General features: G+C 42.9%; 3 protein-coding genes and 1 long non-coding RNA gene across 11 annotated transcripts; 1 reads left to right on the top strand and 3 right to left on the bottom strand.

The window, feature by feature from the left end:
• Positions 1-538: 538 nt before the first annotated feature.
• On the bottom strand, positions 539-60,969 carry LANCL2 (LanC like glutathione S-transferase 2). Of its 4 annotated transcripts, none has more exons than XM_035253458.3 (10): positions 60,178-60,659; positions 47,080-47,265; positions 38,857-38,974; positions 31,895-32,102; positions 30,174-30,321; positions 28,676-28,822; positions 20,881-21,063; positions 8,678-8,854; positions 5,731-5,803; positions 539-3,040 (listed from the first exon to the last, which is right to left on the bottom strand). In XM_035253458.3, exons 3-10 carry the CDS (start codon positions 38,915-38,917, stop codon positions 2,946-2,948), a joined length of 1,092 nt encoding a protein of 363 aa, XP_035109349.3. In that variant the 5' UTR covers positions 38,918-38,974; positions 47,080-47,265; positions 60,178-60,659; the 3' UTR covers positions 539-2,945. The 4 variants fall into 4 exon arrangements, with proteins under 4 accessions (XP_035109349.3, XP_078198591.1, XP_035109346.3 ...); XM_078342465.1 differs by lacking the exon at positions 60,178-60,659 and adding an exon at positions 59,752-60,088; XM_035253455.3 differs by lacking the exons at positions 47,080-47,265; positions 60,178-60,659 and adding an exon at positions 60,762-60,969.
• LOC144578334 (uncharacterized) lies at positions 39,816-43,060 on the bottom strand. Its single transcript, XR_013523889.1, has 2 exons — positions 41,492-43,060; positions 39,816-41,110 (listed from the first exon to the last, which is right to left on the bottom strand). It is a non-coding gene; the product is annotated as an uncharacterized LOC144578334 (long non-coding RNA).
• An 18,824-nt stretch (positions 60,970-79,793) lies between the features above and the next one.
• On the top strand, positions 79,794-105,318 carry LOC118143628 (uncharacterized). 5 transcript variants are annotated; one of them, XR_013523882.1, is made up of 4 exons: positions 86,271-87,164; positions 90,278-90,488; positions 91,218-91,455; positions 93,800-105,318. XR_013523882.1 is itself a non-coding variant. In XM_078342463.1 (3 exons), the coding sequence occupies exons 1-3, from the start codon at positions 87,003-87,005 to the stop codon at positions 90,455-90,457; spliced, it is 423 nt and encodes a 140-aa protein (XP_078198589.1). In that variant the 5' UTR covers positions 86,271-87,002; the 3' UTR covers positions 90,458-105,318. The 5 variants fall into 5 exon arrangements, 3 of the variants coding, with proteins under 3 accessions (XP_078198589.1, XP_078198587.1, XP_078198590.1); XR_013523883.1 differs by lacking the exon at positions 86,271-87,164 and adding exons at positions 79,794-80,209; positions 87,818-87,898 and having other exon boundaries at positions 90,278-105,318; XM_078342463.1 differs by adding an exon at positions 87,818-87,898 and having other exon boundaries at positions 90,278-105,318.
• A 19,094-nt stretch (positions 105,319-124,412) lies between these two features.
• LOC100406056 (Tctex1 domain containing 2) lies at positions 124,413-124,939 on the bottom strand. Its single transcript, XM_017975210.4, is given in 2 exon segments — positions 124,413-124,577; positions 124,579-124,939. Coding segments are annotated over 2 exon segments (390 nt in total). The 5' UTR covers positions 124,890-124,939; the 3' UTR covers positions 124,413-124,498.
• Positions 124,940-144,179: the final 19,240 nt, after the last annotated feature.

The raw sequence follows: 144,179 nt of genomic DNA, 5'->3' as shown, positions 1-144,179 counted from the left end.
GTCCCTCCCCACCTATAAGACTGTTCAGGAGTAGAGATGACAAGGCCAGAGGAAGCGGCCCTGTGCAGTCCTGCTTTTATGTTCACTAGCCATGTGCTCATGGCCACGCCGCAGGGCCCTCCTGGGTGTCCATGTCCATCGAGCATGCAGGGGAAGGAGGACGGGACGTAACTTAGCACCATGAGCGCCACGTGGGTCTGACCCAACTGTCCCACGCATGGGCTGAGTGACACTGGGCAAGTCTGGCACGGTGTCATCTGTGACAAAGTGGTAGCAAGAGTCCCCACTCCCAGTGCTGCTGTGAAAACAAAGGGCCCGTCACAAGGAGAGAGCTCAATAGATGGGGCTCTTCTTACCCAGGGTTCCAAAGGTCTTGTTAGAATCAAAAAGAATGCATGCGTAGAAACCTGCCACTAGAACACTGTGGCGAGCAACTGCCACATTTTTAAGTGAAGAATCCAACATTCAGAAGAGTCACCATTGCTCCTAACCAATGTCACTCTCAAATATAGAGAAATGAAAACAAATGACAATTCCATAGGTCAACACAGAACTGGCTTTTACTAAATCAAAGAACCTCAAACACTTTTTGTGGACATCAAATTCTTTCCTTCGTATTTTAAAATGATACTATGCATGTACATATTTTTACAATTTAGACACATATTAGACAACACAATTGTGAACACAAATCCAAGAAATGAATGAGATATCTGAAGTCTGACTAAAACACTTCTCTTAAACTGACTTCTGTCAATCCTCTGTCCTGTGAAGTACGTCCTGTTTCTCCTTTGCCTGCACGGACGGAGCTGGAATTACTGTCAACCCAGCAGCACATGTGACAGACACGAGGCAGGGATTAATGCAGAGCCACAGAACAGCACCTCTGTTGACATCTAGTGGATAAGTAAGAAAGCATCAACCCTGGTGGCTTTAAAAAAAAATCTGTAAACAATATCGCCTCCATTTATTCCACAGATTTTTAAAATCTTTCCCTCAGTGTGTTAGAAAGACTAGAGTTTTTCAAACATGTGCGTGGATGGACTCACCTGGGGAGACACCTGGACCCCTCGGCCACCCTTGCGGCTGCTCTGCAGATGCCTGGCTATGCCATGAGCCTCTGCCTCCTCTGAGGGGCCGCTCTGGAAGCCCTGTGCTGCCTGTGCTGCCTACTGGCTTCCCTTGAGAAACGGGCAGGCAGGACCTCTCTACTGAGCTCTGTGATGTGTTGTTTTGATGAGGTGGATGGGGAGGATGGGGACAATGTTATCTGGATGAGGTTGGACACCGTGTGAGGTCTTCTGCAAAGCAGCTGCCCTTAGCTTGTTGATGACAGCATCCTGCCTGCAGGTGTGGGCCGCTGGACTGCCTGTGAAGCCCATCAGCAGGCCCGGGAGGTCAGGTAAAATCAGACCAGGATGATTTGCATTCACAGAAGTCATCAATCTAACATGAAAGAAAATAATCATGACTCAGGAGCAAGGGTGTCTGCGGCAGAGACTCCAGGCATTGTCTGGAAGCCAAATGTCACACATTTAGGATGCCAGCCCCACACATAACCACACACGTAAAAAGGAGACTTTTCTCCTAAACTACCGTTTTTCTTTCTCCTTTCTGAGAGGAGTGGACGTGGGCTGGGAAGTGCTCAGAGCGCCCCCTACAGACAAGGACTGGGCTGCTCAGAGAGTCCTCTTGTCTCATGACACAAGCCTTAGCCCACAACTTGAGAAGTACTTAGTCCCAGACCACTTGTTCCATGATGACAGAAACCCTTCCAAAACCTGAAAATCTACACGATAGAATTAATGTGTAGGCTAACCCAGCTTATTGCCTACGTTTTTTAAAATTAAAAAATGCCACACAAATACCATAATGGTTATAACATTATGTCTCTCTTGTCCATAAATGAGGGCTAATACTTTTTATCACCCAAAAGTAGACAAAAACATGAAATGCATTAATTCCAAATTTAGAATTTGATAACTTTCCAAATGGTTGAAATAAGTTTAATTGCAGGGACATGAGTCCAGTTGAGTGTCTGTTCATCTGTAATAACCCATCTGGAATGTACTTACTCTTCTTATACCAGTAACTTATCATACTGATAAACTGAGGTGGAGCTTGTCTTGGTAACAGATACCTGGGTAAATGTTCTGTATCTGCCAGCACTCAATCACTGCTGCCTGCAGTATAGCCACCAAAGGCTTCTTGGGAAAGCTCCCTTTGGGTCCAGAAGTCTCCTCCCCAGGGCTCTAGCTGCCCTGGACTCTATGCAAAGCACCTGAAGCCTCTGCTGGGAACAGGGCCCTGACAGAGCTGCAGTGCACCAAGGCTTCTTCAGAACACTAAGGTGAGTGCAAAGGCCAAACAGGAAGCGTTCAGCTGTGCATCCCAAACCACCCCGGCAAGCCCCTGCGGGCCGGCTGCTCCTGTCCATCCTGGAGTGGTCATTCCCTCATGCTCATCCGGAAGGTGCCACGGAAAAGGCTGACAATGTATTATGACTAGGATAGACCCTAGATCATCTTTCAGATACACAAGATAGACATCACCTGTTCTCTCATTTGTCAATATGGAAGAAATCCCACTTTATACATTTTATATGGAAAAGTAGACACTGCCATACACTCACGCGTGGTCAGCTCCGAGTCCCATGAAGAGAAGGGCCTTCCACTTAAAACAGCTTACACCTGGAGACAACAAACACCAAGAAACATGCAAACACTACAGAGAATCTGGGTGTGAAGAAGTCATATTTTATACTGATGAGGGCGCCGTTACAAAATGCTGATGGATGGCTTCGGTCACTCATGCTCTATCAGAGGGGCCTGTGACGGTGTCTGCTTTTTTTCTCTTTCAGGATTCCCAGTTGTTTCTGTGTCAGGCACTAAGCAATCTGGTGGCATTTGGTCCAAATGGGTATTTTAGTTGTCTTTTTGCACCTTTTAATCCCTCTTTGAAGAGTCAAGTTCAAATGCTGGAAACCGTGATGCCTCTGGTCCCAGGACATCGGAGAGAAAGTGAATAGCGCCAGCCATACCTGTAATGTAAAAGGAGGAGCCTCATAGGAATGGCACAAGGGTAGTGTCTAAAACAGTGACTTTTAATCCTTTACTTTACCAGGGGCTGCAAGCATGTGGGAAAGGTGCTGAGGACTCTCAAGATGACTTCATTTAAAAAATGAAGATATCCTTTTCCTTGCTGTCTTATATTTTAAAAATTGGTTACTGGGCTTTAATCTTATATCTTAAAACTTTCAGGTGACATCACAGAATTACTATGAAAGTTGTGGATGCTGCTAATTATGATATTCCTACACACAGAGCTTCCCCTCAGAGCCTGTATATGCTCAAAAGTTGCATTTTATGTCTTCTTTATATTTGAAGGTTATTTTTAATAAACCTTAGTTTGGTCAAAATCCCCACCCCAAATCATTGCAGTAATTAAGCAGTGGGTTTTCAGCTAGACTTACAGCAGCATGGGAAGGGTGTGGGCTAGGGAAGGCACTAGCAGCCCACCAAGGCTCAGGTCTCCTGTCCCCACTCAAATCAGAACAATTTCTCTCTTATAGAGTTTTTGTTTATAGTTTTTCTTTTGATGTAAAATTCACACACAATGAAACACACAAATCCAAAGTGTACCACTCTGAATTCTGTCAAATGCATACACTGTGCAGACAAGACCCGATTAAGACCTGGAACATTCCCACCACTCCAGTAAGTTCCATGTGCCCCTCTCCAGTCCCTCTCGCCCTGTGGTCCCCCCAGAGGTAACTGGCAGCCTGGTCTTGGTCCCCCATGGATGAGTTCGGCCTGCTTTGGCAGTCTTATGAGTGTGGCCACAGCGTACGACCCTTGTATCTGGCTCCTTCATCAGTGTTCCTGCGATTCATTCACATTCTGTACGTGCTCATAGTTGGCCTCTTCTTACAGGTGAACAGCACGTCACAAATTGTTTCCCCATTTTTCCTACTCAAAGTCATCTGGGTGTTCCAAACCTTCTCTTTAAGTTTTTGTTTGAAGAAAGGGTTCCAGAAACTTATTTTTAAGAAATTAGAAAACCACTGACCATGAGAAGTAAACAGGGACCCATAACAACCACAGGAAGCCCTACAGCAGGCCTTGTGGGGATTAAGCAGCCTTTCCTGCTTGGGTGTGTGGGCAGCAGACCCGCTGGGCGGTGCACTCACAGCAGGAGTGAGCTCCTTTGGAAGGGGTGCCAGCTGCCAGTGAGTCCTCCTGGTGGTTTCTCCAGCCGGCCAGTTTGCCACAGTGGGCTGCTGCCTAATTAGGCACACAGCCTAATGATCCCTCCGCCCCCTGATAGGAATTTGGTGAGGGTCCCCACAGTTCTGTCTGGCAGGCACTGGCAAGGCACAGGGGAAGGAGTAACCTATTAACTTCCCACCTTTAGGGAGCTGCACATCCAAAGCCGCGCTGGAGCTCTGGAGGTCCTATTACAAGCTTGATAAACTCCATTCAGAGTTCAGGCATTAACTCAGTTACGTCTGATGCAAATGCACTGCAATTCTATGACAGAGTACTAAAACTTTTATTCTAATAAATACTTTTCCTTAGGATTCCTTTCAATATTAAAAAGATAATTTTCTGCAAAAGATCTGACACATGCTCTATTTTCTGCTCATATTTCTAAAATGTGATTTAAAAATCTTGCCAATATGAAAACTAAAACAGGACATACCACTACAGACAATGCAGACATGAAGAGGATGCTGAGAGAATACAGCCAACAGCTCACACATGAATTTCACCACATGTACGCAATAAACCCATTTCTCAAAAACTACAAATGATGGCCACTCACCCAACATGAAATAGGCAACTTTAACAGCCCTATAATTATTTTTAAACACTGAATTTGTTTTAAAAGTCCAGAAAAATAAATCTCCAGACCTAGAAGTTTGTACTGGAGAATTCTACCAAACATTTAAGTCACATTAATATCGATTCTTCCACCAATTAACACACAGTATGTCCCAGAAAACAGAAGAGAAGATACTTCTCAATACGACTCATTAGGTCAGTATGACCCTGATACCAAAACCAGATCAAGACAGCACAAAACAGAAAAACTGTAGGTCAATATCCTTCATGAATACAGATGCAAAAACCAGAAAGCACACCCACACCCACAGAGAAATCTAGCGAATAACCGGGTCTGTTTATGGGACTTGGGTCTGCGCCCCTGTCTAACCTTCCCTTCACTGAGCCTGCAGTGGACTCGGTGGAATTCTTGTTGCTTTCACTGACTGCCTATCATTGCTCTTCTTTTCAGAGCTTTCTTCAATATTCACACTTGCTATTTTTTCTAACTACTAATATTTCTAATTGCTAATATTAATTATTCATGCTTATTTGTATTAAACATATTCCTCTGAATACACTAATATTAAATATGCCACATTACAGATGAAATGCAGAGAAGGAAACTATTTCTTCCATTGCTAACAGCAAGACTTCTATGTTCTGTCTGCAGAGACACCTCACAAAAGATCTAAAAACACTTGGAAGACATTCACAGGAGCAAAAAATAGGTAAGGTTGAGAGAGCCGGCCAAATTTTTAGCAATAAGCTAATTTGCTGACTGTTACTTCATAGTTTGGAAATATTACTTGAGCTAGGTCAAATGGGAACAGAGCCAGTCCACAAGGATGGGAGGACCAATTTCACTCGTCCAAACGTTTAAACCATAGCATTTTTTCCCTCTTACCTTCAAAGAGCGAATAGGGTCTGTCAGGAATGCGGCACCCATGTGCTCCATAATCTAGACACCACTCTGCAAACTGAAAAGAAAGGGATTTCTTTTTAAGACTGGAGTTTCTATGTGGTGAAAAGGCAACAAATGAGAATGCAGTGTCTTCACAGCAATCAGGAAAGTGCGCCCCAGCTGTAGGGCATTCAGTGTGGGCTCCCTCGCCCCCTCTTCCAGGGGTGAGGCTCAGCAAGTCCCCTTGCCTCCGCCTGTTGCTGCATCAGCTGTAGATGGGGTCTGCCTTATGGCTGCTGGGAAGTCCAAGGTGGAAACTGAATGACTCAATGACACTCCGTCTTCCCTGGCACCTGCCTCCTGCCCTTTCAGCTAACGATTCTAGAAGGAACTTGAAACGCCTGCTCTATCCTAAATAAAAAACTCTGGCTCTGAAACAGCCCTCAGCAGCAGCTGCAGGCTCCCCTGGCCCCAGCTGGAAAACAGGCAGCTTCAGTCCTGGCTGGGGCACCTCCTCTCACCACAGCCCCTCCACAGCTGCTGCTGGGCAGCCTCTTGGCCTTCACAGCCCCTGCCCCTCAGCCCTCTCTGTGCTCTCCTCTGAGCTCCTTGACCCTTTATTCTGAGACCTCTTCACTGGGTGTTTCCCTATTGTTTTAATACCCTTTCCTTTTTTGCCTAAGCTAACATAATTTGAAGGGTCATTTGCAGACTAAGAATCCTAAGTAACAAACATGAGGCATATGAAGTTCCTTTCGCACATGTAAAATGAAACTCGCTCTGCTTTTACCCTCCCAAGCTGCTCACTCTTAGCTTGTTTGATGGCCCACCAACCCAGTTTCCAAGTCAGACAACAGGAAGACATTCAGATATTTCCATCTTCTCCCCATTTGAAAACATGCTTTAAACTCTGTGGGCTTTACATCCTAGGTGTTTCTAAATGTCTCATCTGTTATCCCAATCAATGCTTTGGTTTATGACTCAACATTTCTTGCATTAATTACTAAACTGCAATTTGGGGAAACCCAAGCCCGCCTGATTCTTCCCACTGGGACCACAGCAATCTTTCTAAAAGGAGGAGTCTGAATATGGATTCTAAACCCTTCCATGACCCCCCATCTTCCAAATCAGTATCCAATGCTAGCTGACTATTAAAATTACTGGGGGAGCTTGAAAACTATTAGTGCTGAGGCTTCCTCATGTAACTGCTCTAGACTGAGATCTAGGCATGATTTGAAAGCTTCCCAGTGGTACAAGGTTGAGAACAACGGGCTACAGGGAAAGACTAACTTTCTCGGTCCTCTGCCCACCTGTCTGACTTCACCTTTTGCCACACCTTTCCTTACCTTTGCATCTCAAAGGCTGAAGTGCCTGCGGGGTCAGGAACACACTGAGCTGGTTCGTGCCCTGCGGTTCCGCCCAAGCGCTTCTCGTCAGAATTGCATTCCACCTCTGCAGGCCATCCCTGCCTGGCCCACCAGAAAAAACCCTCATCTTTAAAAAACTGGTTGCATCTCAGCCCTCGTGCGGTCCTCTCGCACTGCCCATGTTTGCATAATCACGTCCCATCATCACATCATCAAGGCTGGCCCAGGCCTGTGGAATCTCGCTGTTCCCTGCTCACTGGCTCCTGTTCTGCCCCATCCCCGTGCTCCAGCCACAGTGCAATTCACACAGGCCCGGGGCTCTCACACCTCCGGGCCTTTGAACAGCAGCGTCTTCTCCTTCTCGCATCTTTCCTCATCCCCCGTTGCTTACTTTCAAGCTTTCCTTCAGGTCTTGGCTGAGACGTCCCTCACTGATCTGCCATGCCAGGTCGCCCTCTTTGTTTCCACAGCGTCCCGCATGCTCCCCTAAGTTGGGGAGCCACAGCACACCAACAAGACAAGGCCCATTCCGCTTGGGTTGAGAAAAGGCTTCTGAAGGTACAGATGTTCGAAAAGGATATAGAACACATCAGCTGCAGTGCCTCCATCCATCAAGGGCACTGTACACACTTTGGTGCATTTTCTTCCAAACTTTTCTGTGTGCACACAACTGTATTTTGTGAAATGTGCACATAATAAAACTACAAGCAAACACTTACTAAGTCCTGCTCTGTGCCATTCATGTTGACATGTCCAGTGCATATTTACTGAGTTTCTACTCGGTGCTATACACTACTCCAGGTGCTAGTGTAGGACAGCAACCCAGACAAACAAGATCAAGGGGCTTATGTTCTACCAGCCACACTCTCAAAAAACAAGCAAAAACATGCAATGAGCAACTGAGTGACCACCCACTTCGGAGTCTCAAAGGTCCCTCTAAGAACATCACAGTTCTGATTAGCATTGCAAGGAGCCACTGGGCAGGGGAAGAGCACTCCTGCAGGGATGGTTAACGACAGGCCCAGCAGAAACAGGAGTGACATACTCCGTTCTTAGAGGAGTGGCATGGCTGTAGTGTGGTAGAGAGCAAGGTAAGGTGAGGAGACTGGGTGGACACACAGACAAGGGCCGAGAGGCACAGGGCTCTGTCAACCTGGAGGAGGAGCGCGGGCTCCGTCTGCAGTCGATGGGAAGCCACTGGAGGGTTTTGGCAGATTAGCTCAGTTCTGCTTGGAACGCCCTAGGAGATGGGTCATATTTTTTTTCTGTCTGTACAAATGAGGAAACTGAGGCTTGAGGAAGAGACATGTCCAAACTCATAAACAAATAAATGGCACAGGTGGTAATTCTAGTCAGGCAGTGACTCCAGGACACATATTCTTCAGAAGCAATTGACGTGTGCTCCCCATTCCAAAGACAGGGACACTACGGCCCAGAGAAGCCATGGACAAGGCTGGGCCAGAAGAAAAAGAGGAAGCTACAGAGTTGTGGGGAAACAGGCTAAAAGAAGGAACAGGAGTTGTACTTCGGGACTCTGCACACTCAGCTTTGTTCGTAAGCAGTTCCAAAAGAGCCGCCCTCACCTTGCAAGCTCGGTAGAGGTACTTCTTATCCTGCGTGAGACGGTAAAGGGACAGGAAGGAGTAGCCGTTGCCAGCAGTCCCGTGGCAGATCCCGTAGCCCTTCCGCAGCAGACCCCGCTGCCAAATCACATCGCTACACTCCATGGCCTCTTTCAAGTACTTCTCCTCCTTAAAGATCTGGGCAAATTAAAAACAAAGCAGTGCTAAAAAGACATTTTCAATGAAGAGTTTGCAAAATACTTTCCTTTTCTGATTAGAACATGGCAAGATGTTAGGAAAACCAAAATGGCATTGGGGGCTAAAACAGACAAAAAAAAAAAAAAAAAACCCCACCAGCAACACAGTACATAGAATCTCACAATTTCAATCCATTAGCCCGGCGGTCTCCAAACTTTCTGGTACTAGGGACTGGTTTCCTGGAACCATTTTCCTACGGACCAGGAAGGGGAGTGAGGATGCTTTTGAGATGAAACTGTTCTACCTCAGATCGTCAGGCATTAGTTAGATTCTCATAAGAGGCGTACAACCTAGATCCCTCGCATAAGCAGTTCACAATATGGTTGACTCTCCTATGAAAATCTAATGTGGCCGCTGATCTGACAGGTGGCAGAGCTCAAATGGTAATGTGTGATGGGGAGTGGCCGTGAATACAGACGAAGCTTCACTTGCTCACTGCAGCTCACCTCCTGCTGTGCAGCCCAGTCCTCAACAGGCCACGAACCAGTACCGGTTCACAGCCTGGGCGCTTAGCCCATCCCCCTTCTCCTCCTTCTGTTTCATGGTTTTACTAAAGTAATCCTAAAATTTGGTTTTTAAAATTAAAATGAAAGCTGCCATATCTTTTTGGTAAAATGTTTTCCTTCTTTCTTGGGATGCACATCCATAGCTCTAACACTTCTGCTCTTGTAGAAGGCAATCGAGAGAGTGAGGCCCTGTCAGCAGGGCAAGGGTGTCCAACACGCTGGTCAGTACACATCAACGGGATCCAAGGACCTCGCACCACCAGGCTGGCAAGATCCATGTTCACCCACCCCAAGGAAGCTGGCACGAAGCTTTCTGGGGTCCAGGAGCAAATGCTGCTTATATGGTCAGCTGCAGAGACAGGCAGGCTCAGCAAAGGCAAGACATGGCAAGAGGAAGCTGCAGGTTTTCACCTCTTGAGATTCCCTCGTGCGTCTTCTTTTTTCTCCTCACGTGCCAGGTACTGTTTTCCTGATCCTTTCTTCAGAATCTGTTCTTAGTTATCCCTACCTGCTGCACTCATCCCATTCCAGTGCAAATAGGTTTTGGACAATGAATCAGATCCACAAAGGTCATCACTACTTGGGTGGCAGGTCAGATCTCTCTACTTGTGACTGATGAGCTGGGCACTTAGCTGAGAAGTGCTCTTTGGCCGCAGGAAAAAGGCGGCAGTGGGGGGACAGGGCATGAACTGTGACCAGTGTCTAGACAGGGCAGAGCAGGAAAGAGAGGCAGAGCAGGAAAGAGAGGCAGAGCAAATCACCAGGGAGATTGAATGTTCCCAATGTTAGGCTGTTAGGGAATCAGAAACAGGGCCCCTTCTGTCAGTCACAAAGGCAGCTAAGATGTGGGCTCTGGGGTCAGACAGCCTGACCTAAAGTTCCTACTGTCACCTTTTAACTGAGTGACCTTGGATAAGTCACTGAATCTCTGTCTTAAGTTTTCTCAACTATAAAAGGATGACATTCCTTCAGCTCAGTGGCTTGCTGTGAGGATTAAAATGTGATCACATCCATGGAGCTCCTGAACAGTGCCGAGCACGTGGGGAGTGCCAAATATTTCCCAGCTATGACTGACCATTACTCTTCCCACTTTATCGTCCCAGCACACATACTTCATCCTGTCACTTGCATCTTAAGCCTCTGAAAATGAACTGTAAAGGAAAACCTGTTTTCCCATCCTAAGGAAATATTCAGTCAAAGCTAATGAGTGAGAAGATAAATGTGTTACAGGCTGTCCTGAAATCGCACAGAGAGTGAGGCCAGCCCTAAAGAGAGCTGGAGCTGCCCCTCCTAGTGGGAGCCTGGGTGAGTGAGGATCCACAAGGAAACTGATCAGGGTTCCTTCATGCTGTCCCTGTGTTGTGAGGCTGAGGTTGCTGGAGCCATGTCCACAACACTGCCTGCACTGCCGCTGCTCAGCACCAGCAGCCTACCAAGCCTGCCCCCGCCCACCACATACATTCATGCTCTAGGCAAACAGCTACTTCTAACAGTGAGATATCTGAGAATCCAGAATTATGGAAAAACCTCCAGGACTTAATCACAGATTCATCTTCTCCACACTGTATTACAACAATCCTACATGGGCTAGAAAATCCATGTACCTATCCACATTACCTCCCCCAAATGGTAAGTTTCCCTAGGCAGTGCAGGACAGAAAGTGTGGAAAGACAGCACGATGCAAAGGAAAACCTGAAGGTTCTGGAGTCAGAGGACAGGACTAGGGTCCCTTTTCCACCACGCCAGCCTGTGACCCTGCCTGGGCCTGCGCACCCACGCTACAAAACAGATGGATCCCGAGATGACCCAAACGTCAGAAACAGAGACAAGGGTTTTAGGCAGTTATTAGAAATATCTTCACAGATGAAAAGGGAACTAAAATCATCATCAGTGAACCCTGAGAAAAGAAAGGCAGGGTAAGACAGAAACTAATGGATATTCTGTACCTAGAAAAACATCAACAGGTAAAATTACTAAACTCACTGGGTGGGTTTAAGAGCAGACTGGACATAATAGAAGAAATCACGAGTGAATACAAAGGCAGGGAAATAGCAATCATCTGATCCAAATTGTAGAGAAGAACAAGAAACCTGGAAAACTAAAGCCTCAACCTGTAGGAAAAGAGAGTCCAAACAGCCACCCAGGGTACTAAAAGACACACATTTACAAGTTCAAGTTCAAAGGATCTTAACCACGATACATACAAACACATCTAGGTATGTAATAATTAAACGATTGAAAGCCAAAAACTAAGAGGAAACCGTGAAAGCCTCAAAAGAAAAAGCACACGTTCCATCCAAGAGAACCGCGCAAAAATGACTTCAGAACAACAGAGGCCGATGGCAATGGAACACTGCCATTAATGCACCTAAAAGAAAATAAGTCAATCTAGAATTCCACATCCAACAAAAGTGTATTTAAGAATAAAGGTGAAATAAAGACAAATTTAAGACAAATGAAAATCAATTTGTTGTCACCAAATATGGACTACAGGAAGTGCTAAGTTCTACAGGATGAAAAAAATCATACCAGATAGAAATCACGATCTTCAGGAAGAAACAAAGAGCACTAACTAAAATGGGAAATATGCAAATAAATATCAAAACTGTCTCTTTTGCTTGTATCAATTAAAATAAAATATTCAGGGCTATTTAAAGCAAAACTTCTGGCCAGGCATGGTAGCTCTAATTCCAGCACTTTAGGAGGCTAAAGCACGAGGATCAATTGGGCCCAGGAATTCAAGACTAGCCTGGGCAACACAGTGAGGACCCTATCTCACTAACTGTTTAAAAAAAAATTTTTTTTAAACAATTTTTAAAAAATTTAAAAATAAGGCAAAAATTCTAACATTATACTACTGGTTTACCACATTTGCAGATTTGATAAATATGGCAGATGGAGCTCAAGTCGCTGGAGTAAGAAGAACCACCTTCCTATGAGTTTCCTACAGTTTATGCAAAGTGGCTCAGAGTTAACTCTAAGGAGATTGTGAAAAGCAAAGGATATATATTACAACCCCTACAGCAATTACTAAAAAACAGGTGCAAACAGATACAGTTAAAGAGTCAATAGAGGGCCAGGTGCGGCTCACATCTGTGATCCCAGCACTTTCAGAGGCCAAGGTAGGTAAATCACCTGAGGTCAGGAGTTCAAGACCAGCCTGGCTAACATAGTAAAACCCCGTCTCTACTAAAAATATAAAAATTAGCAAGCTGGGTGTGGTGGCACATGTCTGTAGTCCCAGCTACTTGGGAGGCTGAGGCAGGAGAATCACTTGAACCCAGGAGGCAGAGGTTGCAGTGAGCTGATATTGTGCCACTGCACTCCAGCCTGGGTGACAGAGCAAGACTACATCTCAAAAAAAAAAAGTCAACAGAAAAATTAAAAAAGAATCCTAAAAAACTCTTCTGTCTCCGCCCTACAAACACAAAAAAAGGCAAGGGGAAAAAAAAAACAGGGAGCAAAAACCCCAAATGTAATTGAAAAAAAATTTTAAATGGCAGCGCTAAATCCAGCCACATCAATAATTACATTAAATATATATAAACTAATTCCAATTAAAACACTGAGATTATTAGACTAGATCTAACACAAGTCCCATACAGGTTGAAGGCAAAAAGATATGTCATGTAAGCAGTAATTATAAAATGCTGGAGCAACTGTATTAACATCAAAGTAGATTTCAAGACAAAGAATATTATCAGATAAAAGAAACATTACATGATGATAAGAGTCAATTCATCAGGAAAACATAACCATCATAAATATGTATTAAGACAGAGCCTCAAAATACACAAAGCAAAAACTATGAAAATTAAAGAGAAGAAAATAAACATACAATTAACATTTGGGAGACTGTAAAACTCCTCCTCCCATGACTGAGTAAACAAACGAACAGGTAAGGCAAATCTGTGAGGGTCCGCAAACTACAAGCCCACACAGTCTGATCTCTAAACAAAGTTCCCTGGGAGTGTGGCCGTGAGGGTTCATTCACACACTGTCTGTGGCTGCTTTTGTGCTACAGTGATAGAACCGGGTGGATGCAGAGATCATGGACAATAAGCCTAAAATATTTTCTATCTGGGTCATTACAGGAAGTTTGCTGACCTCTGTAATTGAATATTTGAACAATACATTCAACCACAGGCCCAGCTGACATTTCTAGCACTAGCACACTATGCCTGACAGCTAGAGAATATGCATTACATTCAAATGCACGGGGGACATTCACCAGGACAGACTAAATCCTGGGCCATAAAATATGTTTAAGTAAATTTATAAAGATAAAATCGTACATGAGATGCTCTGTAACAACAATGGAATTAAACCAGAAATCAATGAAAATATATATACAATTCTCAAATATCTGAAAAATACATAACCCACTTCTAAATAACCCATGAATCAAAAAAGAAATCATATGGGTCATTATGGAATATCTAAAACTAAATGAAAATGAAAACGAGACATAAAAATGGAGCTAAAATAGTGCTTAGAGGAAAATGTAAAGCTTTAAGTACTTATATTAGAAAAAAAAAAGGAAAAACCTAAGATTCCTCTTTAAAACGTTAGAAAAGAGCAAAGCAAATCTAAAGTTCATCGAAAGAACTTTGGATTTATTTTTTGTTTATTTATTTATTTATTTTTTGGACACGGTCTCACTCTTACTATACATTAAAAAAATGATATGAATAACATTATGCCAATACATTTGACAACTTAGATAAAACAAAAAACATTGAAAATACAAAGAAAACCGATGCAAAATGATTCTATTAATAAAATTGAATTCATAATACAAAGCTTTCCCACAAACATTTAAGCAAGTAATAATACCAACTGTACACAAAATCTTTCTGAAAATAAGAGAAAACACTTTCCAATTCATGTATATGACCAGCATAATCCTGATACCTAATAAAAACAAAGATTTTATAGAAAAAGAAAATATGGACTAATAGAAACAAAAAATCTTTTTTTTTTTTTTTGAGATGGAGTCTTACTCTGTCACTGAGGCTGGAGTGCAATGGTGTGGCTTCGACTCACTGCAACCTCCGCCTCCTGGGTTCAAGCGATTCTCCTGCCTCAGCCTCCCGAGTAGCTGGAATTACAGGCGCCTGCCACCATGCCCCGCTAATTTTTGTATGTTTAGTAGAGACGGGGTTTCACCATGTTGGCTAGGCTGGTCTCAAACTCCTGACCCTAGGTAATCGGCCCACCTCAGCCTCCCAAAGTGCTGGGATTGCAGGTGTGTGAGCCACTGTGCGTGGCTAAGACATAAAAATCTTTAACAAAATATTAGCAAGCTAAATCTAGCAATATCAATAAAAATAAAAAGATGAAAATCACATCCAAGTGAGGTTTATACTAAGAATGCAAGGTTGACTCAACTTTAAAAAAACCAATCAATGTAAAATCATCACATTAATCAAACAAAAGAGGAAAACCACAGGAGCATTTAAATAAATGCAGGGGGGAAAATGACAAAATTCAACATACCTTCATAATAACTAGTTTTAAAAAAATGATGTCAGTTAGTTCTACCCAAATGGGCCTAGAAATTCAGTAATTCAATGCACTCTGACTCATAACTTCCTCAATCGGATAACAGGAACCTAAGAAAAACAGTGAAAGCTTATTTGATGGTAAAATATTTTTTTTTTTCTTTGACTGTCTATAAAGCAAAGATGTCCACTCTGACCACTTCAATATTATACTATAGATCCTAACCAGTGTAAAACAGAGGTAAAGGAAGAAGAAAACTCAGAGATACTTGTACACAGAAAATCCTAAGTAATCTATAAAAAGCTACTAGAACTGATATGTGAATTTAGCACAGAATATAAAGTCAACATACAAAAAGCAATTGTGGCCTGGTACAGTGGCTCAAGCCTATAATCCCAGCACTTTGGGAGGTCGAGGTGGGCAGATCCAGAGCTTGGGAGTTTGAGACCAGCCTGGGCAACATGGCAAAACCTCATCTCTACAAAAAATAGAAAAATTAGCCAGGCATGGTGGTGCATGCCTATAGTCCCAGCTACTTGGGAGGCTAAGGCAGGAGGATATCTTGAGCCTGGGAAGTAGAGGCTGCAGTGAGCCACGATCATGTCATTGCACTTCAGCCTGGGTGACAGAGTGAGACTCTGTCTTAAAAAAAAAAAAAAAAAAAAAAAAGGCAATTCTATTTCTATATACTGGCAATAAACAATTGGGAAATGTAAATAAATAACATACTTAGGAATAAATTTAACAAAAGATGTGTAAGACCTGTGCAGCAAGAACTATAAAGCACTACTGACAGAAATTAAAGAAAATATAAATGAAGAGGTATACCACATTTGCGAGGAGAAACACTCAATGTTATTAAGATGTCAGTTCTGGCCAGACACAGCGGCTCATGCCTGTAATCCCAGCACTTTGGGAGGCCAAGAAGGGCAGGTCACTTGAGCTCAGGAGGTGAAGACCATCCTGGCCAACATGGTAAAACCCCCGCCTCTACTAAAAGTCAAAACTAGCCAGGAGCTGGGTGCGGTGGCTCACACTTGTAATCCCACACTTCGGGAAGCCAAAATGGGCAGATCACGAGGCCAGGAGTTCAAGACCATCCTGGCCAACATGGTGAAACCCATCTCTACTAAAAAGACAAAAAATTAGCCGGGCATGGTGGCAGGTGACTGCAGTCCCAGCCACTCGAGAAGCTGAGACAGGAGAATTGCTTGAACCCAGGAGGTGGAGGTTGCAGTGAGCCAAGACCACACCACTGCACACCAGCCTGGTGACAGAGCAAGACTCCATCGCCAAAAAAAAAAAAGATGTCAGTTAGTTCTCCCCAAATGGACCTAGAAATTCAATGATTCAATGCACTCTGACTCATAACTCCAAGAGGTTCCATTTTTAGAAGCTGACAAACTGACTCTAAAACTTATATGAATATACAAAGGATCTAAAATATTCAAAGTGATTCTGAAAAAGAACAAAGTTAGAGGTCTTAAGTTACCTGATCTCAAAACTTACAATAAATGTAGAATAAGAAAAACAACATGATGGCCAGGCACGGTGGCTCACACCTGTAATACCAGCACTTTGGGAGGCTGAGGCAGGTGGATCACGAGGTCAAGAGATTGAGACCATCCTAGTCAACATGGTGAAACCCTGTCTCTACTAAAAATACAAAAAATTAGCTGGGCATGGTGGCGCGTGCCTGTAATCCCAGCTACTCAGGAGGCTGAGGCAGGAGAATTGCCTGAACCCAGAGGCGGAGGTTGCGGTGAGCCGAGATCGCGCCATTGCACTCCAGCCTGGGTAACAAGAGCGAAACTCCATCTCAAAAAAAAAAAAAGAAAGAAAGAAAAACAACATGATAATATCATATAGATAAACAGGCCCAAAGTAACTCAATGGAGTCCAGAAACAGACACAGGCTTATTAGGTCATTTGATTTTTGACAGAGGAACCAAAATCAACCAAATGGGAAAAATAAATGTCTTTTCCACAAAAAAATATGGGAAAAGTCAGATAACCCCATGGTTAAAAAAAACACCTGATTTGTTACATCATGTAATATATAAAACCTAATTTGAGATAGATCACAGGCCTAAAGGTAAAATCTAAAACTAAAAATTAAAGTAGAAAATTACATAACCACAGTGGCTCATGCCTGTAATCCCAGCACTTTGGGAGGCTGCGGCGGGTGAATCACCTGAGGTCAGGAGTTCAAGACCAGCCTTGGGGACATGGAGAAATCCTGTCTCTACTAACATGAAAAATTAGTTGGGCGTAGTGGTATGCGTCTGTAATCCCAGCTACTCAGAAGGCTGACACACAAGGAATCACTTGAACCCAGGAGGCAAAGGTTGCAGTCAGCCAAGATAGCACCACTGCACTCCTGCCTGGGAGACAGGGTAAGACTGTGTCTCAAAAAAAAAAAAAAATATATACATTTATTTAAGTGATGCTTAAAATTAGGAAAGTACCAGAATCTTCAGTAATGAGGAAAAGAAGTACAGTTTTAAAAAATCTTTTCATGTAATTCTGATACCCCTTGAAAAACATTCCATGTTTCAAATAACCAACTTGCAAACAAGCTTTGGGAACAGTTTGCATGAAAGCATTTTCTGATAGATGCTACAGCTGACCACCAGGGGACACTCCCATTGCAGTTCTATTGGAGCTTCCCAGGGCAGGCGTGTGGACGCAGCAGGGATGCGGTGGCTGCTGCCACATTCAGTTCAGCATCTAAGGACTGCACTGGTGTCACTCTGGTAGGGGTGTCATATGCTCTTCTTGGACAACACATTTACCTTTCCAAATACGATCTCATTTAACAAATATATTTGTTTATAGTGGCTAAACCCACACAAATTGCTCATGCCCTAGGGCTCAAAACATGAACAGAAGGAAGAATTTGCCACAGTTACCCATAATTTTTTGTCAGATAATCAAGAGCTGGTTGTAACTACTCATCCAAATAGCTTCTAGTTACAGGGTCCACAGATGTAATTTCTTAGAAAATCATTTGCAATAAAATTCCTAATAATGTGTTAAATATTGTTAAAAACCTTTTTTTTTCTTTTTTTTTTTTCTTTTAAGGTAGAGTCTTGCTGTGCCACCCAGGCCATAGTGTAGTGCCTGGATCACAGTTCACTGCAACCTCCTCGGGCTCAAACCATCCTTCCACCTCAGCCTCCCAGGTAGCTGGGACTACAAGTGCGTGCCACCACACCCAGGTAGTTTTGTTTTTTTTTTTTTTTTAGTAGAGACAGGGTTTCACCATGTTGCCCAGGTGGGTCTCCAACTCCTGGGCTCAAGCAACCCTCCTGCCTCGGCCTCCCCACGTGCTGGGATTACAGGTGTAAGCCACGGTGCCTGGCCAAACCTTTACATTTTAAGGCCATCTAAGATACCATATAACTTTAAATTAACAGGTAATACATGTTCCTACACAGAAAAGCACACCTACTAAATAGTAACACATGATGAGCATTTACAGGGAGGGAAAACAAATTTTGTGATTGTGGATTGAACTTATGTTTTCTTTGAAAAGGATAATTAATAATATTTTTTCAAGTACTTGGACACTTTACACCTTTATAAGCATGGCTGAACAACTTAGGACTTCATATGCCAGAAGAAACTGTAAGAGCTTGTTATTACATAAAATTTGAACATTCCCTACCTAATTTTAAGAGACAGTTTTAATAAATGGAGGCCCGCTCCATTTAACTGTAATTTGAGAGAAAATAGAGTTTGGAGCTGTGCTTTCCTAGCTTTGTCTCCCCCACCATGGCCCCTGCCTTGGTCAAACACAAACCCTGCCCTCCACTCAGGGACGCAGACAGATATGCAGATGTGTCCATGGTCAGTTTCCCTGCCAGCAGGGAATTTCAGCCTACACTTATTTTCTGCGGTTTATACTATGAAGAAGATGTAGTTTTACCCCCAGTTGTAAGACCATATTACATATGCTTTTTCTTTTTTAAGTTTTTCACTGATACATAACTGTACATATTTAAGGGTGCATGTGATATATGTGCACACAATGTGTAATGATCAAGTCAGGGTATTCAGGATGTCCATTACTTTGAACATTTATCATTTATTTATGCTGAGAACATTTTAAGTCTTCTCTTCTAGCTATTTTGAAATATAAAATAGATATGCTTTTTCAAATTACCACTGATGCCTTCCTGCCCCTAGAAGATTCTGATATTCCTCCTCATTCCTCATGTTCAAGAATCTTAATGTAGAAAACACAATTATGTTTTAAAGACTAAGTATCTTGACATCTTTGGCCCCATGCTTTCTGCAGGAGAGAAATATGTTTTGGAACCAGCAGGGCAGGGCAAGGTGTTCGAATGGTATTCTGGGCAGAAGTCCTGCTGGAAGGAGTCGGCCACAGCCACCTGCAGTCTATCAGCGGCAGAGCTGTGCTGGCTTCCTCCTGAGTGACTAGCAGTGGTGGAAACAGATGGTGGCCACTGTCAGCAAAACTCATGAAAACGGAACTGCCCAGGAGGAAGGGTCCCCACAGGATAGTCTGGTCCTGGCACCTGCTTGCTGTCCACAGGACTCAGCTGTTGAAACACAGTGGAAAAGCACACCCAGCAGCAGAGATCAGCCACCAGGAACACCCAGCTGTGTTGGCTGAGCCTCTTTAAAGTGAAGGGAAAAGGAGTTTAACAAAAAGCAGCTTCCACATTTTAGCAGTAACACATCTGTTTTGAGTATCAGTGGGCTCCTGTCTGTATAGTCAATATTATGCTTACACATTATTGTTGGACATTTATATTACATATGTTCCTCTAAGACAATGAAATTATAAATGCTCCAAACCCTAAAAAAGGGAGGCAGTGATTTGAACAGAATTATGTTTTAATTTAAAAGTGGGGGTACTGTTAGGAAGATAACATCTTATTTTCAGAGAATACATTTTGTTGTGTTTCACTCTGACCAAACATCATAATTTTCTGAGTTGATTTCTCAAATGCTCATATCTGACTTTTATATGATTTGAATATTTTTGGTATTGTAGGAGGACTAAAAATTTTGAGAAATTAGCCCAAATTACGAGAGACAATTCTCCCCAGTTTTTCTAAGTAATTTATTATGGTAGCTGTAAAGGAAAAATAAAATTGACTCAGGTACCAGTTCTTCTATTATTTCCAGGTAGAAATATGAGTTCCGCTCCATTAATTCCACCTATCTATCCAAAACAAAGACACCTTGCCAAAATACTGTGTTGAATAGGGCAATCATTGTGTTATAGTTGTATACTTCAATATATTACTCCAACATCAACTACTACATCAACTACTACAAATAAAGATGCATTAAATAAAAAATAAAATTGCAAAAGAAGCATTATTTGTTTTCAACTCACATAACAAATCTTAGACCAGGACGGAAATCAATAATAGTGTTCTTACATTGTGCCCAAATATATTTAGAGCCTACTGGAATTAATCAGTGAAGGTATGGCCTATTTTCCTATAGTATCCCAGATGTATACAAATTTGAGTACCACCTATCTCTTGTGAATAATATAACAATTTTAAACTCAAATTTAAAAGCTCCTGGACAATCATAATTATTATTATTAATGATATGCAAGCGAGAAAATAAACTGATGTGAAACGAACAAAAAAGCACTTTGGTTATAATCCTGTCCACTCCCTTACTGGATACCCATACTCATTAGAACGAAAATCATTTGATCACTGCTCTGTCATTTAGCACATGAATATAAACCCTATTAACATACACACACACATGCACACAGACTTGTAGCACTAATGACAGTGGTGATAAGTGTTAAAATACAGAGACTTTATTTTGTAAAAACATTCATTCTAAAAGCTTTTTAGTGTACAGTCAAATGGCCTTACCAAACCCAAACCGAAAACCTGGTGGTGAAACCTGGCTCCCTGCAAAGGGGATGGCTGTGACGGCGAAAGCACTGACCTTGTACGCCTGCATGAGCATGTGGATGACCCCTGGGGCGCCGTGGCACCAGTGCACCAGCCGGTCAGTTTCATTGCTTAATGACGATGGGTAATTCCCAGATCGAAATTTTTTGTGGCGCACGTAATCAATACTGGGTTTCACCATTTCTGTCAAGGTTTCTTGGTCCACTTTCGCTGCTGGCTTTAAACAAACAAAAATAAAACACAAGTTATTTTTTCTGAAGTTATTTCTTTTAATAATTGTATCATGGCTAACATAATAAAACATAAATTACATGGAAAACTAAAGAGCACATAAAATTAGAATTCAAATATCGGCTCATTGAAGATTTAGGCAAAACTTGTTTCAACTTTTTGAAATCCTTCTAAAATATCTTAATGTTATAATGTATTCTGTCTCTCTGGTGGATTAGGACCACCCTCCTAGAAAGTAGTAAAGGAAATGACTGAATGGCAAGTGAACCTAGGAGTAAGTAGGTTTTGTTTCATTGATTTACTTTGTTAAAAAGTGAATACTTGATTTCCTTCCATGTGGCTCACGCCTCCTAAAAAGCCGGTACCCACTCTTTTCCCAAATCTATATACTGGCTTTGTTACTCAGCCAAATTATTTAACCTCAGTTTCTTTATCTCTAAAATAGGATAATCATAGTACTCAACTCCTAAGGTGTTTGTAAGAAAAAAAATGCACACCTCACTCCTTCATCCAACAATTTGTGGCAATACTGGCTTTTACTAAATGAAGGCACTCATTAAATGTTACCTACTAGAATTTACTGAGTTTGTGTTAAAGTTTTTACTACAGAGACTAAGACTAAAAACACTCTTCAAAGTATTTGCTAATTTTGAGGCATTGTTTTTTTAAAAGTACAAAACATTCAAAGAGTCTCAAGTTACTGTACAGATTCCCATGAAAAACCTGGTGAGGAGTAAGATGACAAGGCTGGGCTAAGTGAGCATCTTAGGGTGACATGCTACTGCCACACAATGCCCTTAGAATGATATGTTAGTATCACACAATGTCTTAAGGTGACATGTTAGCACATGATATCCTTAGAATGACAGGTTAGCACCACAGAACATCTTAGGGTGACATGTTAAACCCACATGTCTTTAGGGCAACACATCGGCACCACATGACATCCTTAGAGTGACATGTCAATGCCACTTATCTTTAGGGTGACACATTAGCACTATATGACATCTTTAGAGTGACAGGTTAGCACTACACAATGTCTTAGGGTGACATATTAGCACCACTGCACGTCTTAAGGTAACAGCTTAATGTCACATGAAGTCTTCAGGGTGACACATTAGCAACACATGGCATCTTTAGAGTGATAGGTGAGCAACACACAAATGTGTTAGGTGAATATTAGCGCCACAGAACGTCTTAGGGTGACCTAATACCAAACAATGTCTTAAAGTGACATGTTAACATGACATAAATCTGCATATTGGTAAAGCCTGAGAGAGAGAACCCGTCTCCGGCCACCGATTTTTCATTTGGCTTTAGTGGCAAATTTCAGGGGTGATGTAGAATACTCTCATAATGAAAATAAAATACAGTATTGCTTTAAATTCTCATCATTCCATTAGCATCAAAGTCTACAACATGACATCTCCTACAGAACAAAATAAAAACCTAATTTCTTCAACAAAAACAATTTTATTAAAAATGAAGGAAAGATCATTTAATGAATATCAATACTTCCAAACTTCACCGAAATACAACTATATTTACTCACTAGAAAATCTTCAGGTGTTTTTCCTGATACACACTTAAAGAATGTATTAGCTTTTTAAAAACTATAGGTCATGAAATGTATTTCCAAAAGGCTACACAGTACAAATTACTTTCATACAGGTTTAAAAAGTCAAAAACTGTTGAAGAGCTTATCTCAAAGACCAACAGCCCGTGTCCTTCGTAGGACACAACTGAGTTCCCTTTGGTTGCGGTGTCTGTTAACCACTTCTTCATATTTCAGTGGTATGTCCAAACAGTACATGCATGCCTGTGCCCTGAGTTACTGATTTTAGGCCTCCCCTTGTGGCAGATGACAGACACTTTCCTTCCTCTAATCTTCCCAAGAGAATTTCATTCTGGTCATCATTTTTAGTTACATCCATATTCCTGTGTTCTTTATAGACTGTAATATGCAAATACTGTTTGCTCCTGAAACAGGAAATACACTGAATTACAGATATTCTTTTACACCTTTTAGTTTTTCCTGGAGCAACTTTCTCACTTTTTACTTGCTTAGTTTTCTTTAAACCAGTACCTAAGCTTTCTCATACCCACCAACAGCTCCGTAAAAAGTCTCTCAATATGATTTTCCACATGATCAAATCTACTATGACTTTGTTTCCCCTGGAGGTGACTCTCCATAATCGGCTGCTATCCAGGTCTTCTGTGCCACTGCAGTCCTGGGTCTTCCACATGCCAACTCCCTGGGGATTCTGCTCCCCTCCCTTGTACGGGATCCCCTCTTCCCTGGATCTGATCCTTTCTTAGAATGCTCCCTTGTTGTGGCAAGACACCACACTCCAGCAGCTTCCGGAGATGGAATACAGGGTAATTAAATTTGGGGGACTGATGTTTTAAACAGTCTTTGCTCTACTCCACATTTAATTAGTAACTTTCTGGACAGAACACAATGTTGGAGTTCATTTTTACTCAAAACTTGGAAGTCATTTCCATGTATCTTTTAGCATCAGTGAAACTGTTGCAAAGTCCAGTGCCATTTTTGGACTTTGTACATAACCTGTTTCTTCCTCTCTAAAGTTAAGCTCTGTCTCCTTATCCCTTACCTTAAGCTTTCACAATAATGGACATGATGTGGATTTGCCTGTCTCCACTCACTATGTAGGAACCTGCTGGGTCTTTCCAGTACGCAGCTATCTCCCTCATTTCTAGAACATATCCTTGTGTTCTTTTCCTCCCTCCCTAGGTCTCCCACTAGTCAGATACTGGACCTCCTGGATTAATCCTATTATTTTCTTACGTTTTCCTCTGCCATTGTCTAGTTCTGCCTGCTTTCTAAGATATTTGACTTTGATTTTCAAACATTTTCATGAATTAAAAATTCAGCTATCATATTTCTTATTTTCAAGAGCTCCCTCTTGTTCCCTCAAATGTTTGTTTCTTGGAGGCAATAGCTTCTCTTAGTTCCCTGAATATATTAAGTATGAATTATTTCTTCTTCGAAGCTTTCTTCCACTTCCCTGCCTTTCCTTTGTTCTTATTCCTACTTGTTCAGGTCTCTGTCTTTCAAGCTGGGGCTTTTCTTCCAGGTCTGTTCATCTCCAGCTACTGGTCTGTGCTCACGCACAAGGCACAGCTCCTGGCTGCCCTCGGTGCACAGGAGGGGCTGCAGATCAGTGGCAATCACTGAAGGCTGGCTGGATGGGGGACTGCCAGGGGTCTCCAAAGAAGCAGACCAATGGGATGTGTAAATGTAAAGAAGTCCACTTCAAGGAACTGGTTGCAGAGGCTTCAGGAGTCCACAAACTGCCGGTGGTAGTGGTGGGGGGGCCGGGCAGCAGGCTGGAGATTCAGGAAGGAGCTACAGCTGGAATCTGAAGGCAGAGTGCTGGAGAATCCTCTCTTGCCTGGGGGTCCAGCCTTTTGTTATAGTCAGACCTTCAACTGACAGGACAAGGCCCCCTCGACCTATGGGGCAGCTGGCTTCACTCAAAGTCCACCCACTTAAATATAAATCTCATTCAAAAACACCCTCATAGAAACAACCAGAATAATGTCTGACCACATGTCTGGGCACCAGGGCTCAGCCAAGTTGACACATAAAATTAACCATCCCAGATGGCAGACTAACTTTTTAATGGGGGCTTTCAAATATCTGTGCCTATGAAACTTTTCTCTGAGCCAGTTGTTTCTCCAGAAAAAAGAGTTCAAGTTCCGAGTAGGGTGGAGGTGTGCTGCCCCTTGAGGGTGAGGAAGAAGTGACGGTGCTTGAGGCTGACGGTGCCTGAGGGGCAGTCTCACCCTGGACCAGGGACACTCACTTCCGCCCCCTCTTTCTAGTTCTGTGCTTCACTCCATCTGTCTTCTACATCTAGCTTTGCTGAACTGAAAGAGTCCGGTCAGGTTTTCCAGACCTAGCTCCTTTAGTCTCCAGCAGGAGTGGAAGGATAAGCAGTTCCCTCCCTGCATTGGGTGCAGGTGCTCACGGAGGTCCAACTGCTATGCATGTTCAAAGAAGCCTCCTGTGCCAGAGCACCCCCCACGCACATGCATGGCACCGCCTGCTGGGGACATGGCACTTTCCTGTCCTGAGTTCCAGGGTTCTGTAGAACAAACTGGCTTGCTTCTCGTGGGCACTCTCCCGTCACCTACTGACGCCATCTTCCATTCCGGCAGGTCAGCTATCATTCCCCCTCAGGCAGTGACACCATCTTCCGTCCCCGCAGGTCAGCTGTCATTCTCTGGCTTGCTTCAGTTCACAGGTTTGCAGCTGGAGCTCCAGATGTCCTGCAGCTTCATCAATGAACTTCGGTTTCTGTTTTGTTGTTTTTCCAGTTGTTTTGAGATGATTTTCAAGAACACTGTTTTTACTCGGCTAACATGAAAGTGGAGTTCTGTTTAGCCCTATTCTGAGAATTTCTGCATATATTGTTCTGACAGCCTTCCAAACGACACCGTCCAGTGGAAACACTACTTTTATACAGCTAAACTACTAGAAAATGAGAAATAAAAATCAGACTCTCAGTCCCCAACTCACTGAGCAGACCCTTTCTTGGCCAAGGGTCTGCTCAGTGAGTTGGGAACTTAGAGGCAACCATGAAGCTAAACTCCCGGTCATGATGGGCTAAGAGGTGGGGCTCACCTCACTCCGCCCCTCCTGTGCTCACCCCATGAGGCTTTCCACCCTAAGCGTGAAGTGGGTACCAGCCCTTTCAGCAGACTCCCCAAGGGCAGCAACAACCGCCTGACTGCTCTCCCACCTTCTGTGGTTTCAACAACCCAAGCAGCCAGCACTTGTTCCTGAGAAGGTGCCAGGGAGGCTCTGGCAGCCTAAGGAGGACACCCAGGGAAAGGTTTTTGTTCCTGTTTCACCTTTTCAAGTAGAGGGCAGAAAACACTACCCTCGGATCCCACTCATGCCGCCATTTTCTGAACATGGGTCCCAAGAAGGAGCATGAAGGTCAACTGTGCAGGCATACACTTCCCCTCTCGCAAAGATCCACTCCTCCTGCAGCTCACGAAGCATAGACATTCAGCCACGTGGCTCGGCATGCATTCCTGCTCCCTTTCCACTCCTTCAGAAGATCTGTTTTTGGTTTCTAGCCCAAAGCTATGATTATCAGCCATCAGAACAGCCACCCTGCAGGCTGCAACCCAGTATGAGAAACAAAGCCCTCCTTTCCACATTTCTGAACCCTCATTCTGCACTGACAACCGCCATGACCCGTGCAGCAGGGAAGAGATCAGGCAGCTCCCCAGCAGGTTCCACCATGCCACTGTCTAAGGATCTTGAAAGAAAACCTGGGTCATTCTCTAAGTCAAATACTCACTACATAGTGTTCCACGTTCTTCCCTTTAAAAGCACATCAGTGGAAAATTTTACAATTTGTATTCCTCCCCAGGAAGTCCCTAATGTAAAGCAAATCAGCCTAAACACATGAACCACACTGACATGGTTCTTATATTACTATGTTCCCCTATGACAACTTGCATTAAAAAAAAAACTTCCAGCCAGGTGTGGTGGCAGAGGCCTGTAATCCCAGTTACTCTGGAGGCTGAGGCAGGAGAATCACATGAACCCGGGAGATGGAGTTTGCAGTGACCCGAGATTGTGCCACTGCATTCTAGCCTGGGCAACAGAGTGAGACCCTGTCTGAAAAAAAAAAAAAAAAGTTCCTGAACAACTGTTAAAACATTTTTATGGGAAAACTGAGAATACACTATGATAGTTACTTTTATGTGTCAAATTAAACATGGTGTCTGGTTGTGTCTCTAAGAGTGTTTCCAGATGAGATTAACATTGAATGGTGGACTGTCAGGCAGATGCTCCTCCCCAATGTGGGTGTGCCTCATCCAAACCATCCAAGGCCTGAACAGAACCAAAGGCAGAGAAAGAAAACATCTATCAGCTCCATCCTGCCTTCCAGCTTCAACTAGAGGAACAGTCTCCTCCTGCCCTTGACCTGGGGTTTGGCTACTGTGGGTCTGTCTTCTGACTCAGAGTAGAGTTACAGCCCTGGCATTCCTGGGTCTCCCACCTGCAGATGACAGATCATGGGGCTTCTTGGCCTCCATAGTTGCATGAGCCAATTCCTGTAAATCCCATCTTATATATAATGTTTATCTCCTACTGGTTGCTTCTCTGGAGAACCCTAACACACGTACAAACTCTAGCTGCTGAGAATAACAGAGCCATTTTTAAATAAGGTGTGGGATTCTGGATACTTTGGAAGCGTGTACTTGCATCATGAAGAAAATTCACATGCCTGTAATCCCAGTATTTTGGGAGGCCAAGGTGGGTGGATCACCTGAGGTCTCGAGTTCAAGACCAGCCTGGCCAACATGGCAAAACCTCATCGCTACTAAAAATACAAAAATTAGCCAGATGTGGTGGTGTATGCCTGTAATCCCAGCTACTCGAGAAGCTAAGGCAAGAGAATGGCTTGAACCCAGACAGAGGTTGCAGTGGGCCGAGATCGCACCACTGCACTCCAGCCTGGGCAACAAACCGAGACCCTGTCTCAAAAAAAAAAAAAAAAAGAAAGTAAGAAAAGAAAATTCACAAATTGAATTATATGCATGTTTTACTTTCTAAAACAATCAACAAAGACAAATAATAACTAGACAAAGAGAAAGTTTTAGTCCTGTGTAGATATGTATTTCCTAGTTTCCTTTAGTGCATAGGAACATGATGTAGTAGGTTAGACATAAAAAGGATCTGAAGTAAAATTTTTAAAAGTAATATATGGGTTTTCCAGTCTAAGATATCTAAATTTTAATCCATATCACTTGACTGACTTACTAGTTCTGTAATTTTGTAGAATAAAGAAAGGTTTAATTTAAAAGAAGAAGGAGAGGAGGAAAGAGTGGGGAGAAGGTGGGAGGGAACAGTCAGCAGTGGTGGGGGGAGGAGGAAGGGGGGAGGAGGGAGGAGAGGAGGAAGAGGGAGAGCAGGAGGAGGAAGAGGGAGAGCGGGAGGAGAGGCAGCAGCAGTGGAGGAGGAGGAGGAGGAGGAGGCAGCGGCGGTGGCGGCATGCCTGGCAGAGAAGACAACCTAGGCCACAGGCTAGGCAGAAGCCCTAGGCCTATGCCAAGCACAGGCTGAAGCAGTGCTTAGTGTAGGGTCTCTACCGGCCTCATAGAAAAGTCAGTACTTAATAGGTGTCAGGGATGACTGAGAGACAAGATCATAACCACAGCAATAAACTCATTAAAAATATAAAGATCACTGACAGCAAGCAAGGTTATCGGGACATAACAAAGTCCCTGCCTCAGTTGGGTTCTGCAGGCCCTGTTGCTCCCTGAAAATTTTTTTCCATTAAGAGTTCCTACTGCAATCAGCAGGAGGACAAGCACAGAAGAAAAGTGTACAAGAGACAACTAGTCTGCTACAAGACTCCACACCAAATACACTCAGGAACTCACCGCACTCTTAGAATTCTACTGCCTGTGGTTTATGAGGCAGAGTTAAGCATCTGAGATTCAAAGTAAGGTATTTCAATCCGGCCTACTTTGTTTGCATGCAGGATTCATTTCCCATTTCATGTTTGATCAAATATGCTATAGTGTTGAAGAATATTCTTACCTACCTGCATTAACATATAGTAGATTCCAGCCATGCCATGGGCTGCTCCAACATACTGCTTCCGGTGCCACTGGTACAGCAGTGGGCAGCGTTCCGTTTTTCTTTCTTCCCTTGACAAAGTCTTACCCGATTCAATAATAGCATTAACTACCTACAGAGATAAAGAGACGGCATCAATCTAAAACTGTATATGTACCCTGTTGCAGTCTAATTAACAGTATGTCATATATATGACATATACAGAGACAGACAGAAAACTTAATCTAAGTCTTTAAGCAGTTAGCAGCTAATATAGTTATATTTATTTTATAAGTTAATAAATGTGGGCAGAAAGAAATCACAAGCCAATGTCAGAGTAGGAAAAGATATTAAGTCTAAGAAATAAAAAGTTCTTTGTATAAAAAGTCAGCCAAAAATCAAAAAAACTTCTTATAAAAACTGTTCTGGATTTTTTTTTTTTTTTTTTTGGAGACGGAGTCTTGCTCTGTTGCCCAGGCTGGAGTGCAGTGGTGCAATCTGGTCTCACTGCAATCTCCACCTCCTGGGTTCAAGCAATTCTCCACCTCAGCCTCCCGAGTAGCTGGGATTACAGGTGCACGCCACCACACCTGACTTACTCTTTTGTATTTTTTGTAGAGATGGGGCTTCCCCGTTTGCCCAGGCTGGTCTGGAACTCCTGAGCTCAGGCAATCCCCCCACCTCGGCCCCCCAAAGTGCTAGGATTACAGGCGTGAGCAACCACGCCCGGCCCGGATTTCTTAGTTGCTCCGTAGCTGCAGTATTTTTCCAAAAAGAGCAGCACATACACCTACTGGGAAAGGCTAGAGGAACTGCTTTATTTATGAAAGGCTAATGATATGACTTCTGCTGTGGCATGAAGGATTTCAGTTAGATCAAAAGAATATCATGTCTGGGATGACTGTTTCCTCATGTCTATCTCCTCTCATCCTTTCTGGGAAAGTATTCCAAGTTTTAGCTGGGCATCTCGCCTCCTAGTTAGAGACAGCTGAACACAGACGCTTGGTGAAGTTCTGGCACTGGGATGGGAGCAGAAGTAAAGTGGGCAACTTGGAGACGGAGTCTCTAACAAGGAAGCTGTGTCGCCTCCACCTCCTCTTCCCTTCATAGGCTGAGGGGCTAACTAGCTTTGGTCCTGCAAATAAGGGTATGCCCCTAGGATAAGGTAGAATGAGACAGAAGAAGCTGGTCCCCATTCGTACCAGCCTGAAATGCTCAGACATCTCAGGAAAGAGAAATAAACATTCTAACTTTCTAAAGCTGCTGCTGTTTAGTTCCAGTAAAAACAGATGAATTAATAAAAGACGAAAGATTTTTTTGTTAATGTCCCTAGAAAAAAAAAACCAGGCTATTTGTTATTTTTAATGAGTTGCTTTAAAAAAGTAATGCTACCTAGAAGCAGAGTCCAGCCATTAACGTAACTCAGTGCTAGCAAATAGGTTTGAATGACAGAGATGCCCACAGTTGCCCATATCCCACAGTACCTCTTTAATAGCTGACTGACACACAGTGCCTGGACCTATCTCCGTGTTCAGGTACAGTAAGGCATACAGATAACCTGCCCGTCCATAAAGCAGCTCATCAGGAAGGTCTGATTCTTGGCAGACAACCGCTTTCTGGAGCTGTAAAAGTCTAACCAACAAGAAAAATTCATTTTTTTCCCAGGGGAGAAGTCTAAAGTACTTCTTCCTGAAACATTTACCCTGTTATTTATTTCAAGTTTAAAACTATGATTTTAAAAAATACTTCCAAATACAGAAATAAAACATCTCCAACTCACTAGTCCCCTTTTGAATGTCAAAATTAAAAATCAAACATCTTTCTGTTATTTTCTACCTTTACATCTATTTTAAACCGTAAAATTTTATTTTGAAATCCAGAAATAAAGTGATTTAAAATTTAAATAAAAATGGCACTATAGGCTGGGCACAGTGGCTCACGCCTATAATCCTAGCACTTTGGGAGGCCGAGGCTGGTAGATCACCTGAGGTCAGGAGTTCAAGACCAGCCTGACCTACATGTCTACCAAAAATACAAAATTAGCTGGGTGTGGTGATGCATGCCTGTAATCCCGGCTACTTAGGAGGCTGAGGCAGGAGAATTGCTTGAAGCCAGGAGGTAGAGGTTGCAGTGAGCCAAGATCACATCATTGCACTCCAGCCTGGGCAACAAGAATGAAACTCTGTCTCAGAAAAAAAAGAAAAGGTATTGTATATGTCACCAATGCTTGGGAATTAGATTGTCATTCTGTCTTTTTCTTTCTTTTTCTTTAGAGACAGAGTATTGCTCTCTTGCCCAGGCTGGTATGCAGTGGCAGGATGATGGCTCACCGCAGCCTTGAACTCCCGAGCTCAAGCAATCCGCCTGCCTCAGCGTCCCAAGTTAATGGACCTACAAGGGCATGCCGCCATACCCAGAAGTTATTCTGTCTTTCAACAAACATTAACTGACTAGCACGTGCCAGATACTCTACCAGACCCTAGGAATGAGCCCTCATTTCTGTTTCTTCAAGAAAAAGTGTAAAAACTCCCAGCACTTTGGGAGGCCAAGGCGGTGGATCACGAGGTCAAGAGATCGAGACTATCCCGGTCAACATGGTGAAACCCCGTCTCTACTAAAAATACAAAAAATTAGCTGGGCATGGTGGCACGTGCCTGTAATACCAGCTACTCAGGAGGCTGAGGCAGGAGAATTGCCTGAACCCAGGAGGTGGAAGTTGTGGTGAGCCGAAATCACGCCATTGCACTCCAGCCTGGGTAACAAGCAAAATTCCGTCCCAAAAAAAAAAAAAAAAAAGAAAGAGTGTAATCCAATAGGTGCAATAAAAGCTTACATTCCCTAATTGTTCCATCATTAGCATATCTAGTTAGTTACTTAAAGGTTGACCCTAAGATCAGTTTCGTTATTATGGTGAATCTAAAGCATGTAAGCTGATTTTCATGCACTGAAGGGAACCAAAAATTGCTTATGAAAGATGGTTAAAATGACTCAAAGAAACATATTTATTCCTCCCACAACTACTGCACACACATGCTTGGATAAAAAGAGTGCATATGATCCCACCATTATGCTCAAGATTAACATTTTGGAGAAATCTGTTTACAACAATGGATGAACTAAAGAATAATTTCCTTTTTGAATATCTTTCAACAGCAAAAGCTTCCACTGAGAATTGGGAGAAAATGTTTCCAGTTCTAAAACTCACTTTGTGATGCATTCCTGGGACTCACAGTCACTTCTGAGTTTGTGATAAATCACAGCTCCAACAGCCAGGGGCCCGGCATCCCCACAGAGGAAGGTGACCCTGCGGCCATTCAGATTCCGAAGTGTTCTTTTTACATAATCCAAGGACCGGAGCAGGTAGGTCTGGTCACATGTGACCCGGTACAACTGCAGGTATAAAAGGGCTATGCCTGGAATAATTTCCCACCCCGAAAGAAAAGCATTATTATCTTTTCCTTTTATCTTCAGGACATTATTTGTAATTACACAAAATACCTTCTTCTACATAAATCTTATGTTTCCAAAGGGGTAACACCAAAACAATACATATCATACATTTCTTAAAAAGGAATAAACAAAACTAGGACAGAGAAATCAGAGAGTAAAGAACAGAAACCAAGTTTGTACATGTTATCTTGCTACTTGTCCTGGCACAGTGATTTAATACCTCTTACAGGCAAGGGAAGATCCATCACTTCCTACTTATTGGCAGTTAATTTTCATTCATTCCAAGGTTATATTCATTCTCCCTTGTACCTCTGGCTAACTTGGATCTACTTTTACTTCTCATAAAACCATTTCTCCTATGTTATCCCAAATCATTATTTTCTGAACTTTATACCTTCTTCCTATTTTTTCCCAAATTTTCCCAATTCTATTTTTCCCAATTTTTCTTTTCTTTTGTTTTTAGACGGAGTTTCGCTCTTTACCCAGGCTGGAGTGCAATGGTTCGATCTCAGCTCACCGCAACCTCTGCCTCCTGGGTTCAGGCAATTTTCCTGCCTCAGCCTCCCAAGTAGCTGGGATTACAGGCACGCGCTGCCACGCCCAGCTAATTTTTTGTATTTTTAGTAGAGACGGGGTTTCACCATGTTGACCAGGATGGTCTCAGTATCTTGACCTCATGATCCACCCGCCTCGGCCTCCCAGAGTGCTGGGATTACAGGCGTGAGCCACCGCGCCTGGCCTATTTTTCCCAATTTTTCAATGTTCTTTAGTGAACAACCCTCCAAAGGACCAACCAACTGGTGAGTGAACTTGCCATTTCTGGGGCAGTCACATGGTACAGAGCAAGATGACCAGTACAAAGGGCATGGGTGGTTCGTCACCCACCAACCTTTCCATTCTAGATAAAGAACAGACTCAGATCTTCAAATGAATCCGAGAATCGTCAGAGAAGGGCCTATATGGCTTCTTAATGAAGCATATTCTTATGTCTGGGTTTGAGAAGACAATATGACAGCTAAGTTAAAAAATAAAAAAGAATCAGTATAAATATGCATTTACTAAAGTCTTTTATAAGTATTGACAGAGATGATATGCTGATGAAAAGGCCAAACGAAACATTTCCTTCATATTTAAGCTGAGGTTCTTCAATATTCTAGTCTTTGTCTAATATCCTACTCTGATTTTTTATTTTTAATTTTGCTTTTTAAATTTATCTAAATATCTAGCTGCTTCTTTCTTTGATTCTTCAATTCAGGGTATATCACTTCTCTTTCAAATTATTCCTTAACACTTTTTGAAGTCTTTCACCATTATCCATTTCTTTAAAGATGCTGAGTCAAACAGATATGAAAGTTGCATATTTGGAAGCTCTGAAAAATATTCTTCTGCATGAGTTGCTTATCATCTCCTTGAGTGATGTTTTCTGTATTCGAAACATATAAGCATATAGGAAACAGTAAAAGTTAAATACCTATAAATTTTAAACATAATAATCACTATAAAGGCTTAGAAATGAGTATTCCCTGATTGACTCAGAAATCTCTAAAAATATGATGCTAATCTGGTAAACCTATGAACCTAAAAACCAGTAGTTACATATACTTAATGCTTCAGTATTTTAAAGTAAATGACAACAGGTAAAGTAAAAAACAAAAAAGGTCATGATGCTTTGTCATTTCTCGTTGGCAGGTGCACACGGTGCACTAGGTAAAAGGAGCTGCAGTGAACAGGCCTTAGGGATGTGGTGGGAGGTTCTGGGGAGCGTGCACCTGTGAGCAGGCTCAACCTTCAGGCCAGCCTGTGCCTTTGGACTGTGAACTACACCAGTGCTTCCCATCCCCACGCCCTCAGTTGGCTAGGATGACTAGTGGGAGCTGCAGCTGATTATCTCCCTTTCCCAATGCTGAAAGCTACAGCCAGCTGGAGCTGGGCAACTCCTTTGCTCCGGGTAGGCGGGGCTGCAATAAACCACTTGCAGGAGAGGCTCTGGTAAAGCAGTTTCTCCTGACGGCAGGCCTTGTCAAGAACCGAAGGCTCTGATGGAATTCAGTATGGTTCCTTCCCCCCGAACCTACAAGAAGCACGAGGGGAGTTTTCTCTGACATTCACTGCAGCCTCGACCTCCTGCCTCAGCCTCATGAGTAGTTGGGACTACAGGCGTTTACTACTGCACCCAGCTAATTTTTTTTTTAATTTTTATTTTTGTAGAGATTGGGTCTTGCTGTGTTGCCCAGGCTGGTCTCAAACTCCTGGCCTCAGACCATCCACCTCTGTCTCCCAAAGTGCTGGGATTACAGGTATGAGCCACTGTGCCATCTTCTTCTTAAACTGTACGCACAGTTTAGGGGAGGTATGGGTCTTGTGGATTCCATGAAGACCTGGTGGAGCTCCTAGAGGTAAAATTTACAAAAGTGTGCGAGCCCCTATGACTGGGTCCCCATGGAGTTTTGTCTCTCTGGCTTGTCCACACTGAGCCCCTGCAATTCATCATTAGCATTTCAGTCTCCTGCCCTAGCACTGGTTCCCACAGTGCCTGCTGCTCCTGTTAGCTGTGTGGTCACATGGGCATACGGGATTGGCCAACAACAAACTGCATACTCACTCCCACAGAACATAATCACAATAGCATGTTTTTCTATACCTTTTCTACGTTTAGCTGTGTTTAGATACAAAAACACCATTGTGTTACAATTGCTACAGTATTCAGTGCAGTAATGCTGTACAGCTTTGCAGCCTAGAGCAACAGGCTGTATCATAGAGCATCAGGATGTGTAGCTGGCTACACAATCTAGGTGTGTGTGAGCACCTCTATGATGTCTGCATAATGAAACTGCCCAATGATGCGTTTCTCAGAACGCATCCACAATGTGAAGCGATGCACAATGCTAATTCTTGGTATCCACCGGTTTTGCCAGTTTTTGGTGCAGCAGTTTGCCCCCGTGACCTCACTTCTCTGACAGAGCTAAGAGCTGTCAAGTTTTCACTTTGTTCAGCCTCTTATTTGCTAGGATGCAACACCAACTTCTAAACTCCTTACATGCTAGAATGGAAGACCGAATCTTTGTTTCTTTTTCTTTTAGTTTCATTTAGTCACTTACTTATTAAGCGAGCATTTATTAAAGCCTTCCTAGACAAGGAGGACACTTTGCCCTCTGCTTTCTGTGGGATCAGCTCTTTCTTTGGCTCCTTGCACTTTGGTCTCATTTCTGAAATAATTTTGTCTTTTCCTTAAATTTCTTTTCTTCGTCAATTTTTTTTTTTTTTTTTTTTTTTTGAGACGGAGTTTCGCTGTTGTCACCCAGACTGGAGTGCAATGGCACACTCGGCTCACCGCAACCTCTGCCTTCTGGGTTCAAGCAGTTCTCCTGCCTCAGCCTCCCGAGTAGTTGGGACTACAGGCGCACACCACCATGCCCAGCTAATTCTTTTATTTTTAATAGAGACGGGGTTTCACCTTGTTGACCAGGATGGTCTTGATCTCTTGACCTCGTGATCCACCTGCCTCAGCCTCCCAAAGTGCTGGGATTATAGGCATGAGCCACCGGGCCTGGCCTCGTCTGTCAATTCTTATTTCACACGCTCTTATTGTCTAGCCATCTCTTCTCTGAGTTCCTTTACCTCTGCTTTGTGAACTCACTGCTTAGCTAAGTTACAAAATGAATGCTGAAAGTACTGCCAATTTGTCTCCACCTTATAGTGACATTTTCCTTGTGCATTTTCTCCTTCCATTGAGAAATGTTGATTTTTCTTTTTCTTCCTTATATTATGGATACAATAATTATGTTTTTTCTTAAAATTGAATTTTTCTATATGAACGATTAACAGGACAAATCCCTGGAAAGGGAAAGTGATTAGGGTAGCTTTCCCAATTTTTTTCCCAACGGTGTCCTCTTGCTAAGTGATAACAGTGTATTTAACATGGGAATTCTGGTGACCAGATCTCCTGACTCTCAGACCCTTCCTTGTTTCAGAAGTGCCCGTCGCTGCTGCTTCCTTTCTTTCCTAGACCATCAGTGGGGCCAGCAAGGGTGCTGCTCCATCTTGCAAGCTAACCCCGCCACCCTGTAAGTCATGCCTGTTCTACAGCTCTCCAACCACATTCCCTGTGCACTTTCCATGCCTTTATTCCCGGCTTCTCCTGGCACTGCCTGCCTGCTCGGCACTCAGATATGCCCACAAAAGTTCCCACTGAGGCTGGTGCCCACTCCGCCCGGAATCTGATTCTGGAAGGATGGGTGTAGTCAGGGAGATTTGGCCACGCCTGGAACTATGCTTCCTCGCCCACACAGTGGCTCTCTACACTGGTTCTGAATGCTGCTGGTTTTTTACCCAACATGAATTGTGTGTTTTCTCTTTCTCAAAATTTTGTTAAAGGGATAAGTTGTGGGTGCTTCATTTATTCTTCTTCCATTTTCTTTTGTTGAGACAGGGTCTCACTCTGTCACCCAGGCTGGAGTACAGCAGCACAGTCATGGCTCACTGCAGCCACGACCTCCTGGCCTTGAGCCATACTCCTGCCTCAGCCTCCTGAGTAGTTGGGACTATAGGTGTTTACCAGTGCACCTAGCTAATTTTTATTTTTGTAGTGACGAGGTCCTCCTATGTTGCTTAGGCTGGTCTCAAACCCCTGGCCTGAAACCATCCTCCCACCTCTGTCTCCCAAAGTGCTGGGATTACAGGTGTAAGCCACTGTGCCCAGCCCACTTCTTATGTTGTACACACAGTTTAGGGGAGGTATGGGTCTAGGTAGATTGCATACATCTACCTGAACCCCTAAACCCTATTCATTTAAATTACTGAAACTAAATACTTCCATGATGATTCCCAAAGACAGCAACAGCTAGGGATTTTTTTTTTAAGCCAGTCAAATTTTCAAGCAATACTGATTTCTGGAAGCCCCATCTAGAGTTCCTAATGTAACTGTTCTGGGCTGGAGGCTAAGAACTGTAGTTTCTTACAAAGCTCTCTTGGTAATTCTGATCCACAGCCAGTTTGGGACCTAATAATCAGGGGTTTAGAAACCCTTTTTCAACAAGTGAAAAAGCTGTAAATAAAAGGCATCTTGGGGAAACTGTGCAACTAATAGCGATGCTATTTTCCTTCCAAAATACACTTATTCTTTGTATTTTAATTCAGGTTAACCACAATTACCTAATTGTATTACCCTTGAAATAGCTTTGGCCCTATAAATGAACTGGCTCCATGTCTTTCTGGGTTTATAAGTCAGCCTTCCCAGTAGCTGGAACTATAAGCACACGCCACCACACCCAGCTAATTTTTGTATTTTTAGTAGGGACAGGTTTTACCATGTTGCCCAGGCCGGTCTCAAGTGATCTGCCCTCTTTGCCTCCCAAAGTGCCTTGGATTACAGGCTTGAGCCACCACCCTGGTCTATGCTGTTTATTAATTAAACTATAAGAATCCAGCAAGAAATCATTCTAAATGTGTATCTAAATTGTCATTAGGAATTTAGTCAGACTTTCATCTAATCCCTGAGAACAAGGTCATCTTTTATTTTCTTTCTACTCCCCAAACAGTTACTAAAATATTCTGGGTACCTGGCAAAATAATAAGAATGCAAAGGTTAGTTAAAGCAAGTTAATTTTTTAATTACACTTTTTGATGTGAGGTGTATTACTGGTTGTTTAACTGCTATCATTAAAATAAAAAAAAAATTATGTGCACAAATGAATCAAATAAGTACAGGCAGTAGGGTAGATAGTTTGTATCACAGAACAGAGAAACCACAGCCTGTCACAATGACCAGAGCAGCAAAGAATGCTTTAAAACTGACCCTAGGGCAAGTTTGCTCTTGACAGTTACACATTTTCACAGACAGCTATATATTAGGTTAAATAAATAACCTGATGTTATTTATTTACATAAATATATAAAAAATATATAACACACTAGATATAAAAGTTCAAACTTCAGGTAGAAGGCCATTTCTTTAGAAATAAAATTCCAAATAATCTCATCATTGAAGACACAGACCAAGACTTCAATTAGAAGGCATAAAATCAGTCAGGCATGGTGGCTCACGCCTGTAATTCTAGCATTTTGGGAGGCTGAGGCAGGAGGATCTCTTGAGCTTAGGAATTTGAGACCAACCTGGGCAACATAGTGAGACTCCATCTTTACAAAAACATAAAAAAATTAGCCAGATGAGGTGGCACGTGCCTGTGGTCCCATCTACATAGGAGGCTGAAGCAAAAGGATGGCTGGAACCCAGGAGGTCAGGGCAGCAGAGAACTGTGATTGCACCACTATACTCTAGCCCTGGCAACAGAGTGAGATTCTGTCTCAAAAAAAAAAGGTATAAATTTTTACCATTTTATTTTATTTTATTTGAGATGGAGCCTTGCTCTGTGGCCCAGGTAGCAGTGGCACAATCCTGGCTCTCTGCAACCTCTGCTTCCTGGGTTCAAGCTATTCTCCTGCCTCAGACTCCCAAGTAGCTGAGATTATAGATTCCGACCACCACGTCTGGCTAATTTTTCTATTTTTAGAAGAGATGGGGTTTCACCATGTTGGCCAGGCTGTTCTTGAACCCCTGACATCAGGTGATCTGCCCGACTTGGCCTCCCAAAGTGCTGTGATTACAAGTGTCAGCCATCGTGCCCAGCCAAATCTTTAGCATTTTAAAAAAGAAGAAAATTTCAAAGTCAGGTCTTATATCTCATCTAAGAAGCAGTGACTTAGACCCCACAGTCTCACCTGTCCAGCCAGTATAAGCAGAGCAGTCATGGGGATCAGCTGTCTTCAGCCCTTCTTCCATTTGCTGTAAAAGATCTTTAATTTTGGTCTGGATCCGTCTTATGAAATTATGAATGATCTGAGATCCAAAAGAAGAGATAACTTTAATTGCACAAGCATGGGACAATGTTGTAATAAATACTTTAAAGTCTAAATTATACAAACATAACAGACAAAAGTTACTTTCCTCAGTGCATCACTGGTTGGAGTCTACCTTGGTTTTTATAAGGTTACTTTTTAAAAAATGAGATATCCTAGCTAAACTATAACTCATAAGCAGAATCACAAAAAGATAACTTGCAGAAATCAAAGAATTTTAAAAAAACAGAAAATAAAAAAGGATGGATTTAACTATACAAATATTTCAACCTCTATAAGATAAAGAACATCAGAAAGAAGGTTTAAAAATTAATGACAAAGGGGAAATACATACAATATAAGCTATAAATCAACAATAAGCAAAAATACATAATTACACCCCAAATTATTAAATTCCTCATACAAAAGAAAATAACCATATGCAAAAAAAAATTCAATCACTCAGTGATTAATGAAATGCAAATAAAAACAAGTACTGTGGTTTTCCTTCCAGATTAAAAAAGAATACTACAGAAAGAATTATGTCCCAAGGCTACTAAGAGCAAACAAAACTGGTATTCTTATTCATCGCTGGTAGTCTTTCCCAAGAGAAGTATGCAACATCCTTAAATGATGTAACTGATAGTGTTGTTAAGATCTTTCCAACCTTTGCTGATTTTTTCTTTTTTTGAGATGGAGTTTAGCTCTTGTCTCCCAGGCTGGAGTGCAATGACACCATCTTGGCTCACTGTAACCTCCCCCTCTCCTGGGTTCACACAATTCTCCTGCCTCAGCCTCCTGAATAGCTGGGATTACAAGCTCCTGCCACCGCGCCAGGCTAATTTTTGTATTTTTAGTAGAGACGGGGTTTCACCATGTTGGGCAGGATGGTCTCAAATAACTGACCTCAGGTGATCCACTGGCTTTGGCCTCCCAAAGTGCTACAATTACTAGCGTGAGCCACTGCGCCCAGTCCACCTTTGTTGACTTTTAAAAATCTACTTGCTCAATCAATTGCTCAGGAGGTATTAAAATCTCCCGTTGTGATTACGGAACAGTTTATTTCTCCCATTAACTCTCTCTCTCTTTTTGCTTTCATGTATTTTGAAGTTCTATTATTAGGCACAGACAAATTAATGACTATTATGGCTTCCTGACAAACTGACTCATTTTCACAATGAAATGTCCTTCTGTGAGACTGTAGAGAAAATACTTTCAGGTTTCTGCACAATTAGGACTTTCAGGAAAAATTCTACTGAAATTTGAGATTCTTGACTAAAAGTAAGCCTTAGGAGCAAAGGTGTGCAGTGTGAACTCCAGAAAGGTTTCCTTAACCCTGGATGTGCATGTTTACATTTCAGAGTGTTTAAGGCCCCAGAACCAGGAGACATTTCTGACTTGTAAAACTGAAGACAATGGGTTCATCTTTTCCATACAGAGAATTATGGACATTATGAAAAGATTAAAGAAAGATACTGCTATCTAACTGCCTTTTCCTCTTTTATAAAAAGCGCAGAACATTTACTTTCCTTATCCACAATACAGGCTTTGCTGATGAAGGACATCAGACCCTGCCTGCACTGCATTGCACCACAGGTAAGAACTGGGACCCAGGAATTGCCCACTGGTTATTTGCTGTCAGGTAAACAGGAAATTCCTGATCCAAAAACCTTTCGCTACATTCAGGACAAAATTAATTAACATAAGCATCAAAACCGAACACCCTCTTTATCTGCTCGTCCTAAGAGCTAATTTATGGGACATTTCACACATAGTCACCAAGTTTTCGGATGCCCACTACTTGCTTACTTGGCCATCCATTCACTTTCAACCTTCCTCTTTTTATTTAAAGTGCATCTCTTGTGTAGCTTACAGTTAGGTCTTTGTTAATTTACTCTGATAGTCTTAGAGTCCGTCAGTGGACATGAGCAGAACCCTTTTCATTGGCAGGATGCCCTAAGAGAAAGTGCGGTTCAATTAGCCCTGAGTGGCGCATTTTCCAGTCTCACTGTGGAACAAACCCCATCTATTCCTGCAGACTCACCTCTAGGCTATATTTTTTTAAAACTGGAATGAATTCAAGCCCTCGATCCTCAGAAAGAAATGTCTAACTTTCTTGTGTAATACAGCATGGCTCCTATGCAGAAAATCAACAAATTTGCTTCTTCAGTCTTTTATAACCAAAAGCAGAATAAGGAGGACAAAAAGGAAAAAAAAAGAAAAGAAAGAAAAACACAGAAACAAGAGGCAGAGGCAGGCTGAACTGTTGGCTGTTATAAAGCCCCCAGGTCCCTCCAGGTTTCCCTGAAGATACTCCTCCAAAGGACTGCTACCAGTGCAGAAGGCCAGGATACTCAAAGGCAAACTGCCCCCAATGAAATAAACACAAAAAGCCCCACCCAACTTGTGCCCTCTGCCACTGCCGAGGTCCGAGGACCAAAGGGCTCCCAGGACGGAATCCCAATCCCTGAAAGCCTTGAGCTGAAGGGGCTCTCTGCTCTGGCTGAAAACAGCTCACCTTAAGTGGTGACTTCAGGAGGCAGGAAAAACTCATCTCACACCATGTAGGTCTGGAGTGCCAAGGCTCTCCCTGACTGAGGGGATAAAGCAATAAAGGAAAGTAGTAAAGGGGCTGGCCCCACGCTTATAAGCTCTCCTGTAAAGCTTAACTCTTTCTTCTCCATTCCTTTCTTCTCTTTTCCTTTCTTTTTAAACAGTCTTCCTCTGTTGCCCAGAAAGGAGTACAGTGGCACCATCTTGGCTCACTGCAGCCTCTGCCTCCTGGGTTCAAGCCATTCTTGTGCCTCAGTCTTCCAAATAGCTGGGATTACAGGCATGCACCACCACATATGGCTAACCTTTGTATTTTTAGTAGAGAGAGGGTTTCACCATGTTGGCCAGCCTGGTCTCAAACTCCTGGCCTCAAGTGATCCACCTGCCACCACCTCCCAAAATGCTGGAATTTCAGGTGTGAGCCACCATGCCCAGCCCATTCCTTTCTTCTTTTTTTCTCTTTATCTGTTCAATCAAGGGGTCTAGGCTTAAAAGAGAAAAAAAGCATCCTAACCCCTGATTTTGTTATTCTCTTTAAAACTCCAGCTGGTTACATATTATGGTCCATTTTTGTGCACGTTTTAAACTGATGGGCAAGCTACAAGAGAAATTCAGAGCTCTAATGGTTAACGTGCAACGTAGAGTTTAAAGTAGAGTCTTCTAAAGCTCTCTTCCCCTCTTTGTTTCCTGACTGCTTTAAATTTTCGGTTACTAAGTTGCTGGTGCTAAGATAAAACTCATTATTTACAGCCCAACTAATATATAAACATTGAAAACTCACTGAAAGTTAAAAGAAGAAAAGGAAAAGAAGTATTTTTATTAAGGAACGTTATAAAAAGAAATTTTATACAAGAAAGAATCTTGTAATGGTAAATTTTTATCTTAAAGTAAGATAACCAGTTGTAAAAAAACAAACAAAAAAAGATGTTTAGAACAAGCCAGAAAGTCCAAGCATGTCATATATGGTCTGTGTAAGTCATGAAAATGTTGGGGGGCACGCAGGCAACTTACTTGCTTGCCTGTGAATTTAAAAAAAAAAAGAAAGCAAATGTTCATGAAGGAGAATCTATAAAAGGAATTTTGTATAGTCTTTCTAACATTAATCCTCAATGTTAAAATAAGGTTTTCTTAAGGTATTAATCTGCTCTTAATAAAATTGCAACATGTTTTTCTTAGAATTTTATAAAAATTTAAAAAAAAAAATCCTCAGAATCATATCTCTGAAGTACAACATTTTCTGTGTCCCACTGTCTTCAGCTTTTTCTCCCTTGGAAAAGGCCTAGGATAGTAACTCTCTTCTTCAGTCTTTATCAGCTCCTGTAACTTTTTCCTTCAGTCCTGTTATTGTGGCCTGATGCTAAAATGTTTCATCTTGAAGGTCAACATTAACCAATGTTTTCCTCTAACATAATTCTGTACTCCTGGCTTTTCTTGATATTTATCTAAGTTCTGAATGTAATCAAAAAGTCTCATGCTGTTCCTGTGAGTCATGTGTTCCCCTGCTATACTCATAACCTCCTAACCCTAAACACACCCTTCCTGTGTCTAATTAAATTCAAACACTTTTTCATCAAGTTTAACTTCCAAATTAACTAAGTTGACACCCATCAGAAAAAAGTCACACTGCAAAAGGTCTTTCTTTGCCTTTTTGGAACTGGCTTTTAAAAAAAACCCAAATTTTTATCTTCTAGAGTTCGTAAGATTCACCTGCAAATAATGCTGCAGATGACCTAAGAATCACTCCCCAATAATGGCGGCTACCTTTACGAATATCCCCAGGATTCAGCTGAACACGAATTTCATCTTAACATAATCCCCCCTCTAACGAGTCCCTTCTTCCAGTAAGGTCCAATATACTACGTCCCACAATCCAAAACAATAACCTGTGTAACTTCTTGACCAACTAATAATCCTAAGTAGGGCCAGCTCTACAACCTGGTCAGCAGGAAGCAGTTGGTAGATGAGACCTTCCTCCACATGCCAAAGATCTCTCATTGTTGCTCTGTCATGGGGGAAATGTGGAGTCCTAATTAGAAAAAGGAAGTCATGCTGGTGGGAGCAATGGGAAGCAAAAAATAATAATAATAATAAGCTAAAGTCTGCCTTTCGTCAGGGTCCAGAACATTCACCTCTCCTGTGCTCAACATATGAGCAGACACCTACAGTTAGCTCACTGCAGCCTTGGCATTATTGATACTGCACAAAGCTCTCCAGCAAATCCCATAGCACCATTTTATAAAAGCTCCAGCAATCCTCTGTTTCCTTATAGTCAGCTTCTCTTCACTGGTCTGCCTGTCACGTCCTTGCAATGTCTTTTCCTTCTTTCTCTAATAAATCTGCCTTTCTGTATTTACGACTGTCTTGGTAATTTCTTGTACCGCCATGCCATCAGCCCAGATAGTGGCCACTCACCCACGACAGTCTCCATCAGATATCAACCTCTGTTGCTTTTTTTTGAAACAGGGTTTCACTCCTGTCACCCAGGCTGGAGTGCAATGGCATGATGTTGGCTCATTGCAATTTCTGCCTCCCAGGTTCAAGCGATTCTCCTGCCATAGCCTACCGAGTAACAGGAACCATAGGTGTGTGCCACCATGCCAAGCTAATTTTTGTTATTTTTTTGTAGAGATGAGGTTTTGCTATGTTGCCCAGGCTGGTCTCAAACGCCTGGGCTCAAGCAATCCTCCTGCCTCTACAATGCTAAGCGCTGGGGTTACAGGCGTGAGCATTCATGCCTGGTCTGATATAACAAATTATTTTACATGGTAGTGTTTTAATCTTAAAATGTCTTAATTTGCCTTCATTCTTAAAGGATATTTTCAATGAATAAAGAATTCTGGATAATGGTTTCTTTCAGGACTTTCATGTTATTTCATTCTCCCCATCTCCATGATTTCTAATGAGAAATCAGTCATCAGAGAAATTCCCTGTATATAATGTGTTGTTTTTCCTCTGCTCCTATCAAAATGTACTCTTTACATTTGTCTTGATTTGGGCTTCTTTGTGTATATTCCTCTTGGTGTTCTTGGGGGCATTCTACATCTATAAATTTCTAACTTTCACTGAATGTATAAAATTCTCAACCATTATTTCTTCAAATACTTTTTCTATCCCACTCTTTCTCTGCTTCCCTTCTATGATTCTATTTACCAACAGCTGGATGGTTTGACATAATTAATAGGCCCCTGAAGCCCTGCCTTTTTTTTACCCTTCATTATTTTTTTCTATTTTGCACACTGGATAATTTCTATTGATCTATTTTCAAGTTCGCTAATTACTAATTCTCTCTTTCCTCTTGAAACCACGCCTGCAAAAATGAAAATCATGACAGTGAAAGGGATCTGACCTGAAAGACTCTATCTTGCTTCTAACCTCCAAGCTGTCCTTGTTCATTCCTGGGTGCTGGCTGAACTAACTTTGAGAATAATTTTTACACACACACACTCCATATAAGTTTATATATATACACATATATATAAAATCCATATATATGTATACACACACACACACACACACACACACACACATTTTTTGAGATGGAATCCCACTCTCTTGCCCAGGCTGGAGTGTAGTGGTGCTTTCTGAGCTCACTGCAAACTCCACCTCCCAGATTCAAGCGATTCTCCTGCCTCAGCCTCCCCAATAACTAGGATTACAGATGCATGCCACTGTTATAGGAATCATTAAGAAATTATTTTATTCAGATAGGATAAAGGGTCCTTGGTAAGGTTTTTTTTCTTGTAATAAATGCAGCTCCAGAAATGTTTCTTTTCTAGCAGAAAAACAGCTTGAAGGGCCAGGCTGGCAAGTACTGATATGCTAATGTGAATTCAAAACTAGGTCTACCCAACATGCTGTCCCCAGATATCTCCACCTATGGAGGACATCACAGTGGCCCACATTTGCATATTAAAAGGCAAGGGTGGGCCGCCCAGTTATTTCGAGGGCTATGTAAATGACATACCCGGTCAAATCAATCCCCTGGGTCCCATGTAAATCAGACACCACCTCCTCCAGCCTCCCAATATAACCGACCATTCCTCCCTACCCACCACATACCGGGTTTCCTCTCTTTGCTTGGAGCCTCCCTCTCTCTGTCTCTGTAAAGGGAAGCTTCTTCCTTCTTTCTTGCCTATTAAACTGTCTGCTCCTTAAAACCACTCCACATGTGTCCATATCGTTTTTTCTAAATCGGTGCAAGACAAAGGACCCTGGTTCCTGGTTCCTCCAGTCATCAGAGCCATATCCACCACATCCAGATAAATGTTTTGTATTTTTAGTAGAGAAGGGGTTTTGCCATGTTGGCCAGGCTGGTCTGGACCTGACCTCAAGTGGTCCACCCACCTTGGCCTCCCAAAATTCTGGGATTACAGGCATGAGCCACCGTGCTGGCCAAGAGGAATTTCATTTATGGTTTAACTTTGAAACAAAGATAAAAGCCCTTTCCCAAAACAAACCCCCTTCTTGCCTAGGGACCAGACTGTCTTTGTAAGACTAACAAATTAGCCACAAGATTAGAAATTATGGTGTAGGAGTTATGCAACCAGAAGCCACAAGATTCCAAACCTCCCCAGTTGCTCCTCAGGATAACATCACTATTGTAAAACCTAAGAATGGTGCTTGAGATATTTTTTGAGAACCTGCATTCTGATGTACCAGCTGGAGCCATCCAGGCTGATAATCTGGCTCAACCAGTTCTGTGATCCCACCTGGGAACAGAAGACAGCAAGAAAAACCCTCTTTGACCACCTATGATTTCATCTAGGATCCAACCAATCAGTACTCCCAGGCTGGAATGCAGTGGTGCAATCTCAGCTCACTGCAACCTTCGCTTCCTGAATTCAAGCGATTCCCCTGCCTCAGCCTCCAAGGTACCTGGGACTACAAGTGCGTGTATCCATGCCCAGCTAATTTTTTTATATTTTAGTAGAGACAGGTTTTCACTCTGTTGGCCAGGATGGTCTTGATCTCCTGACCTTGTGATCCACCCACCTCGGCCTCCCAAAGTGCTGGAATTACAGGCGTAAGCCACTGCGCCCGCCTATATTTTTAAGTCTTTGAAAGTAATCGGTGAGCATTCAGAGATGGGCAAATCTATTTTAAAACAATCAACTGTGCCAAAGAGGTTTTAAACGTGGATATTTACAAGTATAAATTTTTGCTATAATACAGGTACTGAATATGACTTTCCCCTTTGACATTATATCTATTAGTTGCCCAAGATTAAAATAGGTGGGCAAGACAACAAATTCTATTAAGTGACTAAAATACAGCATTAGCTTTCAAAATTCTATCTTTTCATTAAATGTTATTCAAAGTAATGTACAATAATTCCTATTCAACCATGGTGGTAAAATGCCTTTCCTTATAGCAAAAGTTAAGTTAGAAATCTAAGGCCAAGGAAAGCTTCATGAAAATCTTTGTAATTACACTCACATAAACATAATGATAAAGATGGCACACCAAAGAACACAGTATCAATATTTCACCCACCTTAAAGGTGTTACAATGAGTTAACTAGACAAACACATTCACTTAACAATCTTTGCTTACTAGCAATGCTTTCCGGATTTGCCATTTCCTGTGGTTTGGGTGATGTGCTTGTAAATGTATTTAACTTTGCTTCTGTTAATGAATGCACCAAAAAGAGTAACTGTCTGTTCTCCATCCAACTTCTTAAGATCTTTTTGACTCCATGTTAGTAACTTAAGCCTCCTGTGTCTTGACCATTGGTTTCTACTGTAATCAAAGAGATGCAGAATCATTTGCATGAGAAGGAATAAATGGGGGATACCTCTTTAACACCTGCGGTGGCAGAACCCATAAGGTAGTTCCTAGTCCATATCTAGTCCCCATACCCTTCTTTCTTGTAAACAGAAATCTGATTATATTCAGAATAGCAGGGCATCCAGCCCCAAAAAAGACACTTAGTTTTCCAGGTCCCGTTATGCACAAAGGTGGCCACATGACAATGAGACCTAAGTGCAAGTCTTCTAGGAGGTCCTAGAAGGTTATTTTCATGATAAAGAAAGAACTTCTCTAATTTTTTTCCCCTGCTGCCTGCTGATTAAAGTACCTCTAAGTTGAGTTTTCCAGGCCTAATGCATACTCATATGCAGTCTTAGTTTATCATGATAACCTAATTCCAAGGCATGTGCTATTAACCCTTCACTCCTCATAAATGCTACTGGAGTATAATTTTAAGATTTAACGATCGCTTCCTCCAATTTGCCAAAATTTCATTGCAAAAACTATTCATTTCTCCGCCCTTTGCCATAGCTACTTTTTAGTTTCCCTTTTCATATTTCCCATAAAAGAGGCTTCTAATTTGTTTGTACTGGAACCAAATTCTCATGAACAAAGAAAATTTATTATGCTGTAATTCTATTTACATTTGATGGAGATTACTGTACCAGGAGAAATTTTAACAGGTTTGCCTCATTTAATAATGGTATTTTATATATATATACACACACGTGCATATACATATATACATACACATATGTGTATACACACACACACACACACACACACACATATATGCACACACACTTTTTTTTCCTTTTGAGACTGACTCTCACTCTGTCAGCCAGGGTGGAGTACAGTGGCACGATCTCAGCTCATGGCAACCTCACGCCTCCTGGGTTCAAGTGATTCTCATGCATCAGCCTTCTGGGTAGCTAGGATTATAGGCATGCGCCACCAGTCTGGCTAATTTTTGTATTTTTAGTAGAGACGGGATTTCGCCATGTTGGCCAGGCTGATCATGAACTCCTGACCTCAAGTGATCCGCCTACCTCAACCTCCCAAAGCCCTGGGATTATGGGCATGAGCCACTGCACCTGGCAGTATGGTATTATAAAGATAACTAAAAATTATTGAGTCCTTACTATTTACCTGGCACTACATGCTTTACAGATTTCGATTAATCTTTACATCATTCAGTTTTTTAGGTAAGAAAACCAAGGCTTGAGATTTCATGACAATGAGAGATGAAGCTCTTAGAACTCTGTCTACTTATAAAGTTCCTGGGCTTTGCATTCTCTGCTTATTGTGAAATTTTTTGCTTAATTCTATATTTATATTTTACTTTTGGATGTTCAGGACTTATAGCCTTCACTCAATCATACTATATGAATAGAAATATGTACCTGCCACATAGCCTAGAAACAGCAGGAGCAGTTAAAGACCTTTGGAGGTTTTATCTCTTGACCCTGAGATTGATTTTTGCAATTACATTGCAATCAGGAAGAAAATGTTCTTTTCCTACATGGTGAGTAGGCAATTTTCCCAAACAAGAATGCCCAAGTGTATTATAAAGGAAAAATATACTGGAGTAGATATTAATCACTGGTTGTAAAACCCCTTGTGAAGTGTCACTGCATCTATTATTCCGAATGATACACAACGTACCTTTATAGCAAGATATATTTCTCTTCCTCACAATGTTTTCATGGTAATAAATCTTAGAATCAAACAAGAAAGCTTTTTTCCTGGGGAGGGTAGGGTGGCAAGAAGAGTCAGAAGAGGAAGGAGAAGGGGGAGTAGGGGAAAGAGGGGGAAGGAAGGACACAGAAAGAAGAGAAAGATAAAGAGACAGCAGACAGACACTGGGTGATATTTACGCATACAAGTTACTCCAGTTATGTCCTTGAAAAACGTTTCACGATATTAAATTCCTCTTTATTTATGATATTTTTCCATGTACACCACAGGAATAATTGATGGGAGTAATTTATTTCCTAATTTGTCATTTGCTAGAACATGTACACATATTCTGTTCCTCTCTCCCTCCACTATAGATTTTAGACAAGGTATGGGTTCAGATCAGTATGTTCATAAGCCACATTTTATATTGCATATGGAAAAAATAAAAGGCAGATTTTACAAATGTTTACAATTTTACAAGTATTTTAGATGATATAATCAACACTCTAACAGCTGTTACAGGAAGATAAAGGATGAAATTTTCTTTATCTTGGCATAAAGCTTAGCAAGCATAATATAACTGTCATATTAACAACTTATGATAAAATACCCAGCGATATATACATATGTATTTCTGTAACTTTCAGATACCTCTGAAATAAATGAGGAAGAAAAATAAAATGTAGATGATTAGCAAATCTTGTGTATAATATTAGTTATTCTTTAAAAAAACAAAGTCAATGCTTTCCATGCACCAGGCACTGTTATTGGGACAAAAAGCTTAATGAGATTGGGTACTCCCCAAAATGTTCCTGGTCTAATGAGACAAACGTGAAAATAATTATATGGACTATATTATATTCCATATAAGTGCCTGACTAGCAATATACAATATGGTACATTCAAGAAAATATATAAATATATGTAGACTGATATCTGAAGACAATCTTACTTCACCCTTGTGGAAGGCATTCAGGAGTTTACTGGGATTGTCACCAGATGCCCGCTCACAGAGGCAGGCAAGTGTGTAGCTGGGGTGTTCAGAAGGGTGGAAAGGGGATGAAAAGGCATCAACAACCACTGTGAGCCCAGCAGGGGGCTTCCTGGTAGACCCAGGAGACCCTTTCTTTGATTAGGGAGTATCGACAGTGGGGCACTGTGTGGACTAGAAGGCCCTAAAAGCTTGCTCCTCAATGAGCTAAAAGCTGAGAAGCTTGCTTTGCAGGGCTGTCCATGTGGAGTCTGGTGGATCCTAAGCTCTGTGAAAGGAATGCACTGACTCTAAGTCTGTTGCTGCCTTTCACTGCCATCATAAAAACTCTATGGTGAAAGTACAACTATTACCCCCATTTTACAAACGAGAACTATGAAGCACAGGAGAGAGGTAAAGTAACTTACCAAAAGTAATATCAATGTTAAGGGGCATACTGGAGTTTCAAGCCAGGCAGCCAACTCCAGACTACAAGCGCTAGAAACCTTTATGGTAGGCAAAATGGCCCCCAAGGATATCCTGGAACCTGAAACAGGACACAGACCACAAAAAAGGGGAAGGATGCTGGATTATCCAAGCAGGGCCCATCTAATTCCACAAGGCCAAAAAAGGGGAGAACCTTCACCTACTGAAGTCAGAAATACAGGAAAGAAGATGAAATCAGAGAGATGTGAAGTGTGAGAGAGGCTTCATCTGCAGGTGCTGGAAGGACCGTGTGGAAAGCATGGACAGGGCTCAAGTTGCACTGGGGAGCAAAGGCAAGCAAGCAGGGAAGTGGGGAACACTCCTGCAGCCACAGGGAATTGGATTTGGCCAATAGCATCAATGAGCTGGGAAGCAGATTTGCCCTCAGGACCTCCAGGAGAGAAGGCAGCCTTGAGGATGCTTTATGACATTCTAAGCAGAGGAGCCAGCAGAGCCAGACTGTACCTGGACTTCTGACTTCATTTTAAAGATAAAGAAATAGGTGCTGTTTTAAAATGTAAAATTGGTAGTATTTATGGCAGCAATGGAAAAAGAATATAACTTTCTTAGCTAATCCTTTGAATGGCTTTGGAATGGCCAAGCAACAGTCTTCCTGGACAACTCTGAGCAAGACCCTGGAGGAAGCCTCTCACAGGCATCTCAGAGAAAAATAGGAGCTCACTGTGCAGAAAGCTGGGGGCATTCCGTGCTGAGGAACAGAGATATTTAAAATGCATTTAGGAGAAAGTCATGGGCATTCCTGAAGAAACAAGTCACTCCATCTGAAAACTACAAAATATGCAATCCTTCTCTTTCTAGAATACTTGTGTTCTTCTGTACTTTTTAGGAGAAATTTAGTGCTAGTTTGAGGAAACACAACTGCCATATATAAAAATACAGAAAACTTAAAAAAAATTGACAAATAACTTGTAAAAAATTATGATATTAACTTCAAAAAGAGGAGAGTGAAAAGTCTAAAAACAGGTATTCAAAATGCATATAATAAGTAACTCCAAAAAGGAAAAAGGTATGTTTTGAATAGTTATGCATAAATTGAACATTTAGGTATGAATAATACTCGAAATGCACCAGAACAACTTAATAATAAAATCTACTGCACTCCTAATAAATGGGGTATTTGAGATACTTCATCTAATTTAATCCTCTTTATAATCCTAAAACAGCATTATCATCATGGTACACATGCAGAAACTGAAGCTAAGAGAAAATAAGTTGGCTACATTTAAAAAATGATAAAAATAGCTTTTTGACTCACATCTCATATATGTAATAATGTACAAAATTTGCAAACTGTATACCAGAAAGTAATTCTTTTCTTAGGAAAGATTTTTGACAAACCTTTCTGTTGAGGAAGATGGATTGGAGAAACAGATTTCCTAATTCAGCTCTCCTAGGCTAATGATCACTTGTAATGTCAGACAAATGAAGATACAATGTTACACCTAGCAAGAGTATAGGCTTTTTTTCTCTTAATAACACTCCATTCTGCAAACAAAAGGAATAAAACAAAAGTCCCCCAATCCTTACCTCAAAGCTAATTACTACAGGGGAAAGCAGGCAGGCGTGGGGAAGCTATAGCTTCAGACAGTAAAGAATTAGATGGTAGTGAAAACATCTACCTTCGTTAGTGGTTATTTTCACTAAACGGGTCCTTACCTAAATTGACTCTATCAAGATAATACTATTTTGCTGAGGTGTCTGAAAATAGTTTGTTCTGCTAAAAATAGTCATAGATTTACATAATCTGGTCTCCTTCTGTTTTCTTATTTCAAACTCAGTAATATAACAGAAAATATTCTAGATTACATATCCTAAGCACACACACCTAAATCCAATTTTGATGTGTATCATAAAAATTCATCTGCTACGTATGCTTTGTAGGGGAGATATAGCATTACCACAAGGAAGTTTATAAGTGCAATAAAGAACCAAGGACAAACTACTAAGTGACAATATATTAAGAAACTGCACACAAGGACTAAAACATACATAATTACACTTCAAGGGACAAGGAACCCATGGAGATAGTGGGATTTTGTGGTCAAATTATATTTAATTATGGAAAGCTCTCTGTGAAAAGTTAGGTTTCATTTTGATTAAACAATTGCTGCATGGTACTAACTAAAATCTATAAGAGACAGGAACGTTTTCTGAAAAAGAAATCCAGGCCGGGCGCGGTGGCTCAAGCCTGTAATCCCAGCACTTTGGGAGGCCGAGGCGGGTGGATCACGAGGTCAAGAGATCGAGACCATCCTAGTCAACATGGTGAAACCCCGTCTCTACTAAAAATACAAAAAATTAGCTGGGCACGGTGGTGTGTGCCTGTAATCCCAGCTACTCAGGAGGCTGAGGCAGGAGAATTGCCTGAACCCAGGAGGCGGAGGTTGCGGTGAGCTGAGATTGCGCCATTGCACTCCAGCCTGGGTAACAAGAGCGAAACTCCGTCTCAAAAAGAAAAAGAAATCCAGTTTGTTACATTCAACTCAATTCAAGGAAAACTTGCTCAAAACCTAGTCTGGCCCTAGCCAGCTGCTAGCTGCCCTTACAGAGTACACTCCTCACTGGGAACTCCCAAAGCATATTACACAGTTCTTGACTTACATACAATAGCCTGGAAGGTTATCTAAGAGTCTAAGATACTGACAATGTATACATAATATTCTAGATACAGAATAGCTTTTAAAATACAAAATTACATCATTAAATAATATGAAAAATGTTTCCCATAAAAAATAACAATTTAAAAAATTTCAATAGATTTATTCACTAAACAAACATTTACTACCTACTGCATTCTCATTTCAGTATCAAGCAGTTAGGATATTTAAAAATAACTCCCTGGGTGCAATGGCTCACGTCTGTTATCCCAACACTTTGGGAGGCTGAGACAGGAGAGGAGAATCCAGGAATTCAGGACTAGCCTGGGCAACATGGCAAGACCTCATCTCTACAAAAAAAATATTTAAAAATTAGCTGGGTGTGGTAGAATACACCTGCAGTCTCAGCTACTTGGGAGGCTGAGGCGGGAGGATCTCTGGAGCTTGGGAGGTCAAGGCTGCAGTGAGCCATGATTACTGCACTCCAGTCTGGGAAACAGAATGAAACCCTACCTGAAATTATTGACACATGTCTCAAATAAATAAATATTTTTAAAAATTTAAAAATAATAACTCAAGTATATTCAGGAAAAAAATCCTGTTCTCAAAAAGTAAAATGGGAAGAAAAATAGAAATGAATTACAGTAAGCCCTTGGTAATCATGAATTAAATGTTTAGAACTCCTGTTTGATGTTCCAAGCATGAACTTACGAATCTGGAGACCCAGGCTACAACAGATGACAATTAATCTTGCTGAGGCCCAAAGACACACAGCATGAGCTGGTACGTTCTGCTCTGGGTAGAACTCCCAACCTCCACATTTCCAAGTGGTTTGGTTATTCCTTATCATCTTGTCACCAGCAGCAGGAGTTCCTGCCCCCTTTCAGAGACCACGAGAGTGAAGGAGATATGTGTATGGAATTCAGAAATCTGGAAACCGTTGGCAATCTGAGCATATATCTATATGAATATTGTACATCTAACCATATTTTTCTTAGAAGGAAAAGGAGACAAGAATGAGCATTTCTTAAAGAAGCAAAAAGTAAAAGGTATGTAATTTTGATCTGTCATTCCACTGAAAATATAAAATGTAAAGCAATTTTTCATTATTGTATTTTATACTCTAATAAAAATAAGCTACTCTATAATAATGCTAATAGCTATCATTAAATGAACTCTTACTACTCACCTATGTATCAGTAACTATGTGTACCTAGGTACTAACTGTACTCAACATCATTCTGAATGTTTTATGTATTAACCCAATTAGCCATTACAACAATCCAGTGAGGAGGGGGTGGTTATATTACATCTACATTATAAAAAGTTTTTACAATTATGTTATATTAAGAACCTCAGCCTTTCAATTTAACCATTTACATCAAGTTGATGAGGTAAGAAAACCAAGGTTCAGTGTGTGATTAAGGAACTTGCTCAAAGTCTACAAGTCATAAATGGCAGAAAAGTAGGAGTCAAATACAAGACTATTAAAACTCTTACCTACTCTATACTACAATTTATTTCCAAAAGATGAAAACTGCTCAAGTGTATCTTAGTCCCTTCTCCATAATCTTATCATGACCCTTCCATGTCAATCTCTTTCCACATCAGGAATTGAAATTTGGCTGGAGGCTAATTAAGCTCATATTAAAAGAAAACTTAACAAAGCTGTATGTAGAACAGTTTTCCTCAATCCGTCTCAAATTTATGAGTACTCTGGCATGGAGATCTTGTTAAAATACAGGCTGTGATTCCTTGGGTATGAAGTGGGTTCTGCATTTCTAACAATCTTTCAGGAACTGCTGATGATTTTGGTCCACAAACCTCAACTTTGAGAAGCTGTATATTCTCCCACCTGATACACACACACACACACACACACACACACACACACACACACTTTAGTTCACTCTGAATAAAGAGAAAATAATTACATTTCTCTGGGTATTAGGGTCGCACTAATTTCCTTATGCTTCCATAATATATTATGATGCTGAACAAATTTTAAAGTTTCAAAACAAAAATATGGAAAATTAAATAATTATAAACTAAATCATTTCCAATAGCTAAATATTATGTCAAATTATAGACAAGTTTTCCTAATTTTTTTCTGTGGAAAAAGTTGTAAAGTTCTTTGGAATGACCAGAAACTATAAAACTCCTAGAAGAGAACATGGGGAAAAACTGAACACTGGCCATAGCAATAATTTTTTGGTATCACACCAAAAGCTCATGCCACAAAAGCAGAAATAAACAAATATTACTATATCAAATTAAAAAGTTTCTGCACAGCAAAGGAAACAATACTTAAAATGAAACAGCAGCATATGAATTAGGAAAAATTCCTTGAGCCCAGGAGTTCGAGACCAGCCTGAGCAAAATGGCAAAACCCTGTCTCCACAAAAAATACAAAAATTAGCCAGGCCTGGTGGTACCTGCCTGTCCTCCCAGCTACTCAGGCAGCTGGGAGGATCACTTGAGCTCGGGAGGGAGCCACAATCGTGCCACTGCACTCCAGCCTGCAACAGAGCAAGACCTTGTCTCAGAAAGAAAAAAAACTATAACGAGATAGAGTACAAAACAGTGGTTACCAGAGGCACTGGGTTAAAGGAAGGAGAGGAAATGGTCAGAGGACACAAAATGGCAGATATGTACAGGTAATAAAATTGCACTGGATGTGGTATTCATGCTAAGTGAATAGACTGCAGCTGCTCTTGCCATAAAAACAACAACAAAAAAAACATGGGTAATTATGTGACATAGGGAAAATATTCCTTCTATAGAAGCCATTTTACTACCTATATGTACCACATAATATCATGTGGTATACCTTAAACATACACAGTAAAATGTATTTTAAAAGAGTCCTTCCAATCCATCAAGTCCTTCAGCATCAAGTCCAATCACCCTATTAAGCCTCATTACCCCCAGTGTCATTCACGCCCTTGCTTCTCCAGTCACACTGTACTCCTTGACATTCTTGTAAAGTGGTATCCCTTAATACCTTGCTCATTAGGTTCCCTACCTGAGACTGCAAAACCCCCACTTAAATCTTTCAAGGACCACACAAATATCATTTTAATCTGAAAAGCCTTTCCTGATGCTAATGGGCAGAATTAACTTGTCTTATTTCTTCTCTTGTGCCCCCCAAGATACCCTTTACATATTGTCACTTACTGTAGTACTCATTGCAGGGTTCTGGAAGCTATACGTCTAGCAATGGCACAGTATGACAGCACTTTCTTGGCCACCCAGTGATGTATGGCCATGCCCTCTCTGACAAGTTCAAGATCTCAGCCCTGGCTGAGGGCTCTACAGTTCATGGTATTTTTGCTCCTGTATAATCCCTCCACTTGAGTGTGGGCTTGACTGTCTTGCTTCTAAAAGAATACAATATGGCAGGCATGATGGTATGTCACTTCTGAGATTACATAATAAATACAATGACTGCAGCTTCCATCTTGGGTGTTCTTGCACACTTTTCTCTTTGATCACTCAGTGTGGGAGAAGCCAGCCACTATGTCATGAGGCTGCCTAAAGGAGTGGACCATGTGGTTAGACACTGAAGTTTCCAGAAAACACCTAGCAAGGCTGACTAACAACCATGTGAATGAGCTTGGAGCAGCTTCTCCTGCCCCAGATAAGCCTTAAAACGAAGGCAGCCCTGGCTGAGAACTTGAGTGCAGCTTCTCCAGAGACTATGAGCCAGAACCTGCAGCTGGATTCCTGACTGTGAGACACTGCATGAGATCCTAAGTGTCTACAAAAATGCTAAGTGTTGGGATAATTATTACACAGCAACAGAGCTAATCACGGGGCCTTTACTTGAGTGCCCTCTCAGCCCTAGGGGTGGGGCTGCTCCTTTTGTCTGCTATTCCTCTACTCTTCAGAGTTCTCTTTCCTTCTCATGAGGCAATCTCTCATTACTCCAGTCTCACAGTTAACAACAATTCTTTATGTTCAACTTTCCCTATTAAACTCTGTGTGATATCTATCTCCTGGTTGGACTTGAACATCAGATAAAGCTGCTGCTGGTGGTCAAAAAACCACACTTTGAGAACCACTGGCATAGACGAATCATGATTCAGCTCCTGCAGCTGGGCTCAATTCTCCTTAAGTCCATGGGCACAATAAAATCAAGTAAAAAGGAGGAAATGGTTGTTAGATGAGTAACTAAGAGTGTCTGCTTCAGAGACCTTCCATAATTAAAAACAACTGCTACTGCATTGCTTCACTGTTTTCCATAATATTTGCCCCAATATTGCAAAAATGTTATAAACACCAAGTTATGGAAATATGGTGCAGGGAAGTAGACTTGAGTGGTTTTAGAATTGGAGGCTAATTTTATTGACTGATCACACCACACATCTAGGCAGCCAACCTAAAATGAAATAGAGTAAATGACTTAAAGAATACTTAGTAATAAACTGTTAGTGTTTTGGTAGATTTTTGTCATTCTTACTTAGTAACGGCACACATCATGGAGAGAAAATTATTCAATGCTTAATTTACAAATTAACAAGTTACCCTAAGGGTAACACAAAGTTCCACAAACTGGGTAGCTTAAAACCACAGAAATTTATTTTCTCATAGCTCTGGAGGCTACAAGTCCAAAATCCACATGTCAACAGGGCGATGCTCCCCGTCAAACCTACACAGGAGAATCTTTCCTTGCCTCTTCTGGCTTTGGTGTTGGCTGGCAATTCCAATCTCTGCCTCGGTCAACACACAGCCATATTCTCTCTCCCTATGTCTCTGTCTTCTCTTTTAATATTTAAAAAAAAAAAAAAAAAAAAACAGGTTCTCACTATGTCACCCAGGCTAGTCTTGAACTCCTGCCCTCAAGCAATCCTCCTGCCTCAACCTCCCAAAGTGCTGGTATTACAGGCATAAGCCATCCCACCTGGCTCTTTTCTTCATATAAGAACACCAGTCATATTGGATTAAAAGCCCACCATAATCCAGTATGACCTCATCTTAATTAATCACATCTGCCATGACCTTATTTCCAAACACATTCTGAGGTCCCAGTGGGTTAGGACTTCAACCTTCAATTTCTTTCTTTTCTGGTGGGGGACACAATTAATCTCATAACACCCTCATTTTCATGAATTTTCATGTCTATCAAAAACAACGCATAATTTTATATCCTCTAATTGCATTCTTAACATATTTTTTAAATTAAATTTTTTTTTTGAGACACAAACTTGCTCTGTCGCCAGGCTGGAGTGCAGTGGCATAATCTTGGCTTACTGCAACCTCCGCCTCCCGGGTTCAAGTGATTCTCCTGCCTCAGCCTCCCGAGTAGCTGGGACTACAGGTGTACCCCACCATGCCCAGCTAATTTTTGTATTTTTAGTAGAGATGGGGTTTCACCATGTTGGCCAGGATGGTCTTGATCTCTTGACCTCATTATCCGCCCACCTCGGCCTCCCAACGTGCTGGGATTACAGGCGTGAGCCACTGTGCCCAGCCAGTTAAAAATTTAATGATCTGTCAATCATAAAAATATTAATAGGGAGAGTGGAGTTCAAATCATATTAATTGTATCTGATGACTTTCCAATAACCAAGAAGCAGTCTTTCCACCTTTTAAAACCACTGTCCATTTCTCCCTTCAATGTGCTCTCATTTTCACATTCAAGAATAGTATGATGTCCATTTCTCCCTTTGTTTAGCATATACTCACAACTGCTAGAATAGGTCTCCACCGAAACTTATCGTTTCATTGCAGAAATATCACAAGCCCTATCAGGTTCCTGTAGTCTAATTTTCTTTTAAACATAAATCAGGTATATAGCTGAGGTCAAAATCACATTTATCCAGGGAGAAAGGGTAAAAAGAAAAATATGCAATTACAGAACTTTGAGTTCAATTAGTGTTTATCTTCTGTGAGTGTGCAAATGAAGCTCACCTGCTCCCCATGTCTTTATCATTATTATTGTACTATTATTATCCTCATATCAAGATTTCATTTCACTCATCTTTCACTAAATATTACAATAACCTACTTACTCCAAGGACTGTATTGAGATGGCAACTGGTAATAAGAATGAATGATGGATAGTTTTTTCAATGCTTGCCAGAGATTTATCTTTGTTATTAAAAAAATTAAATACTAAGTCACAAATGAAATACATATTTCTATGTAAAAACAGAAGAAATCCAGAGAAAAAGCAATACTGACATATGAATTCTAAACCGTGTAACTAAATCATCAACAGGAAGACGTTAACATTTATTGAGGCCCTGCTTAAGGTACATTAGGCAGTTTGCTAGGCAATTTATATGCTTCATCTAATTCAGACACATGCCCATGAGTTAGATGGAGTGCAGTGGCGCGATCACAGCTCCTTCAACCTCCCAGGTTCAAGCGATTCTCCCTCCCGAGTAGCTAGGACAACAGGCATGTGACTGGTTAATTTTCATTTTTGTAGAGACGGGGTTTCGCCATGTTGGCCAGGCTGGTCTCAAACTGCTGGGCTTAAGCAATCAGCGTGCCTCGGCCTCCAAAAGTGCAGGGATTACAAGTGTGAACCACCGCACCCGGCCTGTTTCCAGTTTTTAACCACATTCAAGAAAAGAGAGAGAAGTCACTTGCCTTAGATTCTATATTCAGACCAAAAGGCTCTTTCAAAATTACCTTGTTTTAGCCACCTTGTCCTTTTACAAATATGAAATATACGGAGACCCAGGGAGATGAAGTGGGCCTTAGAACACGTACCTCGGTGGAAAAAGAAAACCTGCTAAAGGTAGTTTTACCAAGCCTGAAAACAGTTGTGCTGATAATCTCCAATTCTGCTTGCCTTCCTCGTTACACTTTGTTCAGCTAGCCTGTGAGGGGTGACAGGGTATGCCACCCCAAAAACATTTCTCTGGCATAAGGATTATTTTCAGCTAAAAGCACTTGAAAAACAGGAGTGCTCTAAACTGCCCCCCTTTTCTTCCTAAAAGCAGGAGACAAAACTTCTGTAAAAGATGGCCTCCCTACACCAGCAGCGGAGCCGGGCAGTCAAAGCGGAGATTTCTACCCTGACGCGGTTCAAACGATTCCATCTTCCGCTAGTCTCCCTGCACGCCTCAGTTAATGTCCCACAGCTGCCGCTCTTGGTTCCGCCTAGCATAAAAGCATTTGGGTTTTGCCACTTACGTGTGTGTTTTCAACATAAACCATACGCAAGAGATGTATATGTTTTTCTCCTGTTAATCTGTTTTATGTCGATGTAACTCTCGCCCAGCTCCGGACCCTCAGACGGTGAAGTTTGGCCTCCCCTACACCCGCTTCCTATTCTGGGGCACACAGTAATTAATCTACAAGGACAACGTTTCTGTGACGGCGGGGGCCCAGGGACCAGACATGGCCAAGGAAAGCCAGCCTCCGGGCCAGGTGTCAGGGGCAGGTCACCCTAGGAACGCTGCGCCGCTCAGGAGCTGGGGGTGTCGGCGGGCCCCGCAAGTGCATAAGCCTGCACAGCTAACAGCCGCTCGGGCCTCGCAGTCATCTCCAGGCGCCAAGCTGCCGGAACGCAGCTTATGCAGCTGACGCCCAAGGCCCCTGAGCGCCGCTCAGCGCGAAGGCCCGACGCCAGGCACAGGGCACTACCGTCCCGCGCCCTCCCGCCCGAGTCCCTCTCGAGCGCGGCGCGCGCCTGTGACGTAACGCCTGGCGGAGGGTGGACGCTACCACCGCTACGCTCTCCCTCCGGCAGCAGTGCGTCCCGGCCGCCGACTCACCTTCCCGTCCTGATTAAAAGGGAGGCCGGGCTCGTCCGTGGAGGCCGGGGTACGAACATAGCCTGTCTCTTCGGCCGCTCCGGCGGCGAGCAGCGCTCCAGCGGCGGCCTCGTAGTCCGGGAAGGGGTTGACGAACGCCCGTTCCTCCATCTCTGCCTCCCCTCCCAGGTGCAGCTTCAGCCTCTTTGACATGGTCTCGCCCATCTCCGCCGCGGTACGGCGCGCGGGCGGGGACAAACCTCCTGCCCCGGCGCTGCGGCTTGTCCCGCCGACACCTCCTCCCCGGGCTCGTGCTGAGAGACTCCTCTAGGAGGAGCGAGGCCGCGCGCTGGCGGGGGGAGCGGGGCCTCTGCGCGGGGCCTGCCTAGTCGCGGGCGGCTCGCACATCGGGCGGCCGCGGAGGCGCTGCGCGCGTGTCTCTGCCTGGCGCCCGGAGGGGAGGAGCAGGCTTGCGGGAGCGCCCCGAGGCTCACAGCCGGCTCGCGCCTCCCCGCACCTTCCCCGCACCTTCCCCGCGGCCCGCAGAGCCCGTCCGCGGCGGCGCGCACCGCCTAGGGCTGGAGTCCCCGGGTCCGGATCGCTGCGCCCGGCTTCTCTCCTGAGGACGAGCCCCCTCGGCGATTTCCAGAGAAAACCGAACGACTGCGAGGGCCACGCTCCCCCAGGGAAAACCTGTAGAGAAGAGCTTGCTGTCACTCAAGGTGTGTGCGCGTACCCGATCGGGGCGAGCGCAGCCGCCGGCGCGCCGTCGTCAGCCTGCATTTCACCGGCTCCTGCTGCACCAGCCCGAAGGAATAGCAGCAACTCTATGTTTCATATTAAGAAAAAAAAAAAAAAACTCTTCTAAAGAACAGAATTTCAAAACAGCCTAAAACACTGCAAGGCTAGTCTCCCGGGGGATGGGGGAGGGAACAGTCCCTCCTATTCATCACTGTTGGAGGGGGGTGTCTGGGAGGAGGAGCCACAGGCCTCTTTTTATTTTTTTCTTTTTATGTTTTATGTTCAGTCCGTTCGTTTTGAATAAATGGACGTCTTTGGTACCGGGACATTAAATGAAAGCATACTTAATTATTCAAATATGTCGACCAGAAAGAGTCCTCCAGTGTTCACAACCAGATCTTTGCATTTATATAATAACGATGTAATTTACTTCAGTGTTAATTGGTTCTCTTTATTTTCATTATTTGTTTAGAACCAAATACATGTAATGATTTCTGCTCCTTGAGGAAAATGTCTTATTCCGGCTTTCTTCCACTTAATAAACATTGATTGAGCGCCAAATGGTACTAAGTGATGAAGAACTAGATTTAAATGATAGTTTTTGCTCTCTGGGGATTCCCAGTTAGTGGGTGAGAAAAGCGAGGATTACAGCATAGCTGATGTAGGTGCTTTTCTGGAAGCAAGCAAGATAAACGTTAATGTAATGTAAAAAGTGGCATGATGAAGAAAAACAGTGTCGAGCACAGGGAAGGCTCAGTCCCTCCTGCCTCCGTGGCCTCTGTGGAGTGATGTGGGGAAGTCCGCTGTCATCCACTACCTCTTCTAGTGTCCCCCAACCCCAAAGGGCTGGACACGAGAGACACACCCTTCCCAGAATAGGACCACGGGAAAGTACAGTGTAGAAGAAAATACTTTTAAAAGGGTCACTCAGCATAACTGTCTTCAAAGTTCAGGGAAACAGAACAGATACAACAGGATGACTATTATAGCAGCATCCCCTTAGTTCCACTTTCCTGCTTTCCTCTTTCCCGGCATCCTATCAACCACCAAATTTTCATACCTACACGGTGTAGGAAAATCCAGTCCAGGAGCTACTGATGTGGACATGCTTTAGGAGCTATCTGTCTCCCACCGCAGGGACATAACTAGACAAAATAACCCACAGTCGATATCTCAAAGCCTCAGTTTAGACCACCACGCCACCACAGGCTTTGTTAGGCTAAGCCTAGTGATCTCTGAGTTTTCCTACCCGTAAGGGAGATGAAGATAGTCTCTTCTTCCTGCTGGTGGATAATGTGTAGCTGTTGGCAAGTACACAACCTGCCCTAAAGAAAATCGAGATTTTCAAAAACTGAAAAATCGAAACCCAATTTAAGGAATCTGCGTATTTTCCTAAATGCTGTCTGATCGGCAGAACCCTGCCCTCCTGGGCAGCTCACTGACACTATTTTATGGAGAAGTGGCAGGTTCTCTTTTTTCAGCCTTCTGTCTCCTGGGAGTTTTTTTAGCCCTTCTGCGGCCCTTTCACACCCAGAGCTGTCTTCCCCCATAGCCGCTCTTGAGCTCTTGAGTAGTACAGAGACCTTGCTTGGTCAGTGCTTTGATATTATAACTTTATTTTCCTTAGGTCAAGCCAAATTCTTAGAACACCCTCCCCATTCTTCTGTGTAAGAGAAAGGCAAGAGGACATACATGCCGGCCCAAAACACACCCAAGGGGTCGTGAGGACCCCTGGCAACCGACCTTTCTCTCAAAGACAGTCAAACGACATGTGGGAGAGGGTGGCATCGTGGCACCAGGTTGAGATCTGGGACGCCACTGAGGCTGCGGGCACGGGGCAGAACAGCACCCAGGGAAGCTGCCGGGTTCGGAAGTGGCTACCAAGGGAGGGTGTGCTCATCCTTGAAAATCTGAGTCAAACATAGGCAGTGTCATCCTCTTCCATTCCCCAGCACCGAACGTGGCTGCCCCAAACGCCTCCGAGCGTGAGCTTGGTTCTAAAGCCACAGCAGGCAGCAAGGTGGAGAGGAGCCCAGAGGCGGGAGGTCACTGGGGGGCATGGAGGGGTGTTTCGGGGTGCAAGGCAGCAGTGACCACGGCTGCAGCTCCCCACCGAGTGGGGCCTGAGACAGGAGGAGCTGAGCTGGGCGCCTCCCAGCAAAACACCACCCACCCCTCAGGACACCTTCATCTGGAGTGCCCCAAAAGTGAGGGACAGGAAGATGATGGAAAACCTGGGACATGGAGGGCTCTCACTCTGTGAGAGCATGGGGTTCAGCCATCGCTGAGCCCTGGGGCCCCGCAGACAGCCCCAGCTCTTTTCTTTATTCCAGAGTCAGGCACCAGCCTCTTTCCCGGGAACCCAGCCTCAGCTGCCTGCAGGGCTAGAATGTATGATGCTGAGAACTGCGGGGCGTGGGTGAGAACCATGTGGGGCCTGTACTATGTATTTCAAGACTTCATGCTTCCCTGCAGCCTCAACACCAAAAACAGGCAGTGAGCATCCCCTGCTTCCCCCCAGCCCATGTGGCCAGGTGCTCCAGGATGGTGAGCTGGCCCTGTCACAGTTCCCCTTCCTGCCCTCCCGGATTGTGACCTAGTGACAGAGATTCTTTGCTCTACCAAACTAGTCAGGTTCCTGAATCTTCTCCAAGGCCTATCTGCACACTTCCTTATAAAATCCAGTTTTAGCAAAGAGCCTTGCTAAGTCACTTGAGCAAAAACCACTCCCTAATATCTGATCACCCCCATTATTTGACAGATTCCCCATCCCTCACCATCCCCTAGGTGATGTCGGATCAGCCTGGCCTGCGTTCAGCAAGAAGCCTATTAGGTAAGATTAGTCAGAACCCACCTTGCCCCTCAAGTTATCTCTTAGTAGTTTTCCATGCAGTCATGCCCACCTTGCTTCTTGGCTATCCATTTCCACTTGCATTGGGAATTAAGCTCAATCTTTCTCCCCCCACTGCAAAATCCCGTTGTGGTGGTCTCTATACTTATCACCATGGTCCTCAATAAAGTCAGCCTTACTGTGTGCTGTGAATGGTGCGAACATTTTTTCTCTCCAAAAGTCATGTTGAGACTTAATCTCCAATGTGACAGTAATCCATTCGTGGATGAATGGATTAGTGGGTTGTCTCGGGAGTGGGAGTGTGGCTCTACATGAAGAAGAAACACCTGAGCTGGCACACTCACCCTCTCGCCGTGAGGTGCTCTGTGCCACCTCGAGACTCTGCAGAGACTCCCTCAGCAAGAAGGCCCCGTCAGGTGTGGCCTCTTGACCTCAGCCTTCTCCGACTCCAAAACTGTAAAAAAGAAATTCCCTTTCTTTCTAAATGACCTGGTTCCTATAAGGAACAGAAAACAAATTAAAAGCCTTTGCTTTAACAATTGTCATTGAATAATTTTCCTGTAATATTAGTGACACTCAACACACCACTGAAGGCCTGCCTGCTCTTTGCTTGTGTCCACCCTGACCTCCAGTGGCAGCACTGGCCCACAGGTCCCCGCTCCCTCTGCTCTCCATGTGGTGGAGCCCCTGGCTTTGCAGGGTGGCCCCTTCATGGCGCACAGTGACTGCCTCTCTAGGACCTGGAAGCACAGTCACTTGTTTTTCTGTGCCTCCCTGGTGTCTCCATTGTGGCCGCAGCTGACTGGTCGTGAAAGAGTAGAAAACAGGCTTTCTGTCCCCAGGGCCACCTGTGGAGGGGTGGTAGGAGAGATAAGGTAGTCATCCTGAGTGAAGGAACCCCTCTGCCAATAACTGCGCATTTTTCCCACCTCTCTGCAGACCCCACGTGCGGGGACTCAGAAGGGTCTAGTGCTGTGGCTGTCATGCCTCTCAGCGTGGCAGAGACAGTATGGTGCCCTGCAGAGCAGGGGCAGCGCTGAAGGAGTGGACTTGTTCATGAATGTGTGACACATACTAGGACGACTTCTGGTAAGATTTGGGAGGAGACTGGTTTACAGGTGATGAGCCACTGAAATAATGAGTTACTGTACTACTGTTCACATGACTGTGTTCATAGGTTAGCAGGATCCGCTTTACCTGGCACAGAGAGCAGCTGCAGAGGTCAGATCTTTCCTCTAAAACATACCAAAGTATTTTTCCATAGCAAATAAGGTACCATCTCAGGTCTCAGTTTGCTGCTTTTGCCTTTAACTAGCTGATTATTTTCTCACTTCTCCATGCAAAGAAATAGGCTTCTTCTGATACAACCTGGACTTCATTTGGTGTGGCTTCTCCTTTTATAAAGAATGTGTTGGCTAGCTACTTCACAATTGTGCAGTTAATAGCACAGAAGTCATCCCCCTCTCTGCCGTGTGTCCATCGCTCATGGGATATCGGGCTTAGTGTGAGGCATTTTGACGTTGTTGAGACCATGAATAAGGCTGCCCTCTATGAGTGGGTGGGACTTCCTCTTGAGTGGATGTCTGTCTTGCTAATCTCCCAGCTGGACCATATAGACAGGAGTTGGGACTCCTGCCCCATTCAGAGCGCCCCCCTCTCGGTCCAGACATGGCGGAATCCCATTGTGTCTGGGGAAACACTTGGATGCCCCCTGCTTCGTGGAGGCAAGCCTGCAGCTAGGCTGGAAAGGAGTTATGACGGGACCCCTGTTTAAGGGGAATACATTGTGCATTTTAAACCACATTATTATGTAGATACTACATTGATTGGTTTCCATTTTTCTTTGAAGCCTGATGGAGTTTGACTCCATGTCCCTGCCCAGATCTCGTATTGAAATGTAATCCCCGATGTTGGAAGTGGGACCTGGTAGAAGGTGATTGGATCGTGGGGGTGGATTTCTCATGAACGGTTTAGAACCATTTCGTTGGTGCTGTCCTCATGATAGTGATATCATGAGATCTGGTTGTTCAAAGTGTGTGGCACACCCCTTCACTGTCTTGCTCCAGCTCTGGCCATATCATGTGCCTGCTCCCCCTTTGTCTTCTGCCATGATTGTAAGCTTCCCAGGGCCTCCCCAGAAGCCGAGCAGATCATCGTGCTTCCTGTACAACCTGCAGAACCGAGGGCCAATTAAACCTCTTTTCTTCATAAATTACCCAATCTCAGACATTTCTCTATAGCAATACGAATACAGACTAATACAAGCCTTAATGAAGTCTTATTTTAGCCATTTCAGTTTGCACTCATATCACCCGAATGGAATCCATCTGGGGTCAGAGCATCTGGAGCTACGCCCCGTCTGCCATCAGCAGGGGGCGGCTGTGCAAGTTAAGAACCCCCAACAGGGGGTCAACCTTGGGGAACAGGAGTTGGAGACACAAGATCCAGTTATCCTCCCCATGTGGGTACTTCTCCATTTATTTTCATGTTTGGAGGATCTGTCCTGGTTATTTCAAGGATAAGGTGAGTTCCTTAAATTTCCTAAGAAGTTGTCCTATGAGTGTAGGTCCTAAATTGTACTGTTCTTATAAAGACACAGTGGGCCACCTAGGAGAAGAATATAAAAGGTAGAGGCTCCATGTCTGGGTATATGCCCAAGAGAAATTAAAACGTAAGTCAACGTGAAGATTTATACATGAATGTTCATAGCAGCATTGCTCATAGCAGCCAAAAAGTGTAAACAACACACATGTCCCTCAACTGATGAATGGAAAAATAAAATGTGGCACTGTATGTCTCTACCAGAGAATATTATTCAGCACTGAAAAGGAATGAAGTATTGATACTTGGTACAACATGGATAATCTTGAAAATATACTAGACAAGGAAGCCAGTCACAAAATGACAAATATTATCTGATCCAAGTTATATGACATGTCCAGAATAAGCAAACTAATAGAGACAGAAAACAGCTTAGTGGCTACCAGGGGCTGGGAGGAGGAAGTAAGTGACGGGGAGTGACTTCTTAATGAGTCAGGTTTTCCCTTAGGAATGACAACAATGTTCTGGAAGCAGGTAGTAGTGACGGTTGCATAACATTGTGTACAAACTCAGTGCCACTGAATTGTACACCATAAAATATTTTAAGTGGTGATTTTTGTGTTATGTTTATTTTACCACACAAAAGGGAATGCAGTATTGATACATACAATAACATCAATGAAAGAAACTTGAAAACATTGCATTGAGTGAAAGAAGCCAGTATGGAAGATCACACATTGCATGAGTTGTATGAAATGTCCAGAATAGGTTTGTCTATTAAGACAGAAACAGTAGTCAATATTAGGAGCTGATGGGAAGAGGTTGGAAACCGATGGCTAGCAGCTGTGGGGTTTCTTCTTGTAGTAATGAAAATGATCTAAAATGGATTACGGTGATAGTTGTATGACTCTGTGAATATACTAAAAGCCACTGAATTGTACACTTAAAAGGAATTAATCATATGGTATGTGAATTATATCTCAATAAAGCTGTTACACACACACACACACACACACACACACACCAGTACCTAGACAGCAGGGTTCCATGAACCACCTCTCAAGCAATACAGGCAGAAAATACGACTGATTTAGCTTGCATAATGCTAGGTGAGGTGCCGAGACTCAAAACACCTGGGCTCCACACTAGGACATAAATTTTTTACTAATTAGAGGACAAAAAGAAGGCTTTGGATGTGGGCATTGGATCCTTCCCTCAAATGTGCTGTGACTTCTTCCCCATGAGACTTAGTGTGCTGGGCAGAGGAAGAAAGAGAGAAGGACAAAGAGAAACAGACATGGATGGCATGATGTCACTCTAGGCTCTTCCTCAACCATGTCCAAGTTCTTCTCCCATCCCTGGGATTGGCCAAGCCTGGCAGTGCCAACTGGGTGGGACGCCCCAAGCCCTACAAAAGGGTTCATTCCCATTTCTTCTCTTTGGAGAACTCTCCAACCCTCTACCTCCTGCCCTGTAAATACCCCAGGAGCTCTAGGACTGGTATCTCTGGAGTGTTCCTGGGGTATCTGTGGCTGGAATTTGGGAGGTTTTCCAGGAGAGTGGCCTGGAAAGAGATTAAGCCGCAAGCACGGTGCAGTCACACTGACTTGGCGTGATGCAAATTGTTTATGTAAATAGCCACCCTGCAAAACATTATTTGGCCCAGGCCCTACACAGCGCAGGGTGTGTTCTCCCCAACTTCAGAAATAATGCCAGTGGGGAAGGAAGAAGAGTATGTTTACCCCAGTGGCTCTGTCACAGGCAAAACTCTGCTGGCTCTAAACCCCTTGGTAACTGTTTCCCTTTCTCCTATGTGATACCTGGCGTTAGGAGCATCAGAGGCGCTTACTGAGGGGAGATGATGAGCCCTATCAGTGATGAGGATGCTTTGAGGAGAAGTAGCAGGTGGGTAACCACAGTTGTGATTTGAATCAGGTGAATTTAATTATCTTTAGCAAGTCAAATAAAACATTTGCTTGTTTTCCAATTGTTTTTGTTTTTCCCGATTATTAAGTGTTTATGTGTTTATAGAGAAGTATTTGAAAAAGATAGAAAAGCACAAGAAGCAAATGAAAGACATCCATAATTCTACCAACCAGACACAACCTCCTGTTGACCTTTCCTGTTCAGATGATTCATAGTATCAAGGAGAATTGCTACTGGAAAAAGTCTACAAATTCAATTATATTGGGATAAAAATCTCATCAATTGATAGAGACTTGAATACAAAAAGTTAAATTAAAACTTGTGAAAAATATTATGCTTATATTAAATTTCACATAAGGTGGTAGAAAGTGCAGCTACATTCTAATTCCTAGAATGAATAAAGATGAGTTCGTCGCGTTCTTTGGCATAAATGTATGACAGCGTAAGACGACTTCACATTTGTGCTGCACATTTTAAGATATTGTGCAAAGTATATGAGGCCTTTAAAAGTTCTTCTAAAGCCCCCTCTTAATTCTTTGATATCAAAATTGTTTTCTTTTGCTGCCTATTTTATTGTTATCCTATTTAATTTGTTTTCTCTTCTTCAGGCAAAGGCTTCAGTTTATGTCACTATTTGCATTTCCATCAGAGAGCACTATTTCTTTAGGCAGTTCAATCAGGAGTGGACATCTGGGGGATTGTAGCAATTTCAGGAGTGAGGGTCAACATAAGGGCCAAGTGCAAGGTGTGCAGTCATGATGTCTGGGTATTGTGGGCACCCTGGGTTCTGAGGAGTACTTGGACTCCATTTGACAGCACTGAAGTTGCTGGAAGCGAACCTCCTGTATAAGCTGCTGGCCAGAGCTATGTGCTCCATCTCCTGGGTAGAGTTTCCCTTTCAACTCTTCTCTCTCAGGCCTCTATTCTCATGTGGCTGCTCCTTTCTGGCCATTTGTCTGGAAATACAGATCAACCTGCAAAACAGCAGATTTCCAAGACATCTCCCCTGAGCAAGGCTTTGCTCATTTTTCTTCTTGCCAGCACCATTTTGCACCTTATGTATATGAAAAACCTTGACTCAATAGTTTATTTATTTATTTTTGAGACAGAGTTTTGCTCTTGTTGCCTAGGCTGGGGTGCAATGGCACACTCTTGGCTCATTGCAACCTTCACCTTCCTGCAGTAACTGGGCCCCATGCTGATTTTTGATGTCCCTCCTCAAGAGCTGGATGACATTGCAAATGATGACAGCGCTTCCTGGTGGATGAATTTTGGGAGAACGAACAGTGTTTTTCTTCTTTTGGCTCAGTGTTTAGACATGGATCAACTTGTTCTTAACCACACGGCCAAGAAGAAGGTTGACAGGCTCTCTGGGTTTTCTTCTGGATGCACTCTTTGGTTTTGGAAGACTGTGACAAGTTCTGGCCTAGGATTCACTCACTGACCCTCAGTTGTCCTTTCTCTGTTGCACACTTTTCTTACTGTTCTCTAGTGCTTTTCACCTAGGTTTATCCAGACTCCTTCTCCACAATGAGGAATCCATAGCTGGTTTTCTGCTACTTCTCGTTAGCTGAAATCATTTTGCCGCTTGACTTTATGGAGTCTGTGTTATGAAATCAGTGGGTATTTTGAATGTGTGTTTTCAAACTACATGAATCTCTCCACTCAACCCCACCCCATCCCATCCCACCTTGAGAATCACTGCTCTGAACCAGTGTTCTCCAGCTTGTCCTCTCACAGATGTCATAGGAAATGTTCGACAATTCTGTGAAAGGTTTCAGGACCCAATTGGAGAAATCATATGAAAAGTTAAGCATAGTTGGTCTTCGTGTCATGTGGATCAGAGGCACAAGTGCAGATGCCGTGGTCATGTGGAACACTCTGTTATTTAAGATGGCCATCCAGATAATCCTGAACACTGTATTTATTTGATTTAAAGTACCAGCAAACCAAAACAAAACAAGCACAAAATGCAAAACATCTGAGAAAACGTACAGCTCCCTACCCCAAGAGTGTATCTGTGGAAGCGCCCCCCACACACACACTTCAAAAACTTAAGAATCCCTGATGAAGTTTGCCTGTTCTAGAATTGTAAGATTGTTAATTTCCTTCTTCAGCCTTTAATGAGAATGCTTAATTTCTTTTCTAATTTAAAAAAACATTTTTTAAAAAAGAAAATGAAATCAGAATTTCAGAGACAACTGCATTTTCTTTTCTTTTTTTTTTTTTGATAAGGAGTTTCGCTCATTACCCAGGCTGGAGTGCAATGGTGTGATCTCGGCTCACCACAACCTCCGCCTCCTGGGTTCAGGCAATTCTCCTGCCTCAGCCTCCTGAGTAGCTGGGATTACAGGCACGCGCCACCATGCCCAGCTAATTTTTTGTATTTTTAGTAGAGACGGGGTTTCACCACGTTGACCAGGCCTCCATCTCTTGACCTCGTGATCCACCCGCCTCGGCCTCCCAAAGTGCTGGGATTACAGGCGTGAGCCACCACGTCCGGCCGACAACTGCATTTTCATGTTTATTGGCGAATAATTTACAATAGCCAAGATATGGCCCCACCCTCTGTCTATCAATAGTCAAATGGTTAAAGAAAATATGCTACATATACGCAATGAAATACTATTCGGCCACAAAAAAAAAAAGAACAAAATCCTGTCATTCATGGCAACATGAACAAGCCTGATGGACACTATGTTAAGTAAAATATCCAAGGCACAAAGACAAATACTGCACATTCTCACTCCTATCTGGAAGCCAAAAAAGTTGATCTCAGGAGGATGGAGAACAGAGTAGTGGTTACTAAGAGGCTGAGAAGAGTGGAGGAGATGGGAAGAAGTTGGTTAACAGATATAAAATTACGGCTAGATGGGAGAAATAAGTTCTAGTGTTCTATACAGCAGTGTAGGATAACTCTACTTGACAACAATTTAGTGTACATTTGCAAACAGCCAAAAGAGCAGATTTTGAATGTTTCCCACATAAAGAAATGATAAATGTTTGAGGTGACAAATATGTGAATTATACTGATTGAATCATTATACATTGTATGCATGTATCAAAATATGACACCATACTTGGTAAGTATATGTTATTATATGTCAATTAAAAAAATTTTAAACTAAAGACAATAAATCATAACTAAAACAAAAAATAAAAGCAGGGTAGCTCTTTACTGGCATATATATTTATTTCATCCATGTCCTTCATGCTATTTTCTCCTGGTGCTAGCTGGCTTCATTCACATTGAATTTTTGTTTTGAAATTTTACTTGTATTTTACCATTTTGTAAAATAAAATTTCTACCGTATTTTACTTGTATTTTGAATTCTGTAAGAGATATTTCAGTAACTTCTGCCAGTGGATCTGGACTGTGAAGATGTTGGGGACAGAAGATGAGGACAGAAGCTCAGGTGGGAGGGAAGGGTGAGTGCAGACCAATTTCTTCTTTTTTTTTTTTGAGACAGAGTCTTGCTCCATTGCCCAGGTTGGAGTGCTGTGGCACGATCTCAGCTCACTACCATCTCTGCCTCTCAGGTTCAAGCAATTCTCCTGCTTCAGCCTCCTGAATAGCTGGGACTACAGGCGCCTGCCACCACGCCAAGCTAATTTTTGTATTTTTAGTAGAGACGGGGTTTCACCATGTTGGCCACGCTGGTCTCGAACACTTGACCTTGTGATTCTCCCGCCTCAGCCTCCCAAAGTGCTGGGATTACAGGTGTGAGCCACCACACTCAGCCAAACTAATTTCAAATGTAGTCAGTTTATTAATTTTTTTCTCACATTGTGATTACTTTTACTTCCCTGCAAATATGGGGCTCTTAATAAATGTATATTCTTCTTTTCCAACATTTTTTCTGTACATGTGTATTTGTAAATTTGGGGCCATAGCATATAAATATGCATAGTATATGGGTAAATACTATGACCTACACCTAATATAGATACATATATGTAAAATGACCTCAAATTTGCAGATATACATGTATAGAAAAATATTGGAATAGAAATACCTATTAAATTAATAAGAAGTACATACAATAGCTTAGATATGCTATTAAACACTATATTTGTTATATCTTCCCAATGTATTGGTGTTTGCATTATTGTGCAATGTCTCTAGAGATAATTCTTGACTTGAAGTCTATTTTGTCTGCTATTGTGATTGCCACTTCAGCTTTGTAATGTTGTTTACATAGAATATCTTTTCTCACCTTTTGACTTTTGACCATTGTGTCCTTTGCATTTAAAGCATGTCTCTTGAGTTTTAGTTTTAGTTCTGGTTTCTTTGCTTACTTTGGGAAAATTCTTTGACCTCTCAATATATTTGTATTGCCATATATAAATAAAGGATAGTGGACTAGATCAGTTCAGTCACATGTTATCAAACAGCTGCTCTGTCCTTGTACTGTGCAAACTGTCCTTAGTCCTAGGGGCTTTCACAGTGACTTGTCACTGCGCTTAACTAGTTATGGTTAGAAAATAAACATTTAGTAGAGCTCGGTGCCTGACTTCTATTTAATTAAATTGTCAGATTCACTGTTTTTTTCCTTTTTCTTTTTCTTTTTTTGAGACGGAGTTTCACTCTCGTTACCCAGGCTAAAGTGCAATGGCCCGATCTCAGCTCACCGCAACCTCCACCTCCTGGGTTCAAGCAATTCTCCTGCCTCAGCCTCCGGAGTAGCTGGGACTACAGGTGTGCACCATCATGCCCAGCTAATTTTTGTATTTTTAGTAGAGACGGGGTTTTATCATGTTGACCAGGATGGTCTCCATCTCTTTGACGTCGTGATCGACCCGCCTTGGCCTCCCAAAGTGCTGCAATTATAGGCGTGAGCCACTGCGCCTGGCCTCTGTTTTCCTTTTTCTTTATAAACATACTGAAAATAAGTGGTGGGCAGATTATAAAGGATCTAATATGATATACAAAGAAGTTTGTACTTTATTATGTATTGCATGAAATAAATCACTTAAAGTTATCAAAAATTAAGTGTGTCTCTTATGGGCCTTGCTGTTTTATCCATTATCAACCATTTAACTGGAATATTTAGTCTATTTATGTTTAGTATAATTATGGATATGAATGGATTTAGATATAAAATTTTGTTGCTTTTATTTGTCTTATTTACTTTTTGTTATTCTGGTCTTCCTTTTCTGTCTTCTTTTCGGTTAACTGAATTTTTATTTATTTATTTATTTATTTTGTATTCCATTTTAATTCCCCCATAGGCTTTTTAGCTATGCCTCTGTGGATTTTTGTTAGCTTGCTTTTTGACAGAGTTTCTCACCTTGGCGTCATTGACATTTTAAACTAGATCATGCCTTACTATGAGGAGGCGTCCCAGGCCCTGGAGGATAGTTAGCACCATTACTGGCTTTTACCCTCTAGATGCTGGTAACAAGCTTTCCCCCCTAAATTCCCCACCCCACAGCTGTGACAACTTAAAAAAAAAGTCTTTGGATAAATTTATTTATTTATTTAGAGATGGAGTTTTGGATATATATATATATATATATATATATATATTTATTTATTTATTTCTAGATGGAGTTTAGGATTTATTTATTTATTTTGAGATGGATTTCCACTCTTGTTCCCCAGGCTGGAGTGCAATGGCATAATCTTGGCTCGTTGCAACCTCCGCCTCCAGGGTTCAAGCGATTCTCCTGCCTCAACCTTCAGAGTAGCTGGGATTATAGGCATGCACCACCATGCCCTGCTAATTTTAAAATATTTTTAGTAGAGATAGGGTTTCTCCATATTGCTCAGGCTGGTCTTGAACTTCCAACCTCAGGTGATCCACCCTCCTTGGCCTCCCAAAGTGCTGGGAGCCACTGCACCCAGCCAAGTCTTTGGATATTTCTGCCAAATGTTGCCCTGGAGAGAAAAATTACCACCAGATGAGAACCAATGCCTGAGGATTACAGCATGCATCTTTAGTTTAACATAGTCTGCTCAAGTCAATGTTCTCCTTCACATAAAATAAAGGCAGATAGCTCAATATACACCTTCTTTAAATTGCACTGTTAGCATATACATAACATCTACCTGTTCTAAACATCACAATGCACTGATAAAACTTTACTTCAAACATGTCTTTTAAAGAAATTAATAAAATAAAAAAGAATTCCAGCCGGGCGCAGTGGCTCACGCATGTAATCCCAGCACTTTGGGAGGCCGAGGCGGGTGGATCACGAGGTCAAGAGATCGAGACCATCCTGGTCAACATGGTGAAACCCCGTCTCTACTAAAAATACAAAAATTAGCTGGGCATGGTGGCATGTGCCTGTAATCCCAGCTACTCAGGAGGCTGAGGCAGGAGAATTGCCTGAACCCAGGAGGCAGAGGTTGCAGTGAGCCAAGATCGCACCATTGCACTCCAGCCTGGGTAACAAAAGCGAAACTCGGTCTCAAAAAAATAAAAAAAATAAAAAAGAATTCCAAACCTCTGTGTCTCCTTGACAGAGATGCTGTCTTTGCTCAAACTCTAGATAATCTCCTCTGAGTTCTTTTTGGACTGAGACCCCAGCTGGGCCTTGACCTCAAGAACCCAGTAGCAGCATGAGTCTCAAGTCATTTTCCTGTCAAATTTCTCATTCTCCACCAATTTCCTGGTGACCTCTGATCACCCTGGCCTGCCTTCAGCAAGAGTCCTGATAAACCTCTGTAACCAGGACCTCCTTGCCTCTGATGCTTCTTCTTAACACTTTTCTGGCCACTGACCTCCACCCTGCTCCTTGGCTATGTAAACCAATAGGTATCAGAGACAAGGCTCAATCAATTTAAAAGTGTATTCTGCCAACTTTAAAGATATGCCTGTGGGCCGGGTGCGGTGGCTCACGCCTGTAATCCCAGCACTTTGGGAGGCCGAGGCGGGTGGATCACGAGGTCAAGAGATCGAGACCATCCTGGTCAACATGGTGAACCCCGTCTCTACTAAAGATACAAAAAATTAGCTGGGCATGGTGGCGCGTGCCTGTAATCCCAGCTACTCAGGAGGCTGAGGCAGGAGAATTGCCTGAACCCAGGAGGCGGAGGTTGTGGTGAGCCGAGATCGCGCCATTGCACTCCAGCCTGGGTAACAAGAGCGAAACTCCGTCTCAAAAAAAAAAAAAAAAAGATATGCCTGTGACACAGCCTCAGGAGGTCCTGACAGTATATGCCAAGGTAGTTAGGCTAAAGCTTGGTTTGATACATTTCAGGAAGACAGAAGACATCAGTCAATACATGGAAGGTGTACACTGGTTCTGTCTGGGAAGGCAGGACAACTTGAAGTGGGGAAGGGGGTAGCTTCTAGGTGTAGGTAGATTCACAGAAGGTTTCCTGATTAGTAATTCATTGAAACAGTGTATCTAAAGACCTGGAGTGTTTGGGTTAATAGAAGGGATGTGGAGACCAGGTCCTTATTATGCAGGTGAAGGATTCTGGTTGCAGGCTTCAGAGAATATGTTACAAATGTTTCTTATCAGACTAAAAAAGCTGCCAAACTCTGTTCATTCTTTCCTGGATCAGGACAAAGACCTGGAAAGGAAAGGGGATTTTCTACAGAATGTAGATTTTCCCCACAAAATACAGCTTTTCAGGCCATTTCAAGATATGTTGAAGAAATATGTTTTAGGGTAAAATACTTCCATTTCTTTCAGGGCCTACTGTCTGTCAGGCGATACTCTACTGGAGTCACACTGGAATTTGGGATCTTATTGCTACAAAAAGTATAAAGATCTCTGTTTCAATGTTAATGCTGGTGAGTTGTGCCTGAATTCCAAAGGGATGAAGATAATGAGTCATATCTAACCCCCACTTCCCATCATGGCCTGAACTACATTTTTATGTTAACTTTGGAATGCCCTGTGCTAAGACGAGGAGTTCATTCAGATGGTTGGGAGGCTTAGAATTTTAACTTTTAGTTTACTGCTGTAAATTCTCACTTGTCTTTATTGTATTCTGACATGAGCCCAGTTCTATTCTGAGGCCCCTTTTCCCCTATTGCAATAGTTCCTGAATAAAATCTTCTTCTTTTTTTTTTTTTTGTTGTTGAGACGGAGTTTCGCTCTTGTTACTCAGGCTGGAGTGCAATGGTGCGATCTCGGCTCACCACAACCTCCGCCTTCTGGGTTCAGGCAATTCTCCTGCCTCAGCCTCCTGAGTAGCTGGGATTACAGGTACGTGCCACCGTGCCCAGCTAATTTTTTGCATTTGTAGTAGAGATGGGGTTTCACCATGTTGACCAGGATGGTCTCAATCTCTTGACCTCGTGATCCACCCGCCTCAGCCTCCCAAAGTGCTGGGATTACAGGCGTGAGCCACTGCGCCCGGCCAAATAAAATCTTCTTACTGCTTTAACTACTGTCCAGCTCTATTTTTTCTTTAACAACCTGAAGTGGGAAGTAGATGAAATCTCTATTCTTTTTTTTTTTCTTTTCTTTTGGGACAGTCTCACTCTGTTGTCCAGGCTGGTGTGGAGTGACACAATGTCAGCTCACTGCAACCTCCATCTCCTGGATTCAAGCAATTATCTGCCTCTGCCTCCTGAGTAGCTGGGATTACAGGTGCCCACCACCATGCCTGGCTAATTTTGTATTTTTAATGGAGACGAGTTATCATCATCTTGGCCAGGCTGATCTTGAACTCCTGATCTCATGATCTACCCGCCTCAGCCTCCCAAAGCCATGCATGAGCAACCCTGCCCTGCCAAAATCTCTATTCTTTTGGTTTTCGTTTGTTACTTTTTTGCTGGCCCCATGGGGATCTCCCCCATGTTTATGTAGTGAGGACTAAGCTCCGATTTTTTATCTTGCCCCAATTTTTACCTAAGGGGTCTAGGGAGTCATGCCCTACAAACCATACATTCTCATCAGATGGGTTTTATTGGACCCTATATATCGTGACTTACTTTTCAATTTGACTCTGGCATGACATTAGAAGACAAGGAGAAAATATTTAACCCAAAATATATTTCCCTGTCATACCTTGAAATTGCCCTTCAATGTGTCTTTTGTGGGAAAAATCCACATCCTATAGAGAATCCCCTTTCCCTTTTGTTTCACCTCCTTTCTTTACAGATATAGGAGATAATCAAGTAAAAGCCAGGCACCCTTTTAGGTCTGATAAGAAACATTTTACAACTTGCTCTCTCTCTGACATCTGCTATCTGAGCGATTCCTCTGCACAATAAAACTTGTTCTCCATAATCCTTTATCTTTTTTTTTTTTTTTGAGATGCAATCTCTCTCTGTCACCCAGGCTAGAGTGCAGTGGTGCAAGCTCAGCTCACTGCAGCCTCCACCTCCTGGTTTCAAGCAATTCTGTGTTAGCCTCCTGAGTAGCTGGGATTACAGGCATGTGCAGTCTCTCTCTGTCACCCAGACTGTCCTACTTTTGGCCATGCTCCAGTGCCTGTAATCAACCTAAAATAATAATAATAATAAAAAGGTCAGACTGTAATTTAAAGAGAATTTATTTAAGTGGGGAGATTGAGAACAATCTCAGCTCACTGCAACCTCCACCTCCTGCGTTCAAGCAATTCTCTTCAGCATCCGGAGTAGCTGGGATTACAGGCATATGCCACCATGCCCAGCTGCCTAATTTTTGTATTTTTAGTAGAAACGGGATATCACCATGCTGGCCAGGCTGGTCTCAAACTCCTGAGCTCAATTAATCTGCCTGCCTCAGCCTCCCAAAGTGCTGGGATTACAGGCGTGAGCCACTGTGCCTGGCCTGCAATCCTCCATCTCCTTAACCTGAATATTTCTTTCCGTTGATCCCAGGTCTTCAGATAAACTCAAACGATTGTCATCCAGAAAATGTTTAGATTTACCTATAGCCTGGAAGCCATCACTTGGTGTTGTCTCACCTTTCTGAACCAAACCAATGTATTTCTTAAATGTATTTGATTGATGTCTCATGCCTTCCTAAAAATATGTAAAAACATGCTGTACCCCAACCACCTTGGGTACATGATCTCAGGACCTCCTGAGGGCTGTGTCATGGGCCATGGTCACTCATTTGGCTCAGAATAAATCTCTTCAAATATTTTACAGAGTTTGACTCTTTTCGTCGATGGTAGTTCACCAAATCAGCCCAGAATTTGGGCAGAGTTTATAATCATATGTAAGGGTTTGTCCCCTCTGTGGTTTTCTCCGTTCCAGGATTTCTTCATAACTTTTTAGCTGTTCCGCCAGCCTAAAGTTTGTCATCTGATACATCAAGCCGGTAAGACTGAGGTTTCCAGCTGCACTGAGCTCTGTGTGGATTAGCGGGGACCTGGAGGCCTAATGCTGAGCATGGCAAATCTTACGCACTGTCATTCCTGATTCTCATGGCCTGACTCCTCTCTAGTTACTGCCTGCTTTTGGTCATGCTCCAGTGCCTGTAATCAACCTAAAATAATAATAATAATAATAAAAAGGTCAGACTGTAGTTTAAAGAGAGTTTATTTAAGTGCAAAGATTGAGAACAGGCTACCCAGGAAGCCCAGATTTCAAAGAACAGAAGTCAGTGCTCCAGAGTGTAGAAGTTAGGGATCACTTCCATGGGCAAAGTTTAGGGTGGTTTAACAAAATTTCAATATCTTTCTATGGAAGACTTAATGTGTAGTTAAAATTCAATGATGTAATTAGTCCAGGTGGTATGTTTTTTTCAGGGAAAGGTGTGTTTAACATTCCACACTGAAGCTGTAAACTGTTGTGGGGTCTTGGGTGCCATCTGGTCTGGGTTAGCAACTGGATAATAAAGACAGTTAATCTATAACAAAGATCAGTGATTGGAAGGGGGGAAGTCTGGTCTCTGGTCTCTCCTAGGCATTTACAGGACAAAAGCAAGGAGGAAGAGAGTTAAGCTTTAATCTAAGAAGCAAAATTGCAAACATGCTACTGTCTCTAGGGCTTAACTTCCTCCTTTGGCAAAATAAATCTAGAGGCTTCTGAAATTTTATTTTAAACTACACATTTTTTTGTCTTTTTAACTACTATGATCAAATTTTATCAGTGTTACTTAGCAATAAATCATGAATGTTTTTCTGTCATTAAATATTCTGTAACATAATTTTATTGGTTTCATAGGCCATTGTATGGTCTATGAGAATTTACTTTACCTATTATTAGACATTTAAGTGTTTCTGTTTGTTTTAGTAAATAATGGAGAACAAGAAGATCCCAATGGTTACCAGGTGGCTGCCAACTGCCCAGGTGGGCAACACTTCCCTGCATGGTTCTGGCATCACTCACACTGCATTGTGCAGGAGCACCTCTGGGAGCACAGCCGAGGATATGTGTAGTGCTCCCTGTGCCGCATTGTGCTATGGCCATGGCTGGCAGCCCCTGGGACCCTGTCAGGGAAAAGGAGGACATGAAGTCCCATTCCAGACTCCAAGAGAGGGTTCTTGGATCTCAACAAGAAAGAATTCCAGGTGAGTCTATAGAGTCATGGGAAAACAAGGTTATTAAGAAAGTAAAGGAATAAAACAATAGCTACTCATAGGCAGAGCAGCCCTGAGGGCTACTGACTGGCTATATATATATATAATTGTGTGTGTGTGTGTATATATATGTGTGTATATATATATATAATTATTATTTTTTTTAATCCAGAGTCTCACTCTGTCTCCCAGGCTGGAGTGCAGTGGTACGATCTCGGCTCACTGCAACCTCTACCTCCTGGGTTCAAGCGATTCTTCTGTCTCAGCCTCTGGAGTAGCTGGGATTACTCCGGATTAGCTGGGAGGAGGTGTACGCCACCACGCCTGGTTAATTTTTGTATTTTAGCAGAGAAGGAATTTTACTGTGTTGGCCTGACCTGGTGATCTGCCTGCCTTGACCTCCCAAGGTGCTGGGATTACAGGCGTGAGCCACGGCACCGGGTCTGACTGGCCATTTTTATGGTTGTTTCTTGATTAAACGAGGGGTGGATTATTCATGAGTTTTCCAGGAAAGGGGTGGGCAATTCCTGGACCTGAGGGCTCCTTCCCTCTGCAGACCATATAGGGTAACTTCCAGACACTGCCATGGCATCTGTAAACTTTCATGGCGCTGAAGGGACTGTCTTGTAGCATGCTAATGCATTATAATTAGTGTGTAACGAGCAGTGAGGAATGACTCGGTTTTGGCTTCCGTGCCATCTGGTCTGTATTAGCTGATTTATCAGCAAGGTCTTTGTGACCTGTATCTTGTGGTGACCTCCTGTCTCATCCTGTGACTTAGAATGCCTAACTTCATGGGAATATTGCCCAGTAGGTCTCAGTCTTATTTTACCCTGCCCTGTTCAAGATGAAGTTCAAACGCCTCTGGTTCCAACGCCTCTGATACTTTTAGGATCCCAGTGACAATGTGAGCTGAAGACTCAGAACTAAATATCTTGTTAATACTGAAATTGTTAGTCATGTCCTAATTATTTGTCACAGATACATAGTCTATCTACAGCTGGGGTTGCTGAGGGAAGCGTAGATTACACACATTTCTTTTTCTATTCATTTCCACTTTGTGCCTAGGTACTGTTGATGAAAAAAGTTAAACTCTGTAAAATATTGTGACAGATTTATCTGAGCCAAATATGAGTGTCCATGGCCTGTGACACAGCCCTCAGGAGGTCCTGAGAACATGTGCCCAGTGTGGTCGGGATACAACTTGGTTTTATGCATTTTTGCAAGGCATGAGACATCAATCAAATACATTTATGAAGTACACTGGTTTGGCAAAAGGCGGAACAAAAACAGGGGCTTACAAGCTATAGGTAAATTTAAACATTTTCTTTTTTTTTTTTTGAGATGGAGTTTTGCTCTTGTTACCCAGGCTGGAGTGCAATGGCGTGATCTCGGCTCACCGCAACCTCCGCCTCCTGGGTTCAGGCAATTCTCCTGCCTCAGCCTCCTGTGTAGCTGGGATTACAGGCACGTGCCACCATGCCCAGCTAATTTTTTGTATTTTCAGTAGAGACGGGGTTTCACCTTGTTGACCAGGATGGTCTCAATCTCTTGACCTCGTGATCCACCCGCCTTGGCCTCCCAAAGTGCTGGGATTACAGGCGTGAGCCACCACGCCTGGCCAATTCAAACATTTTCTAGTTAACAATTGGTTGAGGTTGTCTGAAGACCTGGGATAGATAGGAATGTTCAGGTTACAGATAAAGGATTGAGGAGACTGAGTTTTACTCTGCAGACTTAAGAGAGAGCAGGTTGTAAATTGTTTTTTATAGGACTTAAAAGGATGCCTGGCCTTTAGTTGATTATCTCATGGATCTGGGAAGGAAGGAAGAAAAACAAAGGGGGAAGCGGATTCTCTACAGAACGTGGATTCTTCCCACAAGACACTTTGCAGGGCACTTTTAAGGTGTGGCAAGGAAATATATTTTGGAATTATTATTTTTCCTTGTATTATAATGTTATACCAGAGTCAAATTGAAAAGTAAGTCACAATATATAGGATCCAATAAAACCCATCTGATGAGAACGTATGGTTTGTAGGGCATGACGACCTAGACCCTTTAGGTCTAGGGAATTTGGGCAAGATAAAAAATCAGAGGTTAGTGCTCAGTGCTTTTGTCTCTTGTGATCTCTTGCCCATGTCGGATCACACTGGCCCTTCTTCCACTGCTCTCAGGACTTGCTGCAGTCAATTGGCAGACATCGTGTAAGCCTCCCTGACCAGAGACGGCAGCTTGGCAACAGGGTATTTACAAAAACTTGCCTAGTGAAGAGGAGAACATGCTTTACTGCTGATTTATATTTAGGAAAACCTTCCCGCGGGGTAGAGCTTGTGTTAGAAGAGAAGGCATCTTCACAATAAATTACTTAGTTGCAGTTTCTTTGCTGACCTGGATATTTTAGAGATTCTTAGTTTGCTTGAAAAACTATTAGATATAATGAAACAAAAAATTATTTATACTCTTTTCTAGGATAATATTTTGACTGAAATTTTATACACAGGATTATAAAAATAAAAATAAAATCCCATCTGTTGGAAGGAAAGGAATAAAAAGAAAGAAAGAAAACAGAAAGGGATAGAAACGAGAGAGGAGAGGAAGGAGCAAGGGGAACGGAAAGGAAAGAATGAAGGCCTGGAAAGAAGGGAAGGAAAAGATGAAGAGAGAGAAGTAACTCCCATGGACTCCTGGAGTTACCCAGCTTTGTCTTCTGGGTGGGGGCAGCTGGGGTCCCACAAGCAAAACCCTTGATGTGCTGCTATCTTGTGTAATGAGTGTTAATATTGCATTCTTATGAGTGATCAAAATTTTAGAATGTTAATCCCTCATAGACACAGTTTTAGATCTTTTATCTCTCCATCTGTCAGCAAAAGAACTGGCAAGGGTAGTGGTGAGTCATATGATGATAATTTCTTCTAGCCTGTGTCATTTCCCTGGCAATGTGAATATCACAGACATTCTGTCTGCTTGGGCAAAAGTTTCTCTTTATGGCCTTTTATTATTATTTTTAGTAAACATTACATACCCAGAATGAGTTCTTAGGAAGAACTGAGGATTAACTAAGATTGGCTTCATCTATCCTGGGTCCTGTCAAACGTGGATTTATCCTCCTCATAAAATAACATGGAAAAGAAGAATGATAGGTTGGTCACCATGGATCTCACCAATGTAAAATTTATTGTGGCCAGGCACGGCAGCTCACACCTGTAATCCCAGCACTTTGGAAGGCTGAGGCGGGTGGATCACCTGAGGTCAGGAGTTCGAGACCAGTAATCCCAGCACTTTGGAAGGCTGAGGCGGGTGGATCACCTGAGGTCAGGAGTTCGAGACCAGTAACCCCAGCTACTCAGGAGGCTGAGGCAGGAGAATAGCTTGAACCCAGGAGGTGGAGGTTGCAGTGAGCCGAGATCATGCCACTGCACTCCAGCCTGGATGACAAAGTGAGACTCTGTCTCAAAATAAATAAATAAATAAATAAAATTTATTGTTAGTACCACCAAGCGGGTACCCATGGCTTTTTTGGGTTCACAGATTCTTCAGACATTTACCAGCTACCACCAAGATAATACCTGCTGGTATCACTGACATGGGCAGCACAGAGGAGCAAGGCCAGCTAAGGTTATACATAACGACGAGGGTTAAGTCTGAAAACAATACTCCCATAGTTGAGTTTGCAAAACCTTTTCCCGTCACCGTAACAATGACTTTGTCCTGATTCCTGAGGTATTTATCCTTAAGAACTTTAGCCACAACTTCTTCTTGTTATGCTTTGTATCTTGTGATATGTAGCACTGGGAAGTATTCAGATGGATCCAGGGACTCCTGGTATGTTTTCCAAAAGGCATCCTACATGCCCTCTTCGGGTTTGCTATCTGTCTATAAGTTAAGTGGCCTCATTGTATAAAATCCAATGCCTCTAATGGGGGTCAGGCGGAGTCGTTAAGAGTGTTGACTCTGGAGCCAGACTGCCTGGTCTGCAGAGCAGCTCTGTTACTTACTAGTGGTGTGAATAGGCTAGTTACTTCAACAATATGTACCTCAGTTTCCTCATCTGTAAAATAATAATAATATTAGTGTTGTTAAATGAGACAAGACATTTGGAACTCATTAGGGTGCTTAATATATCACAAATGCTCCATAAATGATAGTGATATTATTACCATGTTATCATGCAACCTATTTCTTGTAACTTTTTTTTAAATCACTTTCAGACATTAAAGCAACCCGAATTTTTTTTTTAAGGGGGAGTTTTGCTCTCGTCAGCTTTAAGGCTGAAGTGCAGTGGCATGATTTTGGCTCACTGCAACCTCCACCTCCTGGGTTCAAGCGATTCTCCTGCCTCATCCTCCCGAGTAGCCATTACAGGTGGCTAATTTTTTGTATTTTCAGTACAGACAGGGTTTTGCTATATTGGCCAGGCTGGTCTCGAACTCTTGACCTCAGGTGATCTGCCTGCCCAAAAAGCAATCCAAATCTTAATGTCGTCCTATTACGGTTAGTGCTATTTGATAATAAGGAATTCTTGCCTGGCTCAAAGCCACAAAAATATTTTCATATGCTATCATCTGGAAGCTTTGTTCTTTTACCTTTCACATTTACATCTATAACGCACCAAGAATTATTTATGTGCACAGCATGAAGAGGGGCTGATTTTCATTTTTCCAGTTGACTCTCCAACTGGCCCAGCATTATTGCCTTTACTCATCATTCTGCGCTGCCAACTTTGTCATAAGTCAAGCGTGTGTGCCCATGGGAGTCTGTTTCTGTTCTCTAGTCTTTCCTTTGGTCCATTTGTCTATATTTACCCCAAATACTGTTTTAATTGTTGTACTTTTACACTTAGTCTTGAAGTTGGATGGAAAATTCCTACTACTTGGTTCTTCTTTAAGATCGTCTTGGCTATACTAGGTCATTTGCAATGCCATATACATTTCTAAATCCACTTGTCAGTTTTCTTTTTTTAAAACCCTTCTGGGATTCTGATTGGGATTGTTTTGACTCTGTAGATCATTTTGGGGAGAACTGACTTTTTATAATACAAAGTCTTCCAATTATTGTTTATTTAGGACTTTTAAATTTTGTTTCAATACTGCTTGACGGCTTTTTCTGTAGTGGTTTCGCACCTCTTGCATTAGATTTACTCCCAGGCATTTGAATTTTTAAGGCTATTGTTTGTAATTGTTGCTGGTGAATAAAAATACAATTTGCTTATGGACTAAAAAAGACAGCACTTCAGAGTGTAAAGGTGAGCCATAGACTGGAGATACTGGCAGCGCTTTTATCTAGAAAGCATAAAGAGCTCCTGCTAGAGAGAAAAAAACACAGTTGAAAAAATGGGGAAGAGTCCTGAGGTGATTCTTCACCAGAAAGATGTTGGGGTGGCTAACAGCTACGTGAAAATTGCTCGACATCCTAAATTCTCAGATAAATGCAAATCAAAATCACACAGTAAGATTTCCCTGCACATCCATCAGAAAGGTAAATTTAAAAAGAATTTCAATACTAAGTGTTGGCAAGAACGTGGAGTAACAGTGTAAACTGGCATGATTTTTATTTTGTGCTTTCTTTTTTTACAGCATTTATTTATAGCAGCCTTTATTCTGTCCATGCAGAGGGGAAGGGTTGGTGAGGCAGAAGGGGTACAGAGAACCCCACAGAGGAGGAGCATGCTCTGGCGGAAAGAGCATCCGGAGGCCGGGGGGTGGGGACACTGGGGCACAGACGGCAGGCTGTGGGGATTGGCGAGGGGCTGGCTTGGTTCTCAGAGATCACGGAGGCGGAAGCCCGCCCCTGCAGAGTGGACCAGCCCCCGGAGCCCCAAAGGCGGGTCTACCCCACGCCGGGCCGCTTGTGGCGGTGGTCCCGGCTCCACCTCGGGTCTGTCCCGTCCCCATGCCTCGGGGGGTAAGCCAGAGGCGAGCCCCTACTCCCCTCGGTGGCGAAGGTACTGTGCAATTCATCAGGTTTACATTAAAAATAATACAAATAACAATACAGAATTTAAAAAGCCTGTCTCCCATAAGCCCGAGACCAGCCCGCCCGGCGCCCCGCGTGAGAAGCAGAGGCGCGGGTCGCCTCCCGGAGCGGAGCGAGAGTGAGGGCCTGGTTGGAGCCGCAGGCTGGCGCGAGGGTGCCCGGGCTGCTCTCGACCGCGGGTCTGAGACTGCCGCCGGCGGGACGGGCCGGTGTGGGGGTGCCGGGGACGCCGGCGGGCCGGGGCTGCCCGCCGATCCCGCCGCTCTGCGCCGCCTGGATCGCGCTGTTTCGGAAGAGGCCTCGGGCGGCAGGAGAAGCGGGCAGGCTGGCGCTAGCGCTTGGTCTTCTCCGACCTTCCAGGTCGCCGGGTGCAGCAGGCGTGTCGCCCCCGCGGGAGCTGTGCGGTCCGCGTGGCTTTGAGTATTGACCCGAGGTGGTTCGCCTTGAGCCTCCGCAGGGAGCACGTGCAGCAGCGGCGCAGGCGCGGGGGAGAGCGCGGACGCGCCCACCACGGTGCAGCGGCCCCTTCGAGGCCACAGGTCGCTCTCCAGGCGGTGCCGGCGACGATGGAGTCGGCGCCGCGCCGAGCACGCTCGGCAGGGCGGCTTGGGCAGCCCGCGGCTGACGCTCGTGCAGGCGAGATCGACCTCTGCCCCCGAAGGCCCTCGGGCTGATCGTGGCTGTGCGTGGTGCAGGGTGCCCGGCAGTCCAGGGCGTGGGTCGGGGGGATATCCCCAGAGCTTTCGCAAACGTCCTCTCGAGGCCTTTGAGGCGCCCCCCACCATCTGGCACGTGAGTTCAGCGACCTGATGGCGCCATGTAACCCGGGTCTCCAGCCGCCCTCAGTGGCACTACTTCTCTTTGCGGACACAGCACCCGGGGAGGACACGCGGGACTCGGTGCTGCCGGACAGCAGTCCTGCAGGAGGAGCCCTTAGGCCTCTCCTCGGAGTGAAGGTGGCAGAGCGGCAGGTGCGTGGCGGGGAGCGTTTTCCCCGAGCTGGTCCTGGGTTAGCAGGAGCTCCTCACGGCTGCACAGGGCGGCTCCGTTCAGGTTCCCCACCCGGGGCTGCTCCGGCGGCTGCCAACCTGCCCACCGACACCGCCTCCTGGGACGCAGGCCCCTGAGCTCCGGCCAGCTGTCTGCGGCAGTTCAGGTAGAGGTTCTCGCCAGTGCTGCGGTCTCAGGTCCCCGTTTCTTCCTCCAGCGCCTTCTCCACGGTTGGAAGCGCAGGACGCGAGACACTTCTGGATGAAAAGGTTGAGATGGCGCTGGCGGATGATGGTGGCGACTTTTGCCCCTAACTCCTCAGGGATAATGGGTCTCTTTACACTTTGTAAGGATGGACTGGGCGAGTCGCTTCGCGGTGACCGTCGTGGTGCTGGTCTTGGACGCCACCCCAGACGACCTACGTGTCTCAAGCAGCTGGCTGAGGGGCTTGGAGCCGTTGGAGGCTGGCTGCCGCTAGCCACGAGGGTCTTCTTGGCACCTGTAGGGGCTGCAGCCAAGCGGGGTTTGGGGATGTGGGCGATCCTCTTGTAGGGAGGACGACGTCTCTGCCAGGCTGGAGACGGCCTGCTGCCTGCTCACCAACTTCCTCTGTGCCTTTTGGGCCCTCTTGTAGCCTCCTCCTGAGCTGTCTTGCCCGCCGGGGCACCACGAGACTCCTCCTCCAGGGCTCTGCCTCCTGGCCTTGCTTGGAAAGGTGAGATCATCCTCTTCTGAACGGAGTGAGGAGACCCGAAGGCTTCTTCCTTGGGTGGCTGAGGGCCAGCCGGCCTTTGTCTTCCATGTTGAGGCTGGTGGATCTGTTGAAGATCCACAGGTATTCCTCCAAGGGGTGGGAGTGAAGTACACCTCTTCCTCTAGGGCAGAGTAATCCACATCCTGCCCCCGCTGGAGGAGTTGGAGGAGGAGTGGGGGGAGGAGGAGAAAGGGGAGGGGGAGGTGGAGGAAGGAGAAGGGGAGAAGGGGGAGGAAGAGGAGGAGAAGGAGGAGAGGAGGGGGAGGAAGGGGAAGGGAAGAGGGGAGGAGGGGAAGGGAAGAGGGGAGGAGGGGAAGGGGAGGAGAGGAGGAGGAAGAAGGATATAGGCTAAGGAGGTGGGTGGGGAGTCCTTGAGCCACCTGGGCTACCTCTGAGCCTCCCCAAGCCCAGGCTAAAGACAAAGTCTGAGTCCCATCTGAGGCTGGGAGGGCTGGGGGCCACACCCTCAGCGCCACCAATTCTGGGACCTCCTCCTCTCTCTCTTCTGCAAAGGGGTCAGGGTGGTTCAGGGCCTGCTTCTTCAGCTTGGGGCTTCCTGGGAGGCATCCAGCAGGCCTTCCACTCCACCGGCTTCCCCACAGGAGCCTTCGTGCCCTTCCTGGCTAGGAGAGATAGAAGAGCAGATGGACCTCTGGCAGGTCAGGCCTCCCCTTCCCAAGTGGGTGAAGATGGCTTTTTCTTGGTCTCTTCCCCACACTCTGCCTTGCTGCGGGGGCTGCTGGCCTGCAGGCCCTTCTTGTCCACACCAGGCATCTCCCAGGGCCGCCCTCTGCCCTTGTCCTTGGTCTTGTCCTCCTTCTGGACACTGTCTTTGCGGCTGCGGTTCCGCTTTTCTTCCCCTTGGGTTTCCCCTCTTTCGGGAAGCCCCCATCCTGCCAGAACAAGCCTGGGGAAGTGCACATGACCGTGGACTCCCCAGCGGCCCAATGTCCCCAACGTGCTGCAGGGCTGTGTCCTTGGTCTCCTGCAGGCTGCCCGGCTCGCCTCTAGACCCTCCTTGGAGGAAGGCTGCCTGGCTGCCTGGCTCTCGGGGCTGGCCCTGGCTTTGAGGGTAGGGGGAGGTGGCCATGGCAAGCTCAGCGGCGGCATTGCAGCTGCCAAAGGGGTGTCAGGGCTTCTTGAGAGAAGGGTAGAGGGCTGACTGCTGCAGGAGCTGGGGTGCTCCATGGCCCGCTGAGCCTGGAAGCCTGGCAGGCTGAGGTGCCAGGCCGAGTAGCTTGAGAGCAGCCTGGAGTTGTCCATCACCTAGCTGCCTCTAAGGACGGGGAGGCTCAAGCCCACTGGGGCTGGCTCAAGGCCTTGGGGACCAACTCCAGGGCATCGCGCCCCCTCTGCCTCTGCCTTGACCCCTGTCCAGGGAGGCCAGAGAGTACTTGCTGCCAGCCAAGCAGGGGCTTCCAGGCAGTGGACACTGGGGCTGTAGTCAAAGGCCAGAGGAAGGCATCCTGGACCAGGCCCTCAGTGGCACCTGCGTGCTCCAGACGTCGCCAGCAGCTCCCCTTACTGGGCCGGGCCTACTTCCCGTGATAAAGGAGATAGAAATTATTTAGGTAGATAGTTAGGGTGAAATAGTCCCCGCAAAAAGTTTCTTTTAAACAAAAAAGCAGCTTAGAAATTACTTTCTTTTTAACCACACACATTTTAAATAAATTACTTTTTTCTAACAAAGAGCAGCCTGGAAGATTGGTCTATAACACACAAATAAGCACTCCAGCACAGAGGGGGTAGCTTCCTGAGTAATCACCAAACTCCACATACGTACACTGGGTCCTAGTGAAAACAGTAGGCCTTAATGAGCACATTTCTTTCCCTTTTTTTGGGCACGCTAAGATAGGGAAGCTGAAAGCCTACATGGGTAAGGGCTAGCAGCTTGCTGATAGAAAAGGGGTACCTGGGGGCCAGAGGCTCCATTTTCCTTTTCTCATTACCACTCGTACAGTAAAAAACCAGGCAATACTGCACTGACCCTGTAAAAAAACTCATCTGCATAATAAAAGATGAGGGTGGGGCTGCCAGTTTCTTCTTTGCACTATGCAAATAACACATCTGGTTCAACCAATCTTTCATGCCCCATGTAAATTAGACACCGCCTTCTCAAGCTCATCTATAAAGTCTGCATTTCACTGTGGAAGTGGCAACCCTTTTCTCCAGGACCCCTCTCTGGAGCTCTTTTTCTTTGGCCTATTAAACTTTTGTTCTAAACCTCACTCGAATGTGTCTTTACAGCTGTGATTGAGCAAAAATCCTGAGAGGGAGCTGATCCTGGAATATCCTCAGTGGCCATGAATGCCCTAAAGGCAATCACATGTGTTTTTACAGGACGGAGCTGGAAGGAGATTTAATACACACAGAAGAGGAGATGGCAGAGCCGCCGAGGAAGCAGAGATTGGCCACAAGACAAAGGCTGCTGGCAGCTCCCAGAAGCTCCTGCAGGCGAGGACTCTCTTACAGCCTTCGGACAGCTGTGACCCTGCTTCGACCCTGATTAGGGCCCAGTGATACTGACTTCGCATTTCTGGCCTTCAGAACTGTGAGAAAATAAATTTCCATTGTTTTAAGCAGCTAAGGTTGTAATTTGTTATAGCAGTCATAGGAAACACCATGCAATGGTGTGTAGATAATAAATAAAAATCAACTTAAAATAAATAAAAACTACTCTACACACAGCACAGATGAATCTGAAGACAGTCACCATGAATGAAAGAAGGGAGAGTTGAAAGGGAACTTACCGTATGATTCCAGTGACGCAAGGTTCAAAGTAGTCAAAACTCATCTTTATTATTAGAAGTCAGGATAATGGTCACCTTCCTGGAAGGGGCAGTGACTGGGAGGGGCATGAGGGGTCTCTGGGGCGTTGGTAATGTTCCCCCATTTAGATGCAAGGCTGTGCTCACTGTGATGGCTCATTGGATGGTGATCGTACCATTTATGCATGTTCTCTACGTGTTTCCCTTCAACAAAAATTTATTTTTTAAAAAAAGCCTGAAGGAAATCTGCTGCAGTCATATTGGATTTGTTTTCCCTCCCTGGAGTGGTGTCAGGGCTACCATCTGCTCTTTTATTGTCCTCTGCCCTTGCCTTCTGGGCCTATTCTGGCTTGGATTGTTTCAATCTGGTGCTGGTTGGCGCTTCTCCGTTATGCTGTGTGTATGTAGATGGTGTATGTGTTTTAGGGGGAGGGACAGTGTTCAGCTTCCCCCTGACCTACCCTTTATCACAGAGTATCCCCTCAAAAAGGGGTTTCTGTGTCTCCCTTTAGGCACACAGCAATCCACATCTACAACATCTCTTCAGGGTGGGGCTTGCCCTGTATGGCCCTGTGCCCTCCTCCAGCATCTGCTCTTCGCACAGGGGTGGCCCCTGAGACCTTCCAGGACCTGGGATGGATGAAGAAGCAACTCCCTCCTGCTCTTGGGCACACCCCACAGTGGGCCCTTCTCATCTTGCTGGCCTGGGTTCCTCTGGGGAACTTCCCACCTGCAGAAAGGATTAACCAGGTAGAGAGGCCAGTCCTTCTTCCAGGCACCTACAGTCTCCATAAATGATTCCTCTAGCTGCCCTCTCCTCTCTTGGCTTTGAGTAAGTGGGTGAGAGAAGCACCTCTTTGTTTTCTGTAAAAAGAGAAGAGAGAAGTCTCTCACTACCAAACTGGGCAAAACCACAGGGTAATTCGGTGACTCCCACCGCCACCCTTCCTCATTCCACTCCTACTGGTGAGGCAGGTGGAGGGCTGCTGTTGAGTCTCTTTCTTCAGTCCAAGGCTTTGGGACTGCATTCTTCATCCCCTTTCCAGCTCCCCATCCATCCCACTGAGAGACACCTCCATCTGGCAAAATCCTCCTTTATTTAGCATCCTTCAATTTGTCCATGTGACCTGATTCTTCCTGGATGCTGTACAAGGACCCAGGTGTCAAGAGGGCACTGATCTGGTTAACACATAAGCCACCTGTGGATGGCAGAGCTGATATAACACTGTAACATGCCCATTGGAACTTTGTGAGTTGCAGGTACCCACCCTTAGGCGCTGTGGGGCTGGAGCCCAAAAGTGCTCACCCTGGCTCCTGCACCTGCCCATCTGTAGGCTCCCTGTCCTGTAAGGGGTTTGAGACTGTGGTGGCCTAACCGACGAGCCACACCCCTATTGCAGGTCCTGTGAGGGGGGTCAGGGAACTCTCCTGTTTCATATTCACCTGGTAATTGGAGTAGTCACTTGTGCTTGCTACTTGCCTTTATCCAAAAGAAAATAAAAATGTGGAGCCAGGTGCCTGTTGAAGTTGGACTCCTACCGTCCCCTGGAATCTGGGGATAGGGCATTCTCTTCCTCAATGTTTACGTTTCAAAGAGATGGTTCCCAGGTACTTGAGAAAAGCATCCCTGGGTTGTAAAACTGGCAAGAAGCTTCTTTAGCTTTTAGAAAGATTTGCATAAATCCATCTGAAAAGGAGAGAGAAAGAATTTATGATGAGACATTTTCTTTTTTCTTTTTTTTTTTTTAAGATGGAGTTTCGCTCTTGTTACCCAGGCTAGAGTGCAATGGCGTGATCTCGGCTCACCGCAACCTCTGCCTCCCGGGTTCAAGCGATTCTCCTGCCTCAGCCTTCTAAGTAGCTGGGATTACAGGCACCTGCCACCACGCCTGGCTAATTTTGTATTTTTAGTAGAGGCAGGGTTTCTCCGTGTTGATCAGGCTGATCTTGACCTCAGGTGATCTGCCCACCTCTGCCTTCCACCTGGGATTTGACAAGAGCCATCACACCTGGTCTGAGGCATTTTCTAAAGTAAATCCTCTAAGCCTCAGGCCATTATTCTAAGAGAAGTAACTCAGGAGTGGAACGCCAAATGCCATGTGTTCTCACAAGTGGGAGCTAGGAGGATGCAAAGGAATACAGAGTGATATGATGGAATTTGGAGACTCAAGGAGGAAGGTGGGGAGTGAGGCATAAAACAATACATATTGGGTACGGTGAATACAGCTTGGTTGGCCTGCAGACTATAATCTCAGATTTCACCGCTATAGAATTCATTCATGTAACTGTGAAAGGACAATATCTTGGCCCCCAAAACCACTCAGAAAAACTCATGCTGGAAACTGCTTAGGGCAAACCTGCCTCCCATTCTACTCAATGTCACCCCTCCACTCATTGAGATAGATGCATATCTGATTTCCCCCTTTGGAAAGGCTAATCAGAAACTCAAAAGGAAGTACATCGTTTGTACATCACCTGTCTGTGACCTGAAAGCTCCCTCCCCACGAGTCTTCCTGCCTTTGCTTCAAGTTGTCCTGCCTTTCCAGAGCGAACCAATGTACTTCCTACATATATTGATGGATGTCTCGTGTCTCCCTAAAATGTAGAAAACTAAGCTGTGCCCCAACCAGCTTGGGCATGTCCGGACCTCCTGAAGCTGTGTGGTAGGCTCATCCTCAACCTTGGCAAAATACACTTTCTAAATTAACTGAGACTTGTCTCAGATCTTCTGGGTTTACATAACAGGAAACCAGTTGTATCAAAAGCGATTGAAGTAAAAAAATAAATAAAAAGTAAATCCTCTAAAGAACAAAGGTGGCAGGGGGTGATCTCTTTTGCTTCTCGCTCTGGAGAAAATTCGAGTTTTCTTTTTTTCCATTTGTCTCTCCCTTTACACCAGAGCCCGAAAAGGCTCCCACAGGCCCTTTTGTTTTGAGGTCTCATCCCTAGCTGGATGACTGGCTGAAAGCTTCACCTGACCCAACAGAAAGTTATACTCTTGGTTAAACTTGCTTGCGGCACAGCTTCCAGTGCAGGAAGGTTAGGGAAGGCCGGCACAGTTTTCTAAATCCTCCTTCTGCTCCTTGCTCTCCAGAGGCAAACCACAGACACCTGTCTCCACCCAGGCACGGTACTTGAATCCTGCAGTCCGGAGTCTTCATAGGAAGCTAGTTGCATGGGCACACACCTGCTGTGTGACAGGCTGTGATTGGAGCTGAGGACGTCAAGTCTTCGTGTTTGCGTGAGACACTGCTGACTGAACATCCCACTCCCGCTGCTGTGGGACTAGTTACATTTCCCAGTAGTGCTCAAAACTTAAATGTTCTCCAGCTAACATCAAACATCGAAATAGCAGTTACCTAACTTCACCTGCTGTTAATATTTTGTCACCTTTTCACTATCAGAAAGTATGTATGTTTGTATGTATCATTAACCAAAATCTAAGATAGGTCTCAGCTAATTTAGAAAGTTTATTTTGCCAAGGTTAAGGACATGCCTGAGGAGACACAGCCTCCAGAGGTCTGACAGCATGTGCCAAGGTGGTCAGGGCACAGGTTGGTTTTATACGTTTTAGGGTGACATGATACATCAGTCTATATGTAAGATATCAGTTTGGTCTGGAAAGGCGGGACAACTTGAAGCTGGGTGGGGGCGTCCAGGGCATAGGTAGATAAGAGACTGGTGGTGCATTCTTTTGAGTTTCTGATTAGCCTTTCCAAAGAAAGCAGTCAGATATGCCTCTATCTCAGTAAGCAGAGGGGTGACTTTGAATAGAATGGGAGGCAGGTTTCCCCTAAGCAGTTTCCATTTTGACTTCTCCCTTTAGCTTAGTGATTTGGGGGTCCCAAATTTGTTTTCATTTCAAAGTATGTTTGTTTATGTGTATATATGTGTCTATCTATATCATATGCTAAAAAAGTGCTGAACAATTTGAAAGTCATGTCACTTCACATGCTTCTTTTCAGAATGAAGTTCTGTATAACCACCACAATGGTTCCCCAGTTGCCTCGAATATATCATTTAAAGCTGCTTTTGAAAAATCCTGGATCCAATCATGCTTATACATTGAAACTGGTTTAATGACTGTAAATCTCTTGAAAGTATTCCTCCCGTCTAACTGAAGCTTTGCATCCATGGACCGACACCTTTCCAGCCCATCCCCCTCAACCACCCAACCCCTGGTATCCATCATTCTATTTTTCATTAGTATGAGGTCAACTTTTTAGATTCCACATATAAATGAGACCATGAGAGTTTGTCTTTCTGTGCCAGACTTATTTCAGTTAATATAATGTCCTCCAGGTTCATCCATGTTGTCACGGGCGACGGGATTCCCTTATTTTAATATGTCAGTTACCTAGATTTAGTTATTCCACAATGTATATATACCTCAAAACATTATGTTTTACACAAGAAATACATGCAGTTTAATGTGTCCATCTAGAAAGTAAAAAAAATGTCTTGTTCAATCTAATGTTTACATTAATTTTGTGATGGCTTAAGTGAGACTTTTGTTACATCAGCTTTAAACATTTTTCAAGCTGTAAATCTTATGGTAGAACTTTGAGTATTTTTTCTACCTTTATTTCTGTGTTTGAGCAGAACCATAATTGTTTCCTGAGGAAAATCTTCTGTTAAAACTATTCAAGAGCCTGTGTGTGTGTGTGTGTGTGTGTGTGTGTGTGTGTGGCGGAGTTTCGCTCTTGTCATTCAGACTGGCATGCAGTGGTGCGATCTCTGCTCACTGCAACTTCTGTGTCTCAGCTTCAATCATTTCTCCTGTCTCAGTTTCCTGAGTAGCAGGGATTACAGGTACCCACCACCACGCCCGGCTAATTTTTTGTATTTTTAGTGAGATGGGATTTCTCCATGTTGGGCAGGCTGGTCTCAAGCTCCCAACCTCAGGTGATCTACCCGCCTCTGCCTCCCAAAGTGCTGGAATTACAGGTATGAGCCACTGTGCCTGGCTCAAGGGCCTTTACAATTTTATGTCATTTGATCCACTGATTATACTTTATAGGAACACTGTTAGGGGGAAAATTAGACATGCAAAGAGTTATAAATAATGTTTTTAAAATATTAGTTATAACATAAAAAATAAATGATACAATTTAAAGTCAAAAAATTGGGAACTTCTTTTTATTTTGAGGCAGTTTCACTATTGTTGCCCAGGCTGGAGTGCAATGACACCATCTTGGCTCACTGCAACCTCTGCCTCTCAGGTTTACGAGATTCTCCTGTCTCAGCCTCCCCAGTAGCTGGGATTACAAGCATTCACCACCACACCCAGACAATTTTTGTATTTTTAGTAGAGATGGGGTTTCACCATATTGGCCATGCTGGTCTTGAACTCCTGACCTCAGGTGATGCACCTGCCCCAGCCTCCCAAAGCACTGGGATTATAGGCATAAGCTACCGACCCTGGCCCAAAAATTGAGAATTGCTTATGAAGCGTTTCAATTAGAAGGAATATGACACAATGACTAAAGTCATATTTTGGCAGACTATGGCCCAGCTTGGGAAAATGCTCATGATGAAATGTTTAAGAGTTAAAGTCAGGATATACATCTATATAAATATATATAAATGCAGATAATCCCTGCAAAACAATGGTAAAAGCTAAACATTTGATGTAGGAACAAAAAGTTTGAAGAAGCAAAAACAAAAATAGGCATTTTGCCTCCTCGGCCTGATGTTTGGGTAGATAACTAGAGCACTGTCATATGTTGTAGTATGTTCTTTTATAAGGGAAGAGAAGAATATGTAAGAACTAAGTTAGCAAAACAAGACCAATCATTACTAACCATTAGTAATATTGCAGTTTTGGAATTCCTCAGCAAAACCATGAACAATTTCTCATAGATTATTAAAGAACTAAATACAAAGTATCAGTCTTAAATCCAAATTATAATTGTCACCAGCAGAAAAAGTCACCACCAAATACTGGCAAATATTAAAACTGCACATAAAAAAATGTTTGTTAGAGATTTTCTAGAACTGAGGGAGGGGGAATTAAAAAAGAGAGCGAGGTTTTCTAGAACTGATGAAGAATTGTGATTTTTCTGTAAGTCTTGACTTTGTAGAAATTGGCGACAAAAGGTGAACTCTTAATTTCTAGATTTTGTCACAAAGGCTCCCTTTAAAAAAAAAAAAAAAAAAAGGTGTCCTGGTCAGTTATCTGTTGACGTAAGAGAATACTACAAACTACATAATTTATAAAGAAATGGAGTGTATTTTTGGCTCAAGATTCTGGAGGCCGAGAAGTCCAAGAGAATGGCACCAGCATATGGCAAGAATCATGCCATGATATAACGGCATCTGACTACGAGACAGAGAGAAAACGGGGGCCAAGCTTATCCCTTTGTTAGGAGCCCACTCCTGTGATATCAGCATCAGTCCATGTGAGTGGAGACTTCATGGGCTAATCACCTCTTAACACCTCACCTCTTATTCCTGTTACAATGGCAATTAAGTTTCCAAAACAGAAACTTCGGGGGTATATATTTAAACCACAGCATGTGGGAAAAAACCTTTATCATGGTCAGGTTTAATAAAAGTTTATCCCCCAAATAACTGAGAAGGGTTAGTTTTATTTTATTTGCAGACCCTCAAATACCAAGTTCAGTCTTGTAAGCCTTTTCTTTCCCTGGACACTGGGCAGGAGCTCAGAGGGGAGCATTCACAGGGTGCACTGAGGGAGAATGAGAGTGGGAGAGGTGTCAAGGTGCCCCAGGTGAGTAGGAACCTCATAGCACGGGAGAAAGCAGAGGAAATGCCCACCTTCAAAGAGCCAGTGACAGGAATAGACTGTAAACCAATGGGCTCCTCTGGAATGATCTGGGTCATTTGCACTCTCTGAGTAGAGGGGATGCTACCTGTGCTGGTGATGCTCTGTTCTTTTCCACCTGACCCCTCGGTTCACTCTCCGCTCTCTGCTATTCTTCTCTGTGCCTGGGATGCCTCCTCCTGTGGGCATTGTCCCTCCTGCTCTTATGCCGTTAGGTTTCCCCGAAGGGTTGGGCCAAGGGGAAGCACTGACTGATACGGGGTCAGAGAGTGGGAGGAGAGGAAAGTTGGGTTTGTATTTTTCTTTCTTTCTCCCTACTTTGGCATGGTTCTGGCAGAGAATGCAGCCTGTATGGGCAGATTCTTCTAGAACTCTAGCTTTCACCCAGGCTCTGGTAACACATTGCCTGGGATGATAAAGCTTCCCACAGTACCTCAGCATACCCTTTGTGTCCCTTGACCAGTCTGTGTAATCGTTCACTCCCTTTAAAAGTGTCTTCAAGGCCGGGCATGGTGGCTCACACCTGTAATCCAAGCACTTTGGAGGCCAAGGTGGGCGGATCACCTGAGGTTGGGAGTTCAAGACCAGCCTGACTAACATGGTGAAGCCCCATCTTTAAAAAAAAAAAAAGTGTCTTCAAAAATCCCACATGATTGTGAACCACTGGCATAAACCCTGAGTCTGAGTGACAGCACTGGGTTCCATCTGAAGAGACTTCTTTTTTTTTTTTTTTGGGAGATGGAGGTTTACTCTTGTTGCCCAGGTTGGAGTGAAATTGCATGATCTTGGCTCACCACAACCTCTGCTTCCCAGGTTCAAGCAATTCTTCTGCCTCAGCCTCCCGAGTAGCTGGGATTACAGGCATTCGCCACCACATCCGGCTAATTTTGTATTTTTAGTAGAGACGGAGTCTCTCCATTTTGGTCAGGCTGGCCTCAAACTCCTGACCTCAAGTGATCCACCTGCCTCAGCCTCCCAAAGTGTTGGGATTACAGGTGTAAGCCACCGTGCCTGGCCTGCAGAGACTTCTAAAGGGCATGATCACATAACTCACAGGTGGAACAGCTTACATTGATGGCACCACTTCTATGCTAGAAAGAAACTTGGCCGTAGGAAAAAATCTTCAAAGCATGATTATACTTTGTACACTTGGCTATTGTCTACCTGCCTTTCCCTGCTTTAAAACTAAAGGCTATTCTGGGAATCTGTGGGAGCTGTTACATCACAGGACTTGCTCTAAACCACTGCTCCTTCATGCTTTCTCTGTAGAAACTGGTATCAAGCAAGCAATCTTTCTTTCTCATAGAGAAGCAATGGAGTTTCTCCATGCAGTGGTGCTGCCTCTCCACTAAGCAAAAATGGAAATTATGTCTTCAAAAATAGGGCCTGTAGTCCTTCTCTACAGCATGCAGCACATTCATTTAGACACCTAAAATAAACTCAGTGTGTCTATGCAGAGCTAAGATGACCAGAGTGAAAAACAGAGAGAAGCTGTTTTTATTGGAAAACACTCTGATTTGTATGACGCATATTGAAGAGAAATTTCATTAACTGCTTCTCTAGGAAAAAGAAACGTTATTTCAGAAAAGGAAGGAATGGGTAACCAGCTCAATTGCAGTGGCATGACGTTTGGACCTCTGAATGTCTCTTTATGTAGAAATCCCAATTTAGCTAAAATTCCCACAAACAAAATTTGACCATTACCATCAATGACAACAAATATTGGATGTATTAATTTAACCCTGGATTCCCTAAGGACAGGGATTTGATAAAAGGGTAGCTCACTGAATTATGAGCCAACAGTCAAATTTAAATGGAGTTCGAAATAACAAAACTTGAGATTCTTTCGTGTATTTAATTATACTTTTATTGAATAAAGGGAAAGGCTAGAGATTTTGGTGACATTTAAGACAATAAAAAAGATATTTTCATCACTGCTGTATTTTGAATGTGTCCTCCAAAGTCCAAGTGTTGGACACCATCCCCAATGAAACAGTGTTGAGAGGTGGGACCATTTATAGGCGATCAGACCCTGAGGGACCTGCCTTCATGAAAGGATGAATGTTGTTATTGAGGGAGTGGATTCACTGTCTCTAGAGTGGGTTTGTGATGGATGTGAGTTGAGTTTGCCATCACTCTCTTGCCCTTCTGCTTTCCACCATGGGATGACACAGCAGGAAGGCCCTTGTCAAATACCAGCAGCATGTTCTTGGACTTCCCGATCTCCAGCACTGTAAGCCAAATACCTATCTGTTCATGATGGATTACTCAATCTGTGTGCTCTGTTATAGCCACCCAAATGAAGTAAGACAATCACTTTTACATGTCAAAGGTCAGAAACTACTAAAATTCAAGTAACGATGTGTAACTTTAGTTTGTTTTTGAGTAATATATAATAAAAGCCAAAGCAGCAATCACTTAAGCTAAAAAAAAAAAAAATCTCGGCTGAGTGGGCAACGTGTGTCTATCAGGACCCCAGCTCATACAGAGCTCAATTGGTGCTTCCATTCTGACTGTGTGAGGCACTGAAGCAGACAAATATGATGTACAGAAGGAAAACAAATGTAATATTCACAATAATCCATTCTAAATAAAATAATTTCCGTGAAATAAAAATGAAAACAAATAGATGGAAACACTTTATGTGTTAAATAAATTACATTTGATCTTAGCCAAAAGGCCGAGAAGCAATGTGTTAAATAAACATGCTGAAGTAAAATGTATGAGTAGTTACATAATTTTCAATAAGGTATTTGTGTTCATAATCGCAGAGTCAAAAATCCATCAGGCTGGAAAATAGTGGCATCAAAATGTCACAAAAACAGAGGTGAACATAAATCCTTACTTTTCTGAACTCCATTCCGTCCCACCATTTCTAGCATGAGAAAGAGCAGCACATACAGAGATACGAGGCTCACCCAGTGTATTAGCCTATTTTGTGTGGCCATGAAAGGAACATCTGAGTTGGTAATTTATAAAGAAAACAGGTTTGTTTGGCCCATGGTTCTACAGGTTGTATAGGAGGCATGGCAGTCCAGGCACAGTGGCTCGTGCCTGTAATCTCAGCACTTTAGGAGGCTGAGGCAGACGGATAACTTGAGATCAGGAGTTTGAGACCAGCTTGGCCGACACAGGTGAAACCCAGTCTGGTAAAAATATAAAAAATAGCAGGGCATGATGATGGGTGCCTGTAAATCCAGCTACTTGGGAGGCTGAGACATGAGAATTACTTGAACCTGGGAGGGGGAGGTTGCAGTGAGCCAAGATTATGCTACTGCCCTCTAGACTGGGTGACAGAGTGAGACTCTGTATCATAAACAAAAACAAAAAACAACCACAAAAAAGAAGAAGCATGGCACCAACATCTGCTTCTGGAGGAGGCCTCAGGAAGCTTCTAATCCATGAGAGAAGGCAGATGGGGAGTAGGCATGGCACGTGGAAAGGAGGGAGCAAGAGAGAGAGGAAGGCATGCCATGATCCTTTAAACAGCCAGCTCTCGTGTGAACTAATGGAGCACAAATTCGCTTGCTGTCATGGGGAGGGAGGGTACCAAGCCATTCATGAGAGGTCCGCCCCCATGACCCAAACACCTCCCACCAGGAACCACCTCCAATGTTGGGGATCATATTTCAGCATGAGATTTGAAAGGGACAAATATCCAAACAGTATCACCCAATGGTAAAGATTTTAGAATGGGGCACTGTTAGTACACAAATAGGTACAGAGTATGGAGGAAAAGATGAGCTATGTTGTACCGAGTTGAACTTTCATGTGGGCAAAGAGAGTAGCAAGGAGGTTGGTTAAGTACGTGTTAAGAAAATGTGTTAAAATGTATTTAAATTTTTATAAAATGTGTTAAGAGTGTTAACAGTAAGTGGAAAACTTGGGTAGAAAATACTGGAAATAAAGTCGAATCTGTTTTATGGTGGCAAAGACAGAAGGTTGCCCCGTCACATTAAAGATCAAGTGCCAAATTTGAGTGATCTGAGGATCTGTATACCAACCAGTCCATGGCCGTGTCTGAGGAAGGCTGTTCTCTGAGAGCCACAGGACCAGCTGCTGAGGTCAGGGTGCATATTGGCCTCAGGACGGTCCTTCCAAAGCCTGGCTAGCAGTCATTGGCCTGGCAGTCAATGTTGAGCCGTGCCGATCTGATTATATCCCAGTGATGTTGAAATTCAGACTGAGAAACTCAGTTTCTTGGGGAAATAGGATTAAGATTCATTTATTCTTGGGGGCTGAAATGGCCATTTTTAGACATTTAAAAGAGGAAGAAGCAGAGATAACTGGGGTGGAAGGCGCAGAAAGCAGCAAGCAGAGGTGAGGAAATCCCTCAGGCAGGGGAGACAGCATTGCCCTGGACTGCCCCCCTGTTTTTCTTTCTACTCCTTGAGTGTTCCATATGTATTTTCCTTTGTTACCACCCACATCTGTGGATAGTCTGTTTATTAACCCCGCCCACTTCCTCTACATGCTAAGCGTGAATGGTCTCTGCCACTCTCAGTAGGGTTTTCAAATAAACCTATTGACATGGATTAGATTCAAATCTGCTTGTGCATTATCTATGACATGCAGAGATCTAGGCATCATGGCAGGAACTTCTGCAGGATTGCTCATTAGCTTAGCAATATTCTCCCACACACCAGATTGAGATTTGTGCCTTGCAGAGGTGCAAATTGGAGTTACCAAGGAAGAGCTGAAATTGCAAATGTTTACCCCATGAATGCCAAGATTTCAGCACGCATGTGTGCCTGTGTATATTTATGTGTATAGTTATTATACACAGTGTTATAATACAGTAGGTATCGCCGACGGTAGGATTGTTGTCAATTTGAAATTTTTATTTCTTAAGTTTTCGATAGCATGTATTATTATTATATTTTAAAAAGCAACTGCTACATTATTCAAGAAAAAAGTAGTTGAGCCTTAATTGGAAGATCTATACAATTAATGTGGAGAGAGCCTGGGTTGATTAAGAAAATGTGCATCTGTAATTTATATAAACTGTGCCAAGAATTTTGCCCTGAGGTCTGCATACAATGTCACATAATGGCTCTGCTTGTCAACACCTGTGTGTATGCTCTCCTGGGGAGAAATTGTGGGAGAGTAGAAGTGGAAGAGAAGGCAACAGCAGGAGCTGGCTTCTTGGAGGGGTCCTTCCCTCTAACTGTGGCGGAGCCACATGTCGAGGGCGTCTGTCCCTGGAGGACAGGCACTTGCTGGCTCTCTTCCCTCTAGTAGCACCTTTTTTAAGACTTATGTTGGAACGCTATATATTAGAGTTAGCATAAAATAATGAAAATGGCCATCACGGTGAATGCCCCCTGATCTTGGGGACCAGCAATTTTCCTGTATGAGCTCCACATTTAAAATAACACGACCTCCCCCTACTCCAGGTTGTTTATCCTAGAAAAACTCCCTCTTCTCCCAACTTGTGCTGTGCTTTGTAAATCAGGTCCAGAGGAAGATAATATTTGGAAATATTTTATTCTCAGGTCTGACTTTCTTGGCTCATACTTGGTGGCAGACCCAGAACAGATGTCCTGTGGGCCCTGGGCCAATGGCTGCATGGCTGGCCGTCTGTGAGCCCTTACATCTTGGCTGAAGTGACAGCCACCTGACGTTTATTTTAGCAGGACAGTTTGGGATGAAGGAAAACTCACTAACTACTGTTTAACATTACATTTTCAAAGAACATAGAGTTTCTTTTTTTTTTTTTTTTTTGAGACGGAGTTTCGCTCTTGTTACCCAGGCTGGAGTGCAATGGCGCAGTCTTGGCTCACTGCAACCTCCACCTCCTGGGTTCAGGCAATTCTCCTGCCTCAGCCTCCTGAGTAGCTGGGATTACAGGCACGCGCCACCATGCCCAGCTAATTTTTTGTATTTTTAATAGAGATGGGGTTTCACCATGTTAACCAAGATGGTCTCGATCTCTTGACCTCATGATCCACCAGCCTCGGCCTCCCAAAGTGCTGGGATTACAGACGTGAGCCACTGCGCCCAGCCAGAACATAGAGTTTCATACTCGAGTATCGTTTCTTGGCCAGTCTAAGAAAAGACAATAATGGAAAGAGGAATGAATTGCTTTTCTTAGTAACAAGACCAATACTTACTGGAAGCCCAGGCCACCCTCCTCCTTTCACTTTAAAGGAAAAAAAGGGGTAAACCAAGAGGTGAGGGATCTGGGTTTGTGAGTACAGGACCCACAAACTATTCTTGGTGGTTAAAGAATGCCTTAGCATCCTTAGATGCTTACTGATTATGGGTGTCTGGAATTTGCTGCCAATACTGTGGGGAGCCAGAGTCTGCATCCTGCTGTGGGTGCTGAATTCCTGCCACTGTCCCCAGCAGTGCCCTGCACACACCTCCTACTCTGGCAAGACCACTGGCCTTCGCAAACACCAGGCCAGGATGTCCTGGCTGCGTTTCCCTGCAGCATCACCTGACGGAGCTCTGTTCAGCAACTGCACGCAGGCTGAGTCAGCCTGACCCAATTCTCTCAGAAGTAGCTCAATACTTTGGAATTCTGGAGACTACAGTATCACAGTCACTCATATGGCAGAATCGGATGTGTCCCAGGGGCAAGAGAGAGCCAAGTGTGGTTTCCTCAGCTTGCCAAGTGCTGGACAATGTGTTTACTCCATTACTGTGCTCCTGCTTTCTGCCAGTCATGGCAGGAAATAGTCTGTTGTGCTGGAGGTTTTGATCCACACTGGCCGACAGGAAGTGTTGCAGTGATGTTGCCAAAGGCGCCACAGGGTGCAGATGCTGGGGCTGCTCAAAATGCAGATTTTGTGGCATCTTAACAAGTTGATGTAAAATCAGAAATTTGGATGACTAGAAGTCCTTGAACATTCGAGAGTGAATCTTATCCATCATCCAGCGGGTGGAGGGACCATCAGTGGCTAGATGTAAATGGAAAGAGAGTGGGAATGTGCCTCATCGCAGCAGGATCTGACACAAAGGAGGTGGAGGGTTGCACCTGTGTTCTCATGATAAAGGGGGCTCCTAGCACCGAGTCATGAAGCCTCTCACTCCCAGCAGAAAAGCTCTTAAAGCTCTTGGCCCTAACGACAGTGCCAGGAGTCACAGCATGGCCATTGTCCTGAAACCCCAGTCACCTCTCCCTGCTGCCCATTTGGCCACAAGTGAGTGCGTCTCCTTGAGCATGGCTCTGCCCTGGCAGCCTTCTCAAGGGCTCTTTGGGCCAGCGGCCCTCCTCCCTTTCTTTCTCTCTTCCTTTCATACGCCATAACAGGATTTTTAAATGCTGCTGAATACCTTCAAGTTGCCATTTAATGTTTTTAAATTTAGGCTTCAATAGCTACTACAAAGGAGGGAATATCTGACAGATATCGACATTATGCTCCATGGGCTCTAATCCATGAATCAAATAAATGTATTGTTAATCTTCCAATGTGGTATCATTTTATTACTTCGTGACATAATTTCATTTGTTATTTATTTTAGATTTATTTGTGTTTTTGTCAAATAATGTGTCAAATAATATGATATCAATCCTTTGAATGTTGTGGGAATTTCCTTTCTGGCTTTATATTTTCTTTACATTGAAAGAAACAGACTTAGTTTACATTAATTCAATTTTCTCAAATGTTGCAAATGTGCTGATAAAGAATGTGTTTTTAGACAAATCCATAGAAACAAAGTATTAATAGATCGGTGGTTGCCAGGGGCAGGGTGTGGGTATGGTAAGAAGGGAATAGAGAATGACTGCTAATGGGTATGGGTTTCTTTTGGGAGTTACAGAATGTTCTGGAATTGGATAGTGCACAATTTTCTAAATACATAAAAAACATTTTTAAAAGCATGCATTTTATGGTATGTGAATTATTTTTTAACTAAAAATGTATTTTCTTCAATTGTTGATACAAGATTGTTAATTATGTTTTTTTCCTCTGTCCCCAGAAAGAGAAAATGTTCATTAAGTTTTAAGTATTCTATATCTTTCTAATTTTATGCTTCCTTCAGCTGTTAAATATGTTTAAATTGATGGTCTCAACAACACTGAAAAAGAAACTGGTTGGGTGCGGTGGCTCACGCCTATAATCCCAGCACTTTGGGAGGCTGAGGCAGGTGGATCACCTGAGGTCAGGAGTTTGATACCAGACTGGCCAACATGGTGAAACACTGTCTCTGCTAAAAATAAAAAATAAAAAAATGAGCCGAGCATGGTGGCACGTGCCTGTAATCCCAGCTACTAGGGAGGCTGAGGGAGGAGAATTGCTTGAACCCAGGAGGTGGAAGTTGCAGTGAGCTGAGATCGAGCCACTGCACTCCAGCCTGGGTGACAGAGCAAGAATGTGTCTCAAAAAATAAATAAATAAATAAATAAAATAATAACGAAACTTAATAACCATTGGGGAATGCTAGCAAATCAACTCATTATCTTGAAAAGTGGCACATTGAAAAGTGGTACATAAATGAAAGAATGAAACCTGTAACCTAACTTTTTTCTGGTACTACATCAATGGGTAACCCAGAGGCTGGGTATGGTGGCTCACACCTGTAATCACAACACTTTGGGAGGCCATCGTGAGTGGATCACCTGAGGTTGGCAGTTCGAGACCAACCTGGACAACATGGTGAAACCCCGCCTCTACTAAAAACACAAAAATTAGCTGCGTGTGGTGGCACATGCCTGTAATCCTAGCTACCTGGGAGGCTGAGGTGGGAGAATTGCTTGAACCTGGGCGGTGGAGGTTGCAGTGTGCCGAGATCAAGCTACTGCACTCCAGCCTGGGTGATAGAGGGAGACTCTGTCTCAAAAAAAAAAAAAAGAAAAAAAGGAAAGACTGAATTAGAATGTTACCTTTTCATGACCAGTAATAAGATAGTTAAGCTTCGGATATTAATGGCAGATGACTTCATATGCGTATACGTACCATATATATTTACTTATTTAGAGACAGAGAGAGAGAGTGACAGAGAGAGAGAGAGTGACAGAGAGCCCTACATTATATCTTCCTCCTGGAAGAACACAGTGCCACCTATGAAGAAGTTTGCAAAAATGTGGATCAAGCGTCCAGTGACCAAATTTCAGGAAAGAACAGAAGACAGAGATATATATTAAATGACATCTCAGTGATTCAGTCAGACAAATTCATACTAACATGAACATGGCAGCATGAAAGACTTGATTTCTTCAAAAGCAAATGTCAAAGAAGAACATAGTACGAAGGGGAAGCTTATAGATTTAATAGACTTATTAACCACTCTGAACATGTGAATCATATTTGGATCCTAATTCAAACAAATTTAAAGATATTTATGACATTTATGATATAATTGGATACCTAAATACTGATTGGATATTTGATGCTACTGAGGAAATCAATTCTTTCTTAGGTATGAAATTGATAAGATGCCTATGTTATCAATAAAGTGCCCTTATCTGATTTGTTAATGCTTTAAAAAACTTATTTGCATATTTATTATAAGTTCATGGGTATATGTGTAGGATGTGCAAGTTTGTACATAGATAAACATGAGCTATGTGGTTTGCTGCACAGATCATCCCATCACCTAGGAATTAAGACCAGCATACATTAACTAGTCTTCCTGATGCTCTCCCTCCTTCCACCCCCAACTCTCCAACAGGTCTCAGTATGTGTTGTTCCCCTCTGTGAGTTCATGTGTTCTCATCATTCAACTCCCACTTAAAAGTGAGAACATGGAGTATTTGATTTTCTGTTCCTGTGTTAGTTTGCTGAGGATAATGGTCTCCAGCTCCAATCATGTCCCTGAAAAGGACATGACCTCATTCCTTTTTATGGCTGCATAGTATTCTGTGATACATATGTACCACATTTTTTTAATCCAGTGTACCATTCATGAGCATTTGGGTTGGTTCCATCTCTTTGCTATTGTGAATAGTGCTGCAATGAACATACATTTGTATGTGTCTTTTTAATAGAATGATTTATATTCCTTTGGGTATAAACCCAGTAATGGGATTGCTGTGTCAAATGGTATTTCTGCCTCTAGGTCTTTGAGGAATCACCACACTCCATCAACAGTGTAAAAGCATCCCTACAACCTTATCAGCATCTGTTTTTTTTGTTTTGTTTTGACTTTTTATTAATAGCCATTCTGGCTGCCGTGAGATGGTATCTCATAGTGGTTTTGATTTACATTTCTCGAATGATCAGTGATGTTGAGCTTTTTTTAATATGTTTGTTGGCCTCATGAATGTCTTCTTTTGAGAAGCCTCTGTTCATGTCCTTTGCTCACTTTTTAATGAAGCTGTTTGTTTTTTTCTTATAAATTTGTTTAAGTTCTTTGTAGACTCTAGATATTAGACCTTTTTCAGATGGATAGATTGCAAAAATTTTCTGTCATTCTGTAGGTTGTTTATTCACGCTGATGATAGTTTCTTTTGCTGTCAGAAGCTCTCTAGTTTAATTAGATCATTTGTCAATTTTTGCTTTTGTTACAATTGCTTTTGGGATTTTCATCATGAAATCTTTGCTTGCACCTATGTCCCAAATGGTATTGCCTAGATTTTCTTCTAGGGTTTTATAATTTTGGGTTTTACATTTAAGTCTTTAATCCATCTTGAGTTAATTTTTGTATATGGTGTAAGGAAGGGGTCCAGTTTCAACTTTCTGCATACAGCTAGCCAGTTCTCCCAGCACCACTTACTGAATAGAGAATAATTTCCCTAGTGCTTGTTTTTTGGCTTTTGTCAGATTTGTTGAAGACCAGCTGGTTGTAGATGTGTGGTCTTATTTCTGGGTTTTCTATTCTGTTTTATTGGTCTATGTGTCTGTTCTTGTATCGGAACCATGCTGTTTTGGTTAATGTAGCCTTGTAGTGTAGTTTGAAGCCAGGTAGTGTGATGCCTCCAGCTTTGTTCTTTTTGCTTAGGATTGTCTTTGTTATTCAGCCTCTATTTTAGGTTCACATGGATTTTAAAATAGTTTTTTCTAATTCAGTGAAGAATGTCTATGATCATTTAATGGCAGTAGCTTTGAATCTATAAATTGATTTGGACCATATGGCCATTTTCATGATATTGATTCTTCCTATCTATGAGCATGGAATGTTTTTCCATTTGTTTGTGTCCTCTCTAACTTCTCTGAGCATTGGTTTATGACTCTCCTTGAAGACTTCTGTTAGCGGTATTCCTAGATATTTTATTCTTTTTGTGAAAAGTGCCCTTATTTTTCAGAGTTCATACTAAACCATTTCTGGATAAAGTGACATATGGTTGGGATTTACTTTAAGGTCATATGGAAGAGGGTAGAGTGAGTGATGAAATAAGCTTGGCTATGGGTTGCTAATTGCAATTGAGTGATAGATGCATGAGCGTTCACTATACTTAAGCATTTTAATAATCCTTATTTGAAATGGGAAATGGAAAGGTTAGGGATTTTTTTTTTTTTTGAGACAGAATCTTGCTCTATCACTCCGGCTGGTGTGCAGTGGTGGGATCTTAGCTCACTGCAACCTCTGCCCCCAGGGTTCAAGTGATTCTCCTGCCTCAGCCTCCTGAGTAGCTAGGATTACAGGTGTGGGCCACAATGCCTGGCTAGTTTTTGTATTTTTAGTAGAGAGGGAGTTTGACCATGTTGGCCAGGCTGGTCTTAAACTTCTGACCTCAAGTGATCCACCTGCCTCAGCCTCCAAAAGTGCTGGGATTACAGGTATGAACCACAGCACCTGGCCACTGTTAGGGATTTTTGTAGCCTCATATTGAGTATCCTTGGTACCTCTGTTTCTGTATTATAAAAAGAGGGATAATACTTAACCCACTTAGCATGCATTGCTGCTGTAAGTCATGAGCTTTATTTATGGGGTAATGGCCTATAAGAGCACTGAGCCATCTTTAGTAGAGCAGCAAGTAATTTCCATGCCTATTCAGACTTTTCTAGCGAGTGACTTAAGAGGACATCCTATAAAAAGTGGCTGGCTAGGGTCTAGATGCTAGCATCTGGAACGGGATCTTCAGGGGCAGCTCTGATGACCCTGCCCATGTCTGCTTTTCATGTCCCTGCCTCTCTGACCCCCAGCAAGACCAAATGGAGTTGAGAAAAGATTCCCTATGAGTTGCAGTGGCACTTCTTGCCTGGGGTTCAGCCAGTTTCTGAGGCCTGAAAGGCTGAGGCAAGGATCATCTGGCGGTTGGCTCAGCCCAGCACCTGAGCACATTGAGAAGGCACCACGCTCCCTCAACTGCTTTCTGGCTTCTCCAGCACCTTTGTGATCGCTGACACTACAGTGGTGATGATGCCACTTTAAAAAGAATGCCCTGACAGGGTGCAGTGGCTCACGCCTGTAATCCCAGCACTTTGGGAGGCTCATGAGGTCAGGAGATCGAGACCATCCTGTGTGTGTGATATAGCTAACTTAAGTTGGAACCTGTATACTGCCATCTTATAAAGGACAAAAATGTTTCCATTCTCCTCAAGGACTGCTAACCTTGGTTTCTGTAAATTGCTAGATCATTTGCAGGATGCAAAGAGAGGTAAAGCTGCATACCTTCTCTTATCTTCCAGAATTGCTGACCTTTGCTTCCCAGAGTAAGCACACCCAGATCATTCCATCCTGGCGCCAAGCAACTGAAAATCTATGGATCCCACCCCTACCCAGATGATGTGTAAATGAATGCTAATCTTAGCATCTGTGAACCCTTAAATAACAATCAGAGTGTCAAATAGTCCCCTGGCCCTCGAAATGTCCAGAACCCTGTCACCCTCCTCTTCGCCCAGAAGGTGATTTGAATCCACTGGCCCTCGGAATTTCTAAAGCCCCTCCCTCACCCTCGTCTTTGCCTGGGAAGTGATTGACAGCTTTCATTCCCATCTCCACCCCCACTCCCAAGGTGGTTTTGCGGGTATAAAAAGGTCTTATCTCTCTTCTTTCGGGGCCATGGGTTGGAGAGACGTGAGTCCTCCATGATCTCCGGCAATAAACCCTGTAATTTGGCATACTTTTGTTCTGGTGTTGACTTTCTGAGCTGAGTGCGATATAACATGTGTGCAGAGTTCGCGCCAAGGGCTCGAGACAGCAGCGTGACTCGCCTCAGTTTCGCTGCTGGACCTATCTGCACTCCCCATCTTGAGGGCTGTCAGGTGAGACAAAAGGCTGCGGGCTGAGTCACTGAAGCAACAACAGAATGCTAAGCAGAGGTCTGCAGTTTATGAGGACATTGTGCTGTCTGTTTCCATGTCCCCATCAGTCTCTGTGTAAGCAATAAACTTGCTGCAATTGAGATGCCTAAGAGGAGCAGAGACCTCTGCCCATATTTTCCTGGAGCTAAGCCTTTGTTTTAGCTCCTGATGAAAAACAGGTTTAACCAGCCACCTTAAGGGCGCCATTGTATCTTTGAAATGTAAAATCTTTGAAATGTAAACTACTATCACAAGCCCCCTTAAACTGCTTTCTGAGCGGATATCACAAGCCCCTGATAACTATTTTTTATGGAGTTTCTATTTCCTTTCTGTTTACCCCTTTCTTTTTACTGAGATAAAGTAAATGTAAACAAGAAAAAGGTATAAAAGCTGTAACCCACAAAAATAAATTTGCTGCGTTTTGACCGTAATTTTCACGCAGCCCTCCAGACTCCACTTTTCTATATTTTTTCACTTCCGTGCACTCTCTCTCTCAGGTTGAACGAGACATCTACGTTGGCGATCTCGGGGAGTCCCGCTGGTCGGTAGTCCCCCGGCAGATGTGCCGGACCCCGACAATCCTGGCCAACATGGTGAAACTCCATCTCTACTAAAAATACAAAAATTAGCTGGGGGTGATGTCATGTGCCTGTAATCCCAGCTACTCGGGAGGCTGGGGCAGGAGAATTGCTTGAACCCAAGAGTTGGAGGTTGCAGTGAGCCAAGATCATGCCACAGCATTTCAGCCTGGGGGGCAGAGTGAGATGCTTCTCTAAATAAATAAAAATAAAATGGATGCCCTGTCCACTTCAGGCTGAACTGGCATTCGCTCAGGATGCAGGTTCCATACTACATTTGATACATGTGGCAGGACAGTGGGGATCCTGAAGGACAGCTCTTTGTGACCAGCTCTTTGTGTCAGCCATCAGGGATCTGAATGAGCAGGAGGTGTGCGTGTAAGTAAGAGGATTGGCTTTTCCCTTGGATTCAAGAATGGGGCAAACGGGGAAGCTACAAGGTGAGACAGACCTCCCTGCACTCATTGTGTTTGCTCTAAGTTCGCCTCCAGCTGTGATGGGAAAGGCGGTGTCCTGGGGACACCTTGTAGGGTGAGGAGGGAGGCTGCTCAGGAGGAGGTGGTGCGGTGTCCCTGGCCTCACCTTTCCTGTCTTGCGCTTTCCTGCTGGGGCTCTGCTCCTGGCTGAGGAGGGCCCTTCCTCGCTGTCTGAGGACCACCTCGTCTTCAGTGATACAGAAAAATGAACCCAAATTGGCAACTGAGTCAAGACATGAGCCAAAATTGAACACTTTATTGTGCTACTTCAAATGTCTCATGGAACAAGGAAAGATCTATTAAATATATGAATAAATACATTTAAAACATCCCTTTTAGGAAGCTGAAGGTCAAACTTCAGGCTTTCCTACCCAAGATTTAGTAAATAAAAATACAGGATGCTCTGTTGAATTTCTGATAAATGATGGGTACGTTTTTGTGTAAGTAGGTTTCATGCAATATTTGGAACATGTTTATGTTAAAACTTATTTGCTGCTTATCTGGTATTTAAACAGAACTGGATGGCCTATATTTTATCTGGCACCCTACTTTGTGTGTAACTTTTCAGCTTTTTCGGCTTTCCAATTAACTTGTGACCAAGAGACAAGGCAGGCAGCCTATAAGCTGTACAGTCTTTTGGGTTGATGAAAGGAATGGGAAACACTTTTGTTAAGTAATGGAGGAGAGCAAGTTGTGTTTTCTTCTTAGAAGTTTATTTATTTATTTATTAAATTGAGACAGTCTTACTCTGTGGCCCAGGCTGGAGTGCAGTGGCGTGATCTCCACCTCCTGACTCAAGTGATTCTCCTGCGTCAGCCTCCCTGGTAGCTGGGATTAGAAGCATGCACCACCATGCCTGGCTAATTTTTGTATGTTCAGTAGAGACCGGGTTTCACCACATTGGCTAAGCTGGTCTTGAATTCCTGACCTCAAAGAATCTGCCTGCTTCAGCCTCCCAAACTGCTGAAATTACAGGTGTGGGCCACCCTGCTGGGCCTCTTCTTAGAAGTTTTATAAGTTGACCTGTTTCCTCTCCATTTCACACATGCGACCAGCTTGTGCCATTTTACCAATTTGTTTGGTCCCTGGAAACACAGTGAGCGATGTCTGCAGTGTAAGGGGTTCCTGGGAGCCTCAGAGTAGTGCTGGCACCTGGATCCAGCTGCAAGGGCTCTGAAACCTGCAGTAAATAATCGCAGCACCCCAGGAAGGCCCAGCAGGCACTTTTGACAACTTGGTATATAAGGCTCACCTGGAATAAGACCTCATGGGTATGTCACTGTTGTGTGGCACCAGGCTGGGGAGGTGCTCAGACTGCTCCATTGCAGACGGGCAGATGAGATTCCTCACCCGACACCCAGGAAGGCTGCTGTCATCTCCAGGACTGTGCTTCAAAGGGGTGAGATAGACCGTCCATCCCACTTCTGGAGCTTGGCTAGCTGGTTTCACAAGGAGATGTCAAGATCCTGCTTGAAGGAAGTGACATTCCAGTCAGCAGTGTACTGGGGTGAGGGGTGGACATATCTGAAAATCTGAAATGTATTAAAGATCGGCATGAAATGCAAAACCCAGAGGATTGTAGAGGAAGATGTTCAAAGGGCCATGGCTGCACCACGCTCCCCTCCCTGACAAACAGGGGTTTCAGGAGCCCAGGGATAGCAGATGAGAGGGCACTTCCTCTTGTTCCTCCAACTCTCTTTTCCTAACCTCGATTCAGCTATATCTTGCCACCAGATCTAGACCGCACTTGGAATTCTGTTTCAGTGAATGATCCCATATTTGCTTGAACAAATGTTGATGTAAAACTTGGCCAGGTCCTGGCCCTGCGTTACCTGCTGCTCACACCAGAGCTCATCCTAGAGTGCCCCCACCCCCCACAAGTTGGCCCTGGTCCCGGGGAGCTTACCTCAGCATTGCTATGTCCCCAACTGCATTCCCACTCCTAGTTGAGTCTCTCATTTCAGCTTCTTTTTTTTTTTTTGAAATGGAGTTTCGCTCTTGTTACCCAGGCTGGAGTGCAATGGCGCGATCTCAGCTCACTGCAATCTCCGCCTCCTGGGTTCAGGCAATTCTCCTCCCTCAGCCTCCAGAGTAGCTGGGACTACAGGTGCATGCCACCATGCCCAGCTTATTTTTTTTTCGGTATTTTTAGTAGAGACGGGGTTTCACCATGTTGATCAGGATGGTCTCGATCTCTTGACTTTGTGATCCACTTGCCTTGGCCTCCCAAAGTGCTGGGATTACAGGCTTGAGCCACCGTGCCCAGCCTCAGCTTCGTATATTCCCTGAATACATTCTGCTGCTTCGTATTGCACAGATGGTTTACATTTGCTTTTGTCTTTCCTTATCTTTATCCAGTTTATTTGAACTTAGCCTTTAAAAATCATTCTAAGCTTCAGTTCCTTTGGGAAGCTGACTTTGACCTTCCCTTCCAATTTCATCTGGTTGCCTGTGTGTGTGTCCAACTCATGTGAGCATAACGTAATATCTAATCCATTACACTACAAAGATTAATGCATTGGCCAGTCTCTTCCTAGACTCTAAGGCCTTCCTTACCTTGCTGTGTGTGTGTGGTGTGTGTGTGTGTGTGTGTGTGTGTGTGTGTGTTTCTTGGAGGTCTTAAGAGGCACTGAAAACTGCACATAGCTAGAATGGAGCTCATTATCTTTTCCTTCAAATCCTGTCTTCTTTTGTATTTTCCAGCAATGGTCGCCATGTTATCCACCCAGCAGCTCAAGCTTGAGTCAGCTCTGACCCCATGCGCTACAGCCGTTTTCAAATATGTCATTAATATCTTGATTCCAGCTCCAAGATATATTGTGAATCTGTCCGCATCTCTTCACATCCCTTGTCACAGTTTACTCTAAATTGGTGCTTCTCAACTGTGGGTGATTTTCCCCAACAAGGGACATTTGACAATGCCCAATGGACATATTTTTGGGTGTCATGACTGGGTGAGGGAGCTGCTGGGCAGGCAGAGCCAGGGACACAAAGCATGCTGCCACACCCAGTACAGCCCTCACAGCAGAGATCAGTGCGACATCAAATGTCACCGGTGTGTCTGTGGAGAAGCTTCGCTCTACACCACCCCTTCTTGCCTGCCCAGCGAATTCATCCAATAATCAACTCACAGCGTCCATTCTTGCTGCAGCTCTGACTTTTCTTCACAGGGCATGCTAGCCTTTATAAATGCTAATTTAACTATATTACCATTCTGCTTAAAATGCTAATGGTTTCCTAGTGTTTTCAAGATAAATCTCAAAATTCTGAACGTAGCTTACCAGCCTTGCATGCTGTGTTCCCTGCCAAGGTCACTGTCCAGCCTGTGGCTCTCTCCTTCCGCTGCCAGTGCTTCAGGACTGCTGGTAACTGCCTCTTTCAGTTCCCTGGCTCCCTCCCTCTTTACGTCCTTGGCGCTTCCTCTTCCTTTCATCTGGAAGTGTAACCAGGTGTCCCAAGTTCTTGGCCTCCCCTGCCCCATGAATGGAGGAAGAGGCCCTGGAGGTGCAGTGGGCTTATCATTCGTATAAATATCATGGACCCAAAGAGTTTTGCAGAAAGCGATTTATTAGGCAGAGAGAGAGAGAGAGAGAGACATAGATAGATAGATAGATAGATAGAGAGAAAGTAAGTAGAGAGAGCTCCCACACTATTGTGGCAGGGGATCCCAGAGAGGGAAATCCACACAGGTAAAGTGCAGTGGAGTTTTAACTTTGGGGTTATTCCTGCCCCATTCATGTTCTCATCCAGTGAAAGGAGTTCTTTCAAACTTCCTCTGGAGTGATTGATTTTTGACTCCGATATTGGATTGGCTGCTTGGCCCACAGTAGAGCCCCTCTTTCCAAGGCTTTTGGCAGGCTTTCTGAACAAAGGAAGCTCACCTGGAATTTACCTAGCTGGGGCCTGGGCAAGTTAGACAAAGAATTTTAGGTTCCCAGATGGGGAGGTGGATGGAGGCATGGCACTGGGAAGCTCTTGCCTTTGAAACCACGTGCCTTTTGGACCTGGGAAGAGAAGTTAACACAGTCCCTCAGAAGGCTCTTGCTTTCCTTTACCTCCCTTCACCCCTCTCCTCCAGCTCCTGCAGATTTCAGTGCAAAGACCCTCCCACTAGGGAGGCCTTTCTTCATTTCCCAGACTGTTTGGGAACACCTAGTGGCAGCACTGTAATTGTAATTAACCAGTGGTGTAACTGGTTGTTGAAAGTCTGAATCTTCTGCTAAAACATCAGCTCTGCCCAGAGCCTAGTGTGGGGCTTGCACCTAGTAGGGCCTCAAAGTTTCATGAGCAAATGAATGAAACGTGATATGTAACGAATACCACTTCTGGCACACAGTAGGTACTCAGTAAATCCTTCAGGAATGGCTGACTCTGTAAATGTCCTTGTCTCTATTTTATTCAACTTGATTGAGTGAAGAAGACTTTCAGAATCTGTGTCCAGTTCCTGTCCTAGCAAATCAGGTCACAGGCATCATGCTCTTTGGAGAGTCGTTTCTTCACTTTCCTTTGCTTTCAAATATATTTGTAATGACAAGTGAAAGTGCTAAAACCACTATTACCAGAGAGCAGCTGGGGATTTTCTATGGCTCTGACTTCAGACAGCAAATTTAGATGCTCCCTGACTCCTGAGAAATAACAGTTCCCATCCGTGCTTCATTTCCCATTCCTTTCACACTTACTTTTCTTAGACAGTCTTATTCTTCAGTATTCCTAGTGACATGTTTAACAGGCTTCCCGGTTTCTTGAGCCCACAAAGCAGAGCAGCCAAATCACAGAAAGAGTGACTTCTGAGTCCCAACTTAGAGTGGGCACCAAAGGCGTGGGAGGAGGAGCACAGAACTCTATCAGAGCTGGGGGAATCGTGTCTGGAAGGTCCAAATGTTCCGGGACCAAAAGCGTACAGATTTTTAGTGCATTTATTAAAAAGTTGTCTCAGTGTGAGTCATCAGTTTGTGAGGTACCTGCCAAAGAAAATGAGCTCAGACTGCATTAATCCAAGTATAGAATTCAGCAGGCAGAGAGGGATAGCTCCACTTTACTTTGTGCTGGCTAGCCACACCTGGAATAGTGCGCTCATTTCTGGAAGCCACATGTTTAGAAAGCTATAAATAATCTGGAACACAAAAGTATGAGTCAGGTGATGAAATGAAAAATATGCCAAAGTGGCAATTTACTGAGGGACTAGGGATGTTTCTCCTTTAGGAGGAAAGGCTTAGGGGTTATAAAATATGTCTTCAAGTGTATAGAGTGTAAAAAGTCTATCACATAAGACTTTTTTGTATGATCTGAAGAGGTTGACCCTGAAACAATTTGGCAAGAGCTTCAAGGAAGAGCTGCCCCCAAATCAAACTGATGCCAAAATGGAATTGTCTGCTTTAGCAGGTGGAGAGTATCTCTGTCACTGCAGATATGTAAGCACCGGCCAGATGACCACTTAGTTGGGTTGTGGTAAATGCAGATCAGGCATCAGGGGAATTTGGGGTTATGGGACCTTTACAATCCCTTCCACACTCAGATATTTAACAACATTTTTATTTTAGATTCAAAGTTTGTACATGTGCAGGTTTGTTACATGGGTATAGTTTGTAATGCTGGGAATTTGGGCTTCCAGTCCACCCATCACCCAAATAATGAACATTGCATCCAATAGGTAATTTTTCAACCCTCATCTCTCCACCTTCCCCCTTTTGGCCTGTTATTTTCCCCCAGTGTCTATTATTTTCATCTTTACGTCCATGTGTACTCATTGTTTATCTCCCACTTATAAGTAAGAACATGTGGCATTTGATTTTCTGTTTCGGAGGTATTTCACCTAGAATGATGGCCTACAGCTGCATCCATGTTGCTGCAAAGGACATGACTTCATTTTTTTCATGGCTGTATAGTATTCTATGGTATCTATATGTACCACATTTTCTTTATCCAGTCCACCATTGATGGACACTTAGGTTGATTCCATATCTTTGCTATTGTGAATATTACTGTAGATAAACAGAGAAGTGCAGGTATCTTTTTTGTGTAATGATTTTTTTTCCTTTGGTAGATACCCAGTAGTGGGATTCCTAGGTCAAACAGTCGTTCTATTTTTAGTTATTTGAGAAATCTTCACACTGTTTTTTGTAGAGGTGTAATTTGCATTCCCACCAACAGTGTATAAGCGTTCCCTTTCCTTTGCATCCATGCCAACAACTGTTATTCTTTGATTTTTTAAGTAATAGCCATTCTGACTGATGTGAGATGATATCTCATTGTGGTTTTAATTTGCATTTCTCTGATGGTTAGTGATATGGAGCATTTTTTCATGAATGTTGGCCACATGTACGTCCCCTTCAGAGAAATGTCTGTTTATGTCCTTTGCCCACTTTTTAATAGGGTTGTTTGTTTTTCTCTTTAGTTGTTTTAGTTCCTTGTAGATTCTGGAGGTAGTCCTTTGTTAGAGGTGTAATTTGCAGATATGTTCTCCCATTCCATAGGTTATCTGTTTACTTTGTTGATTATTTATTTTGCCATGTAGAAGATTTTTATTTTAATTATGTCATATTTGTCTATTTTTGTTTTTGTTACATTTGCTTTTGCAAACACAGACATTTTGTGATTGCAGGTATGTCCCTTAAAGGCAGAGCTTCATTTGAAGAGAAGAATGTGCGAAGAAATAAATATTTCATGAATCTTAATGATACAAGGATATTTCAAATATATTATTTTATCTGTTGTGGGCAGCAATTCCATGGAATAGATGTTCTCATTTTCAGAAGAGGATATTGTGGTTAAAGAGATTGCATATTTCATTTAGGATCACACAGATGAAGAAAGGTGGGATCTGGAATGAGCTTAGGTTTGAAGGACTCAAAAAGCTTGTGCTTATTCTACAAAATGATTCAATAAGCAAAATTTCTAGAACTTTAAAGATCTGTGAGGATCATTCTGTTGCCTTTTGCCTTGAAGTATGCTATGAGGGAAAGAGTTGCGTCCTGGAATTCAGGAGACTTGGGATTTAGAGCCAATTTTGCCAAAAACATGGTATGACATTCATCCTTGATTTTGTAAATGGTAAAATAGGGATATTGAGTGAAATGATTGCTAACATCTCTCTGTCTAAATTTAACATTTTATAGTTTTTAAGTGGTATTTGGTTAAGATAATTAAATTGAAGTGCACTTTTTTTCCTCCCAAAGTTCTTAGAGTCTTGTTTTCTGGAAGTATCACAACATCAAAAAAGTTAGAAAGAAAATCTCTTATGTATCAGAGGAAAGTGATAAATCACTCTTCTTTGTGTTACTTGCATAATTATTTCCTTGAAGTTTGAAGATCTTATAAAGTTTGTGAGGTTACAACATGTTTCTCCTATTCCCTTAACCATAGGCAGTCTCAGTCCTGTAGAACCACATTCCTAGACTCCTTTCTCTAAACCTCCCATTTCTTTGCTGAGCCAGCTTATGATAATAAGTATTGCAAAAAGCATCAGAGACAGTTGTCATCACCAAAATGCCATGCGCTTCTTTCCATTCTATCTTGCAGTTACATTGGTGATATATGACTAGCTCAGGCCAAGGATCTATGAGGAGAGAGGCAGTTAAAAGTAGGTGTGTTTCCATTCTAATTACAAGAATGTGATTAGAATCATGTTCTAATCACCTTTGGCAACTCAAAATCTCTTTCTCTCTTTTCTTCTCTATTGCTTCTCCTTCAGAAGCACCAGCAACAGCTAGTCAGTGCTGGGAGCCATAACTATATGAGTTCTTACATCACCATGATTACTGGAAAGAAGAGCGTGGTTGCATTCAACTCCATCCATGGTCATATGATCAGAGGCCAGGAATAACAAATCCTGCCCTGTCATCACATCTATTCCCTAAAGAAGGATTCCAGGAAGATACATGCAAGGTGCAATAGCAGAATGAGAATAAAAAATCATTTTATTAAAAAAAAAGTAGGTGTTTCTCCATGTCTGTCTTCTTCTGCCTTGACTAAGCTGGCAGCATGGCAACATGGAGAGTCTGGATACCTGAGTCACTGGATGGAGGAGAACCCGCTGACTGCTGGAAATGTTGAGTGAATAATACATAGCTTTTATCCAGACAAGACACTGAGGTTTTGAGTTTGTTGCCACAGCCTGTCATGACAGATTTAGTTCCTCATGTACTTCATATTGATTTTCATTACTGCTGTGAACCCTGAATATCCGAGACAGGTCTCAGTTAATTTAGAGTTTATTTTGCCAAGGTTGAGGATATGCACCTATGACATGGCCTCAGGAAGTCCTGATGACATGTGCACAAGGTGGTCGGGACAGTTGATTTTATACATTTTAGGGAGACACAAGACATCAATCCATATATATAAGATGCACATTGGTTTCACCCAGTAAGGTGGGACAACTCAAAGCACAGGGGGAGGGGGAGTGTGTGGCTTGAGGTCACAGGTAGGTGAGAGACAAATGGTTGCATTCGTCTGAGTTTCTGATTAGCCTCTCCAAAGAAGGCAACTAGATATGCATTTATCTCAGTGAGCAGAGCAATGACTTTGAATAGAATGGAAAGCAGATTTGCCCTAAGCAGTTCCCAGATTGACTTTTCCTTTCAGCTTAGTGATTTTGGGAGCCCCAAGAATTAATTTCCTTCATGTTTCCCTCCTTTTCTTTTTAAAATCTCTGGAGAAAGCATTTTAGAAGAAAATGAGTCTCTGATCTCAGATTTTGTCTGATCTCTCATGGCTAGGATGGTTTCTTCCTAGACGGGTAGGTCCTGACTTATTAGGAAAGTTCATTTTTAGCAGGTTGTGAAGTCTTATGTCCTATCAAGAGAAAACAGGGGGAAGAAGGGAGAAAAACAGCAACAAACAAAAGAACTATCCTGGAAAATCGATATAGTCCACATTACTCTGAAGTCCACACATTAGTAGACAGGTGTGAAAGTGGCTTATGTATGTAAAGAGGTTTCTGTTCTTTTTTTCTGAAGTTTAAGTTGCAGGGCTTTAAAAAAGCACAGCTTAGTTTTCAGTGATTTAAAATTGTGAAAAAATGAGAGAAACATGAAAAGAAAGAAAAAAGTCAGAAACATTATTTTAGAGACTTGTAGCCAGGAAAAATTATAATTCAGTCCAAACTGTAGAAAATAATAAAAAATTAAAAAACAGGCAAGACTAGAATCTAACAAGTGTAATATAGTTTTTGAAACATAATTTTTCACTCTCCAGCTTCTCATTTTTACTAAAGATGGTGGGACCAACTTGCTTTGTTATACTTGACCAGATTACTTGAATAAATGCAGCAATAGTAATTATTTTTCACATAGGCTTTTAAATTGGCTTTGATGGAATTTTGCTCCATAGAAGAAATCTCAGTTAAGACTTTTTAAAAGCGGAGCCCAGCCATGGGTTTGTACTGTTGAATACCTATGAGTTGGGCAAATTCCTCTCCTTTTGAGGTAGCAAGATAACTTGGACCTCCTTGATTTGTCAGTTACTTTCTTTATTAACCACAGGTCAAGAAACCTGTACAGGGACTGTGTAGACAAAATATGAGTCCAGTTTTCCCAAGGGGCTTTTATTGGCTCTATGAGTCAAGTTTGATTCCTTAAAGGAAAGCACACCATTCCAGTCAAAGTCTTGTTAAATAACCAGTTTCTCCAATTGTGTTCTGTTACAAAATGAAAACAGATTCTTATTGCATTTATACAAATAACTACATTGCAATAAGTTAAGAATCCTCACAAACAGTTTCCAAATTCTGGAGAAATCAGGTAGAGAGAAACAAATGTGCTCTAAATTATGTTCATAGGAGTGTACTTTACTTAATTGCGAAAAGCTGTCAGTAGCTCAAAAGTTTTCTTAACTCTGAAAAACAAAACAAAAAATCAGCATGTTTTAAGCAAAAAGTAAAAAAGCTTACTTCAGTCTTCTGTTAGTTCAGTCTGTGCTGTTAATTCCTGTTGTGCTTGATATTAATGAACATTTTAGCTTTCCATGAGTCCTGAAACTTTTTCTCTATTCTGATGTCACAGTCTCCAGTGTTATCAGAAATGTGCCTTTAAGAGCACCTATTGGAGTTTTATAGCTGATTATAAAACCACCTTTTAAAGAGGACCAAAACAAGACAACAGTTGTCCATGGATGACCCAAAGTTCTAGGGCAGCCATAGTCAAAGACACAATTGACACAATGAAATTTGTTATTTCCATGGTAAACAATTTAACATAACAATTATAATTATTACTGATAATGTACACTAAGTCATATCAGAATTATGAGAGTTTCCCACAATTTTGGAACACATGTCAATGATATGTTTATACAAATACAGCCCAAAGAAAGTCAAACATCATTTCATATTTAACAATGCTTCCTGTATAATTTTTATACTAAATAAGCCAATTATATCATTTTTGGACTTTAGGGAAACTAATAACTTAAACGATTAATTAGGTCAGAAAAAGACATAATTTATAATTTGATTTTGGAAAATTTGTCAAATATCAAAGGTTTAAAACACTTGATATCATAAAATTGGATAACAGGTCATTGTAAAATAAGTCATTTAATCAAAGTGATATTTCAAGGTTTTCATAAAAAGGCAAAAACTCTCATTATTTGAGAGAAGACATTTAATTTTCCAAACAATAAACACTAATAAAAACAGGATAAAGCCAATTTGATTTGTTTTTCAAAATATTATGAAAAATCTATAAAATTTTTAACCTTGACCATAAGATATAACTTCCATAAGCCTTTTATAACCTTTATAGACTTTATTAAAGAGTTGATGAATGCTTCAAGAAAACCTTGTTACTCTGACACAAGGGCCAGTATGCTGGTCTTGCATCAGTGTGCCTTTGACATTATGGTGAATTTATAGAGAAACCATACTTACTTTATCTCTCAAAATCAGCCCTTGCAATCTCACACACCTGCATGCTTCATGAAAGTCCCTGGGTCTTGAGGAGTTGAATAGCTTTAATTTCTGTCTCTCGTGATTGCAGTTTATTTTGATTGGCATCTTCTACTGGGCCTGAGGATGAGGACTTTTTTTTTTTTTGAGACAGAGTCTCACCCTGTTTCCCAGGCTGAAGTGCAATGGCACGATCTCAGCTCACTGCAACCTCTGCCTCCCGGGTTCAAGTGATTCTCCTGCCTGAGCCTCCCGAGTATAACTGAGCCTCCCAAGTAGCAGGGATTACAGGCGCCTGCCACTATGCCTGGCTAATTTTTTGTATCTTTAGTAGAGACGGGGTTTCACCATGTTGGCCAGGCTGGGCCTGACCTGGTGATCCACCTGCCTCAGCCTCCCAAAGTGCTGGAATTACATGCATGAGCAACTGCACTTGGCCAAAGATGAGGACTTAATTTCTGTTAGTATTTAAGATTTAACAGGACTTGGGTGTCGTTTTTAGATTCCAGGAGTCAAAGCCCTGTAACACGATGTCACAGGGACTTTAAAAGCACATACAGAAAGACACATGGATGTAATAAACTTAATTAAAAAAATTTTTTTTAGTTTCAGTTATTTTTCTAAGCAAACCAAACTTAATAATAATGGCAACGTAATTATTTTGATAAAACATAACATTTTTTAGGCCATTTACCAAAAGTCAAAAGAAAAGATCTTCTGCAGTGCACAGAATATTTTGATGGAAAAAAAACCATTTTCTTTAGGTCTTTAAGGAAACATTGTTAACATTAGGCCACAACAAACAGAGCCCAAGGGGAAGCAAAGTTTACATGAGCTGAAAATGAGTTGATGAAGAGTGTTACTATTTCATATTTTTTTCCCCAGTCATTCGGCTTTATTTCAGTGCTCATTTTTGGTTCCCTAAGAGCTGCATGAGTACTAGGCTTCACCATGTGACTGGGGGCTCCTTGGGAACTGGGTACCCCTGAAAAGAACTAAAGACAGGAATCATACTTCTCTTTAACTAAAGACAGGAATCATACCTCTGTGGAAGGCCCAGGCTGAGGATGAGGGAAGGAATAAGTCCCAATGCCCCCGGAGAGATAGGAGTGAGAAGCTTGGGTACAAACTCCCAGTGGCCCCTCAAGGCTGGCATCCCTGGATCTTGCTGGAGAGAGCAGTCTCCTGGGCCAGGGTTGTTCTAGCTTGTTTCTCACTGTACCTACTCAGGAGGCCTAACTGTGTTAACAGGCAGCCAGAACCTGCCTACTAAAATGCCTGTAACCTAGACTGCGCCTCAGATTGTGGCCCTGCCTCTAAAGAGAGCGCCGCAGCCTGGGAGCCACTTGGCCCTGAGAGTGAGCAGAGGCTCAAATACACAGCATGAGGCTTATAGTCCCTGTCCTCTTCCCACTACTGGAGACAATTTAACACTGGTGGGAAGGTAAGAGGGGCCAGCCCTCTATCCTGGCTATTTCACAATTTTTAAAGGGGGAGAGAAAACCAATGGTGAGATGCAATTAAAAGTTCAACTTTGGGTTAAAGAAAAAAATTATAATTTCCCTTTAAATTTAGAAAACCTGATCATATATAAGCTTTTATTAAAAAAGTTAATCCTCTTATTGTGACTTAACAACCTTTCACGACATGATTGGACTTACTGTTTTTTTCTGAACATCCCCCTTTCCTAAACAACCAGTCATTTCGTTTTAGGACTAAATTTACTGTACAAGGTTCTTTCTCATATAAAATTATTTCTCTTCAAGCTTTCTTACCAAAAAATACCTGTTTTTTCTATGACTTTCTTTACATCTTTCTTATTGCTTGGATTCTGTTACCTTGTTTTATTTTTATTTTTTTTTGTTGTCAAACTACTAACATCTTTATTTCATCAAGATATTTAACAATATTAAAAAGATCAGGTTTCTTCATGGTCACATCTTTTCCCAGCTTTTCAAAAATCTATTCAGTAGTAGAAACAGCCAAATGCTGCTACAATGCAGAATAAACTGTCAATACTCCTTCACCTCTTTGTTCTCCAGTCACCACTTGCACCACCATTTTGTATCGGTCAAACCCCATTTCTTTTAATTTATCTTTAATGTTTTCTGATAAATGTTTTGTGAGCTGCGGCGTCTCTTCCGGAGCATATTCAGCGCTTGCCAGTTCCTGCTTGAGCACAGCATGGATGCAGTCTTTAACCACAGAGGGCCTGAACCTCTGCTGGAAAACAGGCCGCAGAACATAGGTGTTCTCGGGCTCCGCGGAGTTCTCAGCCTCAGACACCACGTCGCCCACCGAGGACACCGCGGCAGGCGCGGCCATGGCCGGGCTTCTCGGTGCGGGCGCGGCTGGCGGCGAAGGCCTGGCGGGTGCGTTACCTTGTTTTATACATAAACTTTAAATAAGCTTTGAATTAGAAAAAATTTATTCACCATTTTTAAAAGGACATTTTTTGTTCGAAAAAATGTTTTTCTATAATATATTTTATTGGAAACTAGCCAAATAATAAAATATCTATTAAATTTAATATAACTTTAGATTCTAAATTATGACAAGTTTGTCTACAAGTATTTATCCCATTACATTTACATAATTATTTTATTTTAATCATTTACATAGATTATTTATGGAAAACACAATAATCATTATTTAAGGTTGTGAAACTACCATTGCAAAATTATAACTGAGACAGTGAAAACATCTGACTTAACTGACTCCATCTTGCTTTTAACCTTCCGGCTGTCCTTGTTCATTCCTGGGCATAGGCCAAATTAACTTTGGGAGGAACTTAGTTTATAGTTTATCTTTGAAACAAAGACGATAATAGTCCTTTCCCAAAACAAACCTCCTTATTGCCTGTGGACTAGACTGCCTAAAGCCACAAGATTTGAAGTTTTGGTAATTTTACCAAATAATTCAAGATGTAGCTATTTACATTAAATCAATATCTATACCTTATTTATTAAAAATTGCACAAGCAAAGATCATTCTATTTTGGACTGAGTTTACAGATTTGTAACCCCTATGCAAAATTGGGACAGCTTATAGTATTTGGCAGGGATAATGATAAAATCCCTTGATCAATAAATGCCAAAAAAAATGTATGCTGGCAGTTTTAAAGACATCCCTAATACTACTTTACCAAGAATTTTAAAGCTAGCTTCTTTATTAATGATTTTACTTAAGTAATCTTGAAAAAAAATTTGACTAGTCTTTCTTTTTCCTGATAAAGTATTTCACTGACGCATTTAAAAAATTTTTAAATTTATATATATGTATATATATATATATTTTATTATACTTTAAGTTCTGGGATGCATGTGCAGCTTCGTTACATAGGTATACATGTGCCATGGTGGTTTGCTGCACCTGTCAACCCATCGTCTAAATTAGGTATTTCTCCTAATGCTATCCTGCTCCTAGACTGCATCCCTTGAGAGGCCCTGGTGTGTGATGTTTCCCTCCCTGTTTCCCTGTGTTCTCGTTCAACTCCCACTTATGAGTGAGAACATGCAGTGTTTGGTTTTCTGTTCACGTGTTAGTTTGCTGAGAATTATGATTTCCAGCGTCATCCATGTCTCTGCAAAAGACATGAACTCATCCTTTTTTATGGCTGTATAGTATTCCATGATGTATATGTGTCACATTTTCTTTATCCAGGCTATCATCGATGGGCATTTGGGTTGGTTCCAAGTCTTTGCTATTGTAAACAGCCCCTTGCATTGGGTTAAAACATGCTCCTTTATCTTAGGGGAGTTTATTACCCACCTTCTGAAGCCTATGTCTGTCCGTTCATCAAACTCATTCTCAGTCCAGTTTTATTCCCTTGCTGGTGAGAAATTGTGATTCTTTGGAGGAGAAGAGGTGTTCTGGTTTTTGGAATTTTCAGCCTTTTTGCACTGGTTTTTCTTCATCTTTGTGGATTTATCTACCCTTGGTCTTTGATGTTGGTGACCTTCGGATTGGGGTTTTTGTGTGGATGTTCTTTTTGTTGATGTTGATGGTATTCTTTTCTGTTTGTTCGTTTTCCTTCTAACAGTCAGGCCCCTCTGCTGCAGGTCTGCTGGAGTTTGCTGGAAGTTCACTCCGGACCCTATTTGCCTGGGTATCACCAGTGAAGGCTGCAGAACAGCAAAGATTGCTGCCTGTTCCTTTCTCTGGAAGCTTCGGCCCAGAGGGGCACCTGCCAGATGCCAGCTAGAGCTCTCCTGTATAAGGTGTCTGTCGACCCCTGCTGGCAAGTGTCTCCCAGGCAGGAGGCATGGGGATCAGTGACCAACTTGAGGAGGCAATCTGTCCCTAAGCAGAGCCTGAGTGCTGTGCTGGGAGATATGCTCCTTTCTTCAGATCTAGCAGACAGGAACGTTTAAATCTGCTGAGTTGTGCCCACAGCCATCCCTTCCCCCAGGTGCTCTGTCCCAGGGAGATTGGAGTTTTATCTATAAGCTCCTGACTGGGGCTGCTGCCTTTCTTTTAGAGATGCCCATCCCAGAGAGGCGGAATCTAGTGAGGCAGTGGCTACAGTGGCTTTGCAGCACCATGGCAGGCCCTGCCCAGTTCAAACTTCCCTGTGGCTTTGTTTACACGGTGACTGGAAAACCTCCTACTCAAGCCTCAGTAATGGCGTACGCCCCTCCCCCTACCAAGCTCGAGCTTCCAAGGTCGACTTCAGACTGCTGTGCTGGCAGTGAGAATTTTAAGCCAGTGGATCTTAGCTTTCTGGGCTCCATGGTGGTCGGATCTGCTGAGCTAGACCACTTGTCTCCCTGGCTTCATCTCCCTTTCCAGGGGAGTGAATGGTTCTGTCTTGCTGGCATTCCAGGCACCACTGGGGTATGAAAAACAACTCCTGCAGCTAGCTTGCTGTCTGCCCAAATGGCTGCCCAGTTTTGTGTTTGAAACCCAGGGCATTGGTAGTATAGGCATGTGAGGAAATCTACTGGTCTGTGGGTTGCGAAGGCCGTGGGAAAAGTGTACTATCTGGGCTGGAACACACCGTCCCTCACTGCAGGGTGCCTTGTGGCTTTCCTTGGTTGGAGGAGGGAGTTTCCAGACCCCTTTAACTTCCCAGATGAGGCAATACCCCACTCTGCTTCAGCTCGCCCTCTGTGAGCTGCGTCTACTGTCTAACCAGTCCCAATGAGGTGAGCCGGCTATCTCAGTTGGAAATGCAGAAATACCCAACTTCTGCATTGATCTCACTGGGAGCTGCAGACTGGAGCTGTTCTTATTTGGCTATCTTGCCAGCCTGCTGCAAAATAAATTTTCTAAATTGACTGAGACCTGTCTCAGATATTTTGGGCTCAGAGGTTTCAGAAAATTATATATAATTCATCTCAAGTATGGATGCTGTCATACGACGACAAGGGGAAGTTTAACTCAATTGACCAAAAACAAGCAACAAAACCAGAAAAGACAAAATTCAAATTACCAAAAGAAGAAATAAACACTATCAACCTGACAGAAATAAAAAGGATTACAAAAGAATAGTGTGAGCAAACCTGTTTCAACAAACTAGATAACTTGGATGAAATGAACAAATCCCTGGAAAGGCACGAACTACCAAAATGGAAACAAGAAAAAATAGAAAATTTGAAGAGACCTCCAGCAAGTAAACAGGTTGTATCAGAAACTCGAGAAAACCTCCCAAAAAGAAAATTCCAGAATCAGATGTTTTCACTGCTTAGTTCAACTAAGCATCTAAAAAAGAATTGGTACCAATTATATGCAACTCTTTCAAAAACATGGGAGGTGCTAACACTTAATTCCTTCTATGGGGCCAGTATTAATCAGATACCAAAACTGGACAGAGCCATGGTAAGAAAAGTAAGCTTCAGCCTAGTAGCCCTGAAAAATATTGACATAACAATCCTTGACAAAATACTAAATCAAACCAAATCCAGCAACATATAAAAGGGATTATGTACAATGACCAAGTGAGATTTGTCACAGGAATGCAAGGTTAGTTTACTATATTGAAACCAGAGCATTCCCTGACCCCCTTGTGGACATGTGACAGAAGCGTGGCTTGTCTGCTCAATTGCCACTGATGTTCAAACCCCTTACAGGAGGGCAGATGGACAGGTACAGGAGCCCAGGTGAACGTATGTAACAGTATGCTCTTTTAGTCTTGTGGTCCATGGACTGCTTAAGTGTCAACCAGCTCTGAGGACCCTCTGCCTTCCTGCAAGGGTAGAGGGCCAGTGTGACAGCTTTCTGCATCCCAAACTCTTGTCCAGCATCCTGGAAGATTTGGGTCACACACTGACTTTAAGAGTGAATGCAGGGGTTTTATTGAGTGTGGAAGGTGGCTCTCAGTGGGATAGGTGGGGAGCTGCACAGGGGTTGGAGTTAGGAAGTTGATCTTCCCCTGGAGTTTGGCTGTCTGGTGGCCCATTTTCTGACCTGCCCCAGTGAACTCCTCCCAATGTTCAGATGCTTCTTCTTTTCTCTCCTTCTCTGCCATTCATCTGCTCATCTCTTCATCTGTTTCTGGAGACTGGGGTTTGCGGTTTCTATGGGTAGAGGATGGGGGCATGATGGGCCAAAGGGCAACTTTTTAGGTGCAAAAACAGGAATGCCTGTTCTCACTTAGGGCCACAGGTATCCAGGTCTGAGGGTGGGGCCACTGCTGGGGAGCTGCCTCTTGTACTCAGTATTTCCCTGTCTCCTGTCTGTATCAACATGAAAATTAGTCAATATAATATATCATATAAATAGAATGAAGGACAAAAACCACATGAGCATCTCAATAGATACAGAAAAAAGCAGATAAACTTAGCACGATTTCATAATAAAAACACACCCCAAACCAGGAATAGAAGGAATTTATTCCAATTAAGGCCATCTATGAAAAACCGACAGGTGCCATCATACCTAATGGTGAAAGACAGTGCATTCTCCCCATCTCAAGATCAGGAATAAGATAAAGACGTCTGCTTCCACCACTTATACTCATTGTTGTATTACAGGTGCCAGGCAGGGCAATTAGGCAAGACACAGAATGAACAGTCATCCAGAATGGAAAGAGGAAAGTGAAACTATCACTATTTCTAAATGACTTGATCTTGTATATAGAAAACTCTAAGGAATCGCTAAAAATCTGCTAGAACTGATATATGAGTTCAGCAACTATAATCAGAGTTTTGTTTTTTAGATTGAGTCTTGCTCTGTCGCCAGGCTGTAGTGCAGTGATGCAATCTTGGCTCACTGCAAACTCCACCTCTTGGGTTCAAGTGATTCTCTGCCTCAGCCTCCTGAGTAGCTGGGATTATAGGTGTGCACCAGCCAATTTTTGTATTTTTGGTAGAGACAGTTTCACCGTCTTGACCAGGCTGGTCTTGAACTCCTGACCTTGTGATCCACCCACATTGGCCTCCCAAAGGTTGGGATTTACAGGCGCGAGACACTGCACCTGGGTGAGAGTTTTCTACAACCAGATGTGTGTATGTGTGTGTTTGTATATATAATTAATATTGACAAAAGTATACAAATTGATCTGTGATTCAATGCCAATTATATCAAATTCCTAGATGGGAAATGTGATAAGCTAATTTTAAACTCACATGAAAATTCAGGAGACCAAAAATAGCCCCAGAATATCTTGAAAAAGAAGAATACAGTTGAAGTGGCCATATTTCCCAATTTTAAAAATTATTAGAAAGCTACAGAAATCAGGAGAATGTGTTCTGATATAAGGATGGAGATATAGATGAATAGAATAGAATTAAAAGTTCAGAAATGAAACCTTACATTTATGGTCAGATGATTTTCAAAAAGGATGCCAAGACAATTTGAGGGAAAGAACGGTCTTTTCAACGAATGTTGCTGGGACCACAGAATACAATATCCACATGCAAAAGAGTGAAGTTGGATCTGACAAAAGAAAAGGGCTTTTATGTGAAAAATGCAAGTCCTTTTAAACTATCAGGCCCAGAGAGACTTTAAAATGAGATGACAGTTGTGTCCCACTCCCCCTTTGGGCTGTGTATTATGTCCTGAAACTGCCTGCTATTGCCACAAGTAGCTAGAAAATTGACCTACTAATGCCACAGCAAATGTTATAACCCACACTCTCCAGCTTAACAATGCATAGGCAATAACTTATCAACGTTATTTCTGTAACCCACTGAGAATTCCTGATATGCCCCTTTGTACCAGTCCACTACCTGTCCCTGATTTTTGCCTTTAGAAACCTGCTTGTAACAAAGGTGGAACTGAGTTCATATCTGAGGGTATTGGGGTCTGAGTCTTCCAGGGAACTGTGCCCACCTTGGCTCATGTAAACTCTCTAAACTACATTTTGTGCCTCAACCTCTTCCTTTTAGGTTGACAGAGCCCTCAAACCATACACAAAAATTAACTCTAAGTGGATCAAGACATAAATAAAAGCTCTTCGAAGAAAACTCAGGAGTGAACAGTAACTTTGGTTAGACACCAGTTTCTTAGACACAACAACAAAAGCGCAAGTGACAAAAAGCAAAGATAAATTGAACTTCATCAAAATTAAACATTGTGTTATGCAGCTGAAACCTCAAAAAAGTGAAAATCCATGGGATGGGAGAAAATATTTGCAAATTATACATATGGTTAGGTACTTTTATCCAGACTACACAAAGGATTTCTACAACTCAGTAATAAAAAGACAAGTAACCCAATTAAAAATGGACAAAGGATTTGAACAGACATTTTTCAAAGGATATATATAAATGGCTAATAAGCACGTGAAAAGATGCTTAATATCATTAGTCATTAGGAAAATGCAAATCAACACCACAAAGAGATACCATTTCACACCCTCTAGGACTGTAATAAAAAAAGAGAGATAACAAATGTTGGTGAGAATATGGAATAATTGGAACCTTCCTGAACTGCTGATGAGACTATAAAATGGGGCAGCCACTTTGGACAACAGTCTGGCAGTTCCTGTGGAGTCACCATATGACCCAGCAATTCTACGCCCAGATATGTACCCAAGAGAAATGCAGAGCATGAGCACACACAAAGGTTCGCATGCACCATTACTCAGAATAGCAAAACAGAATAGAAAGGAAAATGTCCAGGAACTGATGAATACATGAATAATATGTTTAATGTCCATACAGTGTGGTATTATTTGTCAATAAGAAATGACTGATGCATGCTACAACATAAACACTGAAAATATTACACTAGGTAAAAAAGACACATGCAAAACACTACATTTTATGTCATTCCAGTCACACAAAATTTCCAGAATAGGCAAGTCTGTAGAGACAGGAAGTAACGTAGTGGCTGCGGGGATGGGGCTGTGGGGTGGGAATGAGGACTGCCTACTACTGTAGCATACAGTGTTTCCTTTGGGGGTCATAAAAACGTTCTAAAATTAGAGTGTGGTGATGGTTGGATCTAAAGGGTTTTACATTTTAAGTCTGTGAACACACTAGACTTAAAATGTAAAACCCTTTAGATGGAGGAATTTTGTGATGTGGAAATATTTCAATAAGCTTGCTAACAAACTAGGAGAAGACAGTCAGATGAAGAGGAGGAAAGAGAATGACAAATGAAAACAGAGGAGAAAAGGGAAGGGAGAAGAAAGAGTATCTGCCTTGTCTTTCCAAAGCCTTGGTAAACTGCCCTTCAGATGCCCTTAAGAAGGCCCTGCAGTGAGAAAGACCAAAATCACAGGAGGGTTCAGAACCCTCAAGCCGGGGGCATTCAGATCTGCATCCCAGCTGTGGAACCCCTACTTCAGCAGACTAAAATCTCTTATTTATTAATCTCTTCTCTTTCTTTCTCTTTCTTTTCTTTTTTCTTCCTTCCTTCCTTTCTTTCCTTTTTCTCTCTCTTTCCTCCTTCTCCTTCCTCTTTCTCTTGTTATTCCCTTCCTCATCCTTCTCCTCCTCCTCCTCCTTCTCCCCTCCCTCCCTCCCTCCCTTCCTTCCTTCCTTCCTCCCCTCTGCTAGCAAACCTATCTGACCCTTTCCTTAAAGAAAAACATTATCATCTGTGCGTAGCTAACCCATAGTTAGAAACTAAGCCATCTTAAGCAACGCCATCTTAAACCCTGTTCCCAGCAAGCACCAAGAAAAACAGGTTTTCCAAAAATAAGTTGTAACTCCTGCCCCGTTTCCTTTGTGATAACTGCTTACTGCCCCGTTTTCCTGGCAATAACTGCTGACCTTGGCTTCTGTGAAAAATAGCTAGCTTGCTCTGAATAACGCTGATTGCAAAAAAAGAACCCCATGCCCCACCAGGATGTGGGTTTTCTGCTTAAAAACCCTTGCTCCCCCTGAGCTCAGAGCCACGGTTTGGAAAGACACTAGTCCTCCATGGTCGCCGGCAGTAAATGACCCTCTGAGTTGGCTTAATTTTTCTCAGTGGTGATTCTGTACTCTCTCAGTTAGAACACATTCTGGACAAGTAATCAGCTTATTCCGTGCTCCAGAGTGAGACACTATCACTATCTTCCACAGCTGTTCATATACAAACTTCCTTGAGAACCTAACACAGTATCATTATCTTCCACAGCTGCTCATATACAAACATCCTTGAGAACCTAACTGGACAGGCTGAGCCTTATCGCACTTTAAAACCTTTTTCTTTCCCCTTTCCTCTTCACCCATCCCCTTGTCTAAAGCTATGTGTATGTTCATCTTGAAACACGGCCTCGGAATGTGCTGTGACCTCCACTTCCCGTCCTTTCCCATTCTCTGCCCCTGTGCCTCATGCACACTTATTTACCCAGATGCTTGTTAAGCACACACCGTGCTCACCGATCTCATCATCTGTTTTCTTAGAGTCTTCAGCGGTGGGATCCTCATAGGGACTAGAAACCTCCAGAATTCTCTTTCTAACAGAAGATTTCTTCAAGGCTGTGACCCACTCCCAGTTTAAGAGTGACCACAAGATTAACTGCTATTAGTTTATATCCTGGTAGGATCCATGGTGATGCCAGTTCCTTCACCAAATTGAACAATAATTCAAGACGAGCCATCGGAGTGGGTTTTGCTGCCTGGCACCTCCTAATTTCCAACCCCCACTCCCACCCCTCACCTCTTCTGCATTTCAAACCCTTTCTTTAAAAAACCCTGCATTCCCTCCACAACTCGTTATTATTTTGACTTCTTTCTACAAGCAGCTAGCTGCCCAACCCTTTTGCACGTCACAAGAAGACCATCCAGTACAAAGCGTCTGCCTGGAAGGCATGCAGAAACGCAGACACTCCTAGAGAATTCTCTGCTGAAAGGGCTTTCAGGCTGTCCATTTCTTGATTGAATGAGCTTTGGTAGTTTGTGTCTCTCAAGTACTGTGTCTACTTATATAAATTGTCAAATTGATTTTTATACTCTTGTTCACGTACACTAAAAATAAAATTCTAAGTCCCCCACTGACTACATGAACCCCCCCCATTAGACAAAGGAGACTCCAGATAAACTTCAGAAAACTGAGTTCCCAGCCTCGATGGGAAGGGAAGTTGAACACATGTTGTTACATGCTGTCCCTTTTGGAGTTTGGGCACAAAACCTGAGCAGTATTCGCGTTAAAATAGAGATCTTAACACTGACCTAAGGCCATGTGACACAAGGGTTAAGTCGCCTGCAGGCTGTCAATCTTGCTACGTGGCATCCTTATCTTAATATGAAACATCCCTCCCTGTTGACTCCAAGTTTTAGTCAGACCCTTATTCCTTTAATCAGTTGCAAATTCTTTGCCTATAACTCCTGCTTCCCTGAAATGTATAAAACCAATTGAAGTCCGATTACCGTGGACACACCTTTTCAGGACTCTTTGAGATTGTGTTTCCTGGGTTGTGGTCACTTATGTTGGCTCAGATTCCCTCTTTATAATACTTCACAGAGTTTGGTTTTTCTACTAACACTCATGATACTTTTTTCAATACTTGAATTTGTAATGATGATACATCGCTTATTCCTAATATTGGAAACTTGTGTCTTCTCTGCTTTCTCCTCATCAGTCTGGTTAGAGATTTATTAATTTTACTCATCTGTTTTAGTAAACAGGTTTGATCTCATTGACTATATTTTTTCTGTCCATTCCATTGATTTCCACTCTAACTTTTTTTTTTTGAGACAGAGCCTTGCTCTGTTGCCCAGGCTGGAATGCAATGGCATGATGTCAACTGACTAGGTTCAAATGATTCTCCTGCCTCAGCCTCCTGAGTAGCTGGGATTACAGGTGCCTGCCACCACACCCAGCTAATTTTGTTTTCTTTGCATTTTTAGTAGAGATGGGGTTTCACCAGGTTGCCAGGCTGGTCTCAAACTTCTGACCTCAGGTGATTCACCCACCTTGGCCTCCCAAAGTGCTGGGATTACAGCCGTGAGTCACCGTGCCTAGCTTCCACCCTAATTTTTATCATTTTCTTTCTTCTGCTAAGTTTGGGTTTAATTTGCTCTTTTTTTCCTGGGATCTGAAAGTGAGTGGGGCTGTGATTTCCTCTAATATCGGGTTTCATGTTACGAATTTGTTCTCTAAGCGCTCCTTGAACAGCATCCCACAATTTTTGTGTTTTCTTTAAATTTTCATTTAGTTTAGAATGATTTCTAAATCCTCTTTTGATTTCTTCTTGAATCCTATGTGTTATATTAGAAATGTGCTATTTAGCAGGTGTAGTGGCTCACACCTGTAATCCCAGCACTTTGGGAGGCCAAGGGGAGTGGACCTCCTGAGGTCAGGAGTTCAAGACCAGCCTGGCCAATATGGTGAACACGTCTCTACTAAAAAATACAAAAATTAGCCAGGTGTGGTGGTGCATGCCTGTAATTCCAGCTACTAGGGAACTTTTTAAACTTTATTGAGTGTGTTTAGATATACAAAGAATTGCACGTTTAATGTAAACATTTTGATGAGTTTGAACATATGTGTTCAAACCCATAATACCATCATCATAATCAAGATACTAAACGTATTCATCACCTTCAAAAATCTTCTTTTGTTTCTTTGCCTGTTTTAATCTTTATTACGTTATTGATTTCCAATTTAGTTCCATTATAGTTGAATGACATATTGGTGTAATTCAGGTTTATAAAAATTTGCTAGTAGGCCGGGCATGGTGGCTCATGCCTTTAATCCCAGCACTTTGAGAGGTCGAGGTGGGTGGATCACAAGGTCAAGAGATTGAGACCATCCTGGCCAACATAGTGAAACCCCATCTCTACTTAAAAAATACAAAAAATTAGCTGGTCATGGTGGTGCACTCGCTCCTGTAGTCCCAGCTACTCGGGAAGCTGAGGCAGGAGAATTGTTTGAACCCAGGAGGTGGAGGTTGCAGTGAACTGAGATTGCACCACTGCACTCCAGCTGGAGCCTGGCGATGGAGCAAGACTCTGTCTCAAAAAAAAAAAAAAATTTACTAGTATTTGCTTTATGACCCAGAATATGGTTTATTCTGGTAAATATTCTGGGTATACTTCAAAAGAATATATTTTCTGCTCTTGTTGCATGGAGAGGTCTATAAATGTCAATTAGGTCAGATTGGCTAAAAATGCTGTTCAAGTTTCTTACGTTCTTTTATGACTATCTGTCCTTTTGATTATTGAGAGAATGGTGTTAAAATCTCTGACTGTAATTATGGATTTGCCTATTTATTCTTTCTGTGTTTGCTTATGTAATCTGAAACTCTGTAATTAGGAACATAAACATTAAGATTGTTATGTTCCCTTGCTGATTTTTTTGTTTGTTTTTTCATTTTTTTTTTTTTTTTTGAGACAGAGTTTTGCCCTTGTTACCCAGGCTAGAGTGCAATGGCGCGATCTCGGCTTACCGCAACCTCCACCTCCTGGGTTCAGGCAATTCTACTGCCTCAGCCTCCTGAGTAGCTGGGATTACAGGCACATGCCACCATGCCCGGCTAATTTTTTTGTATTTTTTTAGTAGAGATGGGGTTTCACCATGTTGACCAGGATGGTCTCGATCTCTTGACCTCGTGATCCACCCGCCTCGGCCTCCCAAAGTGCTGGGATTACAGGCTTGAGCCACCACGCCTGGCCTTCCTCTTGTTGAATTCACACTTTTATCATTATGAAGTCACTCTCTTCATTCTTAGCATTATTATTTTTCCTGAAAGTTCTCAGATAATATTTTTAAAATGAGAGAGCCTCTTAAGCTTTCATTTGATTACTGTTACTATATCTATCTCCATCCTTTTACTCCACGTCTTTATATTTAGCATAGGTTTTTTATAGGCTGCACACAGTTGTCTTTGCCTTTTAAAAAATCCAATCTGAAAACCTTTGCCTTTTAATTGGTACATTTGGTTCATTTACAGTGTGAAAGGAAAATAAATCTTGGGAGCCCCAAAATCATTAAACTAAAGGAAAAAGTCAAACTCGAACTGCTTAGGGCAAATCTGCCTCCCATTCTGTTGAAAGTCACCCTTCTTCTCATTGAGTAAACGCATATCTGATTGCTTCTTTTGGAAAGGCTAATCAGAAACTCAAAAAAAAAAATGCAGCTGCTTGTCTCTCACCTACCAGTAACTTGGAAGTTCCTTCCCTGCTTTGAGTTGTCCTGCCTTTCTAGAGGGAACCAATCTATTTCTTACATATATTGATTGATGTCTCATGTCTCCCTAAAATATCTAAAACCAAGCTGTGCCACGACCACCTTGGGCACATGTTGTCAGGACCGCCTGAGGCTGTGCCACAGGCTCACACTCTCACCTTGGGAAAATAAACTCTCTAAATTAACTGAGACCTGTCTCAGATATTCAGGGTTCACATTTTGGTAACTACAGAGGGATTCTGAGTGGAGATGCCCCTGACCTTTGACAAATCACCTATTGGTGCTTGGTACTAACGTGAGCTATCTCTATGGCTCAAACTGAAGCAGGATCGGCAGCGAGAAACAGACTTCTCAGACACCAAACTAGGAAGGAAGAGGTTTTATTACGGCCCAGGAGCGAGGCTTTCTGTTTTGTCTAAACTGCCAAGCTCCCCTAACAAAGAGAAGCTGTGCCTTTATATAGCCTTACACTCTCGATATTACATGTGAAAGGATCTTAGGTTTACTGCCTTAGAAATTACAAGTGAAAGAGTCTTGGGTTTACAGTTTTAGAAATCATGTATGAAAAGTCTTGGGTTCACAGTTATAGGACTTACATGTGAAAGGGTCTTGGGTTTAGAGTTGTAGGAATTACATGTGAATGGTTTCTGGTTTCCAGATGGAGGAGTGGGGTGGGGGTTTGATCTTGTTTAAGTAAAAACAGTGTCATCTGGAGAGATTCCCCCATACCACGCCTGCTACCTTATAGGAAGGTGATTTAGAAGGCGTCAGTCGGCCAGCCTTTTCCTCTATTAAAATGCAGTGTGGAAGTCAAGGAGGAGGTGATCCCAGATGCCTGGGTCTCCTTCCTCAAAACCAATAGGACAATTTGCTGAGGCCTGAAAGTGCCCCCTCCAGAGAACTCCTGATCTTCCAAAATTTGGTCAAGATCTAAAGTTTATTTTGCTGTACAACTCCTTTTTTGGAGTTTTACTTGCTTCTAACACAAGGAAGGTAAGTTTTCCTACTTCCATGATGAAGGAAAGCTCCTTCTGGACTTCTTTATGGAATTGGAGCTCTTTTTCAGTGAGAAGACAAGTTTAAGTTTTTTTCCTGCATCTTGATGATAGTGAGCAGTCTTTTGCCTGAGATCCATCCCTAGATTATAACTGAATTGGGATTTGTCTTGGCTAAAGTTTAATTTCTCCTTACTGTTAGAAGGCCAGTAATAGTATAAGTTGTATGACTGTTTGCTTAACTTTTTTTTATTTTTTGAGACAGAGTCTTGCTCTGTCACCAGGCACCAGGCTGGAGTGCAGTGGTGCGATCTCGGCTCACTGCAACCTCTGCCTCCCTACAACCTCTGCCTTCGGGGTTCAAGCAATTCTCCTCCCTCAGCCTCCCAAGTAGCTGGGACGACAGGCACGCACCACGACACCCAGCTAATTTTTGTATTTTTAGTATAGACGGGGTTTTACCATGTTGACCAGGATGGTCTCGATCCCTTGACCTCGTGATCTGCCTGCCTCGGCCTCCCAAAATGCTGGGATGACAGGCATGAGCCACCGCACCCCACCTTAACTTTTCTTTTTTTTTTTGATTGGTTGCTTCTGTTGTTGTTTGTCTTTCTCCCATTGGGTTTGGCCAACTCTATTTGAGTTGATCAAATTGGAAGGAAATTTCCAATTTATGGGAATGGGGCTTCCAAAGTGGCTAGATTCACACACAAAGGTGGTGAGGTGGGGGGAGAAAAATGGCAGCTAGCTGCCCAACCCAGTAAAAACGGGGGAAAAAAAAGATTTCTATTTTTACTACTTAAGAGGCTTTATTAACATAACCAGGCCGCCTTTTTGCTAGCCAGACCACACTGAAAGCAGCGGCTGTTCCCTCTGCTGCAGTTTCATAGCTCAGGTTCTGGCTTCTCTTTTTCACCACAAGAGCTTGGGTTTGGTTCATAAATCAAGTCCCTTCTCATTTAGTACTTGGTACTTCTGAAATAGCAGCAGTTTGTCCTAGCTGAAATACGGTGATGAGATTTTTAAAAATATTTTTAAAGGAACTCAAATGGACTAAAGGTCAGCTTAATTAAAAACTAACATCCAAGATGAGTGTGTGTGTGTGTGTGTGTGTGTGTGTGCGCGCGCTTGTACTTAAAAGGCCTTCATGCTTTTGTTTTTTCCTCCTAGGACCTTGTATTTTTTGAGCAAAAGTTTTTTCTTCTCAGTTGACTGAATTCTGTTTTCTTCATTGAGGTCTGCTGTCTCTCCTTTCTCTCGCACCCTCTGCTGTGTGACGGACCTAAAATAGTTTTAGTAGACCGGGATTCCTGAAAGAAAACAGAAAAGGCACCAGACTCTCTTTTGGGGAGAAACCTCTGTTTTTCCTCGTGGAACCCCAAGAGTGTAAACAGACAAGTTCATCTTAGCTCTTAAACTGCCTGGTTTTGTATTCCGTTACCTGATTTTTGACAAAAAATAGTTATTGCGACAGAGGCTACTCTTGGGTTTGTAAGGAGGAGTGTAGTTTAGAGACTTAGAAAAGTTTTCATTTATTTTTTTAACTGCACTGTAAAAGCATCATGTGGTCTAGCCTCACAATCATTCTCCATATTTGGAGACCCAGGATTTAGTGTGGGCTCTGCCCAGAGCTCAGAGGTCCAGTTAAAATATAGGTAGTCCCAGGCCGGGCGCGGTGGCTCAAACCTGTAATCCCAGCACTTTGGGAGGCCAAGGTGGGTGGATCACGAGGTCAAGAGATCGAGACCATCCTGGTCAACATGGTGAAACCCCATCTCTACTAAAAATACAAAAAATTAGCTGGGCATGGTGGCGCGTGCCTGTAATCCCAGCTACTCAGAAGGCTGAGGCAAGAGAATTGCCTGAACCCAGGAGGCAGAAGTTGCGGTGAGCCGAGATTGCGCCATTGCGCTCCAGCCTGGGTAACAGGAGCGAAACTCCATCTCAAAAAAAAAAAAAACATATATATATATATATATAGGTAGTCCTTACCTAAATATATTGGTCTCCCTGTGCAATCCTATGATCGCTTTCTATAATTTTATGTTTGATTTGGCATCTGTCTTTAGTCTCCCACTAGCACAACCAGACCTGGAGATGTAAATTTTGCTATCTGATTTTTCACTGAAGAATTGTTTTCTTCAATACGTGGATTTAGTTCTATTTAGCTGACACTGCCAAAATAATGAAACAAGTTATCAAGAGTTTGAAAGTCTAAGATAGAGGGGAAGAAAAGAGGTCTTATGAATCTGTAAGATGTACTTCTGTTGGTATGCTTAATACTGTTACGGGTGGAGGGTTTTGACTACAAGTTGTCCAGGTCCTTGGTATTTTGAACAAAGAATTGAACAAAACTCATAAAGAAAGTAGCAGAGGAATGAAACACAGGAACACAGCAGCGAAAGCAAGAATTTATTAAAGTGAGAAAGCACTCCACAGGGTGAGACTGGGCCCAAGCAACCAGCTTAAGGACCCAGTTACAAAGTTCATTGGACTTTAAGTACCCCATTTGAGGTTCTTATTGGCTACCGCTTCTCTGGATTTGGTCCGAGGCTAAATTAAGACTGAGGTGAATTGGCCCCTGTGCAGATGAAGGGATGGTCCCTGCTTGACCGACAGCCAATTCAACACACTCTGCCTTTCCCTCTAAGACGTGGTGGAAGGGGGAGGACTGTAGCAGGAGTAGCCTTTGATTCTTTTTTACCCAGTGTGGGGAGATAGGGTTTTTCTCTTTTGGTTTAGCTCTAGGAAGTTCATGTCAGTTGGCCTTAGGTTGCCTGCCCCCAAGCCCGGGTGTTTTCCTTTTGATCCAGCTTTGGGAAGGCAACTCGAATTGGCCTTAGATTCTCTGCCCCCAGGCTTTGGTATTTTTTCTTTTAGGAAGTCAGCACAAATTGACCTTAAGTTTCTTTCTCCAGACCCTATTCTCCTGCCTCAATATGTCTGTATATTTATGTATTCTGTACACAATGTTTCACTATGAAAACTATATAAAAAGGGCTCTAATTAGTTGACTTAAAGAAAAATAAACCTCTTGGTGTCAGGCAAGATGGCTAAATAGGAACAGCTCCAGTCTGCAGCTCTCAGCGAGATCATTGCAGAGGTGGGTGATTTTTGCATTTCCAGCTGAGGTAGCCATTGGGACTGGTTAGACAGTGGGTGCAGCCCACAGAGAGCGAGTTGAATCAGGGTGGGGTGTTGCCTCATCTGGGAAGTGCAAGGGGTCGAGGAACTCCCTCCCCTAGTCAAGGGAAGCTGTGATGGACCCTACCGTGACTGATGGTGCATTCCAGGCTAGATACTATGCTTTTCCCAGGTGTGGGGAGATTCCCTCAGGTGCCTATACCAGTAGGGTCTTAGGTTTCAAGCACAAAACTGGACAGCCATTTGAGCAGAGATGGGCCTAGCTGCAGGAGTTTTTCTCATACTCCAATGGCAGCTGGAATGCCAGCGAGATGGAATTGTTCACTCCCCTGGAAAGGGGGCCAAAGCCAGAGAGTCAAGTGGTCTAGCTCAGCAGATCCTATCCCTATGGAGCCCAGCAAGCTAAGATCCACTGGCTTGAAATTTTCACTGCCCACACAGCAGTCTGAAGTTGACCTGGGAGGCTCAAGCTTGGTGGGGGAAGGGATGTATGCCATTACTGAGGCTTGAGTAGGCGATTTTTGCCTCACAGTGTAAACTTAGCTGCAGTAAAGTTTGAAATGGGGAGCCCACTGCAAAGCCACCATAGCCAGAGTGCCTCTCTAGATTCCTCCTACCTGGGCAGGGCATCTCTGAAAGAAAGGCAGCAGCCCAGTCAGGGGCTTACAGTTAAACTCCCATCTCCCTGAGACAAAGCATGTGGGGGAAGGGGCAGCTGTGGGTGCAGCTTCAGCAGATTTAAATATTTCTGCCTGCCAGCTCTGAAGAGAGCAGTGGATTTCCCAGCCCAGTGCCTGAGCTCTGCTAAGGGACAGATTGCCTCCTCAAGTGGCTCCCTGACCCCCATGCTTCCTGACTGGGAGGCACAGAGGTGGTAGACATCTAATATAGGAGAGCTCTGGCTGGACAGACACCTAATACAGGAGAGCTCTGGCTGGCCTCTGGCAGGTGCCCCACTGGGACGAAGCTTCCAGAGAAAGGAACAGGCAGCAATCTTTGCTATTCTGCAGCCTCCACTTGTGATACTCAGGCAAATAGGGTCTGGAATGAGCCTACAGCAAACTCCAGCAGACCTGCAGCAGAGAGGCCTGACTGTTAGAAGGAAAACTAACAAACAGAAAGGAATAGCATCAACATCCATCTGATGTTGATCATCTGAAGGTCACCAACATCAAAGACCAAAGGTAGATAAATCCATAAAGATGAGGAAAAAACAGCACAAAAAGGCTGAAAATTCCAAAAACTAGAATGCCTCTTCTCCTCCAAATGATCACAACTCCTTGCCAGCAAGAAAACAAACGTGGACAGAGAACAAGTTTGATGAATTGACAGAAGTAGGCTTCAGAAGGTGGGTAATAACAAACTTTTCTGAAATAAGAAGCATGTTTTTACCCAATGCAAGAAAGTTAAGAACCTTGAAAAAAGGTTAAAGGAATTGCTAACTAGAATAATCAGTTTAGAGAAGAAAATAAATGACCCGACGGAGCTGAAAAACACAGCACAAGAACTTTGAAAAGCATACACAAGTATCAATAGCTGAATCGATCAATTGATCAAGAAAGGATATCAGAAATTGAAGATCACCTTAATGAAATAATGTGAGGACAAGATTAGAGAAAAAAGAATGAAAAGGAATGAATGAAGCCTGCAAGATATATGGGATTATGTGAAAAGAACAAACCTGTGTTTGATTTGTATACCTGAAAGTGATGAGAAGAATGTAATAAAGTTGGAAAACACACTTCAAAATATTATACAGGAGAACTTCCTCAACATAGCAAGAAAGGCCAACATTCAAATTTGGGAAACACAGAGAACACCACAAAGATACTCTCCAAGAAGAACAACCCCAAGACACATATTCATTAGACTCACCAAGGTTGAAATGAAGGAAAAAATGTTAAGGGTAGCCAGAGAGAAAGGTCAAGTTACTCACAAAGGGAAGCCCATCAGACTAAGAATGGATCTCTCTGCAGAAACCCTACAAGCCAGAAGAGAGTGGGGGCCAATATTCAATATTCATAAAGAAAAGAATTTTCCACCTAGAATTTTATATCCAGCCAAACTAAGCTTCATAAGTGAAGGAGAAATAAAATTCTTTACAGACAAGCGACTGCTGAGAGATTTTGTCACCACCAGGCCTGCCTTACAAGAGCTCCTGAAGGAAGTATGGAAAATACTAAGTATGGAAAGGAAAAAACCGGTACCAGCCACTGCAAAAACATACCAAATTGTAAAGACCATTGACACTATAAAGAAATTGCATTAACCAATGTGCAAAATAACCAGCTAGAATCATAATAACATGATCAAATTTACACATAACAATATTAACCTTAGATGTAAATGGGCTAAACTCCCCCATTAAAAGACATAAACTCGCAAATTGGATAAAGGGTCAAGACCCATCAGTGTGCTGTATTCAGAAGACCCATCTCATGTGCCAAGACACACATAGGCTCAAAACAAAGGGATGAAGGAAGATTTGTCAGGCAAATGGAAAGCAAAAAAGAAAAGCATGGTTTGCAATCCTAGTCTCTCATAAAACAGACATTAAACCACAAAGATCAAAAAAGTCAAAGAAGGGCATTACATGATGGTAAAGAGATCAATGCAACAAGAAGACAGGAGCACCTAGATGCATAAAGCAAGTACTTGGAGACCTGCAAAGAGAGTTAGACCCCTGCAAAATAATAGAGGGAGACATTAACACCCCACTGTCAATATTAGACAGATTATCAAAACAGAAAATTAAAAAGGATATTCAGGACTTGAACTCAGCTCTGGACCAAGCTGACCTAATAGACATCTACAGAACTCTCCACCCCAAATTAACAGAATATACTTTATTCTCAGCACCACATCACACTTATTCTAAAATTGACCACATAATTGGAAAGAAACACTCCTCAGCAAATGCAAAAGAAAGGAAACCATAACAGTCTCTCAGACCACAGTATAATCAAAT

This window comes from Callithrix jacchus, chromosome 11 (genome assembly GCF_049354715.1).
Source record: "Callithrix jacchus isolate 240 chromosome 11, calJac240_pri, whole genome shotgun sequence".
Classification (NCBI taxonomy): domain Eukaryota; kingdom Metazoa; phylum Chordata; class Mammalia; order Primates; family Cebidae; genus Callithrix; species Callithrix jacchus.
Note: the sequence above shows the minus strand (reverse complement) of the source record. Positions and strands in the feature narration are given on the sequence as shown.

Coding starts and splice junctions, on each gene's coding strand:
- LANCL2 (XM_035253455.3), bottom strand. CDS start 60,965: ATGGGCGAGACCATGTCAAAGAGGCTGAAGCTGCACCTGGGAGGGGAG. Junction 28,823..30,173: donor GTCAGTCAGCTATTAAAGAG/GTACTGTGGGAT, acceptor TTATCTCTGTAG/GTAGTTAATGCTATTATTGA. Junction 8,855..20,880: donor TGCTCATGCAGGCGTACAAG/GTCAGTGCTTTC, acceptor TAATTTGCCCAG/ATCTTTAAGGAGGAGAAGTA.
- LOC118143628 (XM_078342461.1), top strand. CDS start 87,003: ATGGCGCCATGTAACCCGGGTCTCCAGCCGCCCTCAGTGGCACTACTT. Junction 87,165..87,817: donor TGAAGGTGGCAGAGCGGCAG/GTGCGTGGCGGG, acceptor GCCCTCTTGTAG/CCTCCTCCTGAGCTGTCTTG. Junction 88,019..90,277: donor GATCTGTTGAAGATCCACAG/GTATTCCTCCAA, acceptor GTGTTTTTACAG/GACGGAGCTGGAAGGAGATT.